General features: G+C 49.5%; 4 protein-coding genes across 6 annotated transcripts; 3 read left to right on the top strand and 1 right to left on the bottom strand.

The window, feature by feature from the left end:
* The first annotated feature begins 12,244 nt into the window (after positions 1 to 12,244).
* On the top strand, positions 12,245 to 29,593 carry Rsph1 (radial spoke head component 1). Its single transcript, XM_041634976.1, has 9 exons — positions 12,245 to 12,394; positions 15,646 to 15,759; positions 15,862 to 15,967; positions 20,350 to 20,440; positions 20,902 to 21,037; positions 24,536 to 24,607; positions 27,238 to 27,397; positions 28,097 to 28,231; positions 29,340 to 29,593. Exons 1-9 carry the CDS (start codon positions 12,341 to 12,343, stop codon positions 29,381 to 29,383), a joined length of 912 nt encoding a protein of 303 aa, XP_041490910.1. The 5' UTR covers positions 12,245 to 12,340; the 3' UTR covers positions 29,384 to 29,593.
* Positions 29,594 to 41,139: 11,546 nt separating this feature from the next.
* On the bottom strand, positions 41,140 to 72,060 carry Ubash3a (ubiquitin associated and SH3 domain containing A). 2 transcript variants are annotated; one of them, XM_041635016.1, is made up of 14 exons: positions 71,948 to 72,060; positions 70,218 to 70,271; positions 65,734 to 65,920; positions 64,352 to 64,550; positions 61,579 to 61,748; positions 60,233 to 60,441; positions 51,082 to 51,208; positions 49,150 to 49,249; positions 48,223 to 48,345; positions 45,348 to 45,440; positions 43,715 to 43,859; positions 43,013 to 43,119; positions 42,038 to 42,147; positions 41,140 to 41,277 (listed from the first exon to the last, which is right to left on the bottom strand). In XM_041635016.1, exons 1-14 carry the CDS (start codon positions 72,058 to 72,060, stop codon positions 41,140 to 41,142), a joined length of 1,875 nt encoding a protein of 624 aa, XP_041490950.1. The 2 variants fall into 2 exon arrangements, with proteins under 2 accessions (XP_041490950.1, XP_041490951.1); XM_041635017.1 differs by lacking the exons at positions 42,038 to 42,147; positions 43,013 to 43,119 and having other exon boundaries at positions 41,214 to 41,277.
* A 10,054-nt stretch (positions 72,061 to 82,114) lies between these two features.
* Positions 82,115 to 99,993, top strand: Tmprss3 (transmembrane serine protease 3). 2 transcript variants are annotated; one of them, XM_041634838.1, is made up of 13 exons: positions 82,115 to 82,132; positions 83,188 to 83,329; positions 85,378 to 85,488; positions 86,362 to 86,478; positions 86,837 to 86,960; positions 89,885 to 90,010; positions 90,790 to 90,833; positions 91,144 to 91,309; positions 92,044 to 92,213; positions 93,984 to 94,079; positions 96,035 to 96,177; positions 96,813 to 96,965; positions 98,880 to 99,993. In XM_041634838.1, the coding sequence occupies exons 1-13, from the start codon at positions 82,115 to 82,117 to the stop codon at positions 98,895 to 98,897; spliced, it is 1,428 nt and encodes a 475-aa protein (XP_041490772.1). In that variant the 3' UTR covers positions 98,898 to 99,993. The 2 variants fall into 2 exon arrangements, 1 of the variants encoding a protein (XP_041490772.1); XR_005972581.1 differs by lacking the exons at positions 82,115 to 82,132; positions 83,188 to 83,329; positions 85,378 to 85,488; ... (5 more) ...; positions 92,044 to 92,213; positions 96,813 to 96,965 and having other exon boundaries at positions 93,843 to 94,079.
* Positions 99,994 to 105,492: 5,499 nt separating this feature from the next.
* On the top strand, positions 105,493 to 108,974 carry Tff1 (trefoil factor 1). The gene is made up of 3 exons (XM_041635044.1): positions 105,493 to 105,744; positions 107,965 to 108,117; positions 108,779 to 108,974. The coding sequence occupies exons 1-3, from the start codon at positions 105,669 to 105,671 to the stop codon at positions 108,793 to 108,795; spliced, it is 246 nt and encodes an 81-aa protein (XP_041490978.1). The 5' UTR covers positions 105,493 to 105,668; the 3' UTR covers positions 108,796 to 108,974.
* The last annotated feature ends 739 nt before the right edge of the window (positions 108,975 to 109,713 follow it).

Raw genomic sequence — 109,713 nt, 5'->3', positions numbered from 1 at the left:
AAAACACTGGCGTGCTGCAAATGGAACATACTGGTACCGCACCTGTGCCACTGTGACAAACGGCTTGCAAGGTTAGGCCCAGAAAGGCAGCATCCGGGTCATGGAGAGGTGTCCGAGCGCATAGCTTCCTTTTCAGTCCCGGATAATTATTTTCCAAACCTCTCACCTCCAGCCAAGAATTGACCCTGGAAGTCAGAGAGGGCCTGTTTATTTCCAAAGAACACCTGCCTCATACCTCTCACTGACAACCAGGCCTGGCATCCAAGACCAGCCCTCCTGCTCAGCCCTCCTTCTCAGAATAGCACTTGCCTGGAACGGCAAAACCAGGCAGGAAACCAACTTCTCAGCAACAGCCAGGCATTCGGGTAAAACCGTGTCTGGACAGAGCCTGGTCCCCAACCCAGCACCCTGCAGCGCCCTCTTCAGGCTGGTTGGGTACAGAAAGCCTACAGCTTTACCCCTGGGGACCCTCAGTTTGCTGAGTTGGGTAGGGCCAAGCCATTCTCTAGCTATGGGCTTTCGGAAAGTGTTTTGTACCCTTGAGTCAAAGTTGCCTTGCTGTCTGAGCCAGCTGCACCTTGCTGTCCCACACTTCACATGGGAAGTGGCCCGGGAACTCTGGCTGGCCTACCCTCGCCCTCGGGCTAGATGTCTCCTCTTCTCTCCCTAACTCTCATTCCTTGTGAGCACTGTAACAACTCAGGAGGGTCCCTACATCGTCTTCTGTGTACCGGCCCTGGCTGTCCTGGAACTCTTTTTGTAGCCTCGAACTCACAGAGATTTTGGGATTAAAGGCATCTGCCACCACTCTTGGCTTCAACTATGCATTTAAAAGAGTGGCTTTGTCCCATCACTGGGAGGCAGTGCCAGGCAGATCTCTAAGAGTTCGAGGACAGCCTAGTCTACAGAGCAAGTTCCAGGAGAGCCAAGACTACACGGAGAAACCCTGTCACAAAAAGCTCCCCCCTAAACAAAAATGGTCATTTTGTTCAGTGGTCTGTAGAAGAGAGATTGGACAAATGTTCTTCCTTCTAAGATCCCTTGACAACGTCTTTCAGCAGAATATCTTTGTTATTTTTCTCCTATCTGTAGGGTATGGGAGGTGGCCACAGAGAGAGGGGGTTCAGGGGACTCTGGATCCTAAATGGATTGGGGCTTATATGAAGTCTGGAATCAGCTTTGGGGGCCTAAAATGTCACAGCTCTTGGTGGCAGTCTCCTCTGCAGCTGAGCTCTTCTCTGGGGCCAGCCTGTTGCTGTATCCGTCTGCTGTAGCTCCCTGCATTTTAAATCCTACCGTTAGAACGAGGCCAGACACGTGGGAGCAGAAAACTGACCCCTACGGAGTCATTCCTGCCACAGAGCGTGTGCAGATAAATGTGACAAGCAAATTGGGCAGTTTTTACAAGATGTCCCCGAAAGGATCAATAGCCTTCAACTGTGGTTTGGTAAACCGTGTGGCTCAAATCAAGAGGTTATGCTTTGACAGTTCCCTCTGGGGCTCTGTGTGATGATTTATGCGGAGTGAGTCCTTTTACCGCACACAGTTTGCTAATGCCTTGGTGGGGCGGCGCAGTGACTCATATCCTCTGTCTCAGACCCAAGTGGTCTCACCAGGGCTTCCAGCCTAAGAGGAGTACAGGGGGAAAAAGGAGGTTTCAGAGGAAGCCCTACGTTCCACCTGCCGAACTGACCCTCCTCCTTAGCGGGTGGCTATCCCCGGCTTCACCGGCCCACACATCATCCTCTCTGCATTCACTGTGGTGGTCATGGGAAGGTTTGGGCCCTGGGCTCGCTCATCTGCGCAACTGTTCCTTCCCATTTTGCCTATTGCTTCAACTTCTGCAACCGAGAGCCTTCCTTTTTTAAGCCTTTTAAAGCTGAAACCCTCTCTAAGAACAGCCCTGTCTAAGTCCGTGACAAATGCAATAATTTTACCGTCACCCAAGACCATCCTTTCTGGACACTGCTTTATGACTCCAGGGTGTGGTGGCCCCAGCAGAGGAGGCACAGGATTTGGGATCTGGGTTTCCAACTCAAACCTTGACTCCAAATTGCTCCGTGCTTGTGGGACTGTAGTGTGGATGGATGAAGGGGGGCGTTGAAGACAGTTTCTTGCTTCTTCTATCCATCTGCGAATCCTGGCCTAGCTTTGTGCTTGGCACACTCTAGAAGTTATTGACTGAACATGGCAAGGTTTCCATGGGAATGGTGGATCAGCATTGAATGCTTATGGCCATGCTCATGGCTGGGAAACAGGTATGTGTGAAGAGGACACACGTGACTAGCAGAGACGGTGTGGGGGAGGGGAACTCCATATAGTCTCTTTCATCAGCTTATTTTGTTGGCATTTCCAGGAAACGGGGGTTGAACCTCCCACCACCACCTTCAGTAAGTGCTGTTCAATAAGGTTTGGTTCTTTTGCACAGTTACAATGCATCATTTCTTAGCCAGCCTTCCGGGACGAATGAATGAACGTCTGTTCGGGGGAGTCATATCTATAATACCAGCAATCAGGAGATCTGAGGCAGGAAAACTGCCCTGGGTTTGAGGTCAGCGTGGGTACAATGTGGAACCATGCCTCAAAAAAACCAAAAAAGCAAACAAAACAACAATAACACCACCACCGCCGCCGACAACAACAACAAAACCAATAAATCCAAACCCCACAAAGCCATATTCTATTGGGGCATATCCACACTGAGCCAGGCCAGCACCCACAATCAACATCACTGCTGTGCCCACATCAGCCCTTACTGAGTATGACATACTGGGAACATTTTTTAACCCTTACCATTCTCAGTTAGCTCTCTGCACTTTCTGCCTAAGCATCAGATGTAAGGTTTCGCCTACTGCTCCATGCTCCCGGCCATGGTGATCATAGACTCCAATCCTCTGGAACCGTGATCCCCTCTACACACACATTACATGGTTGGCCTTTTTTTTTAAATTATTTTTTGGGCTGAAGAGATGGCTCAGAGGTTAAGAGCACTGACTGCTCTTCCAGAGGTCCTGAGTTCAATTCCTAGCAACCACATGGTGGCTCACAACCATCTGTACTGAGATCTGGCGCCCTCCTCTGGTGTGAGGGCATACATCGAGGCAGAATGTTGTGTACATAATAAATGAATAAATCTTTAAAAAAAAATAAATAAAATTATTTTTTGTCATGGCAACAGAAAAGTAGCTAAGATACAAATTACAATCACCATGAGATGCTTTCTTACCTTTTAGACCAGCAAAGAAGGAACATGATCCCTAGGAAGCCAGAGAGCAGTGAGTCACGCCCTGTGACGGGAGGGGGGGATGGGCTTTGCCATCCTAGGGGCCAGTGTAGTGACGGTATTTAGATCCCGAGATAGTTCATCTTCATCGGCTTGACTGGGTTGAAATCATCTAGGAGACTCGCCTCTGGGCTGTGTGGGTGTTTCCAGACAGAGTCAGATGAGGAGAGAGGACCCGGCCTGAATGTGGGGAGTGTGGATGGTCTGGGGTCTCAGACAGAAGAAAGAAAGGAAAGGCCGCTGAGCACGTCACTGCAGACACATGACCCCAGCCCCTCATGCTCCCACTGCCATGCTTTCCTTCCATGAGAGATTCCTCCTTTGCTAAACCACAGCGAGAAACTCCTCCTTCTGTCCAATGGCTTGGGTCAGATGTTTCCTCACAGAGCAGTAACTAACAAGCCGTAAAGATTCCCCAACTCTGGCCCTTTGAGGCTCAGTTCTCTAAGATTGGATTCTTTGTTTGTTTGTTTGTTTTTCGAGACAGGGTTTCTCTGTAGCTTTGGAGCCTGTCCTGGAACTAGCCCTTGTAGACCAGGCTGGCCTCGAACTCACAGAGATCCGCCTGCCTCTACCTCCCTCTGCTGGGATTAAAGGCCTGTGCCATCACCGCCTGGCTAAGATTGGATTCTTGAGATGAAGACAAGATTCGTGTGTTCACACACTCCCATGAACTCACATACTAGCTCATCTACTGGGACAGCGGGTTCACAAGTGCCTACTGCATTCTGCGTTGCTGGATCATCGGCATACATGAACATCTTTGCGTTCACTGCGTTGCTGGATCATTGGCATACGTGAACATCTCTGCATTCATTGCGTTGCTGGATCATTGGCATACGTGAACATCTTCTTCCCTCCCACGGTGTAAGTTAAATTTCCATTTAGCAGAATAATAGTAATAGTTCACCCCTGGGGCCTGGAAGCTCTCTACCCATGGATTCTTGGTCAGATTTAAAGTACCTTGCACTCCTTTCCTTCTGTGGAGTGGTAGCGTGGGCCTCAACCCAATCAGAAATCCACTATCAGGTCACTCTTGCACCCATGGGCATATCTTGCTGCATTGGTCATTACCGCAGTCCACAGGGTTCACAGCCATAAGACTACTGACGGCAGTCCAACCCCTTACCCCAGCAACCTGCATTCAGTATGTAGCTAGCAGGGAAGAAGCTTCCTGGTCAAGACCAACTCAAATTCTCCCTGTCCTGTGACCAGCGAACATCTATTCCTTTCTCTATATCAAGTAGCACATAACTCAAGCACTTAAGGACTTAAATGCCTCATTTCTATAGAACCCCTTTAAGTTTGTGTAGAAACTCTGGGTCATTTAGATCCTCGTTATCTCTCCAATCCTCACAACCTTCCTGAGGCCCGGGGAGGGGAGCTATTCTGGGCAAATATCAAACCAGCCTCTTCGTTTGTTGCTTCCTTCTCTGGCCCTCTGTCAGGGAACCCAGTCTATTCTTAGGCTCTGGTGGAGTTAGCCATACGTACACATGACTTGGCGCCACCACCATGGGCCGCAGGAAGGTTATTTATATGCGGTATCAGAACCGGGGTTGGGGGGTTGTGGCTCAGTAGAAGAATGCTTGAGTTCTGTGTTCAGCAACATACACACACACACTCTCTCTCTCCCTGTCCCCCCTCCACCGACGTCAAAAGCAGAACCACTATTCAGTTAGTAAGTGGTACGCTCATTGAAAAGTGAAGGACTAACAGTCATAAAGCATGGTGTTTGGTAGCGCTTTCAGGGTGTGAATCACTGCAGAGATTGCCATGTGGCTCTCTAGTTTCTTTCTCATTCCCTCTTATCTCTGGCCTAGGAGGCAACAGACACTCTGCAGCAGTTAAGTAACCGAGCAAGCTCCTGGAAATGAGCCCGACACGAGAAAACAAGATGGCAAGCTGGGAAAAGAGAAGACGAAACCTTGATCTGCTCCTCTCTGTCTCTTTTCAAAAGGGCTGCATTAGGTTTAGTTTTGTCTTAAAAATCTAAAATTCTACTTGACAAATGTGAGCTGATTAGTTCCTAAATGCCAGGCACCTGCCATGTGGCATGTGGCCAAGCTGTTGCCTGGTGTGGAAGTCAAGGGTTTCTGACGTCTCCTGTCTCTACCCTGGCTGACTGCTGACGAGTGCTCGTCCCGCTGGTTTGGGCATTACCGTACAATCTCACTTCCTGGGGAGAAGAGAATTTGCCTTTCTCTCTTAACAGCTGTGCTTTAATGTCATTAAACCATATGTGTGTGTGTGTGTGTGTGTGTGTGTGTGTGGAGAGAGAGAGAGAGAGAGAGAGAGAGAGAGAGAGAGAGAGAGGAGGGGGGGTGAGACTTGGTTCTCGCTCCATTGTTTCCATATGCCTAACATTGTTTCCAATCTTAAGAAGTCTAACGTCAAACAGCTAAAATGTACATGTCTATGCTTTCTAGGAACTTCCACCTCCCACCCTTGTGAATCTCGGTGCCAGTGCGCATGGGCAAGAAAGACAGTCTAACCTCTGACTGTCACTGCATCCTGCTGGTCTGATGATCTTCGGCATAAAAGAAACCTAACCAAAACAATGAGGGCATTGAAAGTTCTCCAGCGACCTCTTGACAAACCAAAGGTCCTCAGGCCACTGTTAGGAGACAACAGTTGCACTGGGCGCAGCCCTGTGGCAGGGTGCTAATTTAGCACCGGTGAGGACTAAAACAAAACCCAAAGAAAATCAGTGCGGTATTTTGAGAACTGTCCCCCATAGTCTTGGGCCGTGGAAGCTAGTGTCTCCGTTTGGGGAAGTTTAGGTGGTCACTGAAAGCCGCTTAGAGATGAAAAGTCTCAGGGCACTGCTGGGTTTCCTTTCTCTGCCTTGTGTTAGTGGTTGAAATGTGTTAGTGGTTGAAATGTGATCTCTCAGCTTCCTGCTCCGCCACCATGCCTGCCACTGGTTCCTGCCACCAGGCTTCCCTGTCATAATGGGCTTTTAGCCTCTGGAACTGGCAGCCAAACAAGCTCCTCCTTCTTTCTCTAAGTTGCCTCGGTTTTATTTATTTATTTTTATTTATTTATCAAAACAGCAGAAAAGTACTGAATGCAGTCAGTAACATGAGCATCTTTAATAACAGTTGTCATCTATGCCAGGTTGGCTTGTGCCTGTCACAGTGCTGAGCTTATTATGAGTGTCTCTTTTAGGCTTTGTGGCAACCTGGGGGCAGTGACACCACCGTCCTCATTATACCATTTCCTAAACAGACTGCAGGGAGACCCAACCCTGGATTGAATTCCTGCCACAGGCCAAATGTGTGGTGCTATAAAAAAACCCACTTTTTACAATAGAATTTTCTGTCACTGCATGTTTAGCCGATAAGGCATATAGCTGTGCACATTGCTGAGTTTACAAGAACACAACGTCCAACCTTAAAGCGGATTGGAATTGATTTTGCTGAAAACCTGCTTTTTGTTTAAGCAGTTACTTTTTTCTGACCTCCTGGGTTCTTAAGGCCTTTTCTCCCCAGGAGAGCCCAGAAGGGGTAGTTCAGGTCTTGGTCAGTCACCATGGCAACCGACAGGCAAACAGAGCTTCCTGCTGGGAGGTGGGCCTGAAAGGCTGTGGGAGAGACAGAGGTAGAGAGCCCTGGTAGGTGACTTCATGGCCAGTTTCCTTGGCAATCTCATTCAGAAAGACGAGGTACTCTTGCGCGCACACACACACACACACACACACACACACACACACACACACACGAGCTTGGTCAGTGGGGATGTTTCTCTTTCCTTTCCTTTTTTTCTTTTCTTTTCCAGTGAAAAGAGAGGCAGGAAAAAAGTCAAGAGATTTCAATTGGGGAAGTGGAGCAGTGGGAGCCCCTCCTCTCTCATCACATGACTGGCCATCTGGGCATATCCCGGGGGGGGGGGGGGGGGGGGGGCTGCACTTGCAGTACTTCTGGCTGGGGATAATGACACAGCAAGGGCCCATGGAACTTGATGGGAAGCCTTTCACACGGCACAACGGGCGCCCCCTGCTGGTGCATGTTGGAAAATTTCTCCAGGGGCCTGAGGATCAAGAGTCTCAGATTTCCAGGGGGGCAGGGTGCCTTTGTCCCTATCATTTCTATCAATTATGTGGATAATTGCTATCCATGCAGTTGGGTAAAATTTCTGTAAGCTGCCTGAAAACTTTGAGAAGACGACTTATTTCTACGGGTAAAATAAAACAGCACACTTTAGGGCCCTGCTCCGCAGGACTTGACAGAGCAGCCATGGCTTATGACTGTTAACCCGTGGTTTGCTTAAGTCACTCTCAAGAGTTTCAATGGGAGACTCTCGGAGTCAGTGGGTGCCTGCTTGGGAGACATGAAGGTCGGTCGAAACGAATCCTAGCCGCCTTTAGTCAGAGATCAGGGCTTTAGCGGAAGCCGCTCTTGAAGCAGAAAGCTCAGTCTGAACCCGACGGCTGCTCGGTCTTCGACAGTGATCCCGGCTCTTGTTGACTTCGTATTTATCTGTACAACGATGAAGTGGCAACCAGGGCTCCTAAGACAATGCGGGACGCTTACACGGAGCCAGCCGAGCCTCAGAACTTAGCACGTGTTTGCTCCTGTCCTCCTTAGCGCCGACAGGAAACCTGAGTTTCTGACACTTGTCTGGTCCCAAAAGCTAACGTTTGTTTGCACATTATGATTATGTTGCCATTCCAGGTTTCTGACATTTAAAACGCTTTTCACTACTGAAATAAGACATACTCAGTTGAAACAGATGTGGAAATTGCCAACAAATACATTTGCAGTGGTGCTCACCCGGGTGTCCCCACGCCCAGCTTTTTCCTCCCTGGAGAGGCTGTTAACATGTGTTGATAACCTTCTCATCTTTGGAACTAAGAAACTATAATTTTAGGGCCTTGTATGCTAATTGCTCGTGGCTTGTCTATTCATCCAGTGCTTGCGCCTGTGGGTTCGACTGAGTTCAGCCTTCTGGAGGAGACCCTGGTCGATGGAAGGGTCTGCAGTGTGTGCTCCGGAAGGCTATGCGTGATTGTCCACACGGGTGGTCATGCAGCCCGGCGGCACAGAGCGAGAGGGACAGTGGCGCTGTGAGAATTCTTGTATGTCCTCCTTGCTTACATCACCTGGCTGCTATAACAATAACACACTAGTCAGGCATCATCTCTCACCCCAAAAGCTTATTAGCTCTGGTTTACAGAGTGGGAAACTGAGGCTGGAGGGCGGTGGAGGGGGGTTTCCTAAGGGTGCTTCAAAGTAAAACCAGCAATGGGAGCCCAGAGTCTAAGGTAGCTTCAGGAATTAATGTTTCCATCAACTGAGGCTTACTTCACAATCTTCTTTCTCCCCATTTAGACCAAACTTCTAGGTGAACTTAGATTAATAGGATAAAATGATTGTGTTATCATTGTTTAAAGTACTACATCCCCAAAGCAACAAAGAGCACTGTAAAATATTTTGAGTTAATACAAATTCTAATTTGCAAAACCACGCAAGAGGCTGGATATGGAAATGGGCAATGGCCAGACCATGTATCCAAACAGAACACAGAGCCAGGCATGGTGGTACAAGACAGCAATCAGAGCTTGGAGGATGGAAGCAGAAAGGTGGGGAGTTCGAGGCTAACTACAGAGCAAGCTTTGGGTCAGCTGGGTCCTCCTGTCTCAAACATAAACAAAACCAACAACGTCCGCCATTGACGAATCAACTGCTGTCTCTAAGCCAGGCTTGGAGGACATCACCTGCTCTCTCTCCAAAAACCCAGGAAGTCAAACAATAACAGGTGTAACAACCAAAATGGTCAAGACTTGATTAATAGCAGGCAACTCTCCTAATGTTTATCCCCATTTTAAACTAGGACCAACCGAGAAGGCCAAATAGCACAGTGGCCAGTATCTAACCACATGCTCCAGGAGCTCAAGGTCGAGCCGATTCTTCTCTGGCCATCCTATTCTGTCTGCCCTTGTTCTCCCTGACATGCAGGCGATGACCACTGGCTCCCTTGCCCCTCCAGACTCGAAATAAATAGCTTTTTCTTGCCCTTGTTGTGGTTTAAGTTTCTCATAAAAGTATATATTCTGAAGTGAAACTCAGACTCAACTCCTACCCTGTTTCTATTTCATCAGGGATGCAGAGTCCTTCCCAGGATGATCTCCTTGCTATGTGTTTACAGAAAGATGCAAGGGCAAGGGATAAATGATATGTCCTGTGCTTCAGGAACTTCCTGTGTAACAGCCTGGATGCTGTTGATAGGGCTCATATGCTGAAGCTTGGTCTCCAGTCTGCGGCGTTGATATGAGGTGGTAGAACCTTTAAACTGATGGGCCTAGCTGGAGGCCGTCAGATCACGGGGGCGTGCCCTAAAAGGGGGCTCCTGTGTCATGACTGTTTCCCACGGTGACATGACATGCAGATGTAAGGGAGAGAGCTGTGAGGGTTCGAATTTCTTCAGCATATTCTATGCTGGGTGAGGACAGGCCGTGCTCCGGAGTCCTGGTGTCAGAGCTGGGACTCTCTCCGGATAAAGCCTCACCTTTCAGTTCTAGTAACATGGACCCAGGGCTGATCTACATGCTCAGCTTCCCTTATCGTTTCTGTACATGGTAACACGATCATCGGACAGCTGCAGAGAAACTGAGAATTTCTCTCTCCATGGTTCAGGATAAAAACGTGAATTAATTCATTTCCCTATTCCTCTGTAGATACTCTACGTTTTTGCTCTTAATCCAAACAAATGTTCACACCCAGAGGCAGACCTTATGACCAGGGTTGTGGTAATTGCTGTGGGAAAATCCTTCTGCACACTGTGAAGATGAGCTGCTCTCATTGTTAGTAAAAAGTTGGTTGGAGGATGGCTAGGCAGGATGCTGGGGAGAGGAAGGGTGGAGTCGGCGATGCCATGAGACACAGGGTGAGCAGGATGGGAAGTACATACATGAGGTGAACGAGCCTTTGGCATCACATAGATTACTAGAAATGGGTTGGTAAGTTCTAAGAGCTAGCTAAAAACAAGCCTCAACTATCGACCCAGCACTTATAATTAATATTAAGTATCTGTGCAGTTATTTGGGAACTGGCTGGCAGGACAGAAAAACTCCACCGACAGAGAATGCTGACGGAGGCCTCAAAGTGGCAAAGCCAGTTACCCATGGAATAAAACCACTATCACCATGGGCTAAGCTTGGATATTTTGTCACAGTGATGGAAAAGTCACCAGCATACATCAACAACACCTGCATTCTGCAGGAGATATTTAAAACCTAGCACTGTGGGATGTAACGGGTCAAACTCACAAGGATGCCAGTCAAAGGGTACAGAGGCTCGGGTATAAAACCCCACACAGCATGGTGACTGCTGTATTTGCTGGGGTCAAACAGCATGGCTTAGAGCCACTCAGGGGCAGTGGTGACTTATTTGGCTTAGAGGTTACAGACCATAATTGATATCGATTATGGAAAGTCTGAGCAGGAAAGAAAGCAGAGAGCCAGGAGGAACACCACTACTTACTTGGCCCCTCCCTTCTGCCTGTTCAGTTACCTTCCTACACAGGCCAGGCCCACCTGCCTAGAGATGGCACCACCCACAGCAGGCTGGACCTGCTCGGCCAATTAGCAAGTGAGAAAATACCCGGCAATTCCACCACTGAGAGTCCTTCTTCCTGAGTGTATCAGCTTGACCACCGGAACTAGCCATCCCAACGACAAGGACGGTTCACGCGAGGCGCTCAGAGCAGATTCTAAGTGTCACACACACAGGGCGGTTATAGTGGGGGTGTGTAGGCTGGGTCTGTAGAGACCGGCACCCAGTGTGTATGTGTGCCAATCAGCACGCTGCATACTGCCTTCAAGTTAAGGTTCACATTTTATCACACGCTCGCCATTGCAATGGATGGGAGACAGTGTTGGGGTCCTTTCCCCAGGCTCCAGTCCCCTTTCCTGCCTCCAGAATATCTTTATCCTGAAGTTGATTGAAGCAATAGCCCCTTAGCCAATCCTTGAAGAAAGGTGTGCTGGTATGCTTCCCAGTGTATCCCAAGTATCCCTAAGTAGCCCAGGGAGTCAGTTAGGCTGCCAGAAGTAGGGAACCAGGATTGGGTAGTTTGATTTGTTTGCGGTGTCATTGGTGCAGGGAGGGGAGCTTGGGGACATACAAGGGAGCCTGTGTGCATTTGGGTTTCTGAACAGAGGAAGCTGTGGGATGTTAGGAGGCCAGACACTATTGCAGAAAGTCTGGCTTAGTGGAGTAGGAAGGTCTGAGCCTGAGCATGGGAGTGGGAAGGGGATCCAGTGGGGTCTTGCAGGGTGGACTACAGCACTGGAGGGACACCCCCTCCCAGGAGAAGAAGCCAAGGAGTGTCCATGTGAATGAGTGGGCCTGTGTGAGCGGCATGGCAGGTTGGGCGTTTGAGAGGAAGCCAGAGGCACTAGAGGAAGCACCCGAGGACAGGGCAGAATGAATGTGGAACAGACCAGGAGTCACCTGAGCAGAGGTTGGCTGAGATACTGAAACCCTGGCCCTAGGCAGTGAGCATCCGCTTAAGAGGACAGAGCTCATCGCTCCTGTGTGGGCGTGTTGACGGAAAACAGAAAAGACTCGAGTGTACACGCCTCTGGAGACCACAAACATCTCAACCGTAAAACCTAGAAAGGTTTTGCAGATCCCCGGAGGACCCAAGGGACCGAGAGGCGGGGCTCAGAGTTGAACCGCGCTTCTCATCCTTCTGGGGATCCGCATTTTAGGTGGCTCCTTGTGGCGTCTATAAACCAGATCATTGAGGACATTGTAGAGGCCAGTGACAGTGTCTAGGTTAGAGGGCAAGATCTACGTGAGTACCAAGTCGCCCCCCCCGCTCCTCCCATTTCCCGGCGGCGGTTGGCAGAGATGCCCTTCCAGTTGCTAGGACACTATCCCCAGCCCTTAGCTCCTCCCACGCCTCTCGTCCCGCCCTTTCCCGCCACCCTTTTAGGCTGAGAGCCAGGCGGGCCGGGCAGCGTCTCCATGGCGACGCGAGACGCGGGTGGGGTGGCTGGTACCTGCTTGAGACAGACGCTACTCCAGAGATCCTGGCTGAGACCAGATCATGTCGGACCTGGGCTCCGAGGAGTTAGAGGAGGAAGGAGAGAACGATCTTGGGGTGAGAGCTCCTGGCCAGGGAGGGACTTCTGGGGTGCGCCGCAGCTCTGGAGCGGGAGGCGTGGGGACCAGAGGACCGAGAGGCCGGGGACAGGACCACGCCGGCCACACTAGCGGCGGTGCGTCCAGGAAGTCGCTGTGAAAGGTGAAACGCCGTGACGTCTTGTTTCCACCCCCCTCCCCGCTCCCATCCCGCCTCCCATTAAAGGCGAAGATTTCTAGGCAGAGGGCATGAGAAAAGGGATGGAGAAGGCTGCTTCCTGGCAACTCCTGCATGGTGCTGGGGTGTCCAGGACTTTGAAGATTTCACCACGTAGGTCTGAATCAGTTTCTCTGAACTGTCGCAAGCCACTGGAATCACCTTAGAGGGGAGCGAGAGACTCGCAAGCCCGCGATGTGCCCTTTCTTGAGAGCCTTGCGGCCCGGCTGTTCCTCCTTAAATCAGAGGGTGACCAGTCCCCAGGGCGATGGCTCAGTCCTTAAAGTGCTTACCACGTGAAGCATGTGGACCCGAGTTTAGATCCCGCTACCATGTAAAAAACCGGGCACAGGAAGATCCCTGGAGCTCACTGGTTAGCCTAGCTACGTGGGTGGGCTCCAGCTTCAGCGGCGGTGTGTGGGGGAACCTGTCTTAAAATTTAAAGTGGAGAGGATTGCGGAAGACAGTGCCTGTCAATTTCTGGCCCCTACAGATGGGTATGAACGTGCACACAAACAAGTAACTGCTGGGACATGTACATATCCACCTTATCTCACATACCACACACATGCACAGAGGTCACTAATTTATGGTCTGCTTCTGCTCACATCCAGTTTTCAGCCCTGGCTATCAAAATCTCTCATTTGTCCCCTACCTGGTCCTACTGATCTGTACCATGTTTAAGCATGCAGGCATGTTGACCCACCTGTGGATCAGCTTAAAGGATTTCTCAGTCAGGGGTGGGCAGACTGGGAGGTCCCTGGGATGGGAGCAGGGATCCACCCCTTTGGCTCAGGGTTGGCCATCCTGGGAGGCCTCTAGGATGGGAGCAGGGACTCTGCACAGTGCGTGTGTTAGTTCGTTTCTGTTGCTGTGATAAAACACGGTGACATATGGAAGAGAGAGTTTATTTGGACTTACAATTCCAGAGGGATAAGAGTACATCATGGTGGGGAAGGCTTAGAAATAAACCACAGGCGTAGGGGAAGACACGCTGGCAGGATCAGGAAGCTGAGAATGCCCCTCTTCAAATGTTAGCACAAAGCAGACTGCAAAAGTCAGGGGAGACTATCAACACTCAAAAGTCCGTCCCTAGTGACTTACTTCCTCCAGCAAGGCTCCATCTCCCGAAGGTTCCACTGCCTCCCCAAACAGTGCCACCAAGAGGGGAATCAGTGTTCAGAGAGCTGAGCTGATGGGGACATTCTCATTCAAACTACCACACTGTGGCTTGGAACAGCCCTGAAAGCAATCTGTAATGTCACACGCTTATATTCCAGGCAGGAATTTCTGGGCTTTAAAAGGGGCTAGAAGAAGGCAAGAAATGCCTACCTGTTCGCTTCTAAAGTCTTCCACTTGATGTCCTGTGCCTGTAACAGACACAGATCCAAGGCCATATATTATGTTCTAAAATGTTTAAATGAGTGTAATTGTGTGTGTTTAAAGTATGTAACTTGATGTTCTAAGCTGGCCATGTTGCACCATTATGGCCATTCCATTCCATTCCATAATATATGCGCAACACATCCTTGTTTATGAACCAGAGAACATTTATTTTACAAAGTAAGGAGCAGCAGGATTACAAGCTTGTACTACTTTTTTATTTACTTGTTTTTGGAGTTGGGGCAGAGGTCTGCTATGTGGCTCAGGTTTGGCCTCTAACTAGATGGCTCAAGCGATCCTGTGATCCTCCTGCCTCAGCCCTTACAAGTGGTACTGCTTGCACACATCTTTGTGTATGTTTGTTTGTGTGTGTGTTTCTCTCTGTGTGTATATGTGTGTTTCTCTTTCTCTTGTGTGTTTGTGTGTCTGTCTCTGTGTGTCTGTGAATGTGTGTCTCTGTCTGTGTGTATATGTGTTTCTCTCTCTTGTGTGTGTGTGTTTGTGTTTCTGTGTGTCTGTGAATATATGTGTCTCTGTGTCTGTGTGTGTGTTTCTCTCTCTCTCTCTCTCTCTCTCTCTCTCTCTCGTGTGTGTGTGTGTGTAAGGGGTGAAACTCAGGGTCTTGTATATGCTAGGCAGTCCCTCTACCACTGAGCTCCACCCCAATCTGATCTACTGACAAGTAGCTATTTCAAATTGGATTAGAAGTTGTTTCTTTTTTCCTTTTTAAAAAAGATTATTTTATTTTTTGTGTATGGGTGTTTTTTCTGCATATCTGTGTATCACATGCATGCAGTATCTGAGGAGGCCAGGAGAGGGCATTGGATCCTCTGGAACTGTAATTAAGTATAATTGGGAGCCACCATGTGGGTTCTGGGAACTGAACCCAGGTCTTCTGCCGAAGCAGCTAGCGCTCTTAACTGCTGACCCATCTCTCCAGTTCCAGGGTCAAAAGTGTTTGAACTGTAAGTCCTTTGATAGGGAGTTTGAAAATAAGATTACTGGACTCTCCGCCACTCCTTCCCCTCTCCCTCACAGAGTAACTTCACAGCAGGACACAGACCTCTGCAGACCACAGGCTCTCCAGGAAGCCCTTCAAGGAAGAGCCATTCTCTTAGGGCATTTCTTTTTCTTTTTGGTTTTTTTCGAGACAGGGTTTCTCTGTAGCTTTGGTGCCTGTCCTGGAACTAGCTCTTGTAGACCAGGCTGGCCTCATACTCCCAGAGATCCGCCTGCCTCTGCCTCCCGAGTGCTGGGATTAAAGGCGTGTGCCACCACCGTCCAGCAGGGCATTTCTTTAAGTACTGAATGACTGGAGAAAGTAAAGAGGGAGGTGTTTTTGAAGGCTGGGGACCTGTCCCACCTGCATGTGTTCTTTTAAGTGATTTCCTGTGATGACATACTGTACCTACCATTCTCCACGCATGGGTTCATGTTTACAGTGTCAGGATTGGCATAGTTAATCACGGGCTTAGCTGCTGGAGGTGGGAGTGAGGCTCCCACCATGGACACTTGCGCTCTGCCCACCAGGCTTGGCTACCTGCCTCCCCAGGGCAATGTGACAGTGCCCACGGTCGGGAGGCTTCAGTGATGCCCTAGCTCTAAAACGCTTGGCTTGTGCTTGACGCTACTGAACAGCAGCCACAATTACCTTGATTTCTTTTGCCCAGGAATATGAGGGGGAGCGAAACGAACTGGGAGAACGGCATGGAAACGGGAGAGCGAGATTGCCCAATGGAGACACATACGAAGGACACTATGAGTTTGGAAAAAGAAATGGCCAGGTCAGAACTGGTGACCTAGGAAACTGGTTTTCTCTATTAAATGTTGTCTTGGTGCCTGTGGGATTCAGGACTGATAGGAACTGTATCATTGGTGTGTTTCAGGGGGTCTACAAATTTAAGAACGGTGCCCGGTACATCGGAGAATATGTTAAAAATAAAAAGCACGGTCAAGGCACCTTTATCTATCCAGATGGATCCAGATACGAAGGTAACATACATCACCATGAAGACGATTCTTGTTCCTGCTGTGCAGGCTGCTTTTGCCATCGAGATTGTCTGTAGATACTAAAGTGTATAAGGGAGTTCACTAGATCTACCATGCAACAATAACAAAATGTGCTCCTTCCTCTGTTGTCATAGAGGCTAGAAGTCTTTTAAGTAACTAACATCTAACAGTTTGGCTGGTCCCGTGGCAGCACATGCCCTCCTGGAAGCCAGAGACTTAGAGTAAATGAAAGGAGATTCCTGGGTGAGCACAGACTCTGGGTGCTGCCTAGACCCATGATAGCCTATGGCATCTTCCTTCTGAAGCTCTGGGTGTGGCCTAGACCCATGACAGCCTATGGCATCTTCCCTCTAAAGCTCTGGGTGTGGCCTAGACCCATGACAACCTATGGCATCTTCCCTCTGAATCTCTGGGTGTGGCCTAGACCCATGACAGCCTATGGCATCTTCCCTCTGAAGCTCTGGGTGTGGCCTAGACCCATGACAGCCTATAGCATCTTCCCTCTGAAGCTCTGGGTGTGGCCTAGACCCATGACAGTCTATGGCATCTTCCCTCTGAAGCTGTCTTTGTTGTTTTCTATTTTTGCTCAGTTCATCTTCTGAAGGTCATGTTTCTTTTTAGACCTTGGAGTTCTTTATCCAGGCATTTTGCCTTAGTATGGTGTCTTTCCCAGTCTCCAATTGCTTACATGCTAAGGCCATGCCTCAGGAAGACTCTCAGCTTATTTCTGAGAACCTCCGGTCCCTATGTACTAGTGCCCCCTGGTGGGCACAAGTCTAATCCCAGAGTCCTCTGCAAGAGCAGCAAATGCTCTTAACCACCGAACCATCTCTCCAGCCCCTGATGTGAGCTTGTGGCAAGGCAGAGCATCATGCTGGAAGTCTTCTGTAGCTCTGGCTACTTACCCTATGGTGGCCAGGAAACAGAGGGAGGGGGGATGAGCATGTCCCCCATGACCAAGACCTGGCTTCTTTTACTAGGTGCTGTTTCTCCAAGGTTCCACACCTCCCAACAGTACTATAGTTGGGGACCAAGCCTTTTGGGGACACCTTTCCAAACCACAACAGTTACCCACCCTGCTTCCAGACAAAACTAAAAATAACGGATAGCAAAGAAAGGGGGTTATTCTAAACTCTGAGATGGGGCAGAGGCATTTGTGCCTCTGCATTAGACATGGGACTTAAATTGTTTTGTTCCTAAACTTTAGCAGGTTTGGTTAACCAGAAGCACCATCTGCTTTTTAATGAGCTTTGAACAATTTGATTCAGGGCTTAATTTAATTCTTCCCAGATCTCTGGGAGCCTAATCTTGTTGTCACTTTTGATCTTAGTGTAGATGTTAATACAATTTGGGTTACGTATAAAGTACATTAAAAGGGGAGGGAGGGGCTAGAGAAGTCTTTCTTTGAGGCAGAGCTGGGGATTTTATTAAAGATCTTTTAATACAGACTTAGGCATGGTGATCCTACCCAAGGGTGGGTACAGCGCCTCCCCACCGAAGGAAGAGGCATCGGGAATTCTTAACATGGACATGAACCAGCTGAAGAGAAAAATCTGCACACCAGACTCATGAGCTCAAGCCTGGGTGTTCACACCAAGAAGCCCTCCATTGTCTGTGGACAAAGCCTCTCCAATGAGTCAGTTCTGTTGTGGCTTCAGCTACCACAGCCTCAGGGCCGGCTTATCCTCCCAAGGCTAAGTCAAGCTAGAAGTTCCCTGGCTGGTCACACTTCTGCCCAGCTCATTGCGAACTAGGTGCTCCCCTAACCCTGTCTCCTGTCTGGTGGTCTTCCCTTACGGCGTGTGGAACTCACAGAAGCACTGTTAATTGTTTATTAGAAAGGAAACCACAAATAATACTGACGACTAGTCAGATGAACGGGTATGTAGTGTGAGTGCTAGAAAAATCCAGTGTAAGCCTCTGTTCCTGTGAAGTTGGTGTGCACGGCCATGCTGGCATACACATGCCTTCTGCAACCCCAAGTCTCATCAAATCTCACTGTTCACATGGTCTTAAGGGCTTATTGGAAGCCACCCCCACCCACATATCCCAGGTCTGGTGAAAAGACCAAGAATGATGAGAGAGAGTAGGAAGGAATGGTTTTTAAAAATTCAGAAAAAGTTAAATGTAAATTTAAAGCAGGAATAATAAATAGGTTTCTAAAAGCCACTCAGGAACCCTGACTCCCGGCCATCGATCCCTACAGCAGGTGCAGGCCTCCTTCCTCTGAGAAGTCCCACTCACCTGGCACAGGATTTCCTGGGCGGTCACCCACGTGAAATCTAGCATGTTTGCAGTTTAAGTGTCCTCTTTCACTTTTGAAATGTTTCTGCAAAACACACGCTTTTCTTGTCACGCCAGTCTGGAGCCCGGCTCCCAAGGGCAGGAGAGAGATGGATTCCTTTTGTTATGGTCTTTTTGGGGGAGGGAAACTGCCTGAAGCAACTGTTCCAGCTGTGGCCACTTTGCCCCAGGGTGTGCTAGAGCAGCTCTGAGTAGCTGCAGAAGCCAATTTTGCTCTTCTTTGCAGCTCCATAAACAGCTCCAAATTGGCCTCAGTGGGAATATTCCATGTAGAAACTGGGGACGCTGCAGATGCAGATACAGTAGCACTGCTGCTGAAGATCCAGGACAACCCCAGATCTTCGGTCACGCTGTGCACCATCCCACGATCAATTACCTTAATCTTTGGATTCCCCATCTCTCTTGCTCCTGTCTCTGTCTCACATCTTATTGTGGTACTTCGTCCTCGTCTTGAGCCTGTGGCAGTCTCTGTATGCCTGGCCAGGTTGCTCTGTGCTGGGCCGTCGTTGTCTTTGAGGTCCTGCTCTTGCCTCTGCCCCAGGCTGCTTATCACATGTCATTGACTTCTGTCTTCACCAGGTGTAAGCTCGTGAGGGCCGTGTGCTGCCCATTTGTGCAGCTGTTCTCCTAGCTCACAAGGCGGCCGGAATGTTTTGTTAAGTAAACGTTGGAGAAGTGTGGATAATCCTATAGGATTCCCAGTTTTGGATAAACTTTGGGGTTTGTTCACGGGAACAGACAGTTTGGATAACTAACATTTGGTTAGCATCGTGTGCGTTCTTCTTACAGTGTATGTGGAAATGTCTCTAGCGTTTGTGTAAGCCAGAAGTCCACACACATCCTAGAGTCCTTTTTAAGGAAAAGGGTATAAAGTTGCTATGAAAATGAATCTTCATTTGTAGTGGGAAATGGAAATAAATTAAACATTCTTAAATTAAAGAAATTAACTATCATAAACAGCCCAGAATTTAAGCAGGCGACCCGGGGCGTGTTTTAATTAACGTTAGACATCCTGATCGTGTCCTCGAGTAGCTTTCCTCCACCACTGTCTTGGCTTTTCTTTAGCCCTGGGGTTGAATCCAGCTCTCCCACCCCCTCACCTCAAAGCGGGCATCCTCTGCTCCGGCTAGCCAACACCTCTCCAGAAGAAGGCAGTTTGCTTTGTTTTCAGTAACGAGAATAGAAGATGGGATCATCCTTTTCTCTTTAAACAAACTGACCTTAGTTTTACATTCTTCGCAATTCCGTTCTAAGTTCTGTCCGGGTAGTATGCTAGTAAGTAGCGTTCTAGAAAGCTCTGTCTGGGTGCTGATTTGCTGTTGGTCGTACGTGAGGTTTTAGGTAATGTGAGAATTCCATGGTTGGTTTCTTTCCTGTGTGAGCTATAAGAGTTGAGGAGTTTTTGAGAGACCGACTTCAAATCCCCTTTGGGGACAACACAGCTTGTTGCTGACCTTGTTGTCAATCCAAGTGTTCCAAACTTCCCACTCTTTTTCCAGTGTTAGGGTCTTCTGTCAAGTGCATGAGAAATTAGCAGGACCCACCCACACGGAGGGGAATAGGCAGGCCACGGAGGCCAGGAAAGGGAATGTGTGAGGGAGAGTGAAGCAGTTGGTAGGAGGACAGCCTTGGGACCAGGTGTTTGGGTGGGGCACAGAATGAGGCTGAGTGGCCAAGCACCTGCAAGGCTGATGGAGTGTGGCAGAGATCACTGGCAGTGGTTCAGACAAGCTGGTTTGAGTCCTGTTTGCCCACCAACTTGAGAAAGGGTGAAAGCGGCTGGGGCTCACAGCACATACGTACACCCTCCAGATCTGTGTCTCGGACTCCTAACTCAGCCCTCCTTAGCTAGCGCTCCCTGAAGCTGGCACAAGAGGAAGGGGGTGGGGTGGGTGGAGGGACATCAGGAGAGAGGCAGCAGGTTTAGCTCTGAGGATACAAAGGTTACAAAGTTCTCTCTTCTGCAGAGCACATTGCTTGAATCCCGCTGGGCTAGTGGGGGCCACGGCTTCAGTCTGTTCTTCTCATCTGGCTTTGTGTCTGTGTATTGTCCTCTGCAGGGGAGTGGGCAGACGACCAGAGGCACGGCCATGGCGTATACTACTACATCAATAATGACACCTACACGGGGGATTGGTTCAATCATCAAAGGTTTGGCTTCTGTTTATAGTCTCGGGGGTCCACTCATGGTGGAAGAACAGGATGACGCCCACTTAAGGCAGTCATGCTGCAGGTCAGGTGTGTAGGGAGGTGCCGCTGAGAGGAGCAAAGGAGGGACTCCCGTCTCCTCAGAGTGGGTCAGAGCACATGGGTCCTCCATCCACAGCCCCAGGAAGTGAAGACACAGAGGGCCAGTCTGGTGGAGAGAGGTCAAACAACCCTGCCTCCTCCTGGAGAAATGGGTTCATGTGCAGGCAGCTAAACTCTATGCACTAGGAGCCGCTGGCCCCAAGCTTGTGTTAATGTCGCATGTGTGGGTGGCAGGCCAAGCCTTCAACTGGACACAGATATTGGAAACAAGCTGCCTGTGAGCTGACTTAGGTCCCCCTCAGTCTTAGGGTCAGTGCCCTGTATCGGACAGTGACCAAGTGCCCTTGTCTTGTCCTCACCAGGCATGGGCAAGGCACCTACTTCTATGCAGAAACTGGCAGTAAGTACGTCGGTAGCTGGGTGAACGGGCAGCAGGAGGGTGCTGCCGAGCTCATCCACCTGAACCACAGGTACCAGGGCAAGTTCCTGAACAAAAATGTAAGTGAGCGTGCTGTGTGTTAACACTAAACTTTGAGGGTCCCTTCCAGTCCACCAGATGAGGACAGCGGTACCACTCCAAGCTCTTCTAATGTCCACAGAGCACGGAGTTAACTGGGGTGGAGGCAGAAAGCTGGCCCTGCTTCCCTGGGCCCCTGGAGTGCTTTGTATCTTTACTAAGGCCAGTGCCCTTGGTACCAGGGTATCTTCTGCTGGCTGTATGGCCTCTTGCCCTCCGGCAAACCATGTCTAATGGGAGGCGGATCCCAGAGCTCCCCTCATGCCAGAGTCCAGCCTGCCACTCTTGGTTGGGAGGGTTTTAGGGACCCAGAGAGCTTGCCCTGGGTCTCATGCTCACCAGCTGCTGTTGGGAGGGCTCTAGCTTTGGTGACTGTCTTGTGCAAAGTGAGGAAGACTCGGTAATTGCAAGCCTTCTACCCAGGCATTCGTGAGAGCATTGCTCAGGGCTGGAGGGAGACTCCCCAAAGAGAGTGTGCTCAGAAGAGCACACTGATACAGAAGTTGACATGGGTATGGTCAGCTTCCTTCATCACTCCTCTTCAGACTCTCCGAGTGCCCTGTTTCGTTTACATGTAACTTGAACTTCAACTGTTGGGGAAATCAATAGGCTAGACTAGCCAGTCTGAAAAGGGAGAGCAGACCTGGAGGCTTTGCTCTGTCTGTTAGTAAAAAGCTTACAGTTACACAAACTACTCAGGAATACCCAAATTGGCTGGGCAGTGGCACTTAGAGACAGATGGATCTCAGTGAGTTCAAGGCCAGTCTAGGCTACAGCATGAGTTCCAGGACAGGCCCTAAAGCTACAGAGAAACCCTGTGTTGAAAAAACCAATAAGGGAAAGAAACAACAACAACAACAAAAAATCATAAAGTGCCTTATGTTAGCATTCCTGTCCCCACTGTCCCTTCCCCTGCTCCTCTCTTAGGGCCTCTGTATACTATGCACACACACACACACACACACACACACACACACACACACACATCAGCTTATGCAGAATCAGTTCTGAGCGTTCATGAGGCACCAGGACACAAGGGTGCTCCTGCTATCATCTTGCACATCTGGGCATGTGAGATAAAACTCACCAGAGGTCCCGTGGTACAGACAGAGCTCTTGTCTTGGCTCAGCAGGCCATGCCACGAATGCCCTCCCTGCTGCCATTCTGTTCTGTAACACAAGCAAGCCATCTAACACGAGACACCAAAGCCCTAGCAGGTTTTTCAGGTGTGGGGTGAGGGCATCTCCTCTGCTCTGACCCTTAAAGGGAAAGGGACTTTGAACCATCCTAATCTACATTCAGTTCCGTGTGTCTGCTTTTGTTAGCTCTCCTGTTAGAAACCCCTGCTCACCAGAAAGCATGCTCCATTTTCTAGGCAGAGGTGGTGCCTGACCCTGGAATGAAAGCCAGTAGACTTGGTTGTCATTCTGATAAATAGATTAGCGTCCTAGTCACCTTTCTGTTGTGATAAACACCATGACCGAAGACAGCTTCGGAAGGAGAGGGTCTGTTTCATCTCACAGGTCATAGTCCATCACTGAGGGAAGCCAGGGCAGGAATTAGACGAGAGCAGGAATCCAGCAGGGCCGGAGCTCGAAACAGAGACCTGGAACACTGCTTACTTCCTTGCTCACGGGCCATGTTTGCCACCTTTCTTAGTCAGCTCTGGCTCACCTGCCAGGGCATGGTGCTGTCCACTGTGGACTGGGCCCTCTTACATCAGTTAACAGTTCAGAAAGTGCCCTACAGGCCAGTCTGATGGAGGCACCTCTGTGCTGGAGGCTCCTCCTTCACAGGCGTTGTTAAGTGGACAATCAGGATGCGCCCTCACAGCTAGATCCTGGGATTGCTGACTGTAAAGGGCTGATGTTCTGAAACACCGTGATCATTATGCGTGGTCTTGAAAAACTGCACAAATTTACTCCCTCGCCAACAGAACCCGAGTCCCCTTCATGGGTCCTCATGACATCGGATTTATCCGCTACATCCTTTGCTTTTGTTCCCTCCCCCAAATCTGATGTGCAAGCCTTTTTTTTTCTTTCTAAATTGTGTGTTTCCCTGGTTACTAGCCAGGTCAGACATTGTTCATTCTCTAAGCACTTGTTTGTGTTTCTGAAATTCTCCCGTCCCTGTCTTTGCTGACAAGGAGGGATGGAGATGGGAGGCGGACTAGCGGGAGAACAAGTCCTTGACTGCTTAGTCAGGACCCTGCTGGCAGCGAGTGAAGAAATGAGGGCAGTGGACGGGCCGAGGAATAGATAACTAGATATGCCCCTCTGAATCACATCACCGGGCAAAGTCTGGGAAGGTGACAGACGCTACTGTCAACTGATGGCTAAGGGAACCGATCACAGTTGTATTTTTAAAAGTCTCAGTTGCTTTACCACTTTTATAAAAGGGATAGGGAACAGTAAAATTAGTTTGTCCTTCAGCAAATAGAGAAAGGTATTTTCCGGAAGGAATATTTAAATGTCACCGTGAACAAAACTAATCGAAACAGGTGACTATCTACGAATGCAGAAATGAGAAAAGAGCCCTAAATCGGCTCTCCAAGGAAACATGGATTTAGTTTCATAAGAAGGGCTGTAAGGACTAGGAAACTGACAGCCCAGCGTGGTGGTGTACGGCTCCAGGGACGAGACTTCGAGCCAGCCTGAGCCACGGAATGAGACATAGTGTCAAAACACAGCAAAACATCACGTTCACACCACAGCCTGTGCAAACAACAGTGTCGGCATAGCAACGGCGAATGTGGGTAAACAAGGAAGGCACATCATAATTCATGGTTCAAGGTGAAGCCAAATGTTAGGTTGACAGCAGGTGGCGTGGGAAACACTTGTAAATCTGGGGAGTGGCTCACACTCAGTTTCTAAGTCAAAGTGGTGACAGTGCGTGTCATTGTGACCAGGTTTTTGTTTTAAAAATCTCATGGGGGGCAGCTGGTGAGGTGAGATGGATCAGTGGGTAAAGGGACCCCCTGTCAAGTCTGACAACTTGAATTTAATACCCAGGTCCCACATGGTGGCAGGAAAGAACCGACTCCGGCAGGTTGTCTGTCCCCTGACTGCCACACACTTTGCTGAAACACATGCACCCCACCCCCATCACCGAGTAAATAAATAATTTACAAATGCTTAGCACTAAATCCAGTGTTACAACAAACAGATCAAAGCACTGGAAGCCAGCCTCTCTCAAGCTAATCTGCCCCCTAGGCACCAATTTACTGTAGGTTCTACAGTGGAGATATTTCTTACTCTTTTTAAATGCAGTAAAACATGGCTGAGACCTTCAGAAACAAACCCTCCAACAGCTCCATTAGCCGTCAGTTGACACAGCATCTGTAACCCCTCTCAGACTTGGCACGGCGTGATCATTCGGGATGGCTCTCTGGGCCTGGCATAGGAAGTGTTTGTTACTTTCTGTTTGACGTCGACCATGAAGTTGACCATAAAGTGCATTGAGATCCTTTCTCCCCGTAGCCTGTTGGTCCTGGAAAGTACGTGTTTGACATCGGATGTGAGCAGCATGGCGAATATCGCCTAACAGATGTGGTAAGTTGAAGAATTCGCGTCTGCCCGGTCACCTTGACCCCGCTAGGTAAAAGGGGATTGGCTCTGAGCATGCTCCTAGGAGCTCCGCTGCTGAAGTGATCGATGTCATTTCACAATGCCTGTGGGGTCAGAGCTAGATTTTGTGGCTAGGAACTGGCTAACCTTGAGTTCCGGCAGGTGTCAGCCCCAGAATGGCGTCTGAATGCTGGAACCGTCAGCACCCATGTCAGGTGGCTCTTCACATTCTGTGGGCGACCGCTCCTAAAGCCTAGTTAGCAATACGTTCCTCTGCTGCATTTGACACAGATGTTAACACCAGATTGGCATTCTCTGACTGGCATCAGTGTCATTGTGCTTAGGCACTTGGCACAGGTGTGTGTGTGTGTGTGTGTGTGTGTGTGTGTGTGTGTGTGTGTGTATGAGGGTGTCTGTGTGAGTTCCTGATGTGGACACTCAGGCACAGGTGTGTGTGTGTGTGTGTATGTACGTGTATGTGTCTGTGTGTGTATTAATGTCTGACTATACCTGGAGATACCTGGAGGGTTAGTAAAATTTCCTGGTCTTAGTACTAGTTTGGGCCTTGGACTTATTTATTCCTGCTGTAAGAAGTTTGGAAATTTTTTTTATGATTAAGGACAACTTAATTATAGAGTTTAAAAGAAAACTGCCTCAAGGGACATCAAACTGTGAGCCTCAGCAGTGGTCTGGAAGAGCAGAATGGAGGGAAGGTTGGGGGGAGGGTGTTGTCTGAGCTGGGCTGGCATAGGGGTCCACCGCAGCAAGGAGTGGGGCTTTAGAGGAAGAGCACACTCAGTATAAGGTCTCTCCTTTCTTGACTCAGCATTTTGCTTTTCGCTTAACAGAAGCGCTTTAGGGCCACTCCCTGGTATATCCACGTTATCAGCTGCTCTGGTTTAAATGAGAAATGCTCCCTGCTCCCATGAATGCATGCTGATCCCAGACGGTGGGGCTGTTTGGGGAAATTCTGGACATGTTAGGAGGTGGGACGCAGTTGGAGGAAATGCATCCCTGGGGGTAGAAAATGCATCTCAGGGTGCTAGGTCTCCCCTTGGTCCCTTCCTGTTTGTTCCCGTCCCCGTTTCCTGTGGATCATGCTGTAAACTGTCCCACTGTGACAGTCTGAACCCTCTGAACCCTGGAGCCCAAATACTCCTTCCCTCTTTGAAGTTTTTCTCTCGGGTATTTTGACACAATTACGCAAAAGGAACGAAAATCCTGCCTGTATTAATTACCTCGTTTTTACTGGAATTACCTAATCTTCAAATAGGTCATGTTCTTAGGTCCTAGGGGCTAGGACAACATCACACTGTCAGAGGGTCGCACACAGTTCATTTCATAACACAGAGAAAGTCAACCTCAACACTCTGAGGCACGCACGCAAGGTTTATTGAGGGTGCCTTAGGATCAGCTGTGAAGGAAGCAGGATTGGAGGGAAACAGAAGGTGACCTGTGCTGGGACAGCCCTGAAGCTAGGACCGGCCTGAACCAGAACCAGGCAGCAGGTGTGGGCTGTTTGGGGAAGGGTGTGCTGTGCCCTCTAGGGCTCTGTGGCTTTCCCGATGGGAGGAGGTCAGTCCCTTGGGAGGGGGAGGGACTCAAGTTATGAGCCATCAGTTATGCTGGCAACTGCAGAGACATCTGCCACTTGGGGAAGGTTCAGCTATTGCCAGAGCACAGGTGTTCTTTGACCACGTTCTCAGAGTTTGGTCCTCGGCTTAGCAACCTCAGGGTCGCTTGGGAACCTATGCAAATTATTAGGCGCCAAGCCTGACAGGTTGAGTTAGAAGCAGTGTGGTGGGGCCAGCATATGTGTTTCAGAGCCTTTGGGGGACTCTGGGGCAGGACGGGCTTGGGCACCATGGTCCTTGAGTGCTTGTGTCGTCCTGCTGAATGGAAAGCTATTTCCGGGTGAGCGAGCAGATGTTTGGGGTTCTGCCTACAGCTACAGCTGTCCCCACCTGAGGCTATGAGGTTTTGTAGACTCATTAGGTCGCTGTTCCGATCTCTGGAACTTTTAAGAAAACTACAGAAATGAGGAGTTGACAGATATGTTTGAAAAAAAAAATGACGTTAGCTCCAATCCCTGGAGGAATTACCCATTTACGAATGTTGACCTCCCAGTCCACTTTTGTTGACTTTGGTCTCTGTACCCATGCCAGGAGAGCCCTGTGTGTGCGTGTGCCCCTGTGTGTGTGCCCCGTGTGTGTGCATTTCCCTGCCACCATGCGGACATCTTGGGCTTCTTAGGGCTTTCTTAAGTAGGTGTTGCTTTATGGTTTACATGGAGAGCCCGGGACTGGAGTGAAGCAAGGTTTGAAAAACTTGTCTCCTCGGTTATCCTCAGCCGTTGAGGTACATGCCGAGCCCGAGAACCCCTCACAGTGTCCTGGTTATGCTCCGTGGCTTCCTGTCTTGTCTGGCTCATACAAGATCTGTCTTCAGTCCTTAGATAATGCCACCAGCAGTCACAATTGCTCTGGTCAGGCATGGTGTTGCCCGAAAGCTTCAAGTCCCAGTTCAGAGCCTACCTTTTCCCTGGGGTCATTTAATATTCCAGACCAAATAATGATAACAATGTTGATGACTTCATATTTTTGTACTTAAAATAGGAAAGAGGAGAAGAGGAGGAGGAAGAGGAGACATTAGTGAGTATAGTTCCAAAATGGAAAGCTCTCAAAATCACAGAATTGGCCCTCTGGACTCCAACCCTCTCCGAGGAACAGCCTCCTGCTGAGGGACCAGGCCAGGAAGAAGCACCAGGAGCTGCTGGTACAGAATATCCCAGGGTTGTCAGGGCAAGCGCCCCGGGGTTGTCAGGATAAGCACTCCAGGGGGATTGTCAGGGAAGGTGCCCTGGGGTTGTCAGGGAAAGCATCTCTGGGTTGTCAGGGCAAGCGCCCTGGGCTTGTCAGGGCTAGGGTTGCAGAGCAAGTTCCCTGAGGTTGTTAGGGACATACACACCTGTCCTCAGACCTGGTGCAGCTGGTGTCTCTGGAAAATTGCCTCTGGGTCAGTTTGGGTGCAGGATACTATAAGGGCAAGTGTTTGGGATGGGAGTCTCCCAGGGAACAGAGGAGAAGCGTGCAGACCAGCTGGTTGGAAGGAATGTCCAGCTATGACATAAGGCCTCAGCAACCTTGGGCGATTCCCCAGTAACCAGAGTTCCCTTGGCAGAGCCTCTCTGTGGGCATGACTGCCAATAGCAAATGGGGTCACATGTCCCTGTGGGAAGAAGGACGAGGCAGCATTTCTGTGCCCATTGTACAGTGGTCTCGTGGAGAAAGTTGGGAGATGGGGCAGGGTGATCTGATGGCCAGGCCTGGGCTGGACCGTGGGGCTGGGAAAGGAGGCCCTGTGGTCAGGAGCAGGAGACCTTGCTGAACATACCAGAGGGCCCACTTGACACACATGCCTGCACTCCTGTTCCCTGGTGACCCCATCCTATCATCCATCCTGTCTTCATCCCAGGTACGGGTGACGCCTCAGATGAAACCCAGGGTCTGCCAGAAGGCTTTGAGGGCGATATGGATATGAGGACCGGCGAGGAAGACATGGACACGTTCCGGCAGGAGAGTCAAGAGAACGGTTATGACATGGACCAGGGTAAGAACACATGCCCTGTGGAGTGGACAGAGCCTGAGTACCCGAGGCTAGCCACACACCGCAGGAGGGGCAGGCTTCTCCTTCCTCCACTGTGCTCTCCTCAGACCAGGCTGAGGGACCTGAATGAGCCTCGAGAGACCAGCCTAAGTTCAGCTCAAGTCCAGTTTGTCTGCCAGTTGAGCCTGACTAGGGCAGGAGCTGGCCTGGTGGGACTGGTTCTTAATGCTCTCCCTCAGAACTAACCGTGTCGGGAGCAGTTCTGTCACAGTGGTTTAGAGAGAATCTGAAAACTTACACCTCTGCAGTTCACAGAGAGGGGATCCCACCTTGGGTTCCCAGAGTCTTTGAAAAATCTTTCCCCACCAGGACCCCTTTGATTTAATCAGGTGGGGTTCTTGTCTCCTAGGGTAAATCTGATCTTGTTCTTAGGAGAGGGCTTAGTTAGGGACAGCCTGTGCACCCGAGGTTGCCTGCTCCCCTGGCTAAAGGTAGCAGCATGGGATAAGGACCTGTCTTAGTTAGAGATGCCATGACCTCAGCGTTTAGATAGGGGTTGTTTACAGTTCGGAGGTTTAGTCTGTGGTCATCACAGTGCAAAGCATGGTGGTGAACAGGCAGACATGGTGCTGAGTTCTACATCCAAATGGCCAGGCAGCAGGAGGAGTGAGCCACTGGGCCAGGCTTGAGCTTCTGAAGCCTCAAAACCCACCCCTAGTGACACACTTTCCTCCAACAATGCTATACCTCCAAAATTGCCACTCCCTATGAGCCTATGGGGGGTATTTTCATTGAAACCTCTACAGCACTCCTTTTGATTTGATTTTGGCTGTAAATTAAGAATGAGTATATGTCCCATTCTTTAAAAAAAATATCGGAAACAACAAAATCAGGCAAAACTGGTTTTCTACGTATCTGGTGGGAATACACGCACGGACTTAGATTTTTTTCAGCAATAACTAATGTGAACATTGTAATAACACACCTAAGAGGCAGCCTCCCTTAGCCCAGGGACCTGAATGCTTGCAGAAAACAGGGGTAAATGCTTAAATACCGTAATCATCTTTATCATTAACTTTTATGTTTCTCTTGTGTTTTCTTTCTTTCCCAGGAAATGCGAACTTTGACGAAGAGCAGTCAGACCTCCAGGAGTAAGACGGAGGAGGTGGAGGAACAGGGGCACACCAGTCCGGCCTCAGTTAACTCCGGGCAGCTGGGGCTGGCGCCAACCAGCCATCAATCTTTCTCTCTCAGTTAAGTTGTTTTGCAGTTGGAAATAAATCTCTCAGTGTTCAGTGTTTGTGAAGGAGCCTCCGCCACAGCTTTTGTGGATTGGTTTCCAGCTGCTTGTGGGCATCATTTCGTGGAGAGGGTGAAGGATTGTGGACTTCTGGTGTGGACTTCTGCTTCAGGCCCTGTAAGCAGGCCGTGGGTGCTCTTTCTCCACCCTCTCCTTGGGCTTTCATCTCCCAGCAGGGTCCCTGCCTCAGGCTGAGCACAGGCGTTGGTAGTGAGCGCCCCCTTCAGGTTCTTTGGCAACTGCAGTTTCCCGCCTTGTTCATGGCCAAGTGACTTAGGGACTCACAGCTGGTGTCTGTCTCCTTTCGCTCCCTTGAGCTGCTCCCTTTCCCCAGCATTGTTCCTGGGGGCTAAAGCAGAAGCCCCGAAGCTCTGTCCCACACAGTTTCACCTCCTCTTGAGGCAGGGGCGGTCAGTTCCTCCAGAGCTCCCCAGTACTGCCCAGTGCATTTCTTGTCCTTGTCCCCTCGACTCTGGGGGACAGGGTGCTGGGAGTGGCAGTGTCCATTGTCCCATCTCTCATTCCCTGGAGACACTGCAGCAGACCTTCGAAGTATTTTGGTTTCCATAGGGCTGATTCATCCTTACTGCTAACTGCTCAGGCCTCCGTTAGCAAAATGGACGATGATTGTGTGTTTCTCTCAATATTTGCCTCACACAGTAAGTCTTAAATCCCAGGAGAGGACACCATGTCAGAGTAGTGTACCCCCTAGATCTAAAGTCACCCCACCCAATCTCCGTACTCTGCACAATCTCTAACTGGCAAGCTGCAGCCGTGACAGCCAGTGCTTTGACCTCCCCGATGGGCAGCCACCAGGAGCAGCGGAGGGATCGAGGGATTGAGGGATCGAGGGGTGGTGACACTGTGGCATGCTGACGCGAAGCTCTTGTGCAGGCTCCCTCTCCATGTGGGAAACTCACCTTGAGAGGAAACACAGATGGCTGGAAACCTCCGAGTCTGTGATTCAGCAAGTCTGGGGAAACCCGCGTGTGCATTTGTTCAGGTTCTCAGGGGTGCAGAGGTTTCTGGGTCATAGGCCACACTGGGTGGGAGGTCACTTCCCATAGGATGCTGTGGTCTAATCCAAAGACTGAGACGGTTCAGAGCGCAGATTCAGGTCCCCACTGTGTAGGAAGCCAGCTCTTTGTGTGTTTGTGTGTGTGTGTGTGTGTGTATGTGTGTGTGTGTGTCTGAATTGTGTAATATTTTTCCTTGTGACACTCAGAAGCTGGATGAGGCAATGCAGATGTGGTGCTCACAACACTGCATGTACACAGATATGGAGATTTACTGATACCGTGTGACTCCGTCAAACTCCTCACAGTGATCCACAGGGCATCTCTGAGTAAAAGATTTATCAGAGAGGAATTTCCTACAATTCGGGCTTTTAAGAGTATATAAAAACAGATTACACAAATTTCTGGATCCTATGAACCTTATGAAAAATGCAAGATGAAATTTTTTTTCCCCATGAGGGCCATTTTTATTCAAACCACTGCATTCCACTCCCTGGCCCCCACAGACTTGTAACCACAGCATAATGTAAAAAGCATTTAGTCTAACTTCAAAAATCCTTACAGTCTATTACAGTCTCAACATGGTTTAAGAGTCCCAAAGCCTCTTTTGAGATTCATACAATTTCTTAACTGTAGACCCATAAAAAATAAAACACAAATCATATACTTCCTGCATATGATAGCGCAGGACATACATTACTATTCCAAGAAGGGGAAAAGGGAGATAGTGAGGAAATACTGAACCAAAAGAAGACTAAAGGCCAGCTGGGAAAACCCCACATTCTGCATCTCCATGTCTGATGTCAGAATGCTTTTCAGATCTCCAGCTTCTCTCAACCTTGGTGACCACAACACATTCCTTTCTCTCGGACTCATTCCACTCCCTGTTAGCGCCCTCCTCAGCAGGTATCCAATGGCTCTGGGATCTGTGACGTTTGTGGTCTCCATGGCAATCCAGGCTTCAACCTTGGGACCTCCATGCAGAGACACCTCTGACATACACCTGGCCTCAGAGGCTTTTCTTAGTCACACAGAGAGATTCCATGACCTCTTTCTTCTAGTCTTGACTATAAAGCCAGAACAGCACGGCCCAAACTGCCAAGTTCTGCTGCTTGCTGGGGCTAGAGCATGTCCCTTTCTGTAGTGGCATTTCAACTGTATTTTTTCTTTTTCTTTGATTTTATTGAGCTCTACATTTTTCTCTGCTCCCCTCCCTGCCTTTCCCCTCCCCTTCAACCCTCTCCCATGGTCCCCATGCTCCCAATTTACTCAGGAGATCTTAAGACGAAATGTCTTTTGTAAGTGCAAGAAAGTTCTGGACTTCACAAATTGCAGGCTGCATTAATATCATAAAGCACGCTGTAAATGGTAATTTCATTACCACGTTAAAAACAGCAGCTGAGACCATACAATGTGCAATTATACTCAGGAGTTATACTTATTTGCTTATTCTGTGAGCACAGTTATGAATCGGGCTGTAGAAGATACACGGTCAGCATGGGGTATCCTGAGCCTGTGGCTCTGTGTGTGTGTGTGTGTCACCCTGAGCCTGTGGCTCTGTGTGTGTGTGTCATCCTGAGCCTGTGGCTTTCTGTGTGACTCTGTGTGTGTGTGTCACCGAGAGCCTGAGGCTCTCTGTGTGTGTGTCACCCAGAGCCTGTGGTTCTGTATCTCTGTGTGTGTCAATAAGCCCCGAGTAAAGGAAAGAGAGGTAGAAGGATGGGAGAAGAGAGGCAGGGTGGAGGCCCAGGAGTTACTGACAAGCCCTGGAAGAGAGGGGATGATTCATCTGGAGCTCATGGAATGAGATAGCCCAGTACTTCTGGTGCCATGGCAAAGCCTTGCTCCCGTGTAGGCATCTGTTCCGGGTAAGAATCCCATGTAGGTCCCAAGTGTATCTATCTCCCAGCTGCTCCTCCAAATAGCTCAGAAGCAGGCGATCATTCAAATACTGTGGCAGTCATGGACACACCCAGGGGGCTCCACCATCGCTATTGGGCATGAACCTCTGTGCTTCTCCAAGTGGGAGGCATGGATCATGCTAAATGCTGCCCTCTGCTGGGCCCACAGAGAGATCTGTCCTTCCCTTCAAGTTCAGTTTCATAGAAGCACTGCAGTAACAGTGCTTAATGTTACTCCCATAATGATATCTCTCAAGAGCCTGGTGGAGGCTTGTCTACACCGTGCTATCTCTAACACACACGTCTACAACGAAGTTGGTCTTAAAAATTATATGCAATGGGTTTAACAATAGCTCCCCCAAACGCAGAACAATCCCAGTATTATTTCAGGTGCACGCAACACCCCACCTCCTTCAGCATCTTGTACTGTAGTGTATCTTTGGGCCTCGAAAGGTGGCCACTAAACTCACAGACACTGACAGCGCAGATAAGGGGACCTCAGCATCCCGAAGTATGTTTTTTATAAACGATAAAGTACATCCGCCTTCTGGGAGCAGTTTGCATGGCAAAATTTATCAAAGAAATCACGCAGGCCTGTCGTTCTGTGCGGTATGCTTTCTGCTAACAGGTGTAGGGTGTTTCAATATGCTTTTCCAGAGCTGAGGTAGAACCCATGGCCTTGAGCATGCTGGGAAAGTGCTCTACCCCCAAGCCACTTAACTTAGATTTCTTCTTCCCTTCCCTTTCCTCCCCTCTCCTCTCTTCTCTCCCCTCTCATTCCTTCCCTCCCCTTCTCCTCCCCTCCCCTTCTCCTCCCCTTCCCTTCCCCTCTCTTCCCTCTCCTCCTGTCCCCTCCCATTCTTTTCTCTTTCCCCCTCTTGCTCCCTCTCTCCCTTCCTCCCTCCCTTCCTGTCTTTTTTTGGTGACAGGGACTCACTGTGCAGCCGGGCAGACCTGGAACTCCCTGTGTAGAGCAGCCTGGATTGAGCTGTAGCTGCCCTTTGGCCTCTGCCTCCTAAGCTCTGATTGGCAGGTCTATGGCCCGCACCTGCCTGCCCTCGTTATTTTCCTCTGTGGATGTGGTTAGCCGTGTCCTTAGGGGACTGCCTGTCTCAAGTGCCTGGTTTGTTGGCATAAGTTCGGTGTTATATTTTCACATCTGCGGCCTCAGTGGTGATGCCCCTCCCCGTTCTGATGATCTGGGCTGTCTTTCTTTAGCTCTGATTAGCTCGGCTGGGGTCTATGAGCTTTCTTGATCATTTTGAAGTCCTAGCTTTTTTTTTTTTTTTTGGTTTTTCGAGACAGGGTTTCTCTGTGGTTTTGAAGCCTGTCCTGGAACTAGCTCTTGTATACCAGGCTGGTCTCGAACTCACAGAGATCCGTGAAGTCCTAGCTTTTGTGTTGTTTAGTTTTAATCTTTTTTTTTTTTTCTGTTTTCTATTGCATTGATATTTGCCCTGGTCTTTGAGAATTCCTTTCTTTTGCTAACATCAAATTACTATATTTTGCTGGTTATTTCTAGTTAGGGTGGTGAGACCAAATATTTTAGGTTTCTTTTCCAATAATTACTTTTAGTGTGGTACTAATTTTTTTATAATCCTGTTGCAATGACATCCCACAGATTCTGATAGGTTGTATTCCTATTCTTGATCCGTTCAAAATGTCCCCAGATTAAACAAAAGGTTTATTTAGAGTGCGTGAGTGCAAGTGTATGTGTTCACACCATGGCATGCCTACAGAGGCCACAGGACAATGCAAATATGTGTGTTCACACCATGGCATGCCTGCAGAGGCCACAGGACAGTGCAAATGTGTGTTCACACCATGGCATGCCTGCGGAGGCCATAGGACAGCTTGTGGAAGTTGGTTCTCCACTTCCACCAAGTGGGTCCTGAGGATCAAACCCATGTTATTAGGCGTGTTGGCAAACACCTCTGATGGCTGATTCATTTTACCCACTCCATTTGCCCCGCTGACCCAGGAATTAGTTAGAGGTATGTTATTAGTTTACAAATATGTGGATTTTCTTTTTAAGTTTTCTGTCATCTTTTCTAATCTAGTTCTTTTGTGGACAGGAAATGTATATTATCCCACAATTCAAATGCTTTTGCATTTATTACAATTTGCTTTATAGCCTAGGATGTAGTCATTTTGGCAAATAGGCCAAGTTGTACTTGAAAAGGAAGTGAATTATACTGCTGTGTGGTGAGGTTCTCCGCAAGTATTGATTAGGACAAGTTGATTGGTAGTGCTGTCGGGTCTTTTATGTGTTTAATGATTTTCTTTCCTTCTGTTTTTAGTGACTTCTGAGAGATATTAAAACCCACGAAAAATAACTGCAGATTTTTCTACAGGCGGCTACGGGGTTTGGTGCCTTCTATTGCCTGTTGCGCGTTTCTTGAAGACCGTGATGAATGCCCCACTTAGCATTAACTGTCAGCTTGGCGCAGCCCCGAGTCACCCGACAGGAGTCTTGGCTAAGAAACTGACTTTATTGGGTTGGTCTGTGGGCCTGCCTGGGTGGAGATTGTCTTGATTGCTAGTTGATAAAGAGGTCCCCCACCCATCGTGGCTGGTAGCATTCCAGGCAGGTGCTCCTGGGCTGTAAAAGAAAGTCAAGTGTCATAAGTGGTTTTTAAACTTAAAGCAAAGAAAACCAGCCCACAAATCACAATCCCAGAGAACCTAGACAATAATGAGGACCCTAAGAGAGACATACATGGATCTAATCTTGTCTTTTTATAGAAAAATACATAGAAAGATACATGGATCTAATCTTGTCTTTATAGAAAAAGACAAGATCTCCTGAGTAAATTGGGAGCATGGGGACCATGGGAGGGGGTTGAATGGGAAGGGGAGAGGAAGGGAGGGGAATAGAGAAAAATGTATAGCTCAATAAAATCAATAAAAAAAGAAAAAAGAAAGTCAAACGTGAGCCTGAGATTGAATCAGCAAGCAGTGTGCTTTCCTGCCCCGACTTCCCCAGTGGCGGGCTGTGTGACCTGGTCCAACGAGGAGCTACTAAGTGTTCAGAGTCAAACATCCCAGAGTCAAACCTTCCCTGGCGTGGCAGGTTTCCATACCAGATCACAGAAGGGTGGGAGGGACATGGGCGTGGAAATGTGAGGATCCAAACATGTTAAGTATCTGTAGTAGAGGGGAGAAATGTGAACAAAAGGGAGATATAGATAAATATTTCAGAAATCAAAACACCAGGGGTTAGAGTGTTTTCTCACAGCCACGGAAAAGTAACTACCACAAGGAGCAGGTCTTGTTTTATTTGCATTATTGCTGCCCACAGAACACTGCGGCGGGTTTCTCTTTATGCCCCCCGCCCCCACTCAGGGTTTGTGGTAATTTCACAACACACAAACCCATTGAGATCTACTGACACTGTTTCCCCGACAGCTCAGATGGCTGTTACTGTTTGTTTGTCAGCAATATTTTAAATTAAGATTTTAAATTAAGGGATATCTACTGTCTTTTAAAACACCTCGCTATCAGACTCTTAATAGAGAACAGTATGGTGTAACTTTGGTGTACCTAGGGCGACCAGAAATTCTGTGTGGTTCACGGTAATGCAGCATTTGCTTTATGGCGGTGGCATGAGAGTGAGCCTGTAACAGCCTGAGGTGTGCCTGTGCATTGAGGGGACTTGTATCCTAGCCTTTCCTGGGAGGAGAGGAGAGCCTGTCCTTGTAGACCCCCCTTGTCCCAGAGCTAAAGCCTCTGCTTACTATTGCTGATGTGATACTTCGTGTCACATTGTATCACTTTGAAAAGCATAGGAGACTTGCTGGTGTTTTTCCTATACTTAAAGTTTGATGCCTGTATGTACATATTTGTGTTCACGTGTTCAGCAGGTTTAAAGTACATTTTACTTCAGGATGATTTGCTCCTAAGATAATAGCTTATGCCAATCACCAAGTCATTCATCCTTTTTTTCTTTTTTTTCAAGACAGGATTCCTCTGTGTAGCCCTGGCTGTTCTGGAACTAGCTCTTGTAGACCAGGTTGGCCTCGAAGCCACAGAGATCTGCTTGTCTCTGCTGGGAGCATTCATCCTCTTTTGCTACTAGCTCCTACTTCCTTTTCCTTCTAACAGTACTGTTATTTACTTATTGATATTATTTAAATTATTTTTAAATTTCCATTTGTGTGTGTGTGTAGGTATGTGTGTGTGCGTTTACATGTGGACTTCAGAGGTGTCTTCGTGAACTGCTGCCTGCCTTATATTTTGAACCTGGAGCTCACTGATTTTCTAAAGAGGCCAGCAGGTACCTAAGATCCTCTTGTCTCGCAGGCATGGGTTGTGGGTGGAACTCAGGCCTGGCACGTGCTCTCCTGACCGCGTCATCTCTCCACCTCTGTAACTCATAGATTTTTAATTGGCATGCAAAAGTGGGCTCCATGACAGCATTTTCAAGAATAACCTGTGTTTATTCCACCTCCCCCACTCTTCTCCCCCCCACTACCCCTGTCCCCATTCCCTTCCATTCCCTTTCCACTCTTTTGACACACAGCCACATCATCCCGTCTCTCTCTTGTGGTCCCATTCTATGGATATTAGACCTGTTTCTTTCACCGTCTAGGACAAGTTTGGCATAGGCTGTCCCTGTCACCAGCCATTCCAGCAGTGTGACTGAGGCACAGCTCGCTGCTCTCAGTTCCCGAGGAGTTAAAAGTATGAAATGAGAGGGGAAAAACGACACCAGGAAAGCAGGGTCTGTGAAAACCGTTCTTGGTGTCTTCCTCTTTTCCAGAGCCATTTCTGGATTTTTCCCCCCTTTCCTTTTCTTACCCTGAATTTTTGACTTCAACAAAATTGCTATTTTGCTTTTTTGTTATATGATTTTTTTTTCCCTCCCAGGATGTAGAAAAATCTATCTTAGTCAATTTTCTTAACCGCCAGGTGGTACAGCCTTTTCCCTCTGCACAACTGATGCTGCTTGCTGGCATTTCGTTACACTTGAGGTACCTGTCCACGGAGCAGAGAGGCACTCTAGAAAGTTCTGGGTAATACAACTGCCACATGAACAGCAACAGAGCCGTTACGGCAGCTAGAGAAGATGGTTCCGTCTCCCAGTTGGCTGATCGCCACTCTGCAACAACCCACAGAGAAGCTTCTGATGTTTGCTCATTTCACAGACAAGGAAGTGGAACACAGAGTGTCAACAAGTATAGGTGAGGGCCATGTTCTGGGCAGAGCTTTCTGATGTTGACATACCTATTCTTAGGGACAGTGGAAGACCGTGTGGTCACATATGACCACATCCTGTTCTCAGAATAGCCTTTGCTCTAGTCAGTAGCTGGACCGGTTTCCCCAACTCCAGTGTCTGGTCTGTGCTTTCTGTAGTCACTTCCTGGTATTTGCTGTGGCTAGGCTCCTGGATCCTTGTAGATACCAAATCCTGGGATACACAGGGTCTTTATATAGGAAGGGGTTGTCTTTGCGCACAGTCAGCACACATCCCTCACACAATACAGATCATTTCTACACTGTTTACGATGCTCAATGCAACATGCACGCCCTGTAGACAGTTCCAGTTGATAGCACTGTTTATTATATACTTCATCTAAATGCATAGCCTGCCCAGTGTCCAGTTCTGGCTGGTACGGTTTTGGTGCTCTTGGCAATAATCTTCATGCAGTGCAGTAGTTATCTGTGACTCTCATACAGTGCACATAGACTAGATGGCTTAATCCAAAGGAAATCCAGTACCAAGATGTCACAGTCTGCCTCCTCCTGAGGCTTGCAGAAAGTGTCTCCTACCATGTTTTCACAGGCTCACCCTTCTGTATGTTTGTCTTAGTCAATCTTCTATTGCTGCGAAGAGACACCACGACCATGGAAACTCTTATAAAAAAAAAGCATTTGGTTTGAGCTGGCTTATAGCTTCAGAGGTTTAGTTTATCATCATTACGGCAGGAAGCGAGATGGTACACAGGCAGACGTTGTAGCTGAGTTCTGCATCTGGATCTGAAGGCAGCAGGAAGAGAGAAAGCCACTGGGCCTGGCTCAGGCTTCTGAAACCCTAAAACCACTTCTAGTGTCACACGTCCTCCAACGAGGCCACTCCTCCTAATCCTTCTCAAGTTGTGGCTCTCCCTGATAACCAAGCACACAAATACATGAGCATATGTGACCCGTTCTTATTCAACTGCCACAGTGTGTCCGTGTTTGTAACTTGAGTTCCTTTTCTTAGAAGGATGGTGAGATTGGATTGGGCCCATGCTGATGACCTCATTCACCTCAGATGTCTTTTTCAAGATTTCCGTCTCCAGGTCAGCAAATGGTTGAGGAGGTGAAGATGCTTGCGGCTCAAGGTTGGCCGCCTGACTTCAATCCCCAGAGTCTACTGGTTTGGATAAGGGTGGCTCCCACAGTTCATGTTTGGATACTTGGTCCACTGTTGGTGGAACTATCTGGGAAGGATTAGGAAGTTGGAGGTGGTATGTCTCTGGGGCGGGGGGGGGGGGGGGGGGGCTTTCAGAAGCCTCGTGTGGCTCCCGGTGGGCACACTGTCCACATCGTGCTTGTGGATCAAGACGGGAGCTCTCAGCTGTGCCTGCTTTGCTCTGCCATCCTGGACTCTAACTCTCAGAAACTGGAAGTGCAATTAAATGCTTTTTAAATTGTCTTGGTCACAGTGTTTTGTCATAGCAACAGAATTGTAATGAAGACACTATAAAGGTGGGTAAAGAAACCAAATTCCACAAAGTTGCTTCTGACATCCATATATTCCCTGTAGCCTGGGCATACATGAGTGCTTAAATGTATCTCTCTCTCTCTCTCTCTCTCTCTCTCTCTCTCTCTCTCTCACACACACACACACACACACACACACACAGAGTCTCCAAATACAGTCTCACACAGCAGCAGGATCAGAACTTCTATGTGACTAATAATCGATTCAGCCTGCAGCAGCAGTGAGATTCCACAGCTCTTCAGGTGGCCCAGTCCACAAGCTGCTCCCCCAGCCTTTCCAAGGAGTAGGGGAGTGTCTTGAGCCTCTGAGCTGCCCACAGATAGGGTGAACCCTGCAGAACTGCGTACTGGCTGAACTCGGGAGGAAAGAATGTAGCTACGCCCATGACACACGTCAATAGGAGTCCTATTTTGAAAACTCAAGTTGGCTCTGAAATGAAAAAGTCAAAGAATGTGGATTGGAAGGCGGGCCACGCAGTGTCCTGGGGAAGGTGTCCTTCCCAAGTGTGGCCAGCAGGGGTCAGATGAGCTCATAAACATCAAGGGCCCCGCCCTGGGAGAAGAAGGAAAAGAACACCAAGAAATCTCCTTTCTTACTCTCTCCATTTCTTGCTCTCGGCTTGCCTTCCCTTCCAGATCCTTCCTGCCTTCAGCCATAACCCAGAGTGCAACAGTGAAGAGTGACCAGAATTTTGCAACGGGGGCTGGTGAAGAAGAAAGACCCATTTAAAAAAAAAAAATCCTGGTGTGGGGGATGACAGCAATGTAAGACATTTGTGCATGGGCTTTGGGGACGGGATGGCCTCCGCAGTGTGAGGTAGAAGGACACTACACAGAGAATCCCACTTACCGCTGGACCAAGATTTCCCAAGCCAGAGCCACTCAGGAACAGACATCCCCCCTGTGCTGGCAAAGGCAGGGGTCACACTCCTTCCCCTCATACAGCCCCAAGCCCCCCTGCTTGTGGAGAAGAGAGAAGCCAAAAATGACCCACACAAAGTGTGCGTATTGGGCTCAGATCTTTATGTCTGGACCCTGAGCAATAGCCACAATGTGCTTGGACGGACAGAGGCTGAGGCGGGTTGGAGAACAGCCTCCAAAGACACGCATGTCCTAATTCTGTGACCTCTGTGGCTAAGGGACATTGAAGGCATGGTTGTCAAGGATCTTGAGATGGCAGAAGATTCTAGGTTACTGAGCACAATTCGTCCTAGGGTCTTTTGTGAGGAGGAGGCAGGAGGCTTAAGGCAGGAGCTGTGTAACCATGCCTTAGAGCTTTCCTAGATTGATTGATTTGCAATAGAACATTATAAATATGATGGCAGGAAGTACAGATGCCTCTCGATTCTGGAGACGGCTGAGGAGGGGTCCTCTATCTTCCATGGAGGAACACAGCCCACAATGACCTCCAGAGCCACACACTAGTCCATGTGCGTTAGGAATTTTGTGCTGCTACGATCACAGATCACAATCATGCTGGCAGCAATGTGTCCTAGCAGGAGCCAATACACACATGCTGGTGCGGGCGGCTGTCCTGGTTTTGATCTGGTGGGCTGTTTCTTTTACTGACCACCGTTCCTCTTTCAACTGGTGTGGCCCTGGCTAAAGAGTGATGGCCACAGAAGGAAGGAGGGCTCCTGAGAGCATACAAAATAGAAGGGTGGCATCTTCGAGTGTGGGGGTGGGGAGTCTTTAGTTCCTGGAAGGAAGGCGGTTCCTTTGTTCTCTTCAGCCCAGCACGCATGTCGCAATGTGGTGTGCTAATCCGGACCTCCGCTCTGACTTCCAAAGTCAGGCTGGCAGGGTAGCAGATCCACAGCTGGCAGTAACCAAGGCATGAGCCATGGCAATACCCCCGAATATCAAGTGTATCTTGTGCTTCTCCAAGTCGCGGCAGACAAGGGACTAGGATGCTTCTGTAATCATCATCACAGCCTCATGCCTTGGCTTGGCGCAGTCACCTCTTGCTGACTAGCTGGTGTTGGCTCAGTGGCTTGAGATCCAGTTCTTCCAGTTAAAGGCCGAGTTGGCCCCGTGGGTCAGTGTCTTCACTGGCGGGTTCACCAGCTCCCATTTTCCTTCCTCTTTGTCTTCTTCACAGAAACACATCCCCAGAGATGGGATCTGGAAGAGGGTTAAAAAGTTTATCGTGTTCTGTTACATGTCAATCAACATCAGGGTGCTTCTTAAGCCCACTGATAATGCTTCTATGTTATGGAGGAGATCAGATGGTGCCAGGCCTCCAGGGTGCCATGGAACCAATGCCAACCTCTATCATGTTACTTCCATCTGGGGATGATCGGCCCTCCCAACAATGGGACCAGGGTGAGATTGGTCATAACTTGGAGTAGGGCTGCTAAGCGTTCTGGGAGCCATGGGTCAGTCCTCTTTTCCTACAGAATTACCTGGTCCAGAAGCCTATGGAACCCTGCCAGCTAGCTACAAAGTACCTTATTCCTGCCTCGCTGCAGGCTCAGGACTGAGGCTTCAGACCACGGAATAAAGAACAAAGTGAACACTTAGACCCCCATGCCTTCATCTGTAAGTGGATCTGGCCCAGGGATCCTTGTGTTGAAGGCTTTCCTGTCCACATGCCTTTCCTACCCCACCTCACCCACTTTTTAATGTCTAAGAATTCTTTGGTCAGCCAAGATTTGCAAAAATCCCAATATGCATGGAGAAATCTGAGACCGCCATGCAGTGACAGAATGACGGGCCTGTCCCACGGCTCCAGCAGACATGCCCTCCACGGGAGCAGGTGGGCACATTCGCATGGTGCTGCCAGTCCTGGTTCAGTTGGATGCTTGTTTTCTTTCTATAGAGAGTGCTGCAACCCTGTGCTTGCTTTACTCGGCGGTAAAGGAGGCATAAGAGGCACACATACCTTTCTTACCAACTGGGCAAAATCTCCACATTCTCTGGGTGGGAGCCTGAGGAGTGGCCTAGTGCAGGAGTCGAGTGCTGAGCTATGGCTCACGATGAGGGTGACACCCACTGTAGACAAGACACCCCAAGGTCAGAGCAGGCACAGAGAGCGCTTTGCAAGACAGAGGGCTCCTCAGAGTCTTGCAGGTCCAGCTACCATGCCCGTGTGAGATGATGGACTGGGAAGCAATGTTGGTGGGTAGACTCAGATATCTGTCCGTGATTTGGAGTGCCCTGCCTCCCACCTGCAGCCTGGGGATAGGGCTCAGTGCCTGTGTGCCAGCTTTAGAGATGGCATAAAGGGGATCGGAGCCACTCTCCTCTGTGGCTGGCTGCCTAGGTCCTGTCAACCATAGGAGCGGTATGTGTTGGCTAACACTCAGACCAATCCCATCTCTTTAGCTGCCTTGTCACTGGGAGCCTGAGATGGTGCCTGCATTAGATAAGGATTTGCAGTGTCCCTGGGCTCAGGAACCTCCTCAGGTGACATGATGGGTTCCAGGCAGCCGGAGAGTGGTGTGGGACCCAGCACCTCTGTGTGTCTTTGTGCTGGACAAGGTGAGCTGGGAGAGCTGGGACCATGGCTGGTGGTTAGGGCAGGTGAACTGTGACTCAGCCTCACTTTTCTTAGTGATGGCTGCTCCATCTTTCTGTCCTTCCGGGTTTCTGTTGTTCCCTTCAAATTGATCTAGTCTTTGGGCATGGATAGTCACTGAAGATCCTGGTGTCCTTTAGGGCCCATCAGTGCTCAGCACCAGAGCGTGCAGGCCCAAGTAACAAGGGGTATGTGTGCTGCATCTACTCCCTGTTGTGATGGAGAGGAGATATTATCCTGGCCAGAACTTGGGGGTGGGGACATTAACAGCCCAGAATCAGCCAATCCCATCCCAGAGAACCCTGAGGGTGTTCCTCCTCAAACCAGTGGGACACTCACTGTCCTGGGGGCATGTGCTGATGATCTGTCCCATGCTCACGGCGCACCTTTCCACGTACTGGTCATAGCTCTCAGCTGGCATGAGGGAGCAGCGGGGGAAGGCAGGCCTAAAAGGAGGATGCAGAGAGACATGGCTGCTGTCCTAGAGCCTTCTGGTGGCCATCTGTGTGTGTGCTGGAGTGGCTAAGAGGGACCACGATCCTCCAGATGGCCTACCAGGCAGGGCTCATGAGTGCATGACCAGCAGGGGCTCCTGGGTATGCTCCGTACCAGCAGAGGACTATGCTACCCCCAGCATGGATGCTCACTGAGCAACAGGATAACTGTAACTCCTAGTCTACCCAGAAAAGGACAAAGACACCCCCCTTCACTGGGACCCCTTTCTGGATGAGGTCCATCTGTGTCCATCCTTACAGGGTCAGTTTTAGCAGGAGCACCCCATCTCCCACATATGGTCAGGTTCCCCAGCCTCTATCGTCTCCAGGTGATGTGTGTAGCTGTAGCTGCCTCCACCAGGAGTCTTGTTGGTTTAGCCGAGCAAGACCACAACCCTCAAGCCATTTCCCATGGCCTCCCCGCTGCTCATGCTATACCCACGGCTCATTCTCCCTCACTCTTCACGACAGAGCCCCACCTAGTAGCTAGATTTTCTTTAAGAAGACCTAGAGAAGCGTGAGTGGTGGAGAATGGGAAGGTACCTACCTGTAATCAGGGTCAATGTTGAAGTTTGCCTCTTTCAGCTCCTCCAAGGTCAGGAAGGTTGGAGTGGCCTTGCTGGCCTCCCACTTCATCCATTCGAAGACTCCAGGCTCAATTCTTATCTTCAGCTTTTTCTCAAGTTTGAGTTCTGGGGTTAGCGGAAAACAAGTGTGGACATCACCTAAAGAAGTTTCTTCATGCTAGACCCACCATACTAGTTAGTGGTTTTGTCAGCTCGACACAAGGCAGACACCTGGGAAGAGATCCGCCATCGAGAACATGCCTCCTTGAGATTGGTCTGCAGGGCGAGTCCCTAACTGTTCTGAAATTCACTACATAGAGTCCTTAAACTCAGAGACTTGCCGCCTCTGTACCCCAAGTGCTGAGACTGAAGGTGTGCACCACTATGCCTGTTTCCTTGATCAATTACTGGGATGGGAAGGCCAAAAGCACCGTGGGTGGTGCTGTGCTTAGACAGGTGATTCTGAGCACTGTAAGAAAGCAGTCTGAGCTCCTCCATGGCTTTAGCTCCTGCCTCCAGGTTCCTGCTTTGAGTTCCTATCAAAGCTTCTCTGACTGGTGGGTGTGTCATGGAAGTATAAATCAAATACACCTCTTCCTCCCCCTGTTGGATTTGGTTAGTGTTTTATCACAGTAATGGAAAAACAAACCTGGGCACGAGCCCAGGGAAACCCTTCACAAACGTGTCTCTTGCGTGGCAAACAGCATCCTGGGATGTAAGCACAGCACTGCTGTCTCTGAGACCCAAACCACCAGGCAGGGACTACAATGCTTTGCTAGGGGACACCATAGGCAGCAGGCCCACCATAGGGTGTGACTCTAACTCTAGATACAGCTCATTCAACCCATGCCACAGCCTTGATAGAATGATATGGTGATAGTAACAGGGAGCCCTGGTGGGCAAGAGGTAACGGGTTAAAGAGAAACACCTGGAACATTCTGATTCCTCACAACTCACCCTCCCCAAGCATTTTCTATCTTGACCGAAAGACCCATCAAGTAAGGCTGTCTGGGATGAAATTGTAATGGAGAGGGGTTCTGACTAGGGGCAGGGACCCTGCCTCCTAACTGCTGACCTTGGACGGGAACGTTGTTCTGCAGTGAACAAGGAGGGTCTCCATCCCCTGCTGTGTACACTTTCATGACCCCCTAAGTGTGGGCAGAACCCGTGTGACCCCCAGCTGCCCACGTGGCTATATCACATTGCATGACTGAGGGGATCTGCTAATGGGTCCCTGACAGCCAGGTGACGCTGGACAGCTCCCTTTGAGCATCAACCCTGCTCCTGGATGTCATGCATGTTGGATCTAGAAGGGTCTACAACAGCCCCAGCTCTCTAGGTTCGTGCATGTTCCTTTATAATTACTGAGACACTTGGGGGAAAGGAGCCAGAGGAGCAAAGTATGATGACAGACATTGACCCTCTGACACCAGTTCCCATGGGTCCTACAACCCTAGCGTTCTAGGATGTTAGTGGCTCATTTCTTTCAAGCAGCCCCCAGAAGGCAGTTTCTAACTGCCTATTGGCTTAGATGTGGCCTTCCCTGCCCATCATCTCATTCACCCCACCCCTCCTTAATCCCCATGGAGAGTGGCCTCAAGATCAACGACCCACCTTCCAGGATGTGCTTGGCTGTCTGCACACAGCGCAGGGCCGGTGACACATAGACGGCAGTGACTCTGATGCCGCTGTCCAGCAGAGCCTCTCCTGGAAAACAGGCAGTAGGAAACACCCTTCATGCACCAGCCCAGGATGAGGGCTTGTCATGGCGGTGGGCAGGGAAGAATGAGGCTCCTACCACGGCTGTTCACATCTGCGGGATCCCCCACCAGGTTAGGGGAGAAATTGCAACTGTGACCAGCAATCGTTCTTGTGACTACATTGTATTGTGTGGTGGAGGGGTCTGACCTGGGGTCAGTGAACCCACGGGTAGGGGAGGTTCCTCCTAGCTGGTCACAGAGCAGGAATGAGAGGAAACCAAAGAGGGATGTACTTGGCATATGACCCATAGTCCTTGGTTGTGTTGAAACATGGAGGGGCCCATGTTATAAGGCATGGGTGTGGCCTCAGAAGCAGAGCGTGGCCAGTAGCTGCCAGGGAAGGTCCCAGGGCTGCATTCCTAAGGACCTGAGTTCTGCTCACAGCCTGGGTGAGTCTAGAAGGAGGCCTGGGCTCCAGATAGAAGTGACTCTGTGGGCTGAGAACCTACCATGCCCTGCTTAAGTCAGGTCTGCACTGTAGGCTTAGCATGAACATTGCTTTATATAGTTATGGTCTTTTAGTTGGTCACTTCAAGGCTAGTCATGGCTTGTGGAATGACAAGCTGTAATCCAATTGTGTTTTTATGTGACATCAGAAGCCCAGCTGGTGGCAAAGGAAGCTCCATGGCACAAGAGGGATCTGGCATGAAAGCCAGGAGGCTTGGGGATTGTCAGCGATAGGCAAGCTGGAGTAGTGACCCCTGGTGCCTGAGGATGGGACCTTAGTCAGCCCTCCTTGTCTGTGATCTGTATCCAAGGATTGATAGGGTTCAAAATTATCAGAAAACACGATTGTGCTGACTATGCAGATTTCATGCAAAATTTATGGTCTTTTTTTTTTTTTAATATAAAGGATTTGAGTACCCATTGACTATGACCATGGAGGATCCTGGAAACTACCCCTCAGCATCCCATGGGGCAACAGAGAACAAGTTAAAATAAGGCTGGACTCTATACCAATGTGTCTTCTGTAAAGGAGAAGGCTGAGTAGAGACACAGATACAGAGGGATGATGGGAAGGCACGAGGCAAAGATGCCATGGAGCCACAGAGAAGGACAGGTCTTCCTTATAGCCTCAGAAGGAACCATCTGCTGGTACCATGACCTTGGGGACTTCAACCTTAGCATTGTCAGGTGACTAATGATGTTTAAGCCACCCAGGCTTTGGTACTAATACAGCAGCTCGGGATGCTCACCACCCATACAAGACACACACACTGAGAACTGTTCGAACATTTCCATAAGTGTTTAGGCATGAAGACAGGACTTTTAGGAGACACACACATGACACATGCATGCACATGTGTTCATCAGCCACATCGCCCTAAGAGAGAAGGGATCCTTTCAGCTGTGTGCAGCTTGTGTGTCCCAACCCCAGAATCAACTGTTGCTTCACTGGGAGCCTGAAACAGTCATAGAATGAATGCAGAATGTTCATCGAGAAAGCTGGCAGGGAAACAATGTGTACTCACGCAGGTGAGAAGGAGGAGAGCTGGTTCTGCTGGGTTCCTTTAGCTGGCCAACCAGGGACTGGGCTGTCCATTTGTTCCCTTAGGTTCAGTTTTCCGAATTTATAAGATGTGCACCAGACAAGTTCAGCAATCTCCTCAGCTCCCCAAATTAGATCTCATGGAAGGAGTGACTAGCCATTCTTAACTCAAAGTTCTGAGGGACAGTGCAATATAACCTGTGAAGGAGTGGGCCTTCACAGTGTGTGTGTGTGTGTGTGTGTGTGTGTGTGTGTGTGTGTGTGTGTATGTGTGTATGCATGTATATGGGGGTCGGAGGTCAACCTCCAAAGCCATCCTCAGGAATGCTCTTCACCCTTTAAGACAGCATTTCTCACTGTCCTGGAACTCACTGTGTAGGCTAGGCTGGCTGGCCTAGGAGCTGGCTGGCCAGCAAACCCTGGGGAGCAACCTGTCTCTGTGTTTCTAGCATGGGGAATATGAGGGCGTGTCACCACACCCAACTTTTTCATGTAGATTCTGAGGATCAAACTTGTGCTTGCACAGCAAACCCTTGGCTGACTGTGCCATCTCCTCAGCTCGGTTTTAATTTTGTAAGTGATGCTCTTGGTGCATGTAGTGTTCATTGATTGTCCTCTCCCTACAGTGCCCCCTCCCTATATTTTATTGCTTGCATCACCAACCATCCATTACTAGATCAGATTGCTGTACTTTCGGTCCCTAACTGTGTGACCCTGGATAAAATCACTGACATCTCTGTGGTTTAAATGAGAGTGCCCCCACCCTGGGCTCACATATTTGAATATTTGGTCCCCAGTTAGTGGAACTGTTTGGGAAGGATTAGGAGGTGTGGCCTTATTGGAGGAGGTATGTCACTGGGGGAGGGAATTGAGGTTTAAAAAGCTTAAGTCAGGCCCAGGATCCTTCTGCTTCCTGCCTGTGGATCAGATGTAAGCTCTCAGCTACTGTTCCAGTCCATGCCTGCCTGTCTATCGGCATGCTCCCTGCCGTGATGCTGATGGACTAACCCTCTGAAATTATAAGCAATCCCTCAAGCAAATGCTTCCTTTTATTAATTGCCTTGGTCACATATCTTCATAGCAATAGGACAGTAACTAAGACCATCTCTGTGTCCCTGGAAGGGCAGAGTATGGAAGATGCCAGTACTGATGTCAAAGGATGCACGGCGGGGGCTCAGTGTGTACAGCTAAGATCATTGTTAGCACTGTTACTCTCTGGTAGGAATGCTCTTAAACATACCAGCAAGTCTGGCCTGGAAAATTCCACAGGACGATAAAGGCGGATCATTTTCAAAGTCTTTGATGCCATTGCTCCTCCTGGGCAGGCTGCGGGGGAAGTTCAGGTCCGGCCTGTAGTATTTTCCTAAGGTAGAAACAAGTAGAAGACATCTGGGAACATTGAGTCAGATCCCTTTGTCTCTTAAGATCCCTAAACCGAGATCCACATGGGAAGGTTATTGTCTAAGCCTTGCCAGTGTTGTTTGTTTCTAGAATGTTCTCTGTGATGTGAACTCAGCTCATGGAGCAAATATTGCTTTTCAGGCCTGTGACATATTCTCAAATGCAGAATACATGGGTTTGAGCCCAGGGACCAGGGGCCCATTTTGTCTTCTCAGCACTTATCACTCACACAAGGGGAGGAAATGTGTCTCTCCAGGACAGGCTTCTGGGGGGGGGGGTATCAGTGTGTAGTGTGAAGCCTCTAGTGTGTATTGCTGCTGCTAGGACAGTACACACTTGGCTGGAGGTGCCCCATCTTGGGAATTCTTTAGTCAGGTGTTTGAATGCAGGGCCAGAATATGGGCTGCATGACACCCTGGTCTCCTTGAATTTGACAGTGACCTCTAAAATCTGTCAACCTGTTGGAAATTCTGACCATTAGCTCTGAGCTGTGGGACCAGAAACAAGCGGCTTAACCTGTCTCACCAGAGAAAAGGGGAAACCAGAATTGTCACATGTCACTGAGCTGATGCCAAGGGCTTGGCTCAGACACGTGACCAATGTGTATGGGGGTGGGTTTCCGTATCCATACAAGCGACACCAAAGCCTTGGGGCACTGCCATTTCCCACAGCAGCTCTGCCGCGGTGGCTCCACAGGACAGACTGTTGGGATTTAGGGTTCCTTGAGGACACGTCGGCTGTCTAGAGTCATCTGGACTCAACCTACCGTCGGCGGTAGTGCACTGTTGTAGCCACGACTTCCCAAAGACCTGGTCCACTCTCTCCCCATGGCGTATTACCAGCACCCCTCTCCTCATGATGGTAGCCTGGGGTGGAAACAATGGGACACAGAGTTGTCAGTCAGACTCTCTCTACAGTATCCACCAGTCGTTGCCTAGAGACAGAGTCTCTCACAAGATGCTCAGCAGCTAGAGTCCACAGTGATGAGGCTGGGGGATTGCTTCTGTTTCTCCCTAAGTTTAATTTCCTGGATACCACGACATCATAAAGGAGATGAAAAGAGGACTCACTCTGTCACAGACACGTACTTTTCAACTTTTTTGTCTCTTCCAAGTATCTATCTATCTATCTATCTATCTATCTATCTATCTATCTCCTTTATTACTCCCTCCCTTCCTTCTTTTCTCCCTCCCTCTTTCCCTCCCTCTCTTCCTTTCCCCTCTTTCTTTCTTGCTATGTCCTCTCTTTCCTCTCTCTCTCTCTTTCATTTATTAATCTATTAATTGTTTCCTCATTTACTGCTTCTCTTCCTCCTCTGAGGAGCCCTCCAGGACTACCCATGTTTGAATCTGTCTCAGGGCAGCTTTCTCGTAGTGCCCAGGTGTGTGTTTTGCCTCTGAGCACCCAGGCAAGAAGCCTTGTTCTTCCTCATCTTCTTCCTCTAGCTGGCCAGTCTCTGCTTGCCCAAGTGGTCTTTGTGAGTAGGACAGCCATCCTGAAGTGCACCTGAGTTGGGCTGAGGACCCCCGCAGATATCAAAATTCAGAGATACTCAAGTCCCTTGCAAAAAAATGACATGATATTTGCACTGAACATAGACACATCCCCTGTGTATTCTAACTCATCTGCAGGCAATTTAAACACCTAATGCCATTTAATGCTATGTGAACAATAGCTATGCTGTATTGTTAGAGAACAATGGCAGGGAAACTCTGTATGTGTTCAGAACTGGTGAAGTCACTGTCTGTCTTCCTTCCTTCCTTCCTTCCTTCCTTCCTTCCTTCCTTCCCTCCCTCCTCCCTCCTTCCTTCTTTCCTTTCTTTTTCCTCGTTTTTCTTTTGAGACATGTTCTGACACTGTAGCCCAGGCTGCCCTGGAACTTTCTATGTACCCCAGGATGGTCTCAGACTCACAGCTATCCTCCTGCCTCTACCTCTCAAGTACTGGGATTAGATATCTGTCACCACAGTCAGTTTGGATCTTGAATGTTACTCAAAGGCTTGCATGTAGAAGGCTTGCTTACCAGCCTATGGTACTACCAAGACAGGGACCTTTAAGAAACAGGACACTGGACTAGAGACTTTGAAGAGCTATTGGGATCCAGGCCTTTCCTCTCTTTGCTTTCTGGCCTCTATCAGGTAGCCAAGTCTCTTCTACTGTCTGTATCCATCATGGTAAGTTGTACCACCACAGGCCCAAAGCAACAGGGCCCAATGAGGATGGACTGAAGACTCTGAGACCATAACAAATGATCCATTTCATTTTGTGAAGCTGGCCATTTTAGGTATTCTGTTGCAATACTGGGAAGCTGAGGAAGACAAGAAGCAATCTTCTATGTTTTCCACCCCTACTTGGTTGAATCAATGGGGTACAGAGGCCATATTTTATTTTGTTTGGATTCTTTGCCTGACAGTGTCTACGCCCTCCTTTTTGGGTTGTCCTTTGCACCTCACTGTCCAGGGCACAGGCCTACTGTGCTCCTGGGGAGGCCTGTGCTTTGCAGAGTAGCCTGGGGGCCCTTAGCAGTAGGTATCATTCTTCAGGAGGGGCTCCTATGTGTGGGGGGTCCATCCTCATTTGGGAGAAAAGCCAAACTCTGGCAGTCATGTCTAGCAGGGTGCTAAACCAGCAAGCACAGTTTACTCACAAAAACAAAATAAAACAACAAACAAACAAGCAAAACCCAGGGTCCTGTTACCTGCAGAGCCTGTATGCTGCTAATGTTCCTTGACATGGATGGAGGGTGGAACTCCCCATTTCTTCTGCTGCTGGCATCACCGTCCTTCCTGGAGTTCAGGTCCATGGCTAGACTGAATGTGTATGTCCTGTGGGGGACGAGGAGAGGCAGTGAATAGAGACATAACATGTCATCACCATGGTATCTGATCATAGATGTTCCTGGGAATATCTTCATCAACCTCTGCAGTGAGGATCAAGACCACGAAATAAAGTCAAGTCTGCAGCATGCAGTGACTCTGAAGTGGACAGGTCCCCTGTGGTTGACTCTCCTCAACCATCCATGAGGTATGTTTTCATTTCTTAGCCCTTTTCTTATAACAGATTATCACATGGCAACCAACAGCTCCCCATGGTTCCAGCCCGAAACCTGTCTAGAGCTACATGGCATCATTCATCCTGCGTCTTGGCTGCCGCTGTCTGCCTGACAACTGTGACCAAGTCCTGGGCTGTCTGTGACTTTGTCGTATTTCTGTTCAGCTGGAATCTCTAACTCACCCCTGAATGATCTGGAAAGCCCCATCCCACCCTCTCGGAGAATCTCCAACAAAGAAAAGGTGCCAAAAAACCCCAATTTTCCATTTCTGGTGACTACTGCAACTTCCTCCCCTGTTGTCTACAGCCCGTGTCCCTGACTAAACATTCCAGCTTTTGACCGTACCTGGGCACCCAGCTGGTGGCAGACACATCATCACCCCTAGCCTACAGCATATATAATCTCCCTGGTTTAGTTTGGGTATGTGGCTTCTCCAGCCTCTATTTCTGGAACTGGAGAACCCATCCAGGAGTTGCTTTGTTCAAATAAGCCTGTTCTTATACTTTTTCAATTTGACTTAATCTGGCTTACTGTGTTGGTGGAGAAACCTATTATCCAGGTACAGAAAGTCTATTAATTTTGACATAGTTCATGCATTTAAATGTTTTATTTTGTTTTATGTAAATGGAAGCTTTGCCTGTGTGTATGTGTTTGTTATGATCTCAGCCATAGTATGGTTGACACTTCTGGGTTCCAGGGCCATGCAAGTGCAGACAAGCCCTCAGGCATAACCCACATGCAGCATGGTTGCATCGCCTACATATGATGCAACTGCATGAGCCCTTGCATGCATGCATGAGCTCCGTCATCTGCATATGAAGTAACCACGTCATCCTCCCATGCGCATGCGCTAGGCAGCCCTTAAAAGCTGGACATGCCATCTTCAGCCCCCCTCCCCTTTCTGCACACCGACCTCACCAGGCCTACCCCCCCCCCCCCCCTTAAACTCCTAAGCAGGTTTGTTGCTTATTCCGTGTTTCCTTCTCACTTGTGCCAGGTAATTTCATTGGTGCCATGACCCAACCACAACTGTCATCTGTAACAGGGAGCCGCGGGTAAACATCATGGTATCAGGACGGCCCATGACCTTTCTCTTAGACAATGGAGCCACATACTCGGTACTGAGGAAATTCTGGGGGCCTACCTCTCCTTCTCTCCTCGTCTGCCCATTATACGAGCCTGCTCTGGGTTCTCTGCATGAGCCCCTTCTCCATCCCATTACTAAACCCTTCCAGAGACTCCAGCAAGCCCTTATCCAGGTCCTAGCTCTTCATCTCCCAGATTTAACTCGTCCTTTCTCCCTCTATGTAACAGAGAAGGAGGGATATGCCCTTGGGGTCCTAGGACATTAGCTGGGACCTTCCTTTGCATATCTGTCAAAGAAGCTGGACCTTACATATGTGCTGGGGACCCTGCATATGTGCTTTAGTGGCCGCTGAGCTTCTAACTCATGAGTAAAAAAAAAACTAACCTTTGGATCACCCACCACTATCTTCTCCCACCGCAATCTGTTCCAGCTCTTAACTTACAAAGGCTTACAAATCTTACCCCTTCCCGAGTTCTTTCCCTCCATAGTAGAATATGCCACACTCACTTTTCAATTCTGTCCACCCCTTAATATCTCAAATCTCCTACCTCAGTCTAACACTTATTCCTGCATAGAAACCTTAGAGGATCTACCACTCCACCCCTCACATATACAGGAGGGCAAACTATCCCAGTCCACTTACACTTGGTACACAGATGGCAGCTCCTTTTTATGTGAAAGGGCCTATAAAGCAGGCTATGCCATAGTGTCAGATATACTGGGGTGATGGAGACACAGGCACTCCCTGCCCATACCACTAATCAGCAGGCTGAGTTAATAGCCCTTACCCCTGCCTTCCAGTTAGCAAAGGTTCGATCTTTAAATGTTTACACAGACTCTAAATATGCATTTCCTATTTTCCTGTTTCACACAGCTGTCTGGAAGGAGCTTGGGCTTCTTACAGTGAAAGGAGGATCCACAACTAACTCAGGTTACATTATGGACTTGTTAAAAGCCTCCCATCTACCCAAAGTTTTAGGAATTATTCACTGTCAGACTCATCAGACCAACAGTTCCATTATTTCTAAGGGAAATAACCGGGCTGACCAAGCAGCTAGAACAGCAGCATTCCAGAGCCCAAACCTACCTCAGTCACCTCAGGGGGTTCATACATTACAGCCCACATTCTCACAGATACCCTGACATCCAGCAAATTCTGCCCTACCTACATCAGCTCTTTCATCCTAATAGCAAAGCTCTGTTTCATTTTGTCAGGGCTCACCTCCAACTCACCCCTGAAGGATTTAGAGTTCTTAAAAGCTATCACTGCCTCTTGTAAAATCTGTCAAAAGTCTGATCCCAAGATCAAAGATCATAGCTTCCCTTTTCCTACCTACCAGGCCAGGGGCTCCCTTCCAGGAACTGACTGACGGCTTGATTTTATCCATATGCCTACAATCAGACAAGTTAAATATCTCCTGGTTTTGGTGGACACAATGTCATGGTGGATTGAAGCGTTTCCCACCACTAGCAAGAGGGCTGAGACAGTTTCTGATGTTCTTCTCAGAGAAATTATCCCCTGGTTTGGAATCCCAACCTCTCTTCAGTCAGATAATGGCCCAGAGTTTACTTCCCAGATCTCTCAAACTTTATCTATGGCTCTTAACATTCCCTGGCATTTTCATATCCCAAACCATCCTCAGTCTTCAGGGAAGGTAGAACGAACTAACCATTCCTTAAAAAATGTTCTTGTTAAGATGTCACAGGAGCTTCACCTTGACTGAATAAAACTTTTGCCTCTGGCCCTTCTTAGGCTTAGGGCTCTCCCCAAAAGACCCCTTTCCATCTCGCCCTTTGAACTCATGTATGGGCAGCTGGTTTTAACCCCCGGCCTCTCACCTAAAACCTCTCCCTTTCCTGATCATTTGCGTACTCCGTGTTATCCCATCCTCGCTCCCTATTATGGGACTTTACTGACTACTCATTACCTCAACCATGTGCCAATTCATGCCCACTGCTTATTAAAATAGGAGATCGGGTTCTATTCTCTCTCCCAGACCAACGCCCCTCACCCCATTCCCCTAAATGGCAGGGCCCCTTTAAAGTAATTCTTGTAACTCCCACAGCTGCCAAGCTTGAGGGACTCTCTCATTGGATCCACCTGTTTCACCTTAAACCTTTTACTCTTCCAGATCAAGATACCCCCTCGTATACAGTAACTCAAACAGGGCCCTGTTCCCTTATGTTCCAGAGGACACCAAGATCAGCCACCTTTTCTCCAGTTCCAGAAAAATAAAAGTTTCATCACCACACTCAACTCTCCTGTGCCAAAAACTCCGTCTATTCTCCCTCTTCCTCTTTCTCCTATCTGCTTTACCAACTTCTCTATATCTCCAATGTCATACTTAAATTTCCAGTTAACCACTCAGTTGTTATTACAAGGGCCAACATTAAACATAGAGCTGGAGGTACAAGGATTACGAAAAAGCCCAGGTGCTAAGAAACAATAATGAGTGTGAGGACATTCACAGCCCCAGACTCCAAAAACTCACAAAACAGACTTTAACATAACAGGCTATCACTGATTGCAGCAGTGTCTCCTAATGTTAAGGTAATACCATGATGCTAAAGAGAACAAGTGCCTTAAGATTTGCTTCAGGTAAAACATTGAGGGGTCTAATAATTCCCCCTTCTTTTCCTCCCTCCTCCCCACCGTCTTCTGTTCCAACACAATACTGTCATAATCATAAGCTTTTAATATGTCTAAAATTTATTTCTTTTCAAACATTTTTTATAAGCTCCAGGGAGCCAACTGGACCTATCTAAACGGACCAGACTCTAAATGTCCAGAATAAGTATCATTTAATTCTTCCATTTTCATTCCTGGTCTTGGGAACCCCTGAGAAATTCCCTTCTCCATTCCCCCCAAACCTCCCTCTATCTTCCATCTTGGGACTCTCCTCCCTTAATCACCAGGATCTAAAATTTTTCCCAGACATAATTTTCTGGGAAATTCCAGCATCTTGCAAGGTCCAAGCCAGCCAGCCAGTTCCACAGAGCCCAGGAAAAACACAAAAGTAATCAGCCACCCCAGGACATGGTCAAACATCTTAACTCTCCGATGCCCACAAAATCAGCAGGGAGCAGTCACTAGAGACCTTATGATGCCCCATTCCCACCCATTAAAGACTCCAAACTCCCCAAATTTTTGCCCCATCCCCACCCATTAAAGATCCCAAACTCTCCAAATTTTTATAACAAAACGGTGGAACGTTATGATTTCAGCCACAATATGACTGACACTTCTGGGTTCCAGGGACACACATGTGTGGACAAGCCCTCAGGTGTGACCCAAATGTGGCATGGTTGCATCACCTACATATGACGCAGCTGTGTGAGCCCTTGCAGGCATGCGTGATCTCTGTCATGTGCGTATGATGTAACGTCATCCCCCTGGGTGCACGTGCTAGGCAGCCCTTAAAAGCTGGACATGCCATCTCTGCCCTCTCTCTCTGCACACCGACTTCACAAGGTCTGTACCCCCCGCCACCAATAAACTCCTAAGCAGGTTTGCTGCATATTCCGTATTTCCTTCTCACTTGCGCTAGGTAATTTCACTCTCCATCATACCTATGCCTGACATCCATGGAGGTTGGAAGAGGGCATTAGATCCCCTAAGCCTGGAGTTATAGACAGTTGTGAGCCCTAGAGTGGGTGCCGGGAATTGAACCCAGGTCCTCTGAAAGGGCAGCCAGTGCTCTTTACCGCTGAGCTATCTATCTATTCTTATCATGTATTTTTTGGTTACCCACACGTTCCAGTCCTCTGTGCCTGTAATCGTGTCCTGTCCTGTCTTGATTTTATGGACCTTTTATGGACTCTTCCAGATGGTCTTGGACTGGAGAGATGGCTCAGTCATTAAAGGCGGTGCACATAGCCCAAAAGACACGGACTTTTCTTCATGCATTCTCCCACTGCAGACACCAGTGGGTTGGAACGCAGGCGTGAGTGGGTCCCGAAGATGGAGAGTGACGCGCACTAGTGCCACTGACAGCCCCTCTGCAACAAGCACGTCACACAGAGCAGGTACAGCGGAAGCATCCCGACACAGGAAGTGCTGGTGGCTTTCTTCTTCCTGAGGGCACAGCAGGGACACCTGTGTAACCGGGGCTCACGACTCAGACAGTGAAGCCGTCGTTATCTCTGGGTGACATCTGTGAACTTTACAGTCAGGGAGGAAGTCCCCGCTTGTCTTTCCATTAAAAAGGCAAGCATTGCTGGGGAAGGCAGAGAGGGCGGGCATGCGACATTTTTGTCGTTTTTGTTTTTCTCTTGGACTTAAGAGAGCCACTTAGTGGTTAACTTGTGCTGTAGAAATTGAGGCTTCCATTCCCTTTTGTTCCTAGAAGGGGGTCACCTTGGTGTGAGCCATCTCAAAGACAAAGTCCCAGGGTTACTGTCACACAGATTGGGGCTTCGATTACGGAACAGGTTTCATTTTCTCACTGCCCTGGAGACTGGGAGGTCTAAGGTCAAGGGGCTTGTGAGTCATCCTGGGGACTCTGTCCTGGGCTTGAAGATAAGATGGCATCTTCCCCCTGTGTCCTCAATGATTGCCCTTCTGAACAAAGTATAAGGTTGGGTAAGGGATCATAATAAGACCTTGTTTTTACCGTATTTAAAAGTCTTTCTTTAAAAAAAAAAAGCCCACCTGGGCTTCAGCATATGTATGTTTGGAGGGCTACCTCTCATTCAGCAACAGTGCTCTTGCTATGTAGGAGTCTTGTTTCGTGGGGTTTCATGTCTTCTGTGATGGGATGTCCTCACGTGGTCGGAAGTCAGCCTCAGGTCCTCCTGGGCTCTAGTTCTCAGCTCTTGCCTCAGTGATCTCTAGCTAGGCTGTATCCACACCCTGTGAAGATGCCTGAAACTGAGGTAGCTCAGGAATGTGCCCTCCCCCACAGCCACCTTCCAGTAACAGGTGATTCTAAGTAATAAGTGGGCGCTGGGTCAGGACTCCTGGGTCCTCAGAATCCTGTAGCCACCCTGAAGAGGTTACATGGGTGCTGGTGGGTTACAATGTGTTCACATGGCAGCCACCTTCAGGGCTGGGAAGGTGTCCTCTGAGCAGGAAGGGGCCTTTTTCCATGTGGTTTGCAGCTCTTTCCCTGGGCGGTGGCTTACCAGTGATTCTTGCTGTTTGTATCAAGCAAGCCTTGTGTGAGCCCTGTGCCTTGAGAGATACATGGCAAATGTCTATACAACAAGCTGTCTGCCCACAGCTCAACTATCTGTGCACACTGTTGTCTGACTGCATTCCCCAGTGATTAACACTTTCATTCAGATATGCCCGAACCTCTCTTGAGACAGGGTCTCTTTGTGTAGCCCTGGCTGCCTTGGAACTCCTCGGAAGTCTGCTGCCTCCTAAGTACTGGGATTTAGGCTGAGTGTCACCATGCCCCGATTTTAAACTTCTTTAAATGTTTAAAAGAATGTTTAGCAGCTATAGAAACCATAGCCGACCCAGCCTACAGTCACCCTAGTCAGCTTGGGGCCTGATGCTATCCTGTGAGAAAGAGGGGGGACCCCATCGGGTACACCACAGCACTCAGCCAGAACTTGCTTTTTCTTGCAATTTTTTGGAATATACACTGGTTCCTTACAGAAGCTGGTCTCGCAGGAAGGTCAGGGTCACAAGGTGGGACCCTTCTGTGGTGACACACGGAAAAGGAAGTGGAATTGTTGCTAGCCACAGCAGCTGCAGAATCCAGCCTGTTCCTTGCCTGATGGTTTCTCCGCCACAGTGAGATTTTCTGCCCTAGCGAGGAGAGAAGGATGAGGGGGCACTAAAGGACCCCTAGCCTCCTGGAGCCTGATGCCAACATCTCTGGTCCTATGTTATGCTGTTTCTAAAGCAGCTAATTGATCACGTGGCGTTTGTAGGAAGTAAAAGCTTCCTTGAGTTTGTGACATTGATCTCCCTTTTACCACTCAAGCTGGGAACTCAGCTTTCACAGGAGGAGGGTGTGTTCAGCTACGGGCCCTTGTGACTGACAATTGATATAAAAGCCTTGGAATCATGGCTGAGTTTTCCTTCCCGAGTTTATAGTTGTGCTCCTCAGCTCTTATGAATTAGCATATGAGGCTAAGATGACATGGAACAGCCCACTGCAGAACTGGCTGAATCCATGCATTTTAAAAGCTATTTTATATCACGGTATATAACAGATTCATAAGCACATATAAGAGTCCGCGGCTAGCTCAGTTGCTTAGCATACATGAAACCCATGTGATGGCACATGACTGTAATACCAATACTCTGGAGATGGAGGCAGGAGGATCAGAAATTCAAGGTCATCCTTGGCTATATAGCAACACAGTACGTCCCAGGGTAGCCTGGGTAGGGGTGGTGGGGGACCTACTCTGTTGTCAACTGCATTTGGTGGCCTTAGGGCACAAATGCTGTCCCTGGCTTCTCAAGCAACCCAGATGTAAGCTTAATTAACAGGAAGAAACAGTAGCATAGAACTCATCTGATCTTATTTAGTAGTTTTAAAAAAACCTCCATTTTAAAAAAATAACTTCTTGCCAAGTCATTTTCCCCATGAGCCTCTGCCAGTCACAGCTACACTTTTAAAATATGGTTTGGTAAAAATGACTAAAATCAATCATTCGCTTCGAATATTCAAAGTACGTTGCTTCTTAATTTATTCTAAACAGAGGTTTTAGCTACCAGAACATTTACCACACTCTTTATCCAGCTTCCAATAGGCACATAAATAAAACATGATTTTTGTAGGGTTTCCACATTTTTGCCTTGTGAATCAGCTTTGATAGAGAGACAGGAAAGAGCTCCCTGGATACAGTGAGGCTAGAAAATCTGTCCACAGACAATGTCCAGCAAACATGCATAGTGCACACAGGTACAGCATGCTTGTGTGCTTGTAAACACACACAGGGAAAAAGCAAATAAAAAGCCATGGTTATTCTGGCAGAGTGCACAGAGTGTGAAGGCGACAGCTGCTGCCCAGGGATGCCCACAGGACTGAGACACAGACATAGGAAGCTGGGGAAAGATCTCTGTGTTGCAGAAAAATGCTTAGCAATATTGTTCGTGGGAAACAGAACTGGGAAAGAATGGAGTTGGTTAAGTAGCTCAGGTTAACTCTAAGCACAGGGTCAAAGCTATCACCAAGCTCCGTGGGGGAGGAGCCAATACATTCCCAACACCACCACCACTCTAGTTCTGATCACTTTGAAAATCCTTAGCCTTGACAGATGGTGCTAGATGCTGAAATAAAGAGATCAGACAACCGAGCTGGAAGAAACGAACGATCAAGTGTATACTGGCTTCCGGGAAATACATTTACCAACAACCACATGAGCTCAGGGAAGGACCCCAAGCCAGCCATGCCAGGATCACAGCCTTGTAGAACCCCCAGCAGAGGACCCAGTTAAATCTGTGTCATTTAGTTATAGAACACTAGAAAATTGCTAGCCCTCTTTAGAACACTACGAGGCCCAGTTCTGACCTCTGTGTGCACTGTCTGGTGCTCATAAAAAGGAAGTTATTTCACAGTGCTATCTCAGGAGAGTAATTGAAGCAATCTGATTTCCGGGGGGTTATCAGCAGAAGCCATAAATAGACCATACACCTACCGTGCGTGCAGAGGGATAACGTGGCCAGTATGGGGACTGTTTTCCTAAGGACGGAACCATCTGGAAGCTCACTGTTTCAGGTGATAACTGACCGAGGGAGGATGTTCTCACCTGTGCTTAACCCAGGTGTCAGCCTCACTGGCTCGCTCGGTGTAGTTCTCTGGCAGGAAGCCCCGGCAGCCAGTCCGATGTGAGATCCCGATGGCCCAGCCCTCACTGGCTTCCTCCTGCTGAGTGGGGTCCACGAAGATGTATTCACCAGGACTGAGGACTAGCTCATCCGCGTTCTGGGGTTTGTACTGGAACAGCACCTTCAGGGTCTAGAAGGGAGGCAGTGGACCCAGGTCTTAGTGAGGGTTTGGCTAGGAAGCCATAGCAGTAGGAAGCCAGATCACCTCTGCCTAGCCTTCTGGTTCCTCTGATGGGTCTTATGCCTCCAAAGCCCCATCGTGCCTTTGTCTATAATACACAGTGTGCAACCAGCGCGGAGCAGTGTAGAACAGTGCCAAATACCAATACAGTTCATTGCCTGTCTTCCACCCATCTGCCTACTCATCTGCCAGCCCACTTGCCCGTTCATTTATCTGCCTGCTGACGTGTTTGTTCATCCTTTAGCCCACCCTCCACCCATCCACCCGTGCATTCATCTGCCTATCCACTCACATACCCATTTCCACCTATCCCTCCATCCACGTTTTCATTCATCAGTCTGTCAAACAATCTGCCCACTCATTTTTCCATTCATTCATCTATCCAGCCAGCCATCTGTCTACTCATCCATCTACCTGCCCACCCACCTATTCTCCCTTCATCCATCTATCTATCTATCCATCCATCCATCCATCCATCCATCCATCTACCCATCCATCCATCCATCCATCCATCCATCCAATCCATCCATCCACTTATTCACAAAGCCACCCACCTACCCATCTATCCACTCATCCACCATTTATCTATCTGTTTGTCTGTCTGTCTATCTACACACACACACACACCTGTTTCTCTTATAGGAAAGACCTTACAGTGTGACCAAATGTGTATATCCACCTTCCTTCATGTGAAGCTATTCACAATCTCTTGCGACAAGGGATTTGGAGACTCTCTCCTACTTATTCCCTGTGTGGCATACTTTCCTCCTCAACTAATCAGCTCTTAGGAAAGGAACCTCGGAATGAAACCCACCAAAATCATTAGGCAGGGTGAATGCATAAGCAAAGCATGGATTGACCCATCTTGACAATGGGCCTTTCTAATACCACGGAAGAGCTCTCATTGTCTTTTGAAATGACTCATCTAGAAAGGAATGGTACTTCCTAGAATCCAGCAGAGGGTATCCCCCTCTTCCCTTCAGGGAGGGGTGTAGAGCTGAGTGACAGCCAAGGAGTGTTCTTTTGTTCACCTCCTACTAGCAAGGAAGTCTGGGCCAGCCCACCAGCCAGGCCAGGTCCTCTCACCTGGTAGTGCACAAAACGCATGTCCCGGGAGTACAGGGCAGCTGTCCACTGGCAGGTGTGACTGGGCTGGATAGCTCTGGCCAGCTGCTCCAGGGTCCTCTGATGGTGAGGGTAGAACTTGTGGGCCAAGGTCAGGTGTAGTTGCTTGGTGCAGGGCTTGACGGTGCAGTCTGTGGAGTCAAAGAAATGTAAGATTCTGAATGTCAAATGAATATAGGGTGTTGGGGACCCATTCTGGATGTTGGGTGAGATTGGGGGTGCTCAGAACCTGTTCCTGAATCAGCCCTGCCTGCCTGGACCAGGCAGAAACCCTTTCTGGTCATGCCTCTGTTCTACCATGCCTGCTCCTTAGTGTTGGCGCTTTTTTGTCACAGCAGGGACTGGGCTCTCCCTGTTAGGAAGGATGTGGTTGGATGCTTGCAAAGTTTTTGAAGAAAAACAAAAGGTAGGCATGGAGATGTGGTTCCAAGTCTGCAAGCTAGTTTGGATGATAGCAATGCAGCAATGGCCCCTTCATTCTCAGCTGCACATACAGCAGGGCCTACATGCTAGGTCTAGGTCTTGGTTTGAGACAGAATCTCCTGTGTCCTAGAGATTGCTTTGACCTCATCGTGTAGCTGAGGATGACCTTGAACTTCTGATCCTACTGCCTCTATCTCCTGAGTGCCACGGTGTGTGCACTCCCATACCTGGCTTATGTGTTGCTAGGGACTGAACCTAGGCAAACCCTCTACCCACTGAGTTACAACCTCACTCCAGACCAATGCCTTTTGCTTGAAGAAGAGTCTCAGGAGGAAAATGTCTTGAGTGATGGCCTGTAAAACCCGCAGCCCGTCTAATGTTCACTTGACTTTCCTCCCTGGAGGCCCTGGTAGAGCTAAGGCCCAGGGCCTTGCAATGGCCTCTGACCCTGAGGACACCTTGGCATCACGGGAACATCCAGGTCTGGTGTCAGTTGGACCATAAAGCATTTCAGACTCTGAGGAGACAGTCCAGTGTCTTCATAGGAATGACACAGGCTTTGCTGTGGGGGACCTGACTTCAAGGCTCTTTTGTCCTTGTCACCAAGGGGCCTTGACTGAGTGCCATGTTCTGACTCAGTTTCCTCTATGACAGCTAGGACTTAGGAAAAAGATAGCTGGTTCTGGGACTCTGGAGTCCACGGGGGACTCTCGGTGCCCTAAAACTGTTTGCCACCTCTCTATGCAGGACAGGAAGCAAACAGGGCTTGTTATTCCCCAATGAAAACTCTGGAAGGCAGCATGACGCTAGGTACACCACAGCACTCTTCACACGGGGAATGTTTAGCATCAGCTAGACCCTGGCCAGGTCCCTGAGCCCCAAGCTTCTGGGAAGGCAGCCAGGACAGGTGGCACGAAGGTGTGTGTAGGTGATGGGAAATTCCTTTTGTGACTCTTTTTAGCAGTTGGGGAGGGTGGGCTCCCCTTGTGAGTCAGCAGGGTCTGGAAAAGAACCTGGTCTGGCTTCCCCAGAGACCCAGGGCTGAGTCATTCTGACTTCTGAACAGGCTTTTGTTTTTCCTCTGTTGCCCTGTGTACCTGGGTTCTGTTTCGCCGAGAGGGCTAGCGTGGACAGGGAGGGACTCGGGACACTCCTGAGCTGTCATCCCAGGAGGGACTCATAGCCTCTTAGATCAGACTGAGGCGCGACCTGGGAAGGCAGGAAGGACAAGCTCAGGGCCAGGAGATGGATAAGAGGTCAGGGCCAGCTCTCGGGAAGTGGAGCCTATCAATCAGAGCCCTGGTAGTGTTCAGTGAGGCAGAATGCTCAGTTCCAGGCCACCAGGATGGGTGAGCATGGCATTCAACTTCCTGCTGCAACAGGATAGCCAAACTGAACGGTGGCGTAAAACAACAGGAGTGTATTGTCTTAGAAATCTAGGCCAAAGTTCACAATCCAGGTGTGGGCAGAGCCACATTCCTTCTGAAGGCTCTCAGGGTGGGTCCTTTGGTGTCCTCCAGCTCCTAGCGGCCCCAGGCAGCCCTTGCCTGTGGCCCTATCCTGCCCATTTCTGCCTCTGTGGTCAAGCGGCCTCCTTGGTATCTCCATGTGTCGTTTCCAGGAAATGAAATTTTTTTTTGGGGGGGGGGTCACTTTCCTCCAGTGTGACCTCATCTCAACTAATTGCGTCTTTAAAGAGCCCACTGTTAAATAAGGTCCCGTTCTGAAGTTCCTGGTGGCAGGGGACCTTGTGTAACCTAGCACAGGGATGCTGGACAGGATTCCTGCTGGGCAGTATAGTTTCCTTATCCTTCTTTCCCTGTGTTTGCTTGTTCATCCCTCCCTCCCTCCCTCCCTCCCTCCCTCCCTCCCTCCCTCCCTTCTTCCTTCCTTCCATTCTGAGATAGAGTCTCATGTAATATAAGTATGACTCGCTTGCTATGTGGTGAAGGATGTCCTTGAACTTCAGCTCCTCTTGTCTCCCCTTTCTGGATTACAGGTTTATGAACCTCATGCCTGGGATACGTAGCACTGAGGATCAACCCTCATACCCTGCCAAGTACTCTTACCAACTGAGACACACCCCTAGAATTTCCTTCTCCCTTTTAAGGCGAGGCCTAGAAGACCCCTCTGGGGGCATAGGCCATGAGTGACTGGTATGCCGTTACCAGACACGAACCAAACTATCCCTCGGAGGACGGACATTAAAGAGCCGTCACCGTGGACAGGAGCTAATCCATCAAGGCTGTAGATATGGCTCTGCTGGGACCCAAAGGGTACAGTGTGTCTGCCCATGGCTGGGGCCCCCTACCTGCCAAGACTGATGCCTCTGAGGCAAACGCCATGGCAAATTCTCTGATGACGTCAGCAGGGCTGTCGTTGATGAAGAAGCCGAGGTAGCTGATGGAGGAATGGAGAACAAGAGGAACCAGGGCAGGGAAGGAGTTCAGGATCCTGCTCCCTGCACGCCTCAGAGCCTCATACAAATACTCCACCTTCTGGTCTTCACACTAAGGGAAGAGAAGTAGAGAATGCGTGTCCTCGGGGCTGTTGAGTTAATTCACCTGTTGAGAATCAAGGCTTAATCCCTATGGGCTGTCCAAGGCTCTGGGATACTCCAATGCAGCCCCTACAGCTACGGAGTAAAGAGTCAACCCCCATATTTTCTGCTCGGTTATTTGAGGCAACTTGGGTATGAGTCTTTCTGGAATATGATCCCCTTTATGTGCTTGGTTGGGACTCCCCTGACACTGTTCCCTGTCCTCTTTCCTTCTGTGTTCCTTGCTTGCCTCAGTTTGAATGTGTTACCTTCTGGAAATTAGCTCCAGTCAACTCTGAGGAAGCTCACGGTGTCCCACGGGATCCCAGCTCAGACCTCCAGAAAGCAACAGTTTAGTTCTGTCCCCAGAGACCTCTCAGTCTCAGGTGCACAGGGGTGCTTTGTGTATGCTTGGGAGATATTGTTTTCCATGGGATAGCTTCCAAAAGCTTCTTTCTTGCACATTGTGCTTTATGTTCCTCTAGCAGTGTGGAGTGGCAGGGGAAGGCTCTGTCCTGCTGTCCCAGGAGCAGGTGGGCCCTTTTCTAGCTCACCAGACAGAGGTAGAGAGGAAGTGGCTTTGGGTTCTCCTCTATGGCCTTAGGTCCAACAATCTCTGCATCCTCTTGCCTTGTCAATGCTCGCTGAGGAGGCTGGTGATTTTTACCATGTTTTTTTGTTTGTTTGTTTTCTCAGAGGGCCAGGCCCTGACATAGGGAAAACCCTGATTGTATCCAGCCTACACCAGTCCTCTTCAATATTCTCATCACACAGAGGGCTCTTGTTCTGTTGAGGACTTTGCTAGTCTCTGGGTAGACAAGGACCAGGGACAGCATCTGTCTTCCTAGAGGGGCCTATCACCTTCACAGCACCCAAATGTGCTCTTAGAGAAACTAAGAGAAAGATGCAGAGAGCCTGGGGTTGTACCTCCTTCTGCCTGGGGGTTGAAGACTCTCAAATGAATTGGGTCCTGAAGGAAGAATAGAAGTCGGCCAGAGGAGGGAAAAGATCCCCACAAAGGAGCCAGCTCATGCTAATGTCTTGATTAAAATAAATCATTTGTGTTCTGTTGTTGCCCAGTTACCAGAGACAGCTGCCGTCAGCTGCAGTGATGAGCATGCTTACCACCAGGGCATGCCTCTGGGTGGACTCACCGTGAAAAAGTCACAGAGTGTCACATGAGGGAAGACCTCATGAGCCCTGTTCTTCGCACACTGACGCTTGCTCTCCCTCCAGAACTCTTGCAGGTCTTCCAGCAAGGGCCCCGTGGGGCAGAGGAAGAGAGCGTACTCCTGGGGGATGGGGTCATCCAGAGAAGGGTCATTGCAGTGGCCATGCAGCCTGCAACAAAAAACACTGTCATGTCAATTGGAGCTGTCTCCATGGAGGACGTGCAGCAGCAGTGACACCAGCCCAAAGTTAGGGGCCTGCTGATCTCACACAAACACGGCAGGGCTGTGGCCAACCTTGCAAGTGGTGCCCAGTGGTGGGCTATGTGGCTGCGGGCTAGACCAATCGCATCCACTCTCAGTCCCATTAGAGCCTGCCAGTGCAGTCAAAGACAGAGGGGCTCAGACCCCAGTCTTCAGGAGAGGCCTGGTACAGGAACTTTTGTGCTATTAAAATGCAGGGAAATTTTTCACATTTTAACTTCATTGCCGATTTCAAATTAAAAGGAAAAATTGAAACCACAAAAGATTAGACAAAATTTCGGTGAAAACCACAGTTTTCTTTTGACTCAAGAAATATTTATTTATTTATATTTAAAAAGTGTTTATTTATTATTTATTGAGACAGCTCTGTCTACACACCACGGAGGCCTGGTGGTGATTCTGCTTGCCTCAGCCTCCTCGTTGCCGGGATTACAGGTGTGAGCCCCCACACCTGGCTGAGGAAATCATTCTATATAAAAGACTGCACCAGTGGCGCACGCCTTTAATCCCAGCACTTGGGAGGCAGAGGCAGGCGGATCTCTGTGAGTTCGAGACCAGCCTGGTCTACAAGAGCTAGTTCCAGGACAGGCTCCAAAGCCACAGAGAAACCCTGTCTCAAAAAACCAAAAAAAAAAAAAAAAAAAAAAAAAAAAAAAGACTGCACCAAGCACCAAGTACAAGTTCACTAAAACACAGGTAAAAATGGAAAAGACACAGCTTCTCTCACTGGTCAAGTTAGCATAGGTGTCTACTTCAGAGGGTCAAGGCCTTTTCCATTGTGTCTAAAGTGCAACAAGATCACATGCTTCAGCTGTGCAACCATTACTTAGAGCGACCTGCCAGCATGTGCAGAGGAAAAAGCTCAGTGTCTTCAATTAATAATTCTACTCCAAGACATTTGTTCCCCAGGGAAGAGCAAGAAGCACAGACCAAGATTTTCATGGAAAAATCTCTGTAAGGCATAAATAGCCAAGCAGTTGTCAGCTTCCTTAACACACACCCATTGTGATTGCAGCTTTCGAACGTAAACAAATTCCCGTGATGGTGATGTGCAAAGGGATGGGGCCTGCACCTCTTGACTCCCTGTGGACCCCTTTCCTGAGTTCACCCCGGTGGTACACTGCAGGCAGTCCATAGAGCACTGTGTACGTGCCTAAATCGTGAGCTCTTTCACGTGGAGAATAGACATCTGGGTACACTGCCAGCGTGAGTCTTTCCAAGGCTGTCTCACCAACCACCTTACACATACGGAACATTGCTTCCACCCATTTCCAAATCCAGGGACATTTTTAATTGCTTTCATTTTTTCCAAAGCTTCTATCTAGTACAGTCATCAAGATCTCTGTGTGTATCTAATTTTTTTGTTTTGTTTTGTTTTATTTAATCTCTGCATAGAGGGTGGAACTGTGTGGAGTTAGGTAGTCAGCGTCCCATGTTCCCAGGGCTGAGAGACACTGAACACAGTGTCCCTCTTACAGTGAGCGACTCCCACCTCTTCTCCCAACAGCATCCTTTGATTTACTTTTTGATTTAATGATGTCTTAATCTGTGCTTCCCTGCTTCCTGTAAGATGTCAGGACTACTCTCGGCTAGGTGTAGGGGACCTGCCTTCATCCCTCTTCCTTGATGAGTCTCATTTTTGGCTAGGCAGTTACTGGCAGGTGACATCCAGGTCCCTCCCAGCACTGAGCTTGACTTATAGTGTATAGTTTGAATCTGGAGGCTGGCATTGAAGCCAGATTTCCTGGACTCCGGGAATTCCCCACATCTTGTAGAGGCCCTGCCTATCCACTGTCAGTCTGCAGTCAGACTGCCAGGACTCTGGGCATTCCCCTATCTGGTGAAGGCGCTGCCATTATGTCCTCTGCCTGTGCATCACCTGCCTGTGCACCCCTGCCTGTGTGTTCTTTGCCTGTGCATCCCTGCCTGTGCGCCCCCTGCCTGTGCACCCCTGCCTGTGTGTCCCCTGCCTGTGCACCCCTGTCTGTGTGTCCCCTGCCTGTGCGCCCCCTGCCTGTGCACCCCTGCCTGTTCACCCCCTGCCTGTGTGTCCCCTGCCTGTGCGCCCCCTGCCTGTGCATCCCTGCCTGTGCACCCCCTGCCTGTGCGCCCCCTGCCTGTGTGTCCCCTGCCTGTGCGCCCCCTGCCTGTGTGTCCTCTGCCTGTGCGCCCCCTGCCTGTGTGTCCTCTGCCTGTGCACTCCTGCCTGTGCGCCCCCTGCCTGTGTGTCCCCTGCCTGTGCACCCCTGCCTGTGCGCCCCCTGCCTGTGGGTCCCCTGCCTGTGCGTCCCCTGCCTGTGCGCCCCCTGCCTGTGCACCCCCTGCCTGTGCGTCCTCTGCCTGTGCACTCCTGCCTGTGCGTCCCCTGCCTGTGTGTCCCCTGCCTGTGCGCCCCTGCCTGTGTGTTTCCTGCCTGTGCGTCCCCTGCCTGTGCGTCCCCTGCCTGTGCGTCCCCTGCCTGTGTGTCCCCTGCCTGTGTGTCCCCTGCCTGTGTGTCCCCTGCCTGTGTGCCCCCTGCCTGTGCACCCCCTGCCTGTGCACCCCCTGCCTGTGTATCCCCTGCCTGTGCACCCCCTGCCTGTGTGTCCCCTGCCTGTGCGTCCCCTGCCTGTGTGCCCCCTGCCTGTGCACCCCCTGCCTGTGTGTCCCCTGCCTGTGTGTCCCCTGCCTGTGTGCCCCCTGCCTGTGCACCCCCTGCCTGTGTGTCCCCTGCCTGTGCACCGCTGCCTGTGCACCCTTGGCCTGTGGTCTTATAAGAAGAGGTTCTTCCTAGATCACAGAACCCTGAAACCCATTCACAGGCTTTTACCCAGGGTTGGAAGAACTTTTGTTTTGGTAGGTCTGGGAATGGAACCCAGGATGGTAAATATTGATTGCTCATTTGTTAGACTCTAGAATGAATCCTAAAGACCAACTGCCAGGCTGGTCCATGAGGGAACCTCTAGGCTGGGTCATCCTGAATGAGTGGCACCACCCCATGGGTAGGGGAACAGAGCTGAGCAAAACGGAGAGAGTGAGGTGGGCACCAGCAGTGGGGGGTGGGCTGGCACCTCTGAGCATGCTGTGTGCACCAACACTCAAATTTCTCTCAGCTTTCTCGCCATGGGTAGGAAGAGAGCAGCTTCTTCAGGCTCACACTTGTACGGCTTTCCTGCCATGGTGGGGAGTGCACCCAAACACTCCCAAATTAGCTGTTCCTTCTTTAAGTGGCCTTTGTCAGAATTTGATCTCAGCAACAGTAAAGGAGACTAACATAGAACCCAGGTCCCCATGCACGCTCTCAGGGCAAGCCCTCAGCACGGAGCCACAGCTAAGCCCAGGATCTGCTTTTGATTGGCACTGTGGCTGCTTCAGATAAGAGCACGGGGGCTTCCCAGCTGGGTGGGAGGATGGCACCAAGTTATAGCAAGGCTGGGAGGAGCTCCTAAGAACAAGAATTCACCCCACATTCCCCAGGCAGGGGGCTAACGGTGATGGCAGGTAGCTGGGGTGGGTGTTAAGGAAGGTCGTGTTTCCTTACCCCGCCTTCCGGGTGTATCCTGAGATACCCTGGGGATTCTCAACTGTTTAAATTCTCCCTCCATTTTCAGTGGCCTGAGAGCATGGTGAATTCTATGTCAACAAAAATGACACCTTCCTACTTATTTAACATACATCATAAACCAGAACTTTTGTTTTGTTTTGTTTTGTTTTTTGAGACAGGGTTTCTCTGTGGTTTTGGAGCCTGTCCTGGAACTAGCTCTTGTAGACCAGGCTGGTCTCGAACTCACAGAGATCCGCCTGCCTCTGCCTCCCGAGTGCTGGGATTAAAGGCGTGCGCCACCACCGCCCGGCAAACCAGAACTCTTTTAAAGTCAGATTTGGATTAAGTCAGTTTCTTTTTTTTTTGTTTATATGTTTGTGTGTGTGTGTGTGTGTGAGCATGCTTCTGCACTAGGGAGTGGAACCCATGCTGGGCAGGATCCTTCTAGAGTCCTAAATCTGACTTTTCCGTGAGAATATCTGTAGGTTCTCTCCTCCTGTCTTAAGGAGAGTTATATTTCCTCCCTGGGCTCAGAGTGGGCTGAGTGGGAGTGGACATCATTTTGCTTCACTTCAACAGACACCGCATAGCCCTCAGAGGATCCACCCGGGCAATAGAGTCCAGGTGGTGCCACCCCAACCTCCTCCTACCCCTGTAGGCCTGCAGCTCCCATTCCACTCACCAGTCTGCCGCCTCCTCTGCCGTCTTCCTCCCTGTCGCTGCTAGCGCTTTGAGCCTGTAGATTGTGAACACAGGATGGTCAAGGCTCAGTTATTTTTTTTTTTTCCCCTTGGAAGGAATGAGTTCCAGTAGTGCAGAGGCTGCTCGTCCACGCTGTGTCTGCTGGACTTCCCGACAGGTACCCAGGAGACTCCGTGACTCATGCTACAACCCCACACACTCTCTTCCCATGGCTTGACCTCTTCTTCCTGGGCCCTCGGAATCTTAGCACTCAAAACCTGACCTCTGCCCTCTCTCTGCACCCCGCTATTCTGCAACAAGGCCAATCCTGTCTACTTGTGCCTGCTAAGTCAGCCGAGACAGGCTGTGCTTCCCGGACACAGGCAGCCCCACCCCAATGGCTCAGCAGGAAGTATCCCTTACCCAACCACTGGGCAGACTGGTCCACATCCCTCTCCTGGGTCCCCCACTCTCAAATGCTCAGTGCTGCTTTCCTCATGGCTCCATGTGTCTTATTCATTCTGGGACCTGGGATGTAAATACATCGACTTGCATTTTGCTGAGCTGGGCCAAACAGACCAGAGTGGGCCACAGATCCCGCAATCATTGGCTGACACAGTGGTCCCCACTGGAACCCAAGGCAGTGCTGCCCAGCACTCCAGCTATCTGTGTGAAGAGCAGCGAGGATGTAGCCACCCGGAGGGACCATGCCAGAGAGGCCATGCTGTGAGCCCTACTCTGAGCCCAACTAAGCGCTCTAAGACACAGGTGTCTGTTGTTTGAGCTAGCAGGGATTTTGAGCAGTAAAACAGAGTGGGTCTGGGAGGCGCTGGGAGCTGGCTCCTGATCTAGGCTGGCCACAGGCTATTCTTTAGACCTTGGTGATTTCATCTGCAGTGGGACGGTGAGCATTTGACTGGTGGCTTCCTGACGGGCTGGGTTCTGTTCCCCATTTAGTGGCAACAAAGCCCTCCTGATATTGGGAAGAAGAGACTAGCTTCAATACCACGTCCTCCACAGTGGCCAGGGTCTTTTTATCGCATTGAAGGAGCGCTTGGTTCACCCCCAGCCCTGGGCTCCCTGAAGCACACTTCCTCCGTGTGTCTCCCTGGAGATAAGGACTACAGCTAAGAAGCAGGTATGCAGTGGATGATGCGACCACGGTCAGCAGCATCTCTGCCCTTTTTGGGCCTGGGGACTTGGACGAGCAAGGTCTTCCTGAGCCTGCTGTCCCTGGAACTGTTCCCTCATTCTCTTTGGTGGCTGGACATTCCAGACACTTTCCCTAGAGACAAATGGCTTTCCCTTGGCTGCTTAGAAACTCAAATGGAAGTTCTCTCAGGGGGTCCCAGCCATGGAGGCTCATATCAGATTCCTTGAACTGCCCGTCTCCTTGGGAGTCAGTGATCCGCAGGAGAGTTAGATCTGCCCGCGCTCTCCTCCAAACCCCACAAGTGGGCAGCCAGAGACCCACATGGCTTCTAAAGTGCACATGTTTCAGGGTCTCTATCAGTCAGGGGGAGGAGCTAATCTTCCAAGGGTCAAGATCATTTCATGTATAAACAGGAGGAAGGGGGCCCCCTTTGGAGCCACCATCTCACACGGTAAGGTGACCACGTTAGCAGGAAGTCAGCAACACTTGCTTATCCAGTGGTACGGTAGGGGGAACAGAGGGGTCTACCCCAGGCAGGGAAGCCAGGCTGTCCGGCCTTGGCAGCTGCAGGTACTCACGCGGTATGTGTGGGGAAGCCCATGGCCAGGAGGGGGTCCAGGAGCGAGGAGGTGCTGCGGCCCTTGAGCTTGTTGGAGACCTTGGCATACAGCTGCGTCTCCCCCGCAGCCATGTCTTCCTGCTTGCTGGGCAAGAGGCGCCTGCTCACTGCAAGGACCAGATAAAGTGAGAGCGGAGAAGGAGGCAGGCTGAGGCTGTGAAGAAAAACCTCAAGTCTTTTTTGATCTTTCTGACACAAGCGAATATCCTGTTTGCACAATGATTGGGCTTGAGTTCTCCCTGCGGGTCCACAGCGGCGTCTTCCAAACCCACCTGTTTTCCACAGCGAGGTCGGCTGTGAAGTTTGTCTTTGGGGTCTGCTGTGTCTGTGGGAAGCATTTGGGAGAAGGGATAACTGAGAAGGTCGAGGGAGCAGAAGTCTGGAACAGGTTTCTCTCATGGATTCCGCTGGGCACCCACCCCAAGCCACCCAGGACCTTAGCAACAACATCTACAACATGACACTGAAGTGTACTGTATGTTCTGTCTCTGCCTGCTCTAAAAAAATTTAGAAAAACCTTTTTTTTTTAGTTTTTATTGAATTTTTTTTTGAAGTAAGAGCTTTTAAAGTCCAGTGCTGTGTATGCAGCACGAGGAATTTCCACAGAATGAACCCATTCTCTCTTCGCCAGGACCAATGAAACAATGACGGAAGACCAAGAGCATTTAAGTGTTGCACCCCTCTCTCTAAAGGGACAGTTGGCCGTGTCCGGAGACATCTGTGGTTGTCAAAAATCTGAGAGGGCTGGGGCCACGGTGGCAGCTAGTGGATTTCAACCACAGCTGCCACAGAACCTGGGGCAGTCTGTACAGCACGCAGGTTATGAAACCCTGTTCCAGAACTTTCCGTTCTCTTAGAGGATCCGCCCCACTCCGCCACTTCTGGTGGGTCTCCCCCTCCCCCACAAATCGCCATTACTTTAACCTCAAGTCTCATGCTACTAGAACACTGGAACTCATGCTATGTCATGGTATGATGTGTTCTTGCCTTCTTTCCTTCCTTCTTTCTTTTCCTTTTTCCTTCCTTTCTTTTGTTCATGTTTTTTTTTCTTTTCTTCTCTCTCTCTTTGTGGTGTCAGAGATTGGACTCAGGGTCCTATCCATGCTAGGCAAATGCTCTCCTAAGCTCTTCACGTCCTGATTCCTTGCTCCAAATCATGTCTCTGGGACGTATCCATGCTCTTGCATGCTCTGTAGTTTGTGCATTGCCATTGCTGAGTAGCATCCTACCAAACGGGATCTTCCTCCTCCGTTTCTTTGCTGATGCACACACAGGCAGAGGCGGCCAGCAGAGGATGGGCGGCCTGGCCCTTTCAGCCCTCTGCTCTGGGTACAGAAGCAGGCATCTCACTGTGCACCGTGGTTGTAATTTGCATTTCATTGAAGGCCCATGATACCAGTGCTGCTTTATAGACCAGCTGGCCATGGATTGGCCTCTCCGGGGAAAAGTCTACTTGGGTCTCTCTGCTAATTTTCCTCCTTGGGTTGTCAGTTTTTTTTTTTTTTTTTATCACTCTGTGGAAAGTCTGGTTGGCATCTTCTGCACCCCGTTTCAGAAACCGTTGTTTTTCTGCATCAGTGAACACGCTCTCTTCTCTCTGTCCTAGAAGGTTTGCTGGAGCTGCCATTCCTGTTTAGCTCGGTGTCGGTTAGAGACCATTTTGTGTATGGTGTGAGGGCTGAAGGGTCTCTGTTTTCCCGTTGACAAGACCAGGACACGGCAGCGGATTGTCGCCACGTGACTGACTGACAGATGTAGTTTGCTTCTGGCTCTGACGTGTTCTCTTGTCTGATTTATTCATTTCTGTGTTCCTCCTTTAGCTGCTGTGGTGTTGGAGGGCTCTGGTTTTGTGTCTGTGAAACGGTTCTTCATTCTTAGCTTTTTTAATATAAATTCAGAGAGCAGTTGTATCACGGAGGGTGCAGATGCCTCTCATTTACGGCAGCCAACTGTCACTAATCGGACACTGTGATTCCCTGGGAAGGGACTGCACAGCTTGTATAGAGCTAATTCAAAATGGAGGACGGGCTTAAGTGTAAAACCGAAACTTCTATAATCCCAAAGAAAGCCTAGAAGAAAAATGTATGTTGTGTTTTAGGTTACAGAACTTTCTTAGGGCATAACAAGCTTAATCCATGATCTTTTCTTGTTCCACTTCATCAAAGTGGTAAACGTCTACTGTTTGAAAAGTGTGATAAAGAAAATGAAAGAAAAGGTAAGCCACAGCGTGGGAGAAAATGTTCCCCGCCTACACTCTTGGTCTGAGACCCAGAATATACAGTGTGTGTGTGAAGTGTGCGTTCTGACAGCTAACGAGAGCACCAATAAGCAAGTTTAAAATTGGGAAACTAAATGACGCCTGGTGAAGACACGGGAGCCGCTGTGAGAGGGATCCAGCCTCGTTCACAACCGGAAGATGAAAATAAAGACCGCAGCACATTTCCCCAGCGCCAGCTAGATTTGGAGCTCAAGTCAAAAGGACAGACAAGGTCAACCTTCAGCAAAGCGAGGGAACTCTTAAAACAGCCCGTTACTGAGGTCGTCATTTGTCCAACCTCTTCGGAAAACACGTTGACACAGCATCTTATAAAGGTCAGCCAGCTTACATGGACTACACGACCTTTTCTGATCTGAGATTTTACCAGGGAAAAGTGAAAATGTGTGTCCACACAAAAACCCATCTTTAAACGTCCTTGGTGGTTTTATTCATCATAGTCCCTAACGGGAAACGATCCAAATAGTCCAAGCGAGATCCATCCGCTAACAGACGTGCGGAGCTTTGAGTTCAGGGAGAGGTGCTCATCCGCAGGAAGCACCACAGCCCTGCTTCCTGCATCATGACGGAACAGACGAGAGCCCATCCTGCTGAGTGCCAGGGGCAGGCGCCATCACACTGCCTGCCTGGGTCTATTTAAATGCCATTTTAGGCGAGATACGATTGCTATAGTTTCAGAGAGCAGATCAGTGGTTGCCTAATGCAGGGTGGGGTGAGCTATGGCCCGAGAGACCTGACTGAGCGGTATCTGCACAAGTGTTTTTTTTTGCAGGACTACCAAATTGAGTATTTAGAATGGGTATATTTCAATAAAACTGATTTTAAGAAAAATAAAGAAATGAAAGGAATGCTAAAGACAACAAAAACAAATGCATCATTTTTTTCTTGCCAGAACAATCTGTGAGGTTAGATTGAATTTGCAGGTCATTTGAAAGAGAACTGACATTTTCATAACATTATGTCTCCGATTCCCCGAATAGAGTATATCTCTCTACTTAATTTCTCCCAGTAGTGTTCGTAATTTTCAGTTTCTTTTCTTAATTAAAAATATTTTATAATTTTTTTGTGTGGACATGTCTGTTGTCTACCTGTGAGTGCGCGCATGTCATGGCTTTTTGTGGAGGCCAGACGACCACATGGTAGAGTTGCTTCTTCCTCTCCATCTTTTTTTTTTTTTCTTTTTTTGGTTTTTCGAGACAGGGTTTCTCTGTGGCTTTGGAGCCTATCCTGGAACTAGCTCTGTAGACCAGGCTGGCCTCGAACTCACAGAGATCCGCCGGCCTCTGCCTCCCGAGTGCTGGAATTAAAGGCGTGCGCCACCACTGCCCGGCTTCCTCTCCATCTTTGTGCAGGTTCTGGAGATCAGACTCAGGTTATAAGGACCATATGACAAGTACTTTACCCGCCAAGCCATCTCCTGGCTCCTTCATTTATGTTTTTGATGCTATTATAAATTATTTATCTATATAGCCTATATAGGTGTATATTTGATACAGGCTTTTATATAGCTCAGGTTGGCGTTAAACTCATTATACAGTTACGCGTGACCTTGAACTCCTGATCCTTCTCCCTCTACCTCCCAAATTTGTGGAGTTTAGGAGTGTACCACTGTGACTGATTTTAGGTAAATATATAATCTTTTTTTTTGCCTGCACACATGTATGTGCACGGTATGCATGTCTGGTGCCCATGGAGGCCAGAGGAGGGTGTCAGACCCCCTGAAAGTGGAATAACAAGCAGTTGTGTAATGTAAACTACCGTGTGGGTTTTGGGAACTGAACCGGGGTCCTCTGGAAGAGCAGGCAGTGCTCTTAACCACGGAGCTGTCTCTCCAGCCCCTGTAACTGACACTTTAAAACACTGTGTATGCCAGCGGTAGAGAGGTACAACCGGTTTTTGTATGAGGAACCCATATTCAAAGATCTTGCTGAGTTTACTTATCGCTCCTAGAACTCAGAGATCCTTCTGCATTTTCTACGGACATAATATGACCTGATCTCCAAATACCAGCAGTTTTCCTCTTCCTTTCGAATTGTTGTAATATTTGGGCTGTATATGATTATACTATACCTTAATCTGACATATTATTTCCAGTGAAGGCAAAAGTATGCTTCTCAGTGCTAAGTCAATCTTGTTTCCTAAGGTTCATCTTCGACTCTTAACACACTTTTCTATAAACATAGATACTAATGCACGTGTGCATTTATGCATTTTACTATTGGTGGATTCAGAGTGCTAACACTCGATTAAGGAACTCTGTATCAGTGTTTGTGAACTGGCTTGACTGGCTACTTTTTTTTTCTAAGACAGGGGTTCTCTTTGTTTTTGTTTGTTTTTTGTTTTTCCCCTTTCTTTTTATTTAGTCAATGTGTCTTTCACATCATGCATCTTGGTCCTGTCCATTTCTCTCTCCCTTCACATCTGCCTGTTGACCCTGCTACCCTCAACCACCCCTCAAATAAAACAAAATTTAAGAGGAAAAAAGGAAAAAAAAAAAGTCTTGTCATGGAAGTTGCCGTGTGACCAGTAAGTCACGCAGTAAATTCCTTTACTTGCCTGTGATTGTTGCAAAGACTCCAAGCTGCAGGATTTCACAGCACAGGGCAACAGCAGGATGTCCAAAAAGAGTCTCAGTGAGGGCCCAGCATTGATGGCATAGTAGAAACCAGAGGCCTGGAACCAGACCAGGGTTTCTCTTTGTGACAGTTTTGGCTGTTCTGGAACTCACTCTGTTGACCAGGTCGGCCTCCAACTCACAGGATCTACTGTCTTTGCCTCCTGAGTGCTGGGATTAAAGGCGTGCGCCACCAGCACCTGGCTTACTTCTTTTCTCTGCGTCAGGTGATCCACACCTGGTGATCTTCCTCTGGACTTTGTAAGTTTTGAAAGTCTGCACCCCTGCAGATCAGGGCTGGGTGACCCCTAAGTCTTCGGCATAGTATAAAGAATGCACTAAGAGGTACCCCCTTTCTCTCAGTTATCTGAATTTTTGTAAACACTATATAATTTCTTTTTAAAAAATATTTGGGGGGGGGGGCTGGAAAAATGGCTCAGGTGTTAAGAGCACCAGAGTTCAATTCCCAGAAACTGCATGGTGGCTCACAACCATCTGTAATGAGATTTGGCGCCCTCTTCTGGCCTGCAGATAGACATGCAGGCAGAACACTGCATACATAACAAATAAATCTTAAAAAAAAAATTGTACAGATTCATCAGTGTCCTGGGCCTAGAAGTTTCTTTGTTGGCAATTTTTAATGTATGGATTAATTTATATAACCTATTTTGTTAAACTGTTTCTCAAGAAATTTTTAATAACTTTAATAACTTTTCTGACACAGGCTTGCTAGTCTTTATCTCTTTCTACTTTGCTGCAAGTGTTTCTGGGTAGAGGTATGCGGTATATATCGCACTATCCTTAGGTAATGGGCAAACCTTGGTGCCCCTATAAACGATATCTTTTTAAGATACCCCTGGCCATGCTTTGTTGATGGTAAATTGCTACCACATTTGTACTGCTTCCTACGGGCTTTATATCCAAAAGTGTTCTAAATATATTTACCGATTCCAATAATTTATATTTAGAATTCTAGATATCATCTGGGAGTGATGATGATATTTTATTTTATTATTTTAACATTCTTATTCTTATTTTGAGATATGGTCTCACCATGTAGCTCTGCCTAGCCTGGAACTTGCTGTGTAATTCAAGGCTGGCCTTGAACTAATGGAGTTCCTCTTGTCTCTGCCTCCTGAGCACTGGGATTAAAGGCATGTGCCACCACACTCAGCTTCGTGTTCTTATTGCTCACTGGTTCTTACAAGGTTTTTTTTTTTTATATATATATTTCCTTCCTTTTATTTCATCTCTCCCCTTTCCCTTCCAATCTTCTTCTTTCTTCTGTCTCTCTACCTAACATTATACTATGTCAAACCCCAAACAAGATGCTAAATCTATGTGATATCACCTCCATGGCACTCCCTGCTGTAGAGGAGAGACTTTAATGTTTCTCCTTAAAAATGTGAGTTTAAGCTGGGCAGTGGTGGCGCACGCCTTTAATTCCAGCACTTAGGAAGCAGAGGCAGGTGGATCTCTCTGAGTTCCAGGCCAGCCTGTTCTACAAGAGCGAGTTCCAGGATAGGCTCCAAAACTACAGAGAAACCCTGTCTCAAAAAACAAACAAACAAGCCGGTCGGTGGTGGTGCACGCCTTTAATCCCAGCACTCGGGAGGCAGAGGCGGGCAGATCTCTGTGAGTTCAAGGCCAGCCTGATCTACAAGAGCTAGTTCCAGGACAGGAACCAAAAGCTACAGAGAAACCCTGTCTCGAAAAATAAAAAACAAACAAACAAACAAAAAAGTGAGTTTATTCTATTTTTCTATGATATCTTTAAACTTTTATTTAATTAGAAATTTCTCTATGTATACATATATCGACACACATAGTCACATAATTTATTTTTTATTAAAAATTTTTATTTGGGGGCTTGGGAGAGGGCTCAGCGGTTAAGAGCCCTGGACGTTCTTCCAGAGGTCCTGAGTTCAATTCCCAGCAACTACTTGGTAGCTTACAACCGTCTCTAAAAGGATCTGATGCCCTCTTCTGGCATGCCCGTGTACATACAGAGCACTCATACATAAAATATAAATACATTTAAAAAATTTAAAAATCTTATTTGTGTGTATGTATGTGCACACACGTGTGTGAGTGTACAGAAGGTGTTGGGGATCCCCTGGAGCTGGTGTTACAGGCAGTTATGAGCCCTCCAGCATGGGTGCTGGGGACCACACGCCACCCTCTGCAGGAGCAACAAGTGCCATTCGAAATCGATTTCCAGATTTCCCAGCATTCAGTGCTACACTGTCTCTGTAGATGACACCCTACTCTGGCCCGTTCTACCTATCTAAATCTCCACCTTCTTCTCACTTCTCCTCATTCTACCCTGATCCCACAACCACCATTTTGTTCTCTGCTACATTCTTTCCTTTGCATATCCCACACAGAAGGCACCTCCTTGGGCTTTTTCTTACCTGGCCTGTTTCCTTTGCCGTAGAGACCTCCAGGCCTCCACTCATTCTTTTCCCCTGAGGGACTCAAGAGGAATTTCCCAATCAATTTCCTTCTCTTGAATTTGGGGGTTAGAAATAGACAATGTTTGCTGCTGTCAAGGCCCAGCTCATCTCTGTCTCCAAAGGGAATTAAGAGATAGTTCATTGTGATTTATTGGGGAGTCTCGTGGGTCCATGGGTTTGAGTTGCCCTGAATGGTAACGTTTCACTGTGGAAACTTTTATAGTCACAGAACAAAAGGCAGTCTAAAGGAAGGCATTTTCAGACACCTCGCCAGGGACATCAGACAGATGGGAGGCAGGAAAGCGGAGTCGTCGTTCCCCTATGTCTCAGATGGTATCTGAGGGCATTCTTAACTTTAGGGTTGGCAGAAGCCAGTGGTCTGGTCTGCTAAGCGAATACACCCCAAGAGCTTTATTTGTTAGCTGAAAGAACTTTAGGTCCAACAAAGAGGCAAGTGATAAATGACCACAATGGGATTAAAGATAGTTCAAGAGAATTTGGGTTTGGAGCTGCAACATTCCAACACACACACACACACACACACACACACACACACACACACACACACACCGTACGCCGTAAGGTTCTAGTCAGTCTATAAAATCTTCAACACAGGTGAGGCTTTATGTGGTGTGTGCGCCAAGGGGCTTCATTCCACATTACTCAGAGGAGAAAAAAGTTAACATGGGGTTTGATAAATAGCTCTATTCAAATATGATTTTTTCCTCTTCCAAATAATAATTTTTAGCAATTATCTTTATATCTATAATATATATTTTTTTTGATTTTTCGAGACAGGGTTTCTCCGTAGCTTTTGGTTCCTGTCCTGGAACTAGCTCTTGTAGACCAGGCTGGCCTCGAACTCACAGAGATCCGCCTGCCTCTGCCTCCCGAGTGCTGGGCTTAAAGGCGTGCGCCACCACCGCCCGGCGATCTATAATATATTAAACTATGTAATGTTCCTACTCATTTCTCTGTAATCCCAGAACTTGAGGTTAGGACAGAAGAATTTGAGGCTAGCCTGGGCTACACAATGAGACCTTGACTTGGAAAACAAAAGGAAGCAAGCAAACAAGAACAAAACAAAGGAAGAAAGGAGGGTGGGAAGGAGGGAGGGAGGGAGGGAGGGAGGGAGGAGAGAAAAGGGAGGAGGAAGCTCATTTTTGTCAGCCAGGAAATCTTCTAGCTTGCTTACTCTTTCCTCATATATCTTAAAAAGTTGTCTTTCAGGCCAGACAGAAGAAGGAAGCCCTCCTGATGGATAGTTCTCCAACACTTGCCAAAGAAAACTCGCTGGCTCCGTGCAAGCGGTGCTGAGGATGCTGGGAGACCCGTTTGACCTCTGCGTTGCCACCTGTTGGCTTTTGATTATCTGTGGTCTGTTCAGCACTGTCCAACCATTTAGGTTCACAATCAGCCCTTCCTGACCCTGGTCACTGTGGGGGTTATGACAGAACATTCTAGAAAACCGTCTAAGATGCTTAGTTAGGAGAAAGAATAGAAAGCTTGAAGAACCAAGTCTCCTATCACCATCTCAATAAATGGGATCAGAAACATAGTCAAAGGTAAAGAAGGACCTGTAAGCACGGAGGACTTTAGTCTCTGCCTTCTTTTCTTTTCTTTTTTCTTTTCTTTTCTTTCTTCTCCTTCCTTCCTTCCTTTCTTTCTTTGTGGTTTTTCATGACAGGGTTTCTCTGTGTAATAGCCCTGGCTGTCCTGGAACTTACTCTGCAGACCAGGCTGGCCTCAAACTCACAGAGATCCCCCTGTTCCTGCCTCCTGAGTGCTGGGACTCAAAACATGTGCCACCACACCAGGCAGTCCCTGTTTTTTTTTAATTATTCATCCGTTTATTTATTTATTTTACAACCCGACCACTGTTTCCCCCCTTCTTCTCCACTCAGTCCCCCCCTCCTTTGTGCCAACCCCACCCACCCCTCCTCCATTTCTATTCAGAGGAAGGCAGGCCTCTCATGGATATCAACCAAATATTATCATAGCTGCTTTATTCATAATAGCCAGAAACTGGAAACAACAGAGATGTCCCTGGGGCTGGAGAGATGGCTCAGCGGTTAAGAGCACTGACTGCTCTTCCAGAGGACCCGGGTTTGATTCCCAGCACCCACATGGCAGCTCACAACTGTCTGAAAAATGCAGTTCCATGAGATCTGACACCTTCACACCAACGAACATAATAAAGTTAAATAAATAAAAAGTTTAAAAAAAAAAAAAGAGATGTCCCTCAACTGGAAATGGATAAAGAAATTGTGGTATATTTACACAGTGGAGTACTACTCAGCTGTTAAAAACAATGACATCAAAAATGTTACAAGTAAATGGTTTAGTCCCTGTCTTTTGTTCCCAGAACAGCTGTAGGATTAAACCTGAGGCTCAGTCACCTGAGTGGATGGCACTGCCCAGCCGAGTGCTGACCTGCCCTTCCATGGGGCTGTCTGCTTGGCACTGGGGGTGGCCCTCTTGTCATCTTAACAAAAGGAGTGTCCTTGGGCCCTCCATTCTTCTGCAACACCCCTGTAGTTCTGGCTCTGCTCAGTTGCAAGCTGTTCTCTCCATCTCTGTGGCCATACCACCAGGGCCACCTGATCACCACCTCCAGCTCGAGTTACAGAGGCGCCACGGTGATGCCGCTGGCCTCGGTGACGGAGTCGACAAGGCTGAGTGACTCGGTGGCAATAGTTTCCTGCTGGACTCCCCTCTGCCAGCTGCTTACCCTCCTGCTCATGTTTATAATGAGAAAGGAAATTATTACTGCTTCAAATGATGGCGGCTCCAGAAATAGTAAGTGAGGGGCCTAGGGGAGGGGATACTTCCAGGATGTGCTCTGAGTTACTTCTCAGCTTTCCTATGTGGGACCTGCCAACCAAGGCCTGTGAGGGGATGCATCCCCAGAGCCTATTTTCCAGAAAGCTTAGAGTTTACAAACATTGTGAGAAACAAGGTTCGTTTTTAATGCTGTGTAGCTCCATTTGGGATACGGACAAACACAACAGGTAGCCAGGAAGGTGGTGACATAGGTTCCTTATTGGAGTTCCCCAGCCTTCCGGGGGCTTCTGTCAACCTCAGCCTTGATGGAAGCAGATTCCCACACACCCTGGCTGTGCACTCGGGAGGACTGGCCAAGGACTCACCTGGGAGCACCTTACATATCTGTGCTTGTTCAGCCCTCTCTGGAAAAGTCTCTACTGTAGGAACCAGAGCCCTGTGTGGGTTTGGCCTGAGGCAGAGGCTCCCAGCCACTCCTCGCTTGGCTGGGTGGCCCAGGTCCCCAGGGCTTGGGTACTTTCTCGTTTTCAATCAGGTCATGCCTGCATGAGCCAGGAGAGGATAGTGTTTGTGGAACTCTACTAACAGTGCGATTGTGCCCTTTCTCTCGTGTTACCTACACACATTGAGTCTCTGAACATCTTATGTCTATGACAGGTAAATCCTATGGCTAGAAAGAAAAAATCAAAATGTTAGAGAACAGAGGAGAACGGCCTTAGAAATCGCTCGGATAGGTACGGTCTTCTAAGAAGAATGACCGAGTGCTTCTGTCTGGCCAAGGGACTTATCTTTAAAAGTGTCACTTGATTGGTTTTAAGATTGGCTACGCAGAGGGCGCCATCGTCATTACTGGAGAGGAATCAAAATTCCGCCCTTTTTATCAGCTCTAGAAGTCGCTCTGCTATTGACCGCGGCCCAGGGAAAGTTGTGTTCTCAGTAGACCGGTCTTTGGGACAAAGCCCCAGGGAGTGGGCTTCGTGTCTGACTGAAAGGATTTCAAATGGGACAGAGGCACCCCCGGTGCCCACACTTCCCGCAGGGACCAATCTCATGTACCCCTGGCTAAGCAGGTGGAGGTGGAGCCGGAAGCCAACACCAGAGGCCCTGAGATAGTCACTATGGGGGAGAATGATCCTCCGGCGGCCGAAGCTCCCTTCTCCTTCAGATCGCTCTTCGGCTTGGATGATTTGAAAATAAGTCCTGTGGTACCAGGTAGGGGGCTTGGCGATGGGGGCCTTGTGCAGAAGTGGTATGTGTGGTCAAGGGTCCCTGTGTGCCTGTGTGTGTGTTGAGGGGGAGTAGGGAGAGTGGGAATCTCCCTGTACACTCTCTCACTCTTTCTCTCTCCCACCTCCCTATCTTTTTTTCTTCCCCTTTCCTTCTCTCTCTTATGTACTGGAGGTTGAACCAGGTCTTACACACACTAGATGGGCACTCTGTGACTTTGCTGTCTCCCACCTGCCCTGGGTATTTTCACTTTAGGAGCCCAACACCTCTGGTTCCTGATCTTGCAAAACCACAAGAATTGGAGGGTGCTCAGGAGGAGCCCCTTTGTTGCCGGCAGTGCTTGCTAAGTCCCTGGAGACAGTGGGGTTTTGTTTGTTTTGTTTTCGTCCCTTCTTGGAGGTTTTCAGAGGCCCAAGCCTCACATTCAGAAGGAGGGCAAATGCTGGCTAAGAAAACTCTAGCCCTCAAGGAAGTCCTTAGAAACAGTGGCCACAGCCCCCGCAGACAACTCAGGCAAGCTATATGTCACCAAGGGTTAAGTGCCTGGTTAAAATGAGTGTTGTAGCCACCAAAAGAAGGGATGTTGGTTCCTCAAATTACATGCCTACTAGGTAAGGCATTTTCCCCCTGATGCCTGTTTCTATGGGGTCTTTGTGCTGAGAGCCTTCTGTGGCTTGCTGGTCTGGAGAGGCCAGCTCAGGAACAATGAGGGTGATGACCCCCGGGGCTGGGGGAGGGTGAGGGAAGGACAGTTCCAGCTGTAGCTCTGAACAACTGGCATCCAGGAGCCCCTAAGGATTCCTTTTAAGCCATCTGGATGATTACAGAGTACGGAGGGCAGGGAGGGAGGAGTGGATTTGTGAAATTGGAAAAGACCCCTAGGAGGTCCATCCCACATGTACCACAGCGAGGCTGCGAATTTCCTGCTGCCCTTTAGTCGGCTGCTCAGGCTGCTTTCCTGTTTGCCAGTTTCAGGAACGGCACCCTCCACGGGGTGTGTGGAGGCAGACATCTGCGTACACCCATGGCAACATTTAGGATACATTCCCAGAAGTGACATTATTGGGTCAAAAACTATGTCTTCTTTTAAGCTGTGTAGATACAGCTCCTATCTCATTAATTGGGAAGTGGATGTGTTCCACCCCTGGACCATGTGAGAAGCCCGTGGCCCCTTCCACAGCGAACACTGTAGTAGTCACTGTGATGTCAGGATGAATTCAGGTCCATTTTTTGTTTATTTCCGGGAAAAGGCCAGCTTGGGACAATTTAAGAGAGCCCAGTACCCTTCTTGCTTCAAGCATATGGTGTAAAATCTACAAGTCACACTACCCTCTCTGGACACATCCTTGGGACCTGGGACTTTTTCAACTGTTCTCCAGGGTTGTTGGGACAAAATGTCACAGCTAGGTGGCTCAGTCAACAGAGTCTCCTTGCCCCCTTTGTAGGGGCTGGAAGCATGAAAACCCCGATGTCAGTAAGGCCTTGTTCCCATGGATGCACACAGGACCTTCCCGGCCTTGTGTAGACAGTGACCTTTGGCCAACAGCCTTTGGGGCTCCTTGAATTGTGGACATGTCACTCTGTCCTCGGCTTTCATCTTCACGTGGATATCTGTTCCTCTCTTCTCTTCTTGTCCTTTCTCTTCTATGCACATCCATATTTGTGTTGGAATTTCCCCCTTCCCGAAGACACCAGTCACACAAGATTAGTGCCTGTTCTAAGGACTTCATCTTAACTTGTGCCCTCTGTGGCCGCCAAGTAAGATCCCATTCTTGGCTGTCGGGGATTGGGCTTCTCTGGAGGATACCTTTCAACCCCCAACCATGTCTCCTAAGCTGGGACGGAGAGCAAGGCCGTAACTGGGAGGGTGAGGCTGACTTAGACAACATGGCCATTCAGCTAATGAAGAGCTGTCTTTGGGCTGGCACTTTCTCTGCACAGAGAGGAGAGGGGACACAAGGCTAGCTTTAAGTTCTATGCCACTCAAAGTCGGTGCTCCTCGGCTCCCACCCTCCCCAACTCCTCTGGTTCAGATGCAGATGCGGTGGCTGCGCAGATCTTGTCCCTGCTGCCCTTGAAGTTTTTTCCGATCATCGTCATTGGGATCATTGCCTTGATACTGGCGCTGGCCATCGGCCTGGGCAGTGAGTACCGTCCATTATTTAGTAGGCGCTCGAATACCTGCTCTGGCATTTAAACTTGCATGAGTCCCGCCACCCCCACCCCCGTCTGTACTTGCTGTTGCCCTGCCTTAATTACTGGTGGCTGATGTCCTTTTGATTTGATGGTTATGGGATTTGCCTGCCTGCGTGAATGTCAAGCCAGTGTGGGGACAGGCAGAGGCTGCTGGCTGTGCCCCGGGCTCTGCCACTAGGGTACCTGCACAGTTAGAATTACTCAAAGGCAGCTGATGAAACAGGACTCTGGGATGGGAAGGGGGAGCATGGGTGGAGTGGACAAAGACTTCCATTCAAGTCATACCACACTCCTTGGCTATTTTTATACGGAGGTATGAGGGCTTTTGGAAAAGTGGGTCATAGGGAGGAAGGGGCTCCCTTCGAGTATATAGTTTCTCATTTTCTCCTTGAAGTAACTGCAGCACAGGGCAGCATAAACTGCCTCCTGCTCAGCCGTGTGTTCCACAGTTGATTGGCTTCAGGCTCAGAGTTAAAGGAAGCAGAGTGGTTGAAAGGTCTCAGCTGGTGCTCTTGCTGGGCTGGCTTGGTGTGTTGGCCACTGCCGTGTAGTTTTGCTCCTGACTTTGAACCCTTAGAGTCTGAATGCACCCTGATTTGTGCTTCCTGAAAGTAGTAATACCATGACTGCAACAGTCCCACCCCTCGGAGTTCAGGCCAGAAACAGGGCTGAAGGAAACAGGGCTGCTGCCAGGGATGCAGTTTCTACACAGGTCTCATTATTGATGGGCAAGTTCAAGACCACGTGGCAGGTGCACAGATATCAGTGCCGCACACCCAAGGGGCTGCTTGCTAGTGGTCACATTTTCCTCCTCTTCTCAGTCCACTTCGACTGCTCTGGGAAGTACAGGTGCCATTCGTCTTTCAAGTGCATCGAACTGACAGCTCGGTGCGACGGGGTCTCTGACTGCAAAGACGGGGAGGATGAGTACCGATGTGGTGAGTTGTGCCTGGTCACTGATGGAAGTCACAGAGAGTGACCACAGCCCAGCTTTCCCTTCCTGTTTCTGAGATGGATCCAAGGTGTAGCCATTGTACTGCCCTGTCCTCAGCTGGGATGTGCCTAGCTAGGTCCTGGCAGTATTACTCTGTGTCTTTGCATTCACCTGGGGGACTAGACAGGTTGTGGAGGTCTCAGGGTGCAGGCCGTGGGAACTGCAGCATCTTGTCTGGAAGGAGCTCTGGGAGGAGCCAGTCAGATTGGAAGAGGGTGTGTGTGGAGTGAGTGGGGTTGTCGTCAGCCTCTGCCCAGCCTCAGCCTGCACTGGTCCTCACTGCCCATCTCCCCAATTCCCAGTGCGGGTGAGTGGCCAGAGAGCCGCACTCCAGGTGTTCACGGCTGCTGCCTGGAGGACCATGTGCTCTGATGACTGGAAAAACCACTATGCCAAGGTTGCCTGTGCCCAGATGGGGTTTCCCAGGTGAGTCAAGGCCAAAGGGCAAGGAGGACAGAATGAGGGCAGACTGCTACTGGACAGTCAAGAGCTCTCGAGGCTTCAACATGCCACACTTCACTCTTATGGCAACCTTGTGGCACTTGGCCCTGTCTTCCTTCACAGGGAGCAAGACAAACCCCGAGCAGCCAGGTGACTCCGAGTCACACAGAACATTGTGTGTGAAGGGACTTCTCATGGCTAGGTCAGGACTTTAGATGCAAAAGCAATTGACTTCCTTGGGCCTGGGCTCAGCTGGTAGAGTACTGGCCTAATATAAACAAAGCCATGGGTTCCGTTCCAGCACTGCAACAACCAGGCACGGTGGCACGCATGCAATCCCTGCACTGGGGAGGCAGAGGCAGGAACAATGCGCATTCTAGGCCAGCCTGGGCTACATGGAGAGTTTGGGACTGGCTTGAGCTGGATAGTAAGTTTCTGTCCGACATCATCATCAACAACAACAACAAGACCAATGAATCAATCAATAAAACAAAAACAGCCAAACAAAACATGCAAACCTTAAAAAAAAAAAGTAACAGAAAGCAGTTTGTAAGCCCAGAACTTCTGGCTCGGTGCTTTGCAGCGTAAAGAGCAGATGTTGGAACCTTGTTGCACATGGTCACGCTGGTCACATGCACGTCTGCACACACATCCTCAAGAGCCCCTAAGATACCGTTATTCAGAAAAACCTGTAGCCTTAGGAGATCATCTGAGACAGTGTCTTTCTATCTTCAGGTTTGGGAGTCAGCTACTGGCTGTCCACACTGCAACGACACGCTTTTGCCCAACCGGGGGCTCCCTCTCTTTTATGGTCATTCCTCTTGACCCCTGCCTTGTTTCCCAGGGTGCCTTTCCCTCTTAACTTCTCAGTTCTGTAGGTCCCAACTTACCACAGGCAGGTTCCCAAGTTTCCATGTGCATCTAGGAACTGAGCAAAGATCAACAGTGGCGCACTTGGAAGTGCATCCAGTTTGTAACTAAGAAAGCAAGGTCCTCAAAACTACGTGACTACAACCATCTGTGGAGGATCGAAGCCAGTGGGATCCTAGTGCTCCACAGCTGAGGTCCCGCAGCCATGCCTCCTCAGCACACCATGCCTTCCTGGGTTCCAAACACGATGCAACTAAAATCCCATGACAGTTGCGAAGGTCACTCAGAGACAGTGTTGAAAGTTATATAGGTTTACTTCTTAGATAAAAGGAGGATATTCAAACAGGACAAAACACACTCATGGATGCATGTAGACACACACACACACACACACACACACACACACACACGCACATGCACATGTGCGTGCACACACACAGAGATACACATACACACACCAAACAGCCCCAGTTTTCCCATCAGGTATCTCTGTTTCCTGTCAGTCTCTTTCTCAGTCCCTTTCTTCTCTCTGGAATATTTCCCCTTCCCAATCCTAGGCCTTTGCCATAATGCCAGGCACACCCTGCTCAAGTCCTCTGTGTCCCTTGTGGGCCCTGGATAGAAACTTCAGGTCTTCAGGCACGTCTTGGTCACTTGACAAGGGGGACAGCTCCTGGTTCTAAATCCCACCCTAGCCTCCCTTTCTCCCCTGAGAGTATGGGAGGGACACAAGCTGTCCCTGTACCCTTTCTCCCAGACCATGAACACAGCCCCAGCCCCTTGCCCTGGCCTCTCCGACATTATTCTACGCTCTTGCTTATTCCTCCCTCCTCTCTCCTTAGCAGCTCCCTGTCCTCTGCTACATCTCTCTCATATCTGGAATAGCAGCAGGCAAGCAAAAAACAAACAAACCAACAAACCCAGACCCAAACCAAAATCAGACAGTCAAGCTAGTTGGCTCAAAAATTGGTGTAGATTCCAGGCAGTCTTACGGAACTTGCCCAGTCTCCTCCCTTAGAATGGACAATGTCAGCGCCCGCCTTAAAAGGCTGAGGGGGCTCAGCGGTCACTAGGGAGTAGGAGTGACCATGGCTGTGGTGGGGGTGGCTGTTGCTCTGAGGTGATCTGTGGGCTCCATCTGTGACACTTAGGTTCCTTCCGCATTTCACGAGACCCCGCTCATCACCCTGCCCATCACCTAACATCCCAGCAAAAGCCGGCTCCTTTACACCAAGGCGGCCTGCTGCAGCCTCCCCTGGGAGGCAATGCCTGGAAAATATCTTGACGGCGTTTTCTTCAAACCCATGCTTGGCTGAACATTGCACTGTACTTACACGCGTGGCTGAGGCACTTAACAGCAATTGAACGGCATCCTGTGTGACAAACTGCCGGGTTAGTGAGGAGTTAGCCACCTGCAGAATGCTTTGTTCCCCACCTTCCTTGGGGACTCCTCCAATGCTACCTTTTTTTCCTTTTCTATTTCTGGGTATTTGCTGAGCTATTCTACCCTGTTCTGGTCTCCTCATATTTCTCCTCTGCACCATGGATGTATATGCCTGTCCCCTGACACTGAGCCCATTTGCTTGCTCCCAGGGTCCTCCAGTCACTGCCTTCCATGACAGGGCTAGACAAGGTGGGACAGGCTCTCATACTCCCCTAACTCCTGGTCCCCAGGAGCTAGACATTTAGCTGCCTCCCCTGAGCCTTGACTCCAGCCAAACCAAGTGTACCAGAGAGGGGTGGGTGGGGACTTCCTAACCGTGGCAGGAAGTGGTCTTTCTTTGTGACTGGAGCTGAATGGGTGGGCCAGCCAGGCTGGGGGACTGTGGGACAGCAAGCTAGCCCCCAGGCCACAGCCAGCCTGGAATGCTGGGCTAAGGTGTATGTATTTCCTCAGCAAAATGCAGCCTTTGATGGTTTTGGGGGTAACCAAGTGAGGTCTTCCAAGTGTGATGCTGGTAACCTGGTGAGCGTGTGTGGGGTGACTGATATTTTGGAGTCACCGTGACTATTGGGTCTGGGTTTCCATGCGCCTGCAGCTATGTAAGCTCGGACCACCTCAGAGTGGACGCACTTGAGGAGCAGTTCCAGGGTGACTTTGTGTCCATCAATCACCTCTTGCCAGATGACAAGGTGACCACGTTGCACCACTCTGTGTACTTGAGGTAAGCGGTGAGGTAGGTGCTACAGCTGTCCGCATGGGTGCTGAGTCACAGCGCTCCATGAGAGGAAAGGGTGGAGCTCACTGCTATGGTTAGAATGGTGGTGTATAAGCTGGGGTCCAGGGGTGACCCCCCCCAACCCTGGAAAGCAAGATTCTGTGTGTGTGGTGGGGGGAAGAAGCGCAATAAAAGAGCAACAGTGATGCCCAGTGACAGGCAGGCGTGTCATCAGGCCAGTTCTGGGCCTGCCTCACCGAGGGGAATGTGCGTGTGCACGTGCATGCATGTGCTTGTGTGTGTGTTTGTGTGTGCATGCATGTGCATGCGTGTATGTGTGTGTTTGCATGTGTGTGTACCTGTGTTTGTGTGTGTGAGAATGCATGTGCATGTATGTGTTTTATGTGTTTGTGTGCGCATGCGTGTGTGCCTGTGTTTGTGTGTGTGTACATGCATGTGTGTGTGTGTGTAAGCAAGCAGGGAAGAGGAAGTTAAACAGCATCCTTTACAAAGTGCTTTCACATCCACCAGTTACCCCCAGCCCCGCCACCCCATAACCACAAAACTCTGATAAAGAAAAACCAGGTTCCCTTAGCAACAGTCAGGTACCCAGACAGACCTGAGACATCTCAACTGGAGCCCAGGCTGAAGCAGGGAGAAAACGCGGCAGGCGCCCTGCAGCCAGGCTTTCCTCTGGACACCCAGGCCCCCAGTCTGGCATGTGTGACCTCTGCTCTGCCAACAGCTGTTTCTTGGCTGTCCATGAACTGTTCTTTCCACTGCAGGGAAGGCTGTGCCTCCGGACGCGTGGTCACCTTGAGGTGCTCGGGTAAGTGTCTAAATAGGTGGGGAGCCACATGGAAGCCTGGCCTTGTGGAGTCATGGCCTCCCTTCGGGGACAACTAAGACGCCCTCCCCTAGGTGCCAGTGTGGGGCTAGGCACCAAGAGGTCATTGATGGGCAGGGTGAGCATGCCTATTCTCTTACAACAGCCCTTCCCAAGGCCTCCCACAAACCCCACATACCTCTGAGTCTTTTGTGTGCCTGACCTTCTTGTGGGTAGGGAATTGGAATAATGCCAGGTAGAGGGTTCAGGTTGCTGACGGCATTACCCATAAGCCTTTGTTCTCCTTCTGTAGCCTGTGGCCTGAGAACCGGCTACAGCCCTCGCATTGTGGGTGGAAACATGTCCTTGCTCGCCCAGTGGCCCTGGCAGGTCAGCCTCCAGTTCCAGGGGTACCATCTGTGTGGGGGCTCAGTCATCACCCCTCTGTGGATTGTCACCGCTGCGCACTGTGTTTACGAGTGAGTGCCTGGGCCTGCTATTGTGGGTTCTGCTCTTCCCAGGGCCTTATCTAGTCTTGGGTCAGATAGAGATGGGGTGGTCTGGCCCGAGGGCAGACAGGAAGGCAGGAAGCAAGACACCATAGAGCGTGTCTGTCAGTTCTCACAGTGGACTGCTCTCTGTGGGAGTGACATGAGCTGGGCTGGCACAGAAAAGGTAGAAAAAGGAGGAAGATTGGGGCAGAAAGAAACCTTAAGCCTCCCAGGCCTTCCTGTAGCTCATTACTGGCATCTGTGTTATGGCACAGCAGGGTACCATGGGGTGGAAGTGCAGGGCACCCAGAGAACACTGCACCCCCACCAACCTGGGTCTGGCAAATGTTCAGATGGCAAGGAAGTCACAGAAAGCATCCCAGACCCAGCGACTGATACTCTATCTTTTTATCTCCTGTTTTGGTTACTGTCCAGTGGAGAAAGGCCGGGACAGCCTCTGCTGGGAGCAAAGCTGAGCCCAACTCTCAAATGCATATCTCTTGGGTGGTGTGGAGAGAATGGCTTGTCTGGGGTGTACATGGGGTGTGTTCTGGGCTCCTGCAGGACTTGGGAATGTGGTCAATGCGGGGCACAGATGTGCAGGATATTAGGCCATCTCCCACCTGGTGACATCTCTCGCTATCTCCCTGGGCTCTTGGGACACCAGAGCTCAGCATGACTGGGAGCGCCCTGAGCTCTGCCTCTTGGTCTGTGCATTTCAGCCTGTACCACCCCAAGTCCTGGACCGTCCAGGTGGGTCTTGTGTCCCTGATGGACAGCCCCGTGCCCTCCCATCTGGTGGAGAAGATCATCTACCACAGCAAATACAAGCCGAAGCGGCTAGGCAATGACATCGCCCTCATGAAACTGGCTGAGCCGCTCACATTTGATGGTATGTCTGGGCTTCCGCGGTATGTCTGGGCTTCCACGGTATGTCTGAGCTTCTGCGGTATGTCTGGGCTTCTGCGGTATGTCTGGGCTCCTGCGGTATGTCTGGGCTTTTATGGTATGTCTCGGCTTCCATGCCAGACGTTGCTTTTCATTTGTTTCAATAGAATTGGTTGACGCTTGTTGAAGCATCATTATAATGGCTGCTTTACTATCCTTGCCAGAAAATCCCAGTGTTTGATTCAGCTGGATGCTGACATCAGTGCATTGTCTTTGCTCACTGAGCTGTGTGTGTGTGTGTGTATGCATGTGTGAACATGTGTGTGCATGCACATGGAGGCCATAGGCAAGCACTAACAATGACCTTGACTGTTGTTCCTCAGGGACCTTCCATCTTGCTTTTGGCGGGGAGTTGGGGGAGTAAGGTCTCTCACTGGTCTGGAGTCGCTTAGTAGGCTGACTGGCCCTTGAGCCCCAGGGACCTTTCTGTCTCTGCCTCCCTAGCACTGGGTAACAGGCTCAATGCCTTTACATCTGGCTTTTCACATGGGTTTTGGAGATCAAACTCAGGCCTTCAAGGCAAGCACTTTGTCAACTGAGCCATCTTCCCAGTCCAAGTTTCATGCCTTCATAGCCTTCCTGATTCTACTCTGGTCTCCGGGTCTGGTGCCAACTGCATGTAAGAGCTTCTCCAGGCCAGGCCAGCTGGTGCCTCTAGGTGGTGGAAGAGAGTCACCTGCCCTTAGGGACCAGAGCAGACAGCACATTCCTGTTCCTGTCCTGTTGTTTGCTACATGGAGTCTCTTGTAGGGCACCTTCAGTGGAAAGAGCTTGCTGGGTCCCAGCCTGGGGCAGCTTGAAGGTGTGGCAGGAGTCTACCTCTTCCTCCAGCATCTGGAAGGTTCTAGGCTTCCCTTTCTTTCCCTTTCCTCCCCTCCCCTCCCTTCCCTTCCCTTCCCTTCCCTTCCCTTCCCTTCCCTTCCCTTCCCTTCCCTTCCCTTCCCTTCCTTTTTGTTCTTTTGATTTTCAAGACAGGGTTTCTCTTTCTTTGTGTAGTAGTCCTGGCTGTCTGTCCTGGAACTCGCTCTGTAGACCAGACTGTCCTCAAACTCACAGAGATCCGTCTGCCTCTGCCTCCCAAGTGCTGGGATGAAAGGCGTGTGCCACCACCGCCCAGCTTCTCCCCACTTCTCTGTTATCACCATGTGGGCTGGGGGAGGGGCATCTCAAGAGCTGCTTACCTTTGAGCCCTGGGCACATGTAGTCACTTGGTTTTGCTAGGGCCTCATTGGCACAGCCTGGGTACAGGCCAGCCTGCTGTCACTACAAACACCAGGGACAGCAGGAACGTCCCCAGAGTGCTGTTCTATATATACATTCAAAATCTGGACCAGGAGTGGCCAACTAGAGCCAAAGGCCAAGTGTGACTCAATACACATTTGAGCAGTAAAATCTTGTCATAAATCCACCAGCCCTTTTTGTTTATATCTCTTATGGTTCCAGCAACAGTGACGACATGTGATCACATAGCCCGTAAGCCTGAACCATCTACTGCCCGGATTTTTACAGCCAGCGTTTGCAGCTGGTCTCTGGGCTCACACCACAGTCTAGCACTACCCTTGAGTTTTATAGACTCTGGGCAATGAGTAGGTGGGGCCTCAGCTCTGAGCCAGCTGCCTTCAATGGCCAAGGGTTAGGAGACCTGAACCCAAAGTCAGCTGATTTCTGGGACGGTGGCTTCAACAACTTCACATCATTGTTCTCATTCTAACAGAGACCATCCAGCCCGTCTGTCTGCCCAACTCGGAAGAGAACTTTCCTGATGGGAAACTGTGCTGGACATCAGGATGGGGGGCCACGGAGGATGGAGGTCAGTGGTCTGGTAGGGACCCTCCAGAGTCCTGCTGTGATGGTCCTGTGAGGATACTTGGAGGTCCCAGCTCAGGGTTAGTGCAGACCAACTGTTCATGACAACGGTCTGCTGAGTAACCATGGGCCACCGTGGTGTTGCCTATCTTCGGACGGCGTGACGCTGTGAAGCTTCTCTGGAGAGAAATGGGCTGTGAGGAAAAAGTGTGGGTACTGGTCCACAGAGAGGCCTTCAGCCACCCCCTTCCTGCCTCTTTTTAAGCTGCAACAAGTGTATAAAGTACACCTTGATGACCCCCAAGCTTTATCCAGCATGGAGGGTACAGGGTAAAGAACTGATGTCTGCAAGAGCTGGCAGGGTGAGCTGTTTTCTCCTGGGAGTACAGAATAGAAGGTGCTACCCAGGAGCCTCAACGACGCTGGTAATGGTAGTACTGTCAGCCCTGGTCACAGACCTACCAGAGACGTCTGTGTCCCTTGCGTCAAGAGACAGTGCTGACTTGGTCTCAAGGCTCAGGGTTCCCAGCAAGGGCTTTCCTTCGTGCATTTTCTAGGCTCGGGCCAGCCTGCTTTCACTAGAAACTGTAGCAAACACTGTGGCCTGGATGACTCCAAAAGCTCAAAAGTGCAGAGGCAAGTCCTCTCGGTTCTAAAGCCTGAGACAGAGGTATCCGCAGGCCTGAGGTGGAGGTGTCCACAGGCCTGAGGTGGAGGTGTCCACAGGCCTGAGATGGAGGTGTCCGCAGGCCCGAGGTGGGGTCTGTCCCGGCATCTCCCCAGCGGCTGGTAGCTCTAGCCATTCTCAGGTTCCTTGGCTGGCTGATGTGTTCCTCCGGTTCCAATGTTTAGATGGCTGAGTTTTCTTCCCGCTCCCCAGTGTGGATTCTGGTTCTGGGTATTGAACCAATCCCTCTTCTGACTGACCCATCTCCTCAGTTCCTTGATCCCTGTCTCCATGACATCAGTTGTTGGATTTAGAGCCTGCCCTACATGCGAGCTGACCTAGTCTTGAGATTGTACTTCAGCGGCCTCTGCAGAGGCTCATCCAAAGAGGGTCATGTGTCTTGGTTACAGTCAGACAAATAAGAAGGGGGTTGTAATTAACCTATGCAGGAAGTCAGTGTTTCCCCTGGGAGACATATTCATTCAGGGTCTCACTGCAGCCCCAGGCTGTCCAGGAACTCACTATGAAGTCCAGACTAGCCATGGACTACACAGCTACCCTCCTGCCTCAGCCTCTCAAACTCTGGGATTCAGTGCCCAGCTTGTGTTCGTTACCCTTCTAGTTACAGCTCTGACCAACCAGCCTCAGGGGTCGCTGGGGCTGGCAGACTGATTCCTCAGATGGCTCTGATGACAGCTGCCCCCTGACCTTTACTTCTACACTTCTGGGCTGGTGGCCTCATCCTCAGCTTCAAGGCCAATGTGCTGATCTGTTGCTATGCCCTGCTACTCTGTTGTTGCCCTCTCTGAGTCTCTGCTAAGCCCTTGTAGTTCTTAGGAGCCTGCCCACATCATCAAGGCTATCTCACACCTGTACCCTTAAACACCTCCCTGGTTAGTGGCATGTCCACAGGTCCAGGGCCCATACCTATATTTGGAGGGGCGCATTTCTGCTGACCACATATACCTCTGTCCAGATATGTGTGGCCTTCAAGAGCCTCAGTTTCCCTTCTGTAATGGGGATTGGCCAGGGTGGGTCAAGGGTGTGGCTGGCTGTGGGAAGAAACGTCTGTCTACTTCTTCCACTTTGAGTCTCTTAGGGGAGTAAGGGTCCCTGACACGGAGGTGAGAACACACGGCCCACTCAGTAGGGGCTCTCCCGGCCCCATCTGCTCCACGACAGTCCGCTGTTCCAGCTACAGACTGTCAGGTGGCATGGCCCTTGCCCCCCCTTCTCCTGTCTCTGTCTAAGCCAGACTCCTCACTACACGTTTCTTCATTGCTTTGAGGCAGGTGACGCCTCCCCTGTCCTGAACCACGCGGCTGTCCCTTTAATTTCCAACAAGATCTGCAACCACAGGGACGTGTACGGCGGCATCATCTCCCCGTCCATGCTCTGTGCAGGCTATCTGAAGGGCGGTGTGGACAGCTGCCAGGTAAAGGACTGCCAGTTACCCCGGGGGCCGGGGCAGCAGGCAAGGGCCCAGTGTAGTGACCCAGCCCATGGGACAGGCCACTGCCAGCTTCCCTGTGACTGAATAAAAAGCAAATTTACATGGTACAAGGAAGAGATTTGCTTAAGATGCCTGTGGCTTTCCTGGTGGCCCGGCCTGTGTTTACCCAGGCTCCCAGTCTTCCAGGGGATGGGGCGTTGTCTTCCCTACTCCTCTCCAGCCTGAGGGTGTAGAGAGCCAACCAGAGCAGCAAGCCGGTGTGAGCTGATGGGTCCGGGTTTCCAAAAGCCACAGGGGGTGAGACTCAGTGCCACCTGTGGCCACAGAATTACTTCCCTTTCATCCAGACCTTTCCTCTTCCAGCTCTGTGAGCTACACAGGCCACGTTTGACCTTCCTAGTTTAGCATTTGGGACCTGGAGGGAGACACAGCTGGAGGGAGATACCTTCCCACACAGGCAAGGAGCCACCTCTTGAGAATAGCAGATCCATTCTAGAAGTGCTCGGGGAGAGGTGTGCACGTGGTGTCACCCACTGGCAATTGAAAAGGGAAGTCTGTGTCACCAGCACAGCATAGCTGTTCAATCTCCTAGCCTTTTGCCTCCTTCTGCTCTCCAGGGAGACAGTGGGGGGCCCCTGGTGTGCCAGGAGAGGAGACTGTGGAAGCTTGTGGGCGCCACAAGCTTTGGCATTGGCTGTGCTGAGGTGAACAAGCCTGGGGTCTATACCCGCATCACCGCCTTCCTGGATTGGATTCATGAGCAGCTGGAGGTGGGTGGAGTGACTCTCCAGGTCACGTGTTCCCTGCACCCAGTGTGACCACAGCTCTGCCACAGGGAGCCAGGGAGGGGGATGGAAAGGATGTTGATTCTGCATTGATTTGGTGACTCTGGGTATCAGTCCTAGAGCACAGCTAATCCCATGGGTGTTATCCAGGCACACAGGGGAGGGACAGGAAGCGTGAACCTGCTTGACTCAGCAGGGAAAAAACTGACCAGTGGATGAGGTGTCCCCTTGGAATGGGGGTGTATTTAGGGTGCTATGTGTTCAGGGAGGAGAGGGTAGGTGGGTTGCGTCTGGATGAGGTAAAGCCAGGTAAGCCCCCTCTCCGATTGCCCCTGTGGAGTTGATGCTTTGCTGAGAGCCAGAGTGGAGCAGAGTTCTTTTTCTTCTGGTTTTTCTTTGTAGCTTTGGACCCTGTCCTGGAACTCACTCTGTAAATCAGGCTGGTCTTGAACTCACAGAGATCGCCTGCCTCTGCCTCCCAAGTGCTGGGATTAAAGGCGTGTGCCACCACCGCCAGGCTATGGAACAGAGTTCTTAAGCAAGAGGGGTCTGAGTAGCTATGCTTCAGGGAGAGGGAAGCAGGGCAGGCCATAGAGGCCCTGGTCAGCAAGAAGACCTCCAGGGAACTGAGACTCCTTGGCACCAGGCAAAGAGATGTCCCGATAGACACAGGTCTTGCTGTGATGAGTTCCAGGTGTCCACAACCCCTCTTCCTCAGAGTGGGAAAGGGCTGCAGGAAGGCTAGGCCCAGCTAGGGACCAAGCACTAAGCAAATGCTTAATAACTTGATCACAGATTGGCCTCACGCCAACCCTAGCCCAGTGTCAAAGACATTTTCTCCTGACTATTAAGGGGTGAAATTTATGTAACAGACAAACTTTCAAAAGACAACAATCCCACGGAGGAAGGTGGGGCAGCCAGGGGCTCAGACTGGGAAGCCATGACAGGGATGCGGTCCTAGCCAGTATGCCCTCTGCATTGTGATGGGTCCTAAAACCTTCCTCATGATAGGTGGGAATCATGGACAAGTGAGGGCTCCCAAGTTAGTAAGGATGCCTAGGAATATGCAAACCAGGACCTCGGCCTGACTCTGTCCAGAGGGACAAACAGAGTAAACTTCCTTGGCTGTTTGCTAAAACTGAAGACCCCGGGACCCTCTTCCCGTCAGTCTCACAGGGGATCTGGGGTAGGGAACCAGGTGATCTTCATGTTTTGAACATCATTTTAGGAGGGCTGGTGTACCAAGAAATCTTGGCAATCAGGAAAAGGCCTGGCAGTTTCTGGAAGGGTCTGTTCTCTGAGGGGTTTCGCTATGGTGGCTGGCTAGGGTTTCTGAGGGCCGCTCAGGGCATCTTAGCCATCAGCTGCCTCTGACCACTGGACCTGCAGGAGACGTCACCTGACAGACACACCCATTTTTCAATCTCTTTCTAAATGGCTCAAGGAAGAGCCAGAAGCCCCTCCCTTCTGTAGGAGGATTGCCAGGTTTGATTTGTCTCACTGGAGGCTCTCCCAGGAGTCCTGACATCTGCACACTGTCCCACCTGTCAGCCCAGAAGTCCCCACTCCATCATCTTCGTTCAACCCTTCACGTTTCCCTATCTAGCAAGGGCAAACCAAAACTGTTCTGTCTTATGTTAGGCCTTAGGAGCATGCAGCTGAGACCTAGCAGTCTGGGGACAATCTCCTAACAGTTTGGGGACCATCTTAGGCAGAGATGAAGAGTGCAGAGGTCTTTCTAGATGGGAGCCGTCCAGAGCTAGCAGCGTCCTCTCTCAGAGACCCAGCCCCCCAGTGACCATTGATAACATTTAATGGAAAATCCAGGTGCCCATGAAGTCACAGTATCCAAGGCATGGCTTGCAGGGGGGAAATGGTGACCTCTGTTTTTACTTTCAGAGAGACCTGAAGACTTGAAGAATGGGGGACAAATCAGCACCTGAGCTCCCAAGGGTGGACGCAGCCCAAGCCTTCCCTGGACTCCTGTGTGGGCATGGTGGATGCGAGTACCAGCGTTTAGTGCTCTGCCCATTGCACTGAGGCAGAGCCAGCAGGAAGAGCATCCTTCTTACCCCTGTACCTGGAGCTGCCTGTTGCTAAAGCCTCTGGCCCTTGGGGTGTGGGATGAAATGACCTTAGACTTCACAGTGACAAAAGCACCCCACTCTTGCATGTTAGCGGCGCCTTTCCCATCATCCTCCTAGATTTCCCCCTCGGAGCCGCTGCCAACACAGGCAACCTCTTATGCAAAACCATTGACACCAGTTGGTGCAGATAGGAGGTCAGGAACTGCTGTTGTGGATTGTTGCAGATGGAGTCACCTGTTGGTCCTATCCCTGGGCGCCAGTTCTCAACCCAACAGCCCGTTTCAGGAGGTGGGCAACTTAGCTTGTGAATAACTCAGACTATGGGTTTGTCCCACTATTTTCTCACAGTGTTTGGTGCTTGATGAGTTACCAGCCCTTGCTTCTGGAAGGTGCCCCTTCTCTCAGCACGGCTGGTCCTTGGGCTTGAGTGAATGAGTTGTGACGGCTCACAGAAATCGAAATCATGGGCTCACGTCGAAAGCCCACCCTGCACATGTCAGGAGTTTGCATTTTTCTGTTAGGACAGGTTTCTCAGTACATAAGGATCCCTTATGGCACCAAAGAGTAAGTGACACAGGTCTGGAAGAAGACTAGACCAGAGGACACTAAAAGCAAGTTCAATAGAAGGTCCTAAGCCACTGGGGGCTGCCCCATCCCTCCACGCACTCTGCTAATGTACCATAGTTGACAGCGCCTGGGCCTCTCCTGCGTGGCCCATAATCCAATGGCCCCATATTACATAGTTAACAGAGGAGGGTTACATGGGAAGTAGCCATTGGTCATTTGAGCTTATCATAGATTAAGTCTTCAGAAGAATATGAATCAGTTGCTTTGTGGCTGCAAGGGAAAATAAGTGTGTGTGTGTGTGTGTGTGTGTGTGTGTGTGTGTGTGTGTGAGAGAGAGAGAGAGAGAGAGAGAGAGAGAGAGAGAGAGAGAGAGAGAAGGGGTGCTGGGGGGGGGGCATCGCCGAAACAAACTGCCACACAGCCCTTGTGCTTGGACTTAACCCTGTCCGGATCAGAGCCACCACTCAGATTTCCATGACTAGAATAAATGCCCCAAGAGCCATTGTGAGTGCCTGGATCTTCGGGTAACTCTTAGCCCTATGCTGATGCTTTTTTCCCTATGCACACACCCCTGTAGTGTAGTTGATCTGTCAGTCACAGGAAGAGATGGACAGTCATAACTGATAATACAGCACAGCAGTCATAAAACCGTATGGCGATCAATACCGAGTGCAAGGGACTCCCTGCCTCCTGAGGATCCCACCACACTTCAGTGAGGTGGTAGAGGGCTTTCCTCTGCTTTGCCCCAGTTGTAGATGACACCACACTGTGCTTTGTATTTGGAGGTTTTTATCATCAATGGCAGCCCTTACATGCTGTGGCTCCAACAAACCAGATGTCGGGGCCGCATAGACAACTCAGCAGTTAAGAGCAATGGCTACTCTTGCAGGGGACCGAGTCCTGTTCCCAGCTCACAGCTGCTTAGAACTCCAGTTCCAGGGTATTTGACACCCGCTTTTGCCCTTCAAGACACACATGTGCATATATGTACTTGCAGAGACATACATGCATACACATAAATAAAAAAAATAAAATAGATCTTAAAAAATAGACGTCTTATTTAGGGATACTATTGCTGTGTGAAACACCATGTCCAAAAGCATCTTGGGGAGGGTTTATTTCACTCACTGTTCCATATAAAAGTTCATCATCAAAGGCAGTGAAGGCAAGAACTCAAACAGGGTAGGAACCTGGAGGCAGGAGCTGATGCAGAGGCCATGAGATGGGTGGGGTAGAAGGGTGAGGACACTGCTTCCTGGCTTGCTCCTCATGGCTTGCTCAGCCTACTTTTTTTATTGAACCCAGGAACATGAACCCAGGGGTGGCACCACCCACAATGAGCTGAGCCCACCCCAATCAACCACTCATTAAGAAAATGCCTAACAGCCAGATCTTACGGAGGCATTTTCTCAGCTGAGGCTCCGTCCTCTCTGGTGACTCTGGCTTGTGTAAGGTTGACATTAACTAGCCAGGATAATAAAGAAAGATAGTACAAGAGGAGGCTTGCTAAGATAGTCAAGGCAGCCGGCAGGGGTCTGAAGGGACAGAGCCTCCAGTTTCAGAGATCAGAGGGAGTTTCTGGCTGCTAAGGGTTGTGTTGGGAGGTGAGGAATTGGTCTGTTCTTTCTTATCTGACTTCATCATGAGCCAAAACAAGTAATTTTCTCGGCTCCTTTAGTGATTGTAGGGTCTGTAGTGATGTCTGTTGCTGTATTAGTTGTATCAGCTTCTTAGGTCTTAATCTCTTTTAAGTTTTGTCAGTTTTAATATAGGCTTGTCAGTATTATTGATCTTTTTGTGTTCTGGCTGGCTTGGAACTCACTATGCAGCCAGAATGACCACCTCAACTCCCAGAGACCTGCCTGCCTCTGTCTCCTGACCACTGGGATTAAAGATGTGCACCACCATGCCTGGCCCTATTGAACTTTTATCAGTGAATCAGTTAGTGGTTTGAGAATTTCCTAATTTCTAATATACATTAATGCTATTATACTATCTCACTCCTGCTTCAGCTGAGCCCCACAAGTTTTGAAATGAAATGTGTTTTCACGTATATTTAGTTCTATATATTTTTGAGTTTTTTTTTGAAACACTCTTTACACTTCATGAGTTGCTTAGAAGTTGAGGGTTTAATACACCATGTGTTTATTAGCCCCTGCCCCCATTGTTTGTTGCTAATTCCCAGTTTGACCCTACTAATTTGGGGGATTTATGTTATTTTTACTTTGTTGATGTGTGTTCTGTGGTCTCATCTCTGTAGGGTCTGTCTTGGAGAGCTGAATCCAGCTGTTGTTGGCTGAAGTGTCTAATACACACCACTTAGGTTCCACCAGGCAGTTTGGCTTTTTGATTTTTTTTCCTGCTGATCCTCTACCCAGTCCCATTGCTGTTATCAGCTGCTGGGAAGGAACCCTGAAGTCCTCAGTGGAATATATACCCATTTCCCCTGCCCTACTTGGACCACATTCAACTGCCTCACAATACCAACCTTACTGTAGAGTGTGGGAGGAAAGGCGAGGTCCCTGGAGCTCTGGTCTTAGAAACTAGCTCTCCTTCTCACGGCTGTTTGTTATGTGGGTGTGTAAAATCCATGTTAATTGTCTCGTTTCATAGAAATAAAGACCAAAAGTATCAAAGAAGGCTGCAGAGGAACTATCCACACCTCTCACTAAAACACATCACAATCATGGTGTTCCTCTTGTGCCATGATGGTGGCCAAGCTGGGGCCAGCACTGAAGCCCTAAAGTTGACTCCTGCTTTACATCCTGACTGTGTCCGTCTTTGGGCTCGTTTGTCTAGTGAAGGTTGGTGGTATGGGAAGCAGAGGAGGAGGCTGACAAGAGGCAACAAGGACAAGGCATGGGGTTTAGAGGCCCCCATTTTACCGCTGGTAGGCCTGGCTATCTTCTGTCCCCTCATTGGCCCATGTAGAGTGAGGCTCTGGGATTTATGGGGTGGGGCAAGGAGGACTCACGGCAGGACTGGGTGGTTCCACTCACCGCACCTGATATCTGAGAGATTACAGGAGCTCACCACTCACCTCAGGCCTGTGTTTGATTTCAGGGAAGGCGTGCGGAAATGGTTGCCATGCAAGCACATCAGCGGGGTGTGGGCCCAAGGAACCCCCCAAAGTCAAACACTAGCCCATATCTTACCTTCTGACTCAGCTGCCAGGAGAGGAAGGTAGCTTCTCTCCTTTTGATTTGGGGAGAGCAAATTGTGAATTGCATCGTAAAATACTGCCTTTTCTGCGATGACAGCCAATCCTCACTTCCAGCTGCTAGGGAAGTGGAATCCAGAGAGGGCCATGGACCTTCCTTTTCTCATCCAGTTGGCTAACACCTGTGCTGAGTCTTCTTTCCTCTCCGGTTGTTTTAAACCTCAGTGACCTGTTCCTTTGGATGTAACACAGTAGTATGATGAGTCTCCATGTATGATGATAACCCTCCAAGATCTGCACGTGAGGGTTCCAGTGCGGGAGGGCACGGGATCTCACTGCTCGCATGGGGAGACCAGGGTCAGCTCCAGTCCACAGCCGCTCTCTGGGGGTTCTGGATGGAGCGCTGGTGGTCTCAGAAGGGCAGCACAATATGATGATAACCCGCCAAGATCTACACGTGAGGGTTCCCATGTGGGAGGGCACGGGACCTCACTGCCCGCACGGGGAGACTAGGGTCAGCTCCTGTCCACAGCTGCTCTCTGGGGGTTCTGGATGGAGCGCTGGTGGTCTCAGAAGGGCGGCACAATTTTCTTCGCCGGGATCCAGATCGCACTGGTTTCGGGCTGCCGCCACAAAGTCCCAGGAGGCTCTGTGTCAGGTTTCTTGTTTTATGGGGAAACATTCACAGTCACCTTATGCCTCCACCTGAACTCCATCACCTGTGAAGACCTGTTTTCAAATGAGGGCGCTGTGTCAGCAGCTGGAGGGTAAGGGTTCAGTATAGCGCAGACACCAGCAAATGGCCGGCAGCCTCGCTCTAGGCAGTAGGTCTCAACCTTCCTAACGCGGTGACCTTTTAATACAGTTCCTCAAGTTGTGCTGACCCCCGACCATAACATTATTTTTGTTGCTACTTCAGAAGTGTAATTTTGCTACTGTTATGAATCATAATATTAATATCTTTGGTTTTGGATGGTCTTAGTCAACCTCTGTGAGGGGCTCGTTTGACCCTCAAAGGGGGTCACGTCCCACAAGTTGAGAACCACTGCTCTAGGGCTCTTTCTCAGGAACCTGGCCCCCATTTTAGCTGGTGAACTGGGGATCCCACATCAAATCTACCTGGAGCCTCAAGACTTCAGAAGCTGTTGGGGCTCCTTCCTAAGTCATTTCTTTTTAAATAGATAAATCTTAGTTTCTTTACTAATTTTAAAATAGAGGAATTAAAATTATATACATTTATGATATTCAATACAATATTTCAAAATATCCATGTACAGCTAGACCTGGCGGTCATCCCAGTACCAGGGAGAACAAGTCACAAAGACCACAAGTTCAAAGTCGGTGTGAGCTCCATGTGCAGGCTATCGTCTTCCATTGGAAGGGACATGGAGGTGACACTACCATGGAGGAATGGAGCGCATGCCTGCTGTCCCTGCAAGATCAGCTTCAGTCACTCAAGGGCAAATACAGAAGCTAGGGACCCCTCTCCAGCTTCTTCTCAAAAGAAGATAGACTTGCAAAGAAGAAACAAGTTACCTATGCAGAGGATGACTCACTGGGCATCCCCACATCCACCCCAGGGACTGGCTTGCACTGGTCTCTGAAGAATTTCCTTGTAGCATGAATAATAAAAATCCAGAGACAGATATTGGGGTTCAACCTGAATATTTTCTTTGGCAAAACACAGTCTGGCAGAAGCATGAAAGGCTTCCCACTCATGTCTCCAGTTCCTCTTCCTCCTGTGTGCCACGATGCCAAGGCTGAGTCTCATCTGTGTTTGCATGCATTTGGTTTGGGTGTAGATCCAGTGTGGCCAGTGTTTGATGTGTATGGACATCCACAATCTTAGTGGACTCTTTTCATTAAACTGTGTTCCCAGCGTCTCCTTGTTGTCTGTTCATTTCCCTCTTATGTAAGGTCCCCAACACATACCACACGTAGAATAGGTCATACTATAAACAGAAGTGACACCCCCTTTCCCTTTCTTTTGTTAATGAGCATCTATGAGCCCCCTCTCCCCTTCCCATCTTCCAAGATAGGCTCCAAAGCTGCAGAGAAACTATGAATCGAAAAAAACAAAAAATAAAATAAAATATATATATATAAAAAAACTAAAGTAAAAATAAAAAGAATCACTGAGGTGAGTTCAGGACGCATGTGCAGTACCTTGATGAGGATTCTGTGTTCTTGCCACGTTTTCAGAGCCCAAAGTTGTCATTGAGACAGGCCTCTGCTGAGCAGGATTCCTCAGCAAGGGACCTAAGAACACCTTGCTCACATATGTATGTGTAAGAATAAAACAAATGAACGAAAGATGCAGACTAGAGGTTCATCCCTGTGGCAGAGAGAACCATGCCTGCAGGGAGCTAGCCCCTTATTTCCCCGTCTCATCTTGTCCAGCCACATGCTTCCTGCCCCCAGGTGACCTGGAACCTCCAAGTAGCTGACACTATACACATGCCCACTTTGGAAGTCAGGGCCAGGGGATGGGGACTCATTGGCTCTCCCTGAATCACTTGGAAGGGGTATTGCGGCAACAGGCCCTTCCTGCGGTCTCTTGCTATGAGTCAGCTCTGGCTGAGAAAGTAATGTTAGTCCAGAAGGAGGGCTTTACTAATACCACCTGGATCTGGATCAAGGCCATGTCGGGGGAGACACACTGGCTACTCCCCAGTGTATCTCATGAGAGGGACCAGCCTTCCCTATCAGCACTCTCAGCCCGTGACTGCATCTCAGAAACACCTTGTAATCTTACTCAGCGTGGAGCCTCCTTTGGCAAATGCTTTCTCACTCTCAGCAAATAGGCCGGCGGTATAAATCCAAGAACTCGGGCAGAGGCTCATCGGTCACTCGTGGTCTTCCTGTGAAGCTGCCATGGAGCACAAGGTGACCTGTGTCCTCGCTGTGGTCCTCATGCTGGCCCTCAGCAGCCTCGCCCAGGACCAGGAAGGTAAGTCAAGTCCTCTCGCTTTCTGTTGGCCACAGCCATAGACACTGGGCCCAGAGGCTGTTGGGTCCTGTTATTCCCAGCCTTCCCTTATGCAGCCGCTGGTCTGAGCCCTTGAAGGTCATTACCCTGTTTATAAGATTCCTCAAAGTAGGGAAGTAGTGGAGTGGACCCCCAGGGCCTCCGAGAGTGTCGGGAGAATGGAGTCTCTGCGCTGAGCTCCCTCTTCCCCTGTTGATGCTAGTGTTGCACTGTTCTTAGAGCCTTAGCTCCAAATGCAACATTCGGTGTGGTTTAGAGTGAGCCCAGCACTTCCAGATACCCCTGTCAGCCTCTCCCTGGCAGGTAGCCCTGCACAAGTCCTTGGGACCTAGCCTTCTAGAGACCTATCAATATCCTGGCCCCCTGGGTCCCTAGGATGCACCCAACTCTGGAATCCAACTCTCTCCTGAAGCCCTGTGTCATCCACCTGGCCTTCATCCCTCCTTGTGACCCATGACCTTGTCTCAGCTGCTTTGCCTGCAGAATGGGAACAGTGTCTGCTTTGTGGGTATCAATAGCAGGTGTGTGACAGTGGCCCAGGTGTGTGTGTGACAGTGGCCCAGGTGTGTGGCAGTGGCCACATGGGAGCTGTGCTTCCCTGGCTGTGAAGGACTTGGTTCTTAGACACAGCATTAAGGAAGACGGAACAGGACAGTTTTCAAGTCAAGGATTTCCATGGACATGAGAAAAGAGTTAAGGGCACTCTGCTAACCTTCCAGCACCTTCTGTGCCCCTTGAGTGGGAGCAGGTAGTTGGGAGAACAGGGAGGCAGGGTGCCATGTCACTACCTAGACCCCTCTGCTGGTACCAACATGTGGCCGGGAACAAGGAGCCAGCAGGGTAAACGTCAGGGAGAAAAGACTTTGCAGTAGACAGAGAAGGGCGAGGGGTGCCTCTCTCTGCTGCTTTTGCTCCCTCCAGCCCCCCCCCTTCCATCTGTCTTGCAGTCTCCCTGATTTCCTCTGCCCCATTCCCTGGACCAGGGTCACATGGTGTCCTTGACCCTGTTTCCATAGAGATAGATCTGTAGCTATGTAAAGATATATGCTATAGAATAAATAGAGTGGTTGCCGGTGCTAATCCTATAGGGAGCTCACTTTCAGTAATTCTCTCTTGTGACCACAAATGTGTGAGCCGGACAGAGATCTGTAAATCCTGCTAAGAAAGGAATTTGGAAGCCACAGGAAAGGAGAAACATCCCTCCTGCTCCTGGCTGCTGATTCTCCATGGCTTAAGGACCTGTGACCCCTACTGTCCTGGTGGGTGGCCAGTGGTCACCTCAGCTTTATAATAGAGGCCCCCCCTCAGAGGCCACCAGCAAGTGGATGATAGGTCCTGCTCTTATTGTGAAAGACAGGAACTAGTTCTTCAGGAACGCTTCAGTAGATCCTCACACAAGCAAACAGCCCTGGGAGTGGGCCCTGAGGGATGCCCAGGCCTCTGGACTCTGACCTGTGCCTGGGACACCAATTGTCACCTGCTTAGCCTCCTCTAATGGGAAGCTGTCCCTGCTTCGTTCAGTCTTATGGCCCTCGATCACTCCTCGCCTGCTCCCCCTCCCCACCCCAGCACGAACGCTACCACCACCCCCGGGCTTATCCTCCACACACTGGGATGACTGTGCTGTGTGGTTCACATCCTCCATGGGGCTGTTAGCCTCTGAATCCAGGTCTAGGGGTAGAGGGTCGGACCTGAACATCTGGCAGGGGTCCTCTTTTACTTGGCTGTTTGTCAAATCTGAAGCAAAGATACATCTTTGGGAGTGCTCACCAGCTTCTTGGCACAAAAGGAAGGATACAGCAGGACCTCTGCTTTCATTTATGTATTCTGTCACAAGGCAGTGCCTGGCTTTTGCCAAGCCAGTTCCTACATGTAGCCAGAATACATACCGCTCAGCAAGTACTTATTTATTAGGCGAATACAGTTCACTGACCAAGCACAGACATTAGTAAGTGGACAGTACATCTCTCACCTGCAGGTGCAGCTGTGCAAAGCTGGGCCCTGGATCTGTCCCCCAGCTTCAGTCTTCCCGCATCTGCAAACAAGGACCGACCGTATCCCCTTGTATATTCAAGCCTGGCTCCCAGCAGGCCAGGTCCTGTTTCCTCTGAGGAGAAAACTGTGTGGACAACTTCAGGAATCTAGCCCATAATTGTCCTCTGCTTTTTACCTTTACCATAGAAACATGTACGGTGAGCCCTCGAGAAAGGATAAATTGCGGCTTCCCTGGCGTCACCGCCACGCAGTGCAAGGAAAGAGGTTGCTGTTTCGATGACAGTATCCGGGGAGTTCCGTGGTGCTTCCATCCTATGATCGTCGAAAACCCTCCAGAAGGTACAGTAGGGGATGAGGAGTTAGTTAGTAGTGAGAACTACATGAGACTAGGTGTCAATGGCGGTCCCTGGATGCCTGTGACATGGCTGAATCCTGGTCTAGGGGTGAAAGGTCAGGGCTTAAAGCCTGGCAAGGGTTGGACCTGCTTTTACTTAACAGTTTGAACCCAAACTACATACTTGGGAAAGCTCACTGGTGCAGGAGTGAAGGGGATGGAAAGACAGCTTCTCTGTGTGCACTTGTGTAAGTGGCTGTGTGGATGCAGGGGCACGTGTACACGTGTATGCATGTGTGGAGGCCAAAGGTCAACCTCAGGTGTCATACTCAGGAGCCATCTGCCTTCCTTCCTAAGATGGGATCCCTCACTGGGATAAGCAGATGGGCTGGCCAGCAAGCCTTAGGGACCCTCCTGTCTCCGTCTCCTCAGTACAGGGATTATAAGCATTTACCACAGTGCAACTCCTTACGTGGACCTGGGAATCGAACTCAGATCCTCTTGCTTGAAAGGCGGGCACTTCACCAACTGAGCCATTTCCCCAGTCCTGACAGTTCGTGTTTCACGAAGAATTTTCCTATTGGCACTTCGAGTCAAAGTTTCCTACAGTTGTTGAAAGAGAAAGACATCGCTCATGAGTACCTTTGTCTGTTCTTCTCCCTTCAGAGGAATGTCCCTTCTAGAGTCCATCCGAGAGAGCTGGTTACATCAAGACTTGGCACCACCACCCACATCTGGGCGCTGAAGCCATCTGGCCCACCCTCTGGATATACACCTGTTCTGTGGCTGGATCTGGCCTGGTGACATAGTTCAACCTCTCTGACTTTTAGAACTCAAATTCAGCCTGAGAATTAAAAGACATGAATGCTATTCTGTGTTCTTCATTATTATTTTTTTTAAATACAAGCCATTTTCCTCTCTTTGATAGTCAAATGTGATATTCTGCCTGATGATGCCTTGTCATGGATCAACTCTTAGCTGGAACTATCCAGAGGAGGCAGGACCGGGTGGCTGGGAGGGTGAAATGACATATCCTATAGCTGGTACAGGTTGCTGGTTATCATTGGTGTCGAGACCAAGGACAGAGGTCTCAGGGTCGTGCTGAGGGACCTCACAGGCTTCCATGAGTGCTCCATGAGTGCTCCACCATGAGTGGTCCTCAGACATCCAGAGGAGGAGGGACTGATCAAGGGCTGAGACCCATCTTCCAATGCCACTAGAGATACTGTAAACTCTAACAAACCAGGATCAGTCTCTGGTCCTCGGGAGGAGCGCTAAAGCCACAACAACGAAAAAAGCAGAAGAAAGAGGTTCACTTAGTGTGGCCACACTGGGAAGAAGAACAAAGAGACCTAGTGGCCCTCCATCCCTAGTCTATCTTTGGAACCCTGACATAAAGCTTAGGCTTAGATAGAGGGCAAGAAGTAGACATAGCTAAGCAATATGGTCAAAGTGTGCTTCCATCCACCACCTTGTCTGGGCTCCAAGGTGGTCTGTCAGGTTGTAAATCTCCTCCAAGTAAACAAGTCCCCCTGCTTGGCTAGTGTCAGCTTCAGCCTTTCCTTCCCCCACATGAGGTTCCTGGGGGAATTCCAATTTCT

The sequence above is a fragment of the Microtus oregoni genome, unplaced genomic scaffold (genome assembly GCF_018167655.1).
Source record: "Microtus oregoni isolate MIOR12 unplaced genomic scaffold, Mior012 000046F_ref0000063, whole genome shotgun sequence".
In the NCBI taxonomy this organism is placed as follows: Eukaryota; Metazoa; Chordata; class Mammalia; order Rodentia; family Cricetidae; genus Microtus; species Microtus oregoni.
Note: the sequence above shows the minus strand (reverse complement) of the source record. Positions and strands in the feature narration are given on the sequence as shown.

Bases quoted from the DNA above. Each gene is read 5' to 3' on its own strand.
- Tff1 (XM_041635044.1), top strand. From the start codon at position 105,669: ATGGAGCACAAGGTGACCTGTGTCCTCGCTGTGGTCCTCATGCTGGCC. The intron at 105,745-107,964 runs GTAAGTCAAGTC...CCTTTACCATAG, and splicing joins CCTCGCCCAGGACCAGGAAG to AAACATGTACGGTGAGCCCT.
- Ubash3a (XM_041635016.1), bottom strand. From the start codon at position 72,060: ATGGCTGCGGGGGAGACGCAGCTGTATGCCAAGGTCTCCAACAAGCTC. The intron at 48,346-49,149 runs GTAGGTTGAGTC...TTTCTACCTTAG, and splicing joins ACAGTGCACTACCGCCGACG to GAAAATACTACAGGCCGGAC. The intron at 45,441-48,222 runs GTATGTTTAAGA...CCTGTTTTCCAG, and splicing joins TTTCCAGGCCAGACTTGCTG to GAGAGGCTCTGCTGGACAGC.
- Rsph1 (XM_041634976.1), top strand. From the start codon at position 12,341: ATGTCGGACCTGGGCTCCGAGGAGTTAGAGGAGGAAGGAGAGAACGAT. The intron at 12,395-15,645 runs GTGAGAGCTCCT...TCTTTTGCCCAG, and splicing joins AAGGAGAGAACGATCTTGGG to GAATATGAGGGGGAGCGAAA. The intron at 21,038-24,535 runs GTAAGTGAGCGT...TTCTCCCCGTAG, and splicing joins GCAAGTTCCTGAACAAAAAT to CCTGTTGGTCCTGGAAAGTA.
- Tmprss3 (XM_041634838.1), top strand. The intron at 83,330-85,377 runs GTAGGGGGCTTG...CCTCTGGTTCAG, and splicing joins AATAAGTCCTGTGGTACCAG to ATGCAGATGCGGTGGCTGCG. The intron at 92,214-93,983 runs GTATGTCTGGGC...TCATTCTAACAG, and splicing joins TGAGCCGCTCACATTTGATG to AGACCATCCAGCCCGTCTGT.